Genomic DNA, 144,179 nt, shown 5'->3' with positions numbered 1-144,179 from the left:
ACCCACAGTAAACTGAAAATCAAAGTTCTCAAAATAAGGGATGAATAGATAAAGGTAATTTGTCAAACTTTTCTTGCTTTTAAATTACATGACAATTTGTGTTAAACACCACTGATACCAGAAGTGTTCTAAGTCTATTACACCTGCTGACTTACAGGTATTCCCTAAGTGACTGCTCTTTTGGTGTGTGGTCCAAATATATCTCAACTGAGCTACCCTCTAATAGTATATGAAACAAGCATTTGCAATGCAATAGGTCTCGCATTTACGCGAGTTTGACCTATTGGCATTGTAAATGACAATGGCTTTTATTTGTGTTTCAAAAAACAAAACATAAATAAAAGGCAATGTCATTTACAATAAAAAATAGCTCAAACTCTTGCAAATGCGAGACCTATTGCATTGCAAATGCTTGTTCCAAATTGTATTATCCCCCACACTGTAGGACTGTATCATATGTATATGCACAAAGAGAAGTTAAATATGCAAAATCGTCATATTCATAAGCTATAATAGAAACATGCACACGTGCATAGCTCCAAATGCACCATTCTCAAGCATTTCATATCCAAACGAAAGCCCACTAGATGCACCGGCTTTCTGTGCTCTGCTTACATCTAGAACTTAAAAATGTTCATTTCTCAAGGCCCCTATGCACCATTTCCAAAGCTTAAAATCACTGTCCTTTCATGCAAACGATCGAAATTCACCCAAAGGCACTATATCTAATGCACATAACCAAACACAGTGTCAGAAAACCACTTTGACTGTTGTCAACGAGAAACCCAGAACTGTAAATTGTGCCCATATTTAGAAAGTGCAATGGGGCAATACAGAGTGTTGAAAATGGCCTGTATAAATGCACATAATTTACAATAACATGACCATGGCAGCACACACCATTGTCAAATGCATTCCACATCAGACACAAATACAATAGACTCCATTGCCCTAAAGCCATCTCCGTAAGCACGCATCTACCATGTTCCAGTTCCATGTGTACCATCACTTATGTACCATCAATGCATGATGTGTCGTTACGGCCTTCAACACCTATCATGCTCACAGCAACAGCATGTAGTTACGGACTACAAGGCTGAGCAGGATCACGCAGCCAATGTGCAGTTGTGCCCTCCCAGTTAAATCAGTCTCCCAGTAGCCAGGTGCTGTAGTGGTCTGCAAGTCCAAGCAGGCTCACACTGAGGGGATGCATCTTCTTGGATTTCTGGCATTGGTTCGTGGCCATGGTGACTGACAGCAGACATGGCCATGCTTGATTTGGTGCAGTTTGGGGGGGGGTTCATAGGAAACATGCTTAGAGACCAGAATACTCCACTGATGATACATCTTGAGGTCTGTGGCACAGCCAGCAGGGGACCAACGCCTGGGCCTACCCATCACACGTAGGGTGTCTTCTGCAACAAAGTATTAGAAGAAATGCTCAGTAGTCCAAGAATCAGGCACCATGTCAGACTTTCCTACAATCGGTGGAACAGAATAGTTAGGCACTGAATTCCATGCACATTATTGCTGTTTCAAGACTAAATCTAGTTCTAAAAGCAAAATGGGATGGCTTTGTCAATGCTTGTTCAGGTTTTCTTTTGGCACTGTTTCCCTGTCAAATTTCCGAGAGTTTGAGCTTTCAGCTGTTTTTGCATGTCTCTATGAAGTTTAACATATAACCAATATTGTATGAGACCCCCTGTTCAGAACTGGAGAGAGTGGAGGAAACATCCCTACGATGACATTGGCCTAGACACAGACGGGAATGTGCGGAGCAAAGGCGGGACATGCGCCCGCCTTTGCCCAATCGCATGCCTGAAAAGGATACATCGACAGTTCAAAACACGTCCAAAATTGTGCTTGATACGGAGGTCAAGGGGGGTTTAAAGGCTATGGATATGAAAGCAGACACACAAGAGATTCTGTGTAATAGTCACTCCTCTTGCCTCATCAAATTTACGCTCTCTCAGGTGTTTTGCAGTCTCTCACAAGTAATGACCAGTACTGATGACTGTAGTGTCCTTCCAAGCCCGTGTAATTGTCAATGACTATGCCACACATGGAGCTCAGTAAAATACATCTTTATTCTTCGGTGTGTAACCGCAAACCCAACATTCTAAACTTGCATTAACTTCACTGCGCTCTAATGCTTACATCACAGTTCTCCGGAGTCAATCAGGAGCAACAAGGGTTCTATTATTACAAATTCATATGACACTACATTTTACAAATATTTACACAAATATATATCTCTTCAATGAGCCTTCGTGACGCTTCGATCACACGTCCCAACAGTGTCTTCATAAACTGGGGACATGAAGAAGTGTCCATGACTGGTTTTGATGATGTAGAAACAGCAGCAGTCAGGAGCTCTTCATATTTCCTTTCAGACCCAGTCTCTACATTGACATCAGTGCCTGATGAACGATGAGCCACATGTCAGAAATGCAAGGCATCTCAAGTATGAAATGGTTCAGTGTTGAAAGGAGCATCAGAATTTCATTGTCTAGGCTGAAGAACAAGCACTTGTTCTCCTCTAGTGAACCTAATGTTTTTTGCATGTCAACATTTGTCTGCATAGGCCTTCATTTTCTTCTTATGATACAAGTCCTTCAGACTGATCTCTTCCTCAGTGTATGCTATACTGACGGTCTAGTGAGGTAACTTGGCTGTCATTGCTCTCCCGAACATCAAGATTGCAGGGCTTTCACCTGTGGTTAAATGAGGGTTTGAACTGTAAGCTCAAAGAGCCAAATTTAAGACAGTCTTAAGGTTGAGATTTTCTAGTACAGTACACTGTGGACAGCTTTCTTAAGAGTACTCATGAAACGTTCAACAAGGCCATTAGCCTGTGGCCTAAGAGGTGTGCTCTTCTGATGATTCACATTAAGATGACTGAGAAAGTCTCTGAATTTGGACTGTTGAAAGGTGGGCCATTGTCAGACTTTAATAACGCAACACCTCATGTCGGGAAGATAATGTCTAATCTGTCATTGACTCATTCTTGAGTGATAGAGGAGAGATCTTCTATCAATGGAAAACAGTAGTATTCATCAACTATCACCATCAGATGATGTCCATTGTCAAGAAGACTAAAGATGTCAATGGCAATTCTTTCCCATGCATGTGTTGGCAACTCTGACATGCTAAAGCTGTGTTGAGTATTTTGCAATGACAGCAGTTGTATAGATTACAGGTTTTCAGTTCTCTTTTGACTCGCTTGTCGACTCATCTTTGAAAGCCTCTTTGGTAGTAACAATTCCACAATGTTGTTCATGGGCCACTTCAATTATTTGTTGTCTCAGACTCTCCAGAATGATAATTCTTGAACCTCCTAGAATAATACCTTCCTGAGTAATGGACAGTTCTTCGTGGACATCTTTAAACCTCTGATATTCACTGTCACTTGTAAGAGGTCGAGAGTGCTGGTACCAAGACTGAAGTGTAAAAGTGTCCTTCAGTTTTAGCATGTCACTATCTTGACTTGTGCAGTGGCAATTTCCTCCAACGAAATAGTAGCTGGGGTGCTAGATTTCAGAGTGAAATTTATGTTGGCTTCAGCCGTCTTAGAATGGGTGCCAGGGCACTCTAGAAGCCCTTGTGTGAAGTAGTAACAGCAGAGTTCTAATCTTTCCCTGGATGATGCACTATGGTATAGTTGTAGTCTTGTAATCACAGACACCAATGTTCAATGTTAGGAGGCACTTTTGCTTTTGGTCGCCAAAGATAGTCAACAATACTTGATGATCTGTTACAAGCATGAAAGGCTTCCCATCCAAGGATATGTGGAAATGTTCACAAGCCCACACCTCTGCTAAGATTTTTTTTCAGGTTGTGAACAAGCATGTTCAGTTTGGGACAAACTTTGAATTGCTTATGCCACAATATGTCTTGGGTGTCCACTGCACTGTGCATGGACTGCGTCTAACCCAACAAGGCTAGTATCAATAACAATATAAACATAACGGTGTGATAGGACCCAGGGGAATATTTAAAGACCAGACTCTAGGAACCACCCCCAAGGATATATGACAACAAAAAGGTTCCAGAGGGTCAATAACAGGGTGTGAGTCTATGGTGAGCAAGGAACAAACAGTGAAGAGATAACCCCAGACCGACTACTGAGATGGTTCACAGTGAGAACCTAGTGGATAATCAAGAGTACAATGGATGCTCGAAAATACCCATCAGTCACCACTCGAGACCGCCCTTCATCATTTGGGATTTTATTGAAACCATCCTTATCATTAGGTAGTGTCATAGAACGTGAGGAGACTCGGTGGTAAGTAGTACTCCCCCGCTGAGTAGTCAAGGTATGGTTTATCACTTACAAAGACTGGTAAGTGGTTAAGGCGTAGTGTGACTGAGGGTGTGCAGTGCAAAACCAAAATAAATGTGAAAAGAAGAAAAAGTGTCTAAAATTGGATAAGGGAGCATGGAACAGACTTTATTGAAGTAATGCTCGCTTTGCCAGATTAAAAATTATTATGTATAGACAGTTTGAAAAATACGCTGTCAAGAGGTGGAACCAGGCCAACATGTTTCAGCAATTCACGGACATGATTGTCCTTGCTTTCATCAGGACCTCATAATAAACATGTGCTACTGCAAACAAATTAAATGAGTGAGTATAAAAAGACAAATATTACAGTTCACCTGCAGTCTCCAGGTAAAAAGAGTTTTGTCCTACCTCACAGCTAGTGTCGTTCACTGTAAAATCAAAAGGACAAGGGTCAGATCTCTGACTGATTGCATTGCTCACTGTCACTCACAAATAGAACTAGGGACACGAAATGTAAACCTTAGTTCAAGTCAATCAATTGACTGCTCATACTCATGAAAGTAGTTAGTTTAAGTACTCAATATCAGGATGTGAAATTCATATGCCCAATAGAATAAAGACCCATCTTACCATAGACTGTGGGACGTGAAGACCTCACCCCACCTGGCAGTGGCTCAGGATAGGAGTGAAGCACCGCTCTAAGAAACATGCAAATCAAAAGAAAACATGTTTTACCAACTGTGCAAACAACCTTCCATCAACAGAAAACCTCCGTCAACCCATCAACAAGGAGGGCAGGTCAAAGGTATAATATGATCAACCAACGTTTTTAGAGTGGTAATAGACCTCTTAAAGTAGTCTTATCTTTCAGACCCCTTATAGACCAATAATACGTTCTGTGTTGAATTCTGGGAATGTAGTCTCAGAGCCTGAGTCATACGAAATCTACTACAGCGGGGACGCGTTTCCGCGTAAGCCTTTCTGTACTGCACCCGCGAAGGAGTACAAAATCATACAAACTCAACTCCAACTAAACTGAAAATAATGCCCAAATGATCGTAAGCGCTGAACGCGCGACTCACCTAACCGTCGGTACTTCCTGGCCGGCGTCTGAACCGACTGGGGAGGTGCCGACCGGCTGGGAACTCCATTGTTAAAAGGGGAACGGTGATTTGCCCGGTGTTCACGTGACCGGCAAATACTCGTTCCTGATTTGTTACCGCGAGTGAAGAGCTCGCGCTAGCTATTGGTTGTGAGGCTTCACCATGGTAACCAGAGTCGGAATAGTATCCTCCGGCCGAATTACAATTTGTTCCTTGCTCACCATAGACTCACACCCTGTTATTGACCCTCTGGAACCTTTTTGTTGTCATAGTATCAATAACAACCTCAGTATGAAGCTTTGGATCAAAGTATACCATTACAGTAGCATTCTCAATAGCTTCTTTGATTCTCTGGAAGCTCTCCTTGCATTCATGTGACTAGAGAAAAGAAACCTTCCTTTTTTCACGTCTCTTAATGGCGCAATGACAGTGGCAAAGTCTTGTATGCATCTAGAGCAATAACTGGCCATGCTAAGTAATGAACATAACATGGAAACATTTTGTGGGGGACTGGCAGTTGGCAGTGCTTGCACTTTTGCTGGATCGGTTGTCCTCATCCGAAAAGATATGGCCAAGGAATTTTAACTTGGTCTTACGGAAATCACATTTCTCGGCATTCAAAGTTAAACCAGCATCAGTGAGCAACTGACACACTTGTGCTCTTAATGGGTAGCTCCGAAAACTAATACGTCATCACTACAATTGAAAGCATTACCTGACAGGCAGTATGATAAATTGAATGACATCTTGAAATAGCTCTGCAGCTGATGAAATACCAAAACTCAGTCTTTTTTAACTGAACAGACCAACAGGTGTAGAAAAGGTTGTAATGTACCTGCAATTCTCCTTGAATTCCAAATGACGATATGCTTTACTCAGATCAAGGAGAGAGAATGCATTTGCACCATTCAATTGTGTTATCATGTTGGCAATGTACAGACCAGATTGTCGTTCTCTTTCAATTGTCTCGTTCGCTGTACTCATATCCACGCAGGTGTGTACAGCTCTTTCACTGTCCTTTTTGGGTACTACCACTATGGAAGAAACTGAAGGAGTTGGACTGGTGGAACACTCAATTATATTGTTTTTGCGTAAGGATGGATGTTCTTTTTCAACAGCTTCCTGTAAGTGAAAGCCAATTCTTCATCATTAATGTGTAATTGGACTTTCACTGTCTTGACTTTTCCCAACCAATGAAACAGCAAAGGGAATTGTCTAATTATTTTGGGATTAGCATTGATGTTGTAATTCACGGATATCAGTCCCATATCAGCAGCAGTTTTGAACCACAGTAAACAGGCACTCAACGCCGTTCCTTGAAGTATATGAATGGGTGACTTTACTTTTTCTTATGCTTCATTGTTGCTATAAATTAACCTTGACTTTTTAGCAGCATTGATGTATCCCGCGAATACACTATTGTTTTCAATGGCATAAGTCGGGGCAATAAATACAGTTCATTATATTTCTCCTCAGGCATAATATTTATTGATGCACCACTATCGATAATGAAAGGTATTGAGCAACCATTAACCCTTAGTATGTTTTTGGACAATGTTTAAATGACTTGGGTGCTTTGTCATGTCGACTTCTCTTGGACTGCTATTTTCCCCTCACATGCAGCCTGTCCAACATGTGCACGTTTCTCTCAGCATTCGTCTGAACAAATCTGACAGGCATCCTTCAATCACTCTGAAGCGTATAGCTTCCTCATCATTAAATTAATTGAACTTACAGTGTTTAATGAGCGTATTCAATATCTCAATAAGTTCTTCAATGGTTTCACGAGCTTCTTGTCATTCTTGACTGAAGATGTACCTTTCATAATCTACATTTGGCATTGCATTGAAATTGAGATTAATGGCTGCTTATATTTGATTGTATATATAGGTAATTTTGTCAGTTTGCAGCTTTTTCTTTATGACTTCTTTTACACCTTCACCAGCAGGCTGGCCTATGGATCATCTTTGATAATGACAGGAAATGTGACCCCTTTCTTGGTCTCCATTTGAAAAGCAAACTTTCATGATTCTGATTGCCACTCTTGGCTTTTTGAACTTCGGAGACTTTTGGAGTTGTTCTGAGCGCCACTCTGCAGCTTTGGTGGGGTGCCGCTTCCGGTATGGATGGCTCTACAATCCAGGGTGCTTCCTCTGGGGTCACTACCTTCAGCATTGTGGCTCGATAGCGCTCTTTAATCAGAAATGGTGAGCTTATGACTGTTTCTTGTATCACTTTTCTTGTATCACTTTGCCATAAGGCATCTCTTTGGGTTATTCGACACCAGGTTGATCTCTGCCTTGCAGCGCTTCTGTTCACAGTGTCATCTTGGAATTTGCTACTCTTTCAAAACCTGGTTGCATCCACCTATGGCATTCTCACTCCATCCGAATGTACAGCACTATAATGAATGGAGTGAGAGTGCCTTATCATTGTTGAGTGTGAAAACTGTAAATGCGCCCCATATAGCTCTCATATATATATCATATAGCTAACATGTGGCTAGTATGGCATTCAGGTTTTGGCACACTCCAGAAGTGAGAAGAAGTTCCTATAATGGAATCTGAAAGAGATGTCTTTTGCTAACTTCCACTTCCTCCTGTCGACCTACACAGTTTCTGCCTGAAAATCCAATGGAGAAGTGAAAAACACTCACTCATTTAATCGAAGACCTTCCTGCAGTGGAACAGCTGTGAATGAATGAAGTCTGCAATTATTTACAATGGAGTAAGGGCACTTTGCTAACGGCGATGAATGCAGATCATTTAACCCAGTGGTTCCCAAACTTTTTTAACCCGTGGCTCCCTTGACCTAGTTGGCAGTTGGCCGTGACTCCCCACCATTTTTTTACTGGTCGGCGGGTGGGGGGGATGTAAGCAAGACCAGCCTCCAATCTTTCTTGCACTTTGTCTGTCGTTTCCCAATCATCTCAATCTCCCCCTTTCACTCTCCTGTGTCCTCTGTCTTTCCTCCACTCTTTCTTGCACTTTTTCTGTCGTTTCTCCCTCATTTCAAGCTCCCCCTTAACTCTCATTTTGTGTCTTTCCTCCGTTTTTTACCCTCATCTCAATCCCCCTTTCACTCTACTGTGTCCTCTGTGTCATTCCTCCAATCTTTCTTGCACTTTTTCTGTTTCCCAATCATTTCAAGCTCCCCCTTCACTCTCCTTCTGTGTCTTTCCTCCGTTTTTCACTCGTTTTTTACCCTTATCTCAATCTCCCCCTTTCACTCTCCTGTGTCCTGTGTCATTCCTCCAATCTTTTCTGCACTATTTTTTCTGTTTCCTAATCATTTCAAGCTCCCCCTTCACTCTCCTTCTGTGTCTTTCCTCCGTTTTTCACTTGTTTTTTACCCTCATCTTAATCTCCCCCTTTCACTCTCCTGTGTCCTCTGTGTCTTTCCTCCACTCTTTCTTGCACTTTTTCTGTTGTTTCCCCCTCATTTCAAGCTCCCCCTTCACTCTACCATAAATATAAGAGTATTAAACAAACCAATGAGTACCAAAATTCAAAGTTATGATGGCTAAAAAGCTAAAGGTTGACTAAAGGTTCCATATTACATGAGGCGCTTGGAGTTGTTGCATGGTTTCATGCAACAGCTCTATACAAAATGTCAGCCACCTGCTCTTAAATGTGATAATTAAAATGCAAATACCAAACATAGAAACTCTCAGGCTGGCTTCATGTGCCGGGCAGTTCGATTATAATGAAAATTCCTGTTTTTACCTGAACAATATAGTTGTATCAGCTTTGACGTACAGCTATTAGTAATCTGCAGGATTCTATTGGTTCATTAAAAAAAATGAGTTTCTGTGGATCATTTAACTGAAGTAAAAGCTAATTATAGTTAGCAGGGGGCATTATGGGAAAAAGGCCATCGGTGCGCTATAAAAGGAGAAGAAAGACAGGGGTAGAGAAACACAAGGGCAAAGAAAAGTGTATAAAGAGAGAAAGAGAGAACTGAAAGAGAGAGAAAGAGAAACGGGGGGCGTGGCTTACGCGCCGGCGAGTGATGGCGCTGCCTCCTTGAGCTCCGAGGCGACGCGGGACTCTCTGAACTTTTCCTGGGGCTCTTCCCGACTCCGGAGACCAGCTGCAGGCATCCCCGCACGGCGGAACATGGTCCGCGCGTGTTGCGAGATGCGGCGGTTACTTTAACTGCCGCTTTTGTGTCATTTTGCCGTTTTGTTCTCCTTGGCAGTCGCGGGACGCGAGCGGCCGCTATTTTGTGCCGCCGAGTTCGCGTCCCGTTTTTCTTCACGTCTCTGCCTCCTCAGTCACCAGTACTCCTCCTGCTTCATTGTTTGGGCTCATATTTACAAGGTATGTTGTAAATGGCCACAGCATGCTCCTCTGCTCTACCTTCTTGACTTTTTGCACCATTAATCCCTTCCTTGCTTGTGACTGCGTCATCACTTCATAACGACGGCCATTTTGTGGTGCTCTTCCTGCGCAATGCTTGCCATCTTTCTCCCACCTGCCTGCAACCCTCTGTGGATTATCAATTGACCCTCTAGGATTCATATCTTGTGGACGCTTTGCTCTGCTGTTTCTCTCATGCCCCATTGCTGGATGATTTTGTTGCCTGCGTATTGAACTAACTTTCGCTCAATTTCGACGCCTGTCCTGTGGATTTGAGGTATTGCTTCTCCATTGCTCTTCTTTACCTCATATGTAACCTCCTCCTTCCTGCTGCATCTTCGAGCTCTGCATATAGGGTCTAAGTCTTGTTGTGTGGCTTTCATCCCTGCGCTCCTCCTAGTGTGCTCCTCTGTTGCCGCAATGTCTCTAGATGGGGGTCACACGAAATCCTCCGTCACTGGTACCAAACCAAAACGCCTCAAGAATGACCCTCCGTCTCCAATTCGTTCTTCCTCGAACCCTATGTTGGATTCCATCCTAGAAGAGGTTTGTGGTTTACAACCTTTTATGTCTGCAACTAACGAAAAGCTCAAGCAGATAGAAGATAGATGGGTTGTCATGGAGGGCAAGGTTTTGGACCTAGAGCAACGCATCAGTGACATCCAGGATGTGTCCACCAAAATTCCCATTCTTGAAAAGGAAATTCAGCAATTGAAATTACACACAGAGGACCTTGAAAATCGTAACAGGAGTAATAACCTACGTATTTATGGCGTTCCGGAGTCCCTTGAGGGGGCGGACATGGTGTCCTTCATTCGCAAATTCCTTTATGATCTTTTGGAACTCCGACCAGAATCCAATCCTCTAAACATCCAGCGTGCTCATCGTCTGGGCCGTCTCACATCCAACCCGACCAAACCCAGGGGCATTATCCTGCTATTTCTTGAGTTCACTGAATTAATGACTGTTCTTAAAGCTGCAAGACTGAAACGTCGCCTCATTTGGTCAGGTCATACCATCTTTATTGCCCAAGACTTATCAAACGCTACGAATGCACGTCGCAAGGAGTTCCTGAATCTTCGCCCTCATAGGAGGGACTTAAACATTCAATATGGAATTCTGCATCCATGCCTCTGCAAAATAACTCACAACGGTCGTTCCCGTACATTTGATGATCCTCTGAAGCTTCGAGCGTATCTTCAAAGTGTCTCTACTTCCACTATGGACACCAATGACTGAAATTGTTTCTGCTTTCTTCATTGCATTAATTAACTCATGTCTTGACGACTGTTGTGGCCCTGTCCTGGTCTCCCCTTCATAACTCTTTCCTATGACTTTTCTTTTATTCTTATCTCCTATTTCTGTTTTTCCCGTGTTTCCCTTGCTCTGTGGGGTTGGCGCCCTTGCCGGCGTTTCCATGCTCCTAATGTCTTGGTATTCTCTTTTCTCTCAGATCTGGCTTCTTTGCCATGATCTGTTTGTTTCTTCTCTTCTTTTCTATCTTTCTTCTTGTGTCCTTCATTTCACAGGCCTTGCGTGTTCTCCTCCTATTCCTCTTTGTTTCCTTCTCTTTCTTGTTTACCCCTCCACCCTGCTTCTTGTTGCTCATCGTATTTTTCCTTGTTCCCCTTTCCTTCTCTTTATGCTCGATATGTTCACCCGTCCTTTGTATCTTTCTGTTTACCTGACTTTTATTGCCTTCGTCTGTATTTTGTACTCGATTTTCATTTGTAATCTATTTGTTTGCATTGTCTTGCCTTGTAGTTGTTTCCCTGCAGTGTACTGGACCCGGATGTCACCCCCTTCTCCTGCCTTCCGTCATGTGTAATTTTGTCACTTGGAATGTTCGTGGTCTCGGCAACCCTGTTAAACGTCAAAAGGTACTATCTCATTTATCCAAGTTAGATTCTCAGGTTGTTTTTCTCCAGGAGACTCATTGTACAGATGTTGAATCGTTGAAACTCAAGAGGGCCTGGGTGGGTCAAGTTGTATTTTCTCCTGCTGTTGATAAAAAAGGTGGTGTTGCTATATTGTTTCGCAAAGGTTTGAATGTTCAAATTCTCTCTTCTCAAGCTGATGATGTGGGTCGCTGGGTTATGTCTAAAGTTATCATACAAAACAAAACTATGGTACTCCTGAATATATATGGCCCCGTCCGCCCTGACCCCAAATTTTGGTCTAACATCAAAATCCTCCTTTCCTCCATTGATTGCCCCGACATTGTCATAGCTGGTGACCTTAACCAATGGTTAGATCCCTTTTCAGACAGGCTATCTTCCAGCAAATTCCAGCCTGATAAGACGCACAAGTCCTTTCAGTCAGCCATTGCCTCCCGTCCCCTTTTTGATGTTTGGAAAACATGCAATCCGGACTCGCTGGAATATACCTTCTACTCGAATGTTCATCACACCCGATCCAGAATCGACTATATTCTAGTCAGCAAGTCCCTTCTCCCTGCGATCCAGCAGTCCCAAATTGGTTCTATTTTTCTTTCAGACCATGCCCCTGTTTCTGCCACTTTTGACCTCACCCAGACCTCTTCCTGTTTTAGCCGCTGGAAATTTAACACTTTCCTCCTGTCAGATTCAGTTTTTATGTCTGACGTTAAGGATTTCATTTCTGAATACTTTTCCCTCAACTTAATTCAGGACACATCGATTTCGAACAATTGGGATGCCTTCAAAGCTGCCCTACGTGGCTTCACAATTTCCTATGTTTCTAAGAAAAAGAAACTCAATCGCTCTAAATACAATGCCCAACTCACCAATATCAAGACACTGGAACACTCTTACTTTTCTTCCAAAAATCCTGACGCTCTCCTCCAACTTATCAAAGCCAAATCTGACCTCAATCAAATTGCCACAGTTGAAGCCTGTAACACCCTTTTGAAGATTAAATCTAAATTTCACGGGGGTCAGAATAAAGCTGGCAAAATGTTAGCGAATTACCTCAAAATTAAGTCTGAACGAAAATCAATTGGACCCATTCTCAATGATGCATCTAACTCACTAGTTACCTCGGACGAGGATATTGCAGACGTCTTTCATAACTACTATAAACTCCTCTATACTGATGACACTCATCCTACTGATGACGACCTCTCCCATTTTTTCGACGATCTCCCTCCACCCCCATCTCTCCCACTGAGTTCCAACAATTAGAAACTGACATTACACCTCAGGAAATCCTCAAGGCAATTACCTGTCTCAAAAAATCGAAAGCCCCTGGTCCAGATGGTCTCCCTATCGAATTTTACGCCGCCTTGCACTCTATTTTTATTCCCCACCTTTCACAACTTTTTAACTCCTTTATTACGAACGCCAAGGCTTCTGGCTCCTTTTTGGACGCCCTGATAGTCATAATCCCCAAGCCTGACAAAGACCACTCTTTATGTAAAAACTTTCGCCCCATTTCCCTAATTAATTACGATTGCAAGATCTTTGCCAAAATTTTAGCTGCCCGTCTTGAATCCCTTATCCCACTTTTAATCTGCACAGATCAAGTCAGTTTTGTGAAAGGTAGACTTGCCGCTGACAATGCCCGTGTTTTTGCCAATGTTATTTCACACAGTAAACATTTTAAGGCCCCCTTAGCCGCCCTCTCCCTGGATGCTGAGAAAGCTTTCGATCGTATTAATTGGAATTTTATGTTTAAATCATTACAATGGTTTGGTTTTGGCCCCTCTTTTATCTCTTTAGTTAAACTCCTGTACTCAGCTCCACGTGCCAGCGTCTTTGTCAATAATCAATTCTCGAAATTTTTCCCCTTATCAAGAGGAACGAGACAAGGTTGCCCTCTTTCCCCTTTATTGTTTATTCTCTGCCTTGAACCATTCCTGATTAGAATCCGCTCAAACCCCCTAATTAATGGGTTCCAATTGTCGTCGATTGAGACGAAAATTTCGGCCTACGCGGATGACATCCTGGTTTACATGGCCAATCCTGTCTCTTCCCTCCCTCCGTTTTTGGACGAGGTTCGCTTATACTCCTCTGTCTCTGGCTATAAGCTTAATCTTTCCAAAACGGAGGTTTTACCCTTAAATTCAACTTGTTACCAATATATGTTTGCTTCCACTGATTTTGCCTGGTGCCCTTCCAAGATCAAATACTTGGGTATTTGGTTTTCCCCTTCGCTGGGTGAAACCCTGAAATTGACCTTTGCCTCCCTTACTCCAAAAATCCAATCCCTCCTTCAATCCTGGTCCCCACTTTTCCTCTCCTGGTGGGGTCGATTAGATACCATTAAAATTATGATTTCCCCGCATATTTTATACACTGTTTCCATGCTTCCTATGAAGATCCCTAATTTATATTTTAATCGGCTGAACTCTATCTGCTCCAAATTTTTGTGGAATAATAAAAGACCCCGTATTGCTCTACATAAGCTTATACGCCCCAAGTCTGAAGGTGGAGTTCGCTTTCCTGATTTTCAATCATACCACCACGCCTTTCTGATAAAGCAAGCTTTCTCATTGGCCTTTAATTTCCTTGATACCCCTCTGCCCAAGTGGATTCACATTGAACAGTCCTTATTAAAGGATTTTACTTTCCAACAATCTCTTTTTATGTCAAATTGTTCATTTCTGACTAACCACCCTGTACTGAAATATTCACATACTCTGCTACACACTGTATTCTCGAAAGGTCTATCTCCCTTGCAATGTTTTCTCTCATCAAGTGTGTGGTACAACAAAGACCTTAAGTATAAGGGTAAATCTTTCTATTTCAAGTATTGGAAAGAAAAGGACATTGTATTTGTATATCAATTTTTCTCTGATTCATCCATTATTTCATTTCCTGTAATGCAAACCATGTTTGACCTACCTGTTCACTTTCGTAAAGAATATGACATTATCACTTCTGCCATTTTATCTCACTTATCTACCCTTCCTACTTTTGATTCCCTTCCTTCCCTTACTCTTTCCACTCCTCTATACCCTTTGTTTCCCCAACAAATCCCCAAAGCTGCTCTAATTTATAAACTTTTGTTAGATACTATTGTGCCTAGACCTAAAACTCTTTCTGAAACTGCTTGGGAAACTGATCTTTCTATCTCATTTTCTGTTGATGTTTGGGACCACCTATGGTGCAAATTGTTTAAGACATCGCTTTCAGCTCGAATTACTCAGTCACTCTTTTTTATCTATCATAGAGCTCTTATCACCCCCTGTTAGCATTGCAAAATTCTCTCCCACGTCCTCCCCCCTCTGTTGGTCCTGCGCCTCTCTCCCAGGCACACTCAGGCATCTACTGTTTGATTGCGCCTCTGTTCTTGCTTTTTGGACCTCAGTTTGGGATTTTTGCATGCGTATTTTTCATCTTCCTGTTCCCTTTTCACTGCTACATGTTTTTTTAGGCTCTCAATCTGATATTTTAGACTTACATTCATATAATGCTAAACTATTTGATCTTTTCATTGCACTTGCCTTTAAAGTCATTTTGTCCTGTTGGAAGGATAATACTAAACTGTCTGTTCATACATGGTGGAATTTCATATGTGATGAGCATAGAATTGCAATTGCTTCTTCTTCTTCTGTCACCTTAAAAATTAAATCTGATCTTACCTGGCTTCCTTTTTCTAACTACTTATTATCCCCCCCCTCCTCCTAACTTTTCCTTCTTTTCTCCCTCTCTCTTTCTTTTCCTTCTCTCCTCCTACTTTCTTCTGTTCCTTTCTTCCTTTTCTCACATTCTCTGAACCACTTCTCTTCTTAATCTCCCTTTCCTTGTCTTTTCACATTGGTTCTGATTTTTTGTATACTGTTGTATTATGCTGTACTCTTCTTAAATAAAATAAAACTTTACCAAACTGAAAAAAAAGAGAGAAAGAGAAACAAAAGAGATAAAGTGAGTGAAGGGGCGAGAGTAAAAGACAGCAAGGGGAGAAAAACAGCGGGAGGGGAAGTGAAGCGAGAAGGAAAAGATAAGGGGAGAGAAAAAAAGAGAAAGGTCGAGACCCAAGGCTCAGAGCCCGTCCTCTGTGCTAAGGCCAGGAGGTTGCACTACAGTTACTAGGGCAGATGAATTCTCTTCATGCAGCAGAAACGAAGCATCTTTCTCTTGCACGTGGCCCGCACGTCAGCCTCCTCTTTTGTCCTTTTAATCATCTCAGAAAAGGAAGGAGAAGACTGCGCCCCTGCAAATGGGCTGACACATGACAGATTTATTCCCAAAGGAGCAGCGCCCCTGGCTACTGATAACGGCGCACAATTTGGGAACCACTTTAACCACTAAAATTCCCTGTTTGGTCATTACGAGTTTGCATTAGTCCAAAAACCATACTTATACCCAAGGACAACTTATACCCGGGTACACTGGAATTTCACAATGAAAAAAATAAATTTTATAATTTGTAAAGTTATTGACATCTCTTCCATACGACAGATAGACAACATGCCTTTCTAATCAACTCGGGCATAAACAATGCACAGGACTTAGGGGCCTAAAATATGAATCCAGTATAAACCAAGTCCCACTAAAAAACATCACTCTCAATTTCAGAAATAGGGATGATTAGTGCACATAAATATATTTACTAATATTTACAATATACGTTTAATTGATGACAAGGGTCACCTCAGTGATTGCAGTGAACATTTGTAGTGAATTTGAGAAGTTTCAAAACCAAATGGATTCCATAAGCTCATCCCAGAAGTCTGCTTGCCTCAAACTAGAAGAATCCCCTAAAACATTGTAGGCAGAGGAGGGATACTGTTTTGCGGTCTGTAGGCATCCGGAATGAGCAGCAGACTTCGGTCACATATAAAAGAACTTTTAGTACTCGGCTTACTGTTAAACATAATGTTGATTTCAAAATGTGCTTTCAGAGTTTCCTTTTTGTTTCAGGAACAAGATAACCTTTCTTAGTTAGAAGATTAGCTTATTGATTGCTTTTAAAAATGTTAGACTAGATAGGATTAATGCGAAATTTGTTGTGAACTACTCCGTGTGTGGGGATGAGTAAGATCCTCCTGCACCATGCAATCCTGATCACTGATACATTTAAGGCCCTGCAGCTGTGTGCGCTTTTGTTTGATGATGGGAACGAGGGGAGTCTTCCTCTTCCAAATAGATGGCGCAACCTGATCAGTCCTTGTTTGGAGAAGTTGGTGGGCAGACATTCTGGGAGAAATTAAATGTATTTAACAATGCGCCTTAGAAGAGCGGTTGGGAGATCCTGTCCTGACTTTCCGGAGGGAAGAACTTTCCCTAACTGGCGCAATCTATTTGACGACTACACTAGATCCCGAAGGTATAGAAAATTGAGCTGGATCAGTACATACATACACATTTATTGTGCCTTATTGCAGGTGGTTAGGTGATGTCTTAGCTGACCTTCGTTCGTGATTATAGTGTGCATTCATCTGGAGCTGACAGCTTGCACAAATGCCCGAAGTCCACGGACTAGTCCCAAACGTCCATCAGTTTTCAACTGAAAGCCAGTACTTCTTGTTAGGTCAACAGATTTCTGGCCCAACTCTGAAGACCTTTTGTCCAGATCCAGCAGGAGTGATGCTAGCATCTACACTTCCCTGAACCCACTGATGACCATGCAAAGAATATTTATGCCAGTCAGCCGTAGTTTAGGTGAAAGGACAATGGGACAAGAGAGAGCGAAACAGAGACACTGGACATCTTCAACTCACATGCTGTTACTGCTGGACTGTAAGTGCACTGCAGATATGTTAACGCTGATAGCTACAACAAGAAAAACTTCTTTTAGTATCTGGTCAACGGTATTACAGTTAACTATTTCTACTACAACATCTGATATACTTTTTGGCAATCTCTGTATAACTCACTCTATTTGGTTGCTCATAACACTATGATATCCTAGAGCTGAAAGATTTAAATAATTTTTGCATTGCGTGAAATAATCTGAACATTTATGCTCCTTCTTATATGTACAACCAGCTTCAGTTAGTTAAAAATAAAATTTGTGTTCTCTCATTAGGTATTGTTCATCACCTGTAACATAATGAATACTGACTAGAATTGTGCTTTCATTCCCAGCAATGTACATTGACTTCCTCACCACTGGCAATACCTTGTGTGTGATTCAGGTGATATCAATAAAACCTGTACATTACAGGGGATTCACTAGTTGCTTCTGTGAGTAAGTGAAATAGCGTTAATAATCCAAGAAAGGATTACTCCAGTGTATTGGGTTAATAATCCTAGAATGGATGACTTCAATATTAAAGTGCAAATTAAAGTCAAAATCCTTTCTCACTAGTATTTATCTAGAATATTTCTCTGAAAACAAAGTACTTGAAATTTCTCGAAGAACATACAATGAATTTCAGTCCCCTAGCAACAAGAGTTTGGCTGCAGCAACAAAGTATCACAATGACCTAGCAAGAAATCATCTGAACCACGAGGAACTAATAGTCATGACTGCTGGAATTAAGCAGTCAATCTTTGTGCAGGGCCTTACACTGCATGGGAACACGGGTAACTTCTGACCCTAATGTATTGGAAAGAACACATTTTTGTTAAAATCTGCAGTATCTGCAAGAGAAGATGAATAATGTGTCAATGTGGAAAATTCATAATCATGCTGAAAACACAGTGGCCACAGGATTCCAGTGGCCCTGTTTATTCTCAATATATTAGATCAATAGATCTAAGATGGTTGCCACCATTGCAAGTCTCAAGAGAGTCCCATGGCACATAGGGAAATGCAATTTGCATTTATTCCACTTGCATATTTCATATAGTTCTGGCGTTGCAGCTATGAAGCCTCACACAAAGTGGCACCTACAATCTGGGTGTACCGCTGGCCTCCTCTGCACTGGAGACATGAGCACCATTAATGTTTGGAGGAGTGCATCTCCTTGCCTACCTGGCATAGAGAGTTATGCACGGGCCACTGATCATGACAACAGAGCAAAGGGTTTTCATTGTTTTTGGGTAATATAATCATCCACATGAAAAAGTGCATATTTCTTAAAAAGTCCTTGTCACATTTTGTGTTGAACAGAAATCACCAGAACTTGCCATTTAGTCTTGCAGGGACACCATGCTGATCAGTGGTGACTAAGTGAGTGCTAGACTGTGAGGTATTCCTCACATGAAGAATAGAAAGGAGATGACAAATGGAGCTGCATAGGAGAAACATCACATTAAGTGAAAGGTCGCCTAAGGCTCCACCGTCTAGGAATTTTAAGCAGTTTTAAGCAATTATTGTTTCATGGTAGAGGAAAAATGAATTCCAGGAATAACATTTGCATGCTTGCGTAGGTGGTGAACTGGGGACACACGGGGTTGGATTCCTTTGCAGTATCTGTAATGAAGAAGCAGCTAAAATGAAACCATGAGTATTAGTTCACAAAGCATGAACTTGAAGAGTATAAGAAGGCCCAAGAAAGCTCTATAAGACATGCAACTAACTGATAAATACTTTGTTGACGGTATTTTATGTTTGCCTATTCTCATATTAAATACATTCTTTTTTCTAAAACACTCAGAAATTCAATTGAAAAAATCAAAGATTTATTTGCAAGGCAAACCTCTCAATCAATACATGTGAAATTACTGTGCAAAGAACAACTCGCGCTGCCATTCGCTGCTCATCACCTAATGAAAAAAGTCAATAATTACAACTCAAATCACATAATCAATTACTTTACTGATGACATATCAAATACATTACTAATGATATGACTAATGAGATTATCAGAGACAGTCCATTCTCACAAACTGAAGAACACCTGGCCTCTCTGGAAAAATAGCAAGCTGTAAACACAGATAATGCAGCAGAGGTGACAGAATGAAGTATACAAATTGAGACAGGCTGCTGAAGGTTGGGACAAGACTCAGCCCCTAAGAAGGTACCAGAGTACTATTGGAGGAGGCACCGCTAGAACCCATACACTTCCCACTTGTGCTCCTCAGATCACCGTCCATTTTTTCACAACTTGCCACTGATACTCATTGCCACCTTCTTTGGTCTATCTCTCCTGAGCTGCTCTCCCTTCCTCTCATAATGCCTAATAATCCAGCTCCTGCCTCTTATGTTTTTCACATTCCTAAGACTGTTTCTGCTCATCTTATTAGCACTATGGTAGAAATGTATCTACTATTTACTATATTGGTACTAGCAATCTCTTTAATATGCTTCTATCTCCTAATTGTCGCAGCACATATGTTTTACATGAGGCTGTTACTGGAACAATAAATTCCTATTGAAACGTCCTAATCACCATCCTGTGTATTTTCTGAGAGAAAGCAAGCATGAGTGTCTGAGCGAAACATACTGTACTGTTTTCCACGATCCCTGAGGAATCAGTGTTGTCATGTTCAGTGGTTGCCAGAGACTACCTTCAGCACTGTAGAATACAGGGGGGTGGTAGTGGCACTGCAGAGCTAGCTGGTCTAAAGGCTGACATATCCTGTGGGGTTGTCCGGAAGCGGTTGAGACACCAAGCACTCAGTTTAGGTCATCCAAAATGCACAGGTCCTGGGGGACTCTTAGGAACTACACACCACTAGAAACTTTTCCCACTTCAAAGTAGTGGAGAGGTGTGGTGCAGCAGCCAGGGCAGCTGACTTCGGAGCACAGGGCTCATGGTTCGATCCCCAGCTCTGGCGGCAGCTCAGCTCAGCACCATGTGACTCTGGGCAACAGCTCACTTCATTTCCACAACGGCCCCCAGCGCTTTCAGACCCGTAAGGGTGAGTAGGTCGCGCTTTACAAATACAGATTTACATTTACATTTTTAAAGTAGGCACCAAGTATAATTAGTGGACTGTCAGACCCAACTCTTCAGCACATTTCTGGATCTGTCGAAGACTCCTCGCATCATCGGAGAAGTGTGCCGCATCTGGAAGATCTTCATGTCTTTATTTCTTTGCACCGGAAGTTTGCCGCATTTCCATCGCTGCAACACTTTTGTTGTGGAAGCGTAACGTATCGCAGGTACATTGAATCCAAGTGTCGCATTTTAAGAACTGAACAGAACTAAGCTAAAATTACTAAAAGTACAGTATTGTGGATTTTTGTGGTTTATGGTCTTGTGGTAAATCTATATAAAGAATACTTATTTTTGATATAAAACCTGTGTGATGTCCATCTGTAATGTTGTCACTTGATTACTGTATGTGGTCACAAATGCTTTACACACTGCCTCTGAGATAAGCCTGTCTGCTCCTACCATGCTACCTAGGGCTGAGCAGGGGTTATTGTAGGAGTGTACCCCCTTACCCTGACTAGAGGCAATGGTCCCTATTTGTCACAAGTACCTACCTGTGCCAACTAGAAACCCCCAAAGAACTGTAATGCTGCTTTGTTGCAAAATCGACTGCTACCCTGCTGCTGTGCTACTCTGCTCCCTGAGTGAGAAGGACTCAACCTGGATCTTGAACCCAGGACCAACAGAGTGACTCCAAGGGCTAGGTGGCTGTCCTACTCAATCAATCAATCATTTGTAGAGTGCACTACTCACCAGTAAGGGTCTCAAGGCACCGGTGGGGGGGGAGGGTACTGCTACTTCTTGAACAACCAGGTCTTGAGAAGTCTCTTGAAGGTCAGCAGGTCCTGGGTCTGCAGCAGGTGTATGGGGAGGGTGTTCCATGTCTTGGCGGCGAGGTGGGAGAATGACCTGCCGGCGGCGGTCGCTCTTCGGATGTGGTGGATGGTGGTGAGGGCGAGGTCAGACTAGCGAAGCTGGTTGTTCGGGGTGTAGAGGGTGAGTCGTTTGTTGAGGTATGCTGGTCCGGCATTGTGGAGTGCTTTGTGAGTGTGGGTGAGGAGCTTGAAGGTGACCCTCTTGTTGACAGAAAGCCAGTGCAGGTCTCTCAGGTGGGATGTTATGTGGCTGTGGTGGGGGATATCGAAGATGAGGAGTGCAGAGGCGTTCTGTATGCGTTGTAGTCGTTTCTGGAGTTTGGTCGAGGTTCCCGCGTAGAGGGCGTTGCCGTAGTCCAGTCTGCTGCTGATGAGGGCCTGGGTGATCGCCCTTATGGTTCCGGTTGGGATCCATCTGTAGATCTTGTGCAGCATGCGGAGGGTGTTGAAGCAGGAGGTGGAGACGGTGTTTACTTGCTGGGTCATTGATTGCGATGACTCTAGGATGAACCCCAGGTTGCGTGCATGGTCAGTGGGTGTCGTTACTAATCAGAGCATCACAGACAGAAAAGGCTGCAACCATATTGAACCCTGCACCTGGACTCTGTCTGCTGTGAGTCCTGTCCCAAGTGGTGCCACCCCAGTCCTGGATCCTTGGAAGTGGCCCTGAAGTTGCTCTGCCAGCCCAACTGTGGTTCTAGCAAAACTTACCCAGTTCAACACATCGTCTTGCAGCTCCACATCAGAACCGCCGCTGGGCAACGCAAAGTCCATGCGGGACCCCGCAACGCTCTGCAGAGGAATTGTGTTCATCAAGCCTAACTTGGTCCCTGTATCTGGCCTGCACTCCATCACAATCAATCTGAACTTGGGACTTTATCATGGTCCGGCACAATCAGAAAATCCCAATTGCCGTTTTATGCTTTTAAGTAAAACATTTTCCAATTTGTTTTAATTAGCATTTTTCAAGTTCTACTGATTGAATTTTTGTCATTTCGGTGTCAAATAATTTATTAAAATATACACAATTTTTCTATATTGCTGGGGAAATGTTCTGGTGTTGTATTTTCGCTTGATTGCTGTTTGTGTGCTGCATGAATACTTTGCACATTGCCTGTAAGTTAAACCTGACTGCTTTTGTGTCAAACAGCCAGGAGGTTGAGTGCAGGTTATTTTGGGGGTTGCACCCCTCTCAACCAGTAACTCAATTTCCTACACCAGGGAATTGTGGATTAGCAACTTTTCGCTTTAGATGTTGTGCTTCTGATTATCATTGAGCACATTCTTGCGGACGCCATGAGCAGTGCAGACAAGATGGCTGTGTACACAATGCTTTGTCTTTGTGAAGATCTCTTTGTTAAGTCATTAGGTTGCTGCAAGCAAGCCTTCAGTGAAACAGAAAGGACAGGATGCATAGGCTGTACAATTTTCAATCAGAACACAAGGTGACTGCTGCCTAAATCCACAAAGTGTCAACCAGGTATTTAACCTTTATGGAAAAACAATATTTCTAATACAAGATGCCACAAATGGGAAAAGGGTAACGAGTGCATATGCAAGTTAATGAATAGCTTTTGAGAAGTTGTGAAATCATTACTTATTGTACACTGAGAAAATAAATTCCAGGTCACCCACTTACCCAAGTGCAGGCAAACGTCTGCATGCCTCATTTCTGCTACACAGTAGACATTTTTCTTTAAAAGGTCACTGGGCAGGGTTATGTTCATATATTTAGAAAATGGAGAAAATACAGGGTAATAGAATAGAAGCACATATGGCCACATATTATATGTTAGGGTTGGGTCGATTCCACAACAGTGCCAACACATCATTTGAAAGGTTTGACGGATAAGGACATAGGCTTCAAACCTTGATGCAGATCATTGCCCAGTTATGTCTCTACTTCAGCCACTACGATGCCTCAAAGCAGGGTCGGATTGATAAGGCGGGCACTCGGGCAATGGCCAATGGGCTCATATCTGAGCTGCAGCTGTGGGCCGATTTTTGGGCAACATGGTGGCAGATTTGGGATCTGAAGTAGCGGCTGGCACGGATAGGGAGTGGTGAAGCGTGCAAGGGGGGAGGGTCGGGCGAGAGGGAGGTTCGGGGATGTAAAAAAGAAATGAAAAAACGTACCTGCTTGCTGCTCTCCCGCTCTCTCCCACAGCTCAGTCTCTCCTCTCAGGGGCCGGAACAGGAAGCTGCCGGGCTCCCTCCCATTAGGCAAACACAACGCTGCAATGCAGCGTTGTGATTGGTGTGAGCGTCATGGATCAGTGCTCAGCCAATGAATTGGGGCCTGGGCATGTTCTCCACGCAGGCTGTAAAGCAGATTGCATGGATAACATTAAAAAATGTGCATGACTGTTTTGGATGGCCCCAGAGGGCCAGCAAAACAGTTGTGCACTTGGGCAAACCACTCCTCCCCTGCTCTTTGAGCTGAGCAGCCCCACCCCGCAAAGCTGCATAGTAGGTAGAAATACAATGATAATAACCTTGAGTTAATATCATTGTATTTATTCTTCCTTTTACTGCTTTGCAGGAGTGGGGCGACGCTCCTTCGCCTTAGTGGAGGAGCTGCCACTGGGGCTCTGATGCCAGTGGCTCAGCGAGGGACTGAGCATGACATCTAGAGGCCTGTAGCTGTATGCAGATGGGCCTCCGTTACCCCACTTTCACCAAGGGTAGAAGGTGTCAATGCCAGTCCCCCACTGTGCCAGCCCATTTACATAAAAAGCTGACATTGTTCTGGCTACGGGCACATTCATGCATGCATATTGGGCAGGAGGACTGAGCAGAAGTGGTCTCAATCATATGCATATGAGGTTCACCATTGTGAACTAATCCGAGCACAAAGAATCCAGGCAACATTTGCATTGCTTTTTATCTCAGTGAAGTTGAGAAAATATGCCTCCTTTAGATAACTCGATCCCCTCTTCTTTTCACACTACTTATAACACTGAAGCAGTGTTTTGCAAAAAGGCACAATCCGCAAATGTGGGCCACTTTGGGGTGCCCGGCCTATTTTTGAAACCAATCCAACCCTGCCTTTGAAGCCAAGCAAAGCTTACTTCAGTGTATTCTATAAGGTGACAGGTATCTACCCATTGCTGGCAGCGTGGCGTGCATTGCTTGACGGATATATATTAGGCAATGCACAGTGTGGAAACTGGAATGTCTGTTCAATTAGTAGGGAATGAACGCCCTCCAGATCTGGTTTGATACGGTCTCACCTTCATAGACGCTGACGTTGAAAGATGTATTCCGAAAGAGCAGAGCAACATGCAAACTAAGGTTGATGTAAGATGGTGTGGCCAAGCCGCAGACCAAGATGGCAGCGCGGCATTGAAGCTCTGCCAGCCATCCCAGCACAGCAGCTGTCATCCCCCGTCTACACTGCCATGACCAGCACGTCCTAGATGCCGCCAGACCCCTGAGAGCCAGCTGAACTCGGCGTTAACATTCGGCGGCCCAATGGGACCGTCATTACTAAGATCCATGAGACAGACTTGAACGACTGTCGTGGCCTTTTCTCCAGCCGGGGCTCTGACACGAGTGGGCCCAGCAAACGCATTTCGGCAGACTGGAGTGGAGGCCCGGCGGTGAGGGTGCCGAACGTAGGGGTTTCCTGTGCTCGCTGCCTTGTCGGCGCTTAAACATCGACACGGCCGGATCGCGGCCTCCCCCCGTGCTGGTTGGCTACCATCTTCCTCCTGTTGTCCCGCAGCGACGGGGCACATAGGCGAGCCTAGGTGACAGCGGCTTGATTGCCAGAGGTCGGCCGGCGGGGTGCAGCCTGAGGCGGCGCGCTGCTCACCGAGCCTGATTACAGCTCCGAACACGGGCTGAACTGCGGCAGCAGACCGGCACGCCTGGTTCACCATCTAGCCCCCGTAATTTCTGCCGGTTGCACTGCTGCCCTCCTCAGTGCGGTGACTGCCTCTGGCTCTCATCCTCGACAAAGCGACCAGCATCACTGCCTTGGGGCCCCCATGAAGCATCGCACCCAGCGCTTGGTGTTCCCTAACGGCAGCGAGGTCCTACCAGGAGATCTGTAGATGCCGTGAGTCATCGCTGGTTCTCGCCTCTCTCCTTCTTCATTGGGCAATAGAACTGGGAGTACCCTCGCAAGGTCCCTGTCGCCACACTTCTTTCACTTCCAGGGTGCCACATACCTCCCATTTGTCTGCTCCCGGAGCGGTGTTTCCCTGCTTTCCACTCTTCAGTGCCTGGGTGACCCCCCACTGACTGTGATATGTCTCTTTGGGCCTTCATCGTCCGTTGCGTGCTGGATTCCCCCAGTTGCTGCCCCCCAGCGTCATCACGCCGCGGCATGGGCTGCAAAGACCCCAAACAGAAGACACTTCCTTTCAAAAAACGTGTCGACACGGCCCCAGAAAGTAGCACCAGTATGGCAGAGGGCGGGCAAAGCGCAGATTGACCAGACGACTCCTCGGCCCAATCCACAATGTTGTTGCAGTAGATGAAAACAGGATTTCGTGCTCTAGATGGCCGGTTTGACCCTCTTGAGATGAGTCTTGCTGACATGGGGGCAAAAATTCAAGTACATGCAGACATGCCAACCCTCCCGATTCAGGCGTGAGACTACTGATTTGAAGGCTAGTCTCCCGCCTCCCGATTCCTACAAGCAAAAACCCGATTCCTCGGGGGTTTCAGCTGACAGGGCTTGGTATTGTGTAAAGTGCTAATTCTTCCAGTAAAGAGTGTCGATGCAGGGGCTCTCGAAGGGGTAAAAACCAACAATGCGTCATTAACAAGGGAAACGTCTTTTAAAGACCTGCGAAGTACTGGGGGGGAGCTGTTTCAGCTGTGCCCAACACTTGCATCACCCTCTCTGCCTGCCATTATGCTCCATGCTTCTGAAAGGTAAGCAAAAAACGTGCATTCGCGTTTCAAATGTCCGATCCTGCAGCAGCACACTTCCAAAGCCCATACATGCCAGTAACCCGATAGAAAGCCCCATTCTCCCGATTTTTTTTTTTAAATCTCCCACTTTGCTCTCCTGAAATGTTGGCATGTATGTACATGATCGACGCCTGGATGTCGCAGAGGCCCACATATCTAACATCGAGGATGGCACTGCCCATTCCCGCAAGAGGTTGGAACATGTGGAACGTATTCTTAAAGATGTGGCCATTAAAAATGTAGATCTTGAAGCGTGCAGTAGGCGTAATAATATTTGCATTTTGGGGGTTCCGTAGTCCACCGCCACTGACAGTCTAGACACCTTTGTAGAAACGCTCTTAGCTGACCTGTTCGGTAGAGACTCATTCACACCGGGCTTTGTGGTAGAGCGCGCCCATCGCTCGCTAGGGCCACGGCCCAATCCGGGATGTCCTCCAAGGCCTATCATTGCATGAGTCATGAACTATCGGGACCGCGACACCAAATTGCGCCTGGCGAGGGAGCATGGAGACGCCATGTGGCAGGACTCCAAGATTTCACTGTATCCTGACCTCACGATCATGGTGCAGGATGCCCGTCGCAAGTACACAGGAGTCAAATCCACCCTCAAGAACCTTAGTTTAAAATATGGCATGTTATACCCTGCTGGAATGAGAGTGGATGTAAATGGTAAGACTCGCATATTTGATAGTCCAACTAAAGTGCAGGAATTTTGCCAAGCATACAGACGGAACAATCAGTCGGTTGCAGATGGTGTTCATCCCTCCCTGCTCACACAGTGGGTCCGATACCAGCATGGAACTCTTCTCAGGAACTGGGTCTGACTGATTCCATCAAGCATTTTTCTTTTCAATGCAATATAACTGTTTTTGGATAATGCCTTTCATTATTGCGAAATAATTCAAGTAGCTGGGTAGCTGGCCTGCATTGCCACCCCCCTTTGGTGTACACCTTGGCTTGGTTTTACGTTTTACGGATGTACCACATTTTGCTTTTCTGGTAGCAAGGTTGGGTGGCAGGTGGGGAGGGACAATTCCTTTTGCATAAATGTTATTGGGTTTTCATGAGACTGTTTACTGTCACGGACAACATGTACTTGCTATTTAATTCATCTATCATACTTATAAGGATCTCAGATGGCCCAGTTAGGTAATATAGCAGGTCCCTCTGGCCTATCCTTTATGTCCTGGAAAGTGCGGGGCCTTAATGATAACCGCAAGAAACGACACGTCCTACACTATTCACTCCGACACAAAATTGATATCGCCTTTCTACAGGAGACACATTTGCCCCGCTCAGACACCACTCACTTTGCTTCCAGCTGGGGTGCACATTGATATTTTGCCAATTATAGTAACTATGCTAGAGGTACAGCTATTCTCATACATAAAAGACTTCCCTTCAGCCCGTACTCGATAGTAGCCTATAGCGAAGGACGATACACCATTGCCGCAGGGTCGTTAATGGGGCATAAGATAGCTCTAGTGTGCGTTTAAGCCCCGAACACTGACTCCCCAGAATGTTTTCATTCTCTATACGCTCAACTTGCGAAATTGGGTCCTATGTTTTTTCTTCTGGGGGCTGATTTCAATTTGCTTCCAGACCGAGGGCTAGACAGCACCTCCGCTTCCCCCGATTTCAAAACCTGCGCGCGCGGCGAATGCTTTTCGGCCTTTGCGAACAACTTTCCTTACTGGACATCTGGTGCTTTGCAATCCTACCCACACTGAATGCATGCATTATGCTGGCCAATACAACACTTGGACCAGGATTGACTATTGGTTGATTTCCCTAGACGTCTACTGTTGGTGTCACTCCCTCACGACACTTCCAAGGACATACTCTGACCACACTCCCGTTCTGCTACACCTTGATGTCCCCCGGCCAGAAGGGTTTGAGTGGCAATGGCGCTTCCCAAGACGCGCCCTTCTTGATGACCTCTTTAACAATGAAGTACTGGAAGCCATTGAAGAATACTTCTCCATCAATACCGGTTCAGTAGCCACTTGGGCGGTCCTGTGGGAGGGATTCAAGGTGTCCATAAGGGGTGTTTGTATCGCCAAACACCCTGGTGTGCTCAAATACCTGTGCAACACGCTATCCCGCCTGGAACGCGGCCTGGCGGAGGTTGACGACGTCATTGGGCGACCCCTGGTCCGGAGTCAGAAAAGCGACGTCTCGCCCTTCTCGCGGACTACAGGGAAACAGCGGATCGCAAAATTCTCTTTATGGGCAAATGCCAAACTGCTAGGGGGTGCGGCGAAGGGAAAAGGCCAGGCCGTGTGCTAATCCAGATGCTTCGTCCCCTGTATAGTAAGGCCTACATCAAGGAACTCTGCTGTCCCGCTAACCTAGTACTCTCCACCACTTCAGACATTTGAGACAAATTTCTTGACTATTTTGAAGCCCTTTACACTTCCAAAATAGGGAGTGATCCCACAGCCCAAGAAGCCTATTTATCTGAAATTGCGTTGTGTACCTCAAAAAACACATGCAAGACTTCTTAGAGGAACCAATTTCCGAAGCTGACGTACTTGCCGCCATCAAAGCCGTTAAATCCTCTGCCCCTGGGTTGGATGGCTTCTTTTGGCACCGCAACTCATTGAGGTGTACGCAGAGGCCCTAGAAAAACGGATCCTCCACCCTACTCTGGGTGAGGCCGTCATTATTCCCCTCCCTAAACCGGGCAAAGACCCGCGTCTATGTGGGTCATATAGGCACCTGTCTTTATTAAATCTGGATTATAAAATTCTGGCCAAGGTTATCTCTATGCACTTGTCTCAATTGATGGAATTCATCCCCAGCTCAGTCCGGTTTTGTTCCCCACAGATCCACGTTGTTCAATCTTTAGGCTCTCTTCTCTGTCCTCCATAGAATCAACACAGATACCCGGCTGCAGCCATTCTACTTGATGCTGAGAAGGCATTTGACTCCCTTGAGTGGCCCTTTTTTGTGTCCTTCATGCGCCTTATGTGAATGCCGATGGGTTTCATTGCTAGCACTGTGTTGCTCTACTACCACCCTGTGGCGTGACTGATTGAACGGCAAGCTCTCTCGACCCTTCTCGCTATCCCGAGATACGCGGCAGGGCTGCCCACTTTCACCTCTGTTATTCATCCTGGCTATGGATCCTCTAATTCGCCATTTTCAAGTAAAACATTTGCAACAAGGCCTACAATTCAACACAAGTCCTCTTCTAGTTTCGCTCTATGCGGACGACACTGTTCTTTACGTGAGAGAGCCTCAGGCCAATCTAGAGCCTCTCATATGAGAAATAGTCCACTTTGGCCATATTCGGGTCTCGGAATTAACTGGCATAAGTCGGTGATTTTCCCCTTAACCTCCAGCACCAAGCCATGGGAGTGTAAATTCCCTCTGGAATGGTGTTTGGATTCCGTTCAATATCTAGGCATCCACATCCATCTGGACACAGCTTTGATTATACGCCTCAACTACGGACAAGCAATTAGCACCTTAGAGACACAAATAGAGCAATGGCTGAGACTACCGCTATCTATCACTGGTAGAGTTGCGATCCTGAAGATGGTGGTCCTACCCAAGTTTTATAGCTTTTTAATAATATCCCGATACCCCTCCCCAATAGCTTGTGCCTGACGTTAAGATCCCTTCTTATTAGATTAGTATGGGGGGGCAAACAACCTTGTGTATGGTGGCAGGTACTTACTCTTCCCTACAAGAGAGGGAGATATGGAGTGCCAGATTTGCAATTATATTATATGATTGCCCAATGCAGCTACGCCTATGCGTGGTATGATCACAATGCCGGGATTCTGTTCCTCCGTCAGGATTTGGTCCTTCCTGAGAAATTATCCACAGTGTTACCCAGGTGCATTCCCAGAGATCCAAGAGACATTCAGACTATTTCCACCATCAGCTGGGCTTGGGAGAAACTGAGGCTCCTTACCGGCATTACCACGCAGTATTCCACCTCCCTTTCGCTCCCCAATGGCGGTTAGTTACCAATAACTGGGGAAAGGATTGTGCAGCGCACATTAACTAAATTTGATATTACAAAAATAGGGGACCATTACCTGGATAGTCAGGCCTTCTCTGTACAAGACGCTGACCGTTTCCCAGATGCCACGTTCATAGATAGTTCCTGCTGAATCGGATACGTTCGGCTCAGCGCACCACGCTGCCTGGTTTCCCAATAGAACCCGAATTGTTTGCTCCTTTGTCCCTGGTCATAGAAAGTGAACAAGGCATTCACATTGTCTCCAAACTATATAAAGCATGCTCAGGAATCATCCTGGTAAATGATGACAGGCTCCGCAGACATTAGGAAGAAGACCTTGGCCACCCAATCACCGATGATCAATGGGCTAAATGCTGTGCGGTCACGAAGTACATTTCCCTTAACAGTAGCCATAAACTGCTACATTTCAAGTTTTTGTGCAGAACGTACATTACACCGGCCAAATCCCTCAGACTAGATCAGTCCATCCCCACACCTGCTGCAAATGAGCAGCCCCCCCATTCCTATTTTGCACACCTCACATGGACCTGCCCACTCCTACAGCCCTATTGGGAGGCAGTGCACAAGACCCTTGGCGAAATGATAGATCTGTCCCTTGTTCCCATTCCTGAAGTGGCGCTGCTGGGCTATGGGGTCAACTTCCCCAAAAAGGTGCAAGAATTTGCAGCAGTACGTTTATTATTGGCCAAAAGAGAGATTGCAATCCATTGGGGTCGCAGGTCTGCCCCCATATTACAGAGTTGGATGGGCAGTTTGGCGTAATGCAACACAAATTGCGAGATATACTCCACCACTTTACCTGCTTCTTCTCGCCCCTGTGACATATGGGGTCCATTCAGGAAATATGGTGAGTCACATAGGCAGCCCTCCCCTACCCAATCGGAGCAATGTATAGTCCCGACTAGGGTGGGTTGATCGAACCGTTGCTTTTCAACATAATTTATGTCTGGTAAAACGAATGTTACCAGTAATGATGATTGTTATGCTCAGATCTTGCTCTCTGTGTATGATATACCGGGTGGGCTGAACGATACCTGGGCGGCTAATAAGATCTCCTACATTGTGGGGCTGACCATGATTTTGAGACTTTGCTTTTTGCTGTCAGACGGGACTCCTTGGTTATCAAGATCTCTGACATATTTGTACATCCTGGAATATGTAATGCTGTGTGAACAGTGACAGTGGACTACTATGTTTCTATTGTTCATGTATGAAAATCCATAAATAAAGTTTAAAAAAACGAGAAAAAAAACTAAGGTTGATGGAACACAGCACAGAGAGTTTATTTCCAGTGACTTACAGAGAATTTCCACTACATTTGGATTCTATGGTAACCTTATATGGTAGGCAATATTCCAGAGATGGCGTTCGGTGCTGTACCTCCAGACACAACCTTAGCCCAGGACTTTGCTTTACTGCTGAAGCCCAAAGCCGTAGACATGCACGTGGGATCTCCTATTGCTCTTTGTATAGAGCACACGGGACCTGCTCTTCTTGAAGTCAGGATTCAGTATTTCCATTGGCCTCACTTGAAAGGACTCAGTGGCATGCAAGCAGGTGATGGAATGCTGGCCAGATATTTCTCCAATAACTTGCAACGCAAGGTTTCCAGCATTACCCTCAGAATATTTTGTTCCCCGTATTGTAAAATGATTAGTGGTGCAGTATCGAAAGAAAAACAAGGACTCAGGCTGGTTTGACTCAAGATGTACCAAAGCTTATTGTAATTTAAAATTAGAATTAGATAGGCAGCCTAGAATAGTGGAAAACATCAGACTTGCAAGGATGGAATATCGACAGGCTCTAAGTGAAAGGAAGAATACCTTGAGAAACGAAGCATGGGGAGCCCTACATACAGCGGCAGTCCTGAAGGATTGTGCAGCCTTTTGGAGGGCGGTAAACAACAATTCCTAACCACACTAGAAGTTCCATCAATAGCTATCGCTAACACAGAGGAGGAGTGGATAACCCACTTCATGCGGGTATACAATGGTTCTGATGCTGCCCATATTTCACCTGTCGAAGACTTAGAGAATGAACACCCAAAAATGAATTTAAATTTTACTTTAGATGAAGTAATTAGAGCATTGCACTGGAGTAAGTCTGGCAAAGCACCCGGTCCGGACGGCAACCCAATAGATTTGTTTAAGTTTAATGTCACACTATGGGGCCCATTATAACGCAGGTTTTAAATGCAAGCTGTCAAACAAAACTGCCAGAAACTTGGGGTAGGTCACTAATAGTTCCGATCTTTAAAAAGGGAGATCGTCAGAGTCTGTCCTGCTATAGACCGATCTCCCTATTAGACTCATTGGTGAAAGTGGCGGGGCGAGTGATTTTAGAACGCTTGCAGGAATGGTCAGAAGTAAATAAAATTTTAACTGACTTACAATATGGTTTTCAAAAGGGGCTTGGTACCATAGAGCAATGCTTAAACTTATCCCTAGTCACAGAAAAATATACAAAGGCTAAAAATAGTAGATTATATATGGTCTTTGTTGACCTAACTGCTGTTTTTGACTCGGTGAGACATGTAAGACTATGGGAAATCCTTGAGGACTTGAAAGTGGATCCCCAAATAATTTTTTCCCCAAGAAATCTCTATAACAGCGCAAAGGCTAGTGTGCCTTAGGGAAAAGGAGGGGAACGTACAGCCAACTTTCCCGTCAGAAGGGGGGTGAGACAGGGCAGCGTGCTCGCCCCCTTTTTGTTTAATTTGTATACAAATGGATTAGGGGTAGCACTAACAAAAATTACACATGATTTCCCCCATGTGGCTGGTCGGCCCATCCCGGTGCTTCTTTATGCGGACAACGCAGTTATGTTGGCGAGAACTCAAGTTGCCCTCCAAAAGGATCTAAATGGATATGAAATATCTCTTCGTAGAGGGGCAGAAACTAAATTCAACCAAGAGTTTCTCGTACTTGGGCGTTTTGTTTAATCAAAACGAATTGTGGGCCCAAATCATAACTGCAAAAAAACTGATTCTCATCCGGACCACGAATGCCCTGAAAGGGTTCACTAAGAAATTGGGCAGGAAACCCCCCTCGGAGCTGATTCAAATTTATAAAGCGAGATGCATCAGCTCTATGATGTATGGAGCAGGGGTCTGGAGTCTAACAAATACAACGCAGTTGCAGCAAGTGGAGAATTATTTTTTAAGATGTATTCTGTCTGTTCCCCCGAGTACATCAGCTTTTATTTGCCAGGAAGAGTTGGGCCTTTCTTTTTTATCTGATTTGATTAAGGTAGAACCGATACTATTGTGGCATAGTGTCTGGGTTAAGGAACAAACACAGTTAAATAGAGATATTATCACTGATTGCCTCCTACTTGACGTAGTGCAAAAAATACCATGGATTAGTTACGTGTGGGACTTTATGACCGATATGGGCCACGCAGAGTTTTTTATAAATCCCAGCTCCATGCAGAAAATGTCACGGGAAGCTTTAAAAAGGGAGGGGTTAGGTATTCTAGAGGATGCCAGACTGTCTAGTGAACTTACTAATCCTACTGTACCAAATCATTGTAACTTCTCTTGGAATGGAGCCTTATTTGTCCTACGTTCCTGCTACATTTGATAGAATGTTATTGATTAGATGCAGGTTAAATATATTTCATAGAATGGTCTCTTGGCCCAAATTGAACGATTGGTCTAGACATCTCGAGCTGTGTCCATGTGATTACCACTCATGCCAGTCTACAATCCATACTGTTTTCTTCTGCAAATTTTATTCAGAATTGAGAAAAGTGTCACTGGTCCCGCTTGTAAAAGCGTATGGATTAAGACAGTGTCACCCCGCTTTTTTAAAACTACAACAATTAGAAAATGTTCATGCTGTTTGGAGACTTGCAATGTTTTCAAAGAAAGAATTTTATTTAAGGAAAAGACTAAGTAATACTGTTGAATTATACATTTATTTTTATTTGTATGGTGTTTTTTAAACCTCTATGGATTAACCTTGTTAGTTTCTGTTGATAGCGTTGCTTACACAGTTAGAAAGCTGCCACTCTGTATACATTTTAAAAAACTGTCTGTAATATAATAATGATGTTTAATCTGTGCTTTTATGATTGTAAATTTGTAACAATCGAATAAAGCTTCATGAACTGAACTGAACTGTACAATGTAAAATGATAGCATGGGAAAACATTCTCATGTAGGAAGGTTGGTCATTAGTTATGAAAGCTAGGCATGGTAAACTGCCCGAAACCCGTACATCTGTCTTCTTGAAACTACCATCCTAATCCTCTATTCAGTAAAGCAATGAGAACCAAGACAGCAAATAGGCCACTGTGCATCAACCCTCAAATTGACCTATCAGGGCGCACGGTGAGTCTTGATAAACTGGATTTGTCAAATTGCTGCCAACCCACATTGGAGTTAACCACATATATCTTAATTACAGCAGATAATTTCATTTTTTTTTACAAATTCCACCTTGGTCACAAGCCCTTCTGTTCAAGCGGTTGCTGTGACCATGCCCGTCCCTCTATTCAGACGTTTTCATGAATTAAAGCATGCACAGTTCTCCACTCCCAGAGAGTGAGATATTTATACCAACACCAGATCTAACACGTCCTAATCTTTCCTTAATGCAATTGCTGTGGAACTCAATGAAATGGTTTGTCAGCATTAACATTTAGACCGCACTTGGTAAAATGGAATACAGAGCAAACCATTCTTTTTATCTTAGTGTAGAACAGTCAGTACACAGGAGGTGAATTTCTGGTTTAAACATAACAATAAAGCTGTGCAGGGTTTGTTGTGATTCTGTTATGTTTTAAAGGAACATATCTCAGGGGTCTTTTTTTCAAAAAGCGCATTTGGCTTAAAACAGCCAGAAATCCATATGATGTGCAATTTTGTTTTTGCTTCAATCGCACTTTGGTTTAACTCAGGACCGATTTTAGTGCTGGTGGCGCCCGCTTCGAGAGTCTAAGCCCCCCTACCCCAACCACCGAGGTCAGTGCCCCCCTCCAGGTAAGCCCCAGTGTGGCCTCACCGGTCCCACCATGCTAAAGTCGGCCCTGTTTAATGAGCCTGCATAAAAAAGTGCCAGCAGGCTGGCACGAGCAGGTACAACGATTGCACTCTTCTGGGGATGAGTGAAGGCACCATCGATAAAGGCATGAGATTGACTTTCCCCTCTCAGTATTGGAGTAGAGACGTCAAGATCGCATGGTGCCGCATATACGACATGGCAAGCACATGATTATTCATTTCAAGTCCCAGAAGTTTTAAAGCCTTACATGCCAGGTTTTTTATGGAGCAGTCTACTTTTGAGTGGTTTTTGCTATCTCTGCAATCTAACCATATATGAATTAACTATTTCAAATCACCCTCTGAAAAGTTGAAGTCTTCCTCATGTAAATAAATCCATTACGAACAAATAAGGATGTTTCTTGAAATTTATTTGTTGATAATAGGAGACACCACGGGAGTGTGTCCGTCCTCTCTGTAGTCCAAACGGAATCTGTTTCAAGATACGGTTCATACTGTAGAGAGAAGGTTACAGGCACGAGAGTGCATTTTTAATTAAAGCTCATTTTAAAAGATAACTAGACAGCATGCGCACCTAACAGCAAGCGTGCGCATGCTGTCAATTACATGAAAACAATGACATTACGTGAACTCAACAGGAGCGAGTGGAGCGCTTGAACATGTATGCACGTGAACATGAATACTGGGAGACAGCCATTACAACGCGGGCTTTACACCGCACTACCATTACGATGCGAACAACAATTACTTATCAAAGAGTATTGGACTTCTTTTTGATTTTAAACTGAAAAAACACAACACCGTCAACTCAACCCACCTCTGAAAAGAAAAGAAAAAGAGGCGACTTCTTACAATCAATGAGAAGAAAAGCCTGTAAGTGACCAAGGGCCCGATGTAGGTCACCAAATACCGGTCGGTAACGGCCGAATTCGGCCGTTACCAACCGGTATTTGGTGATTGAGATGTAGGGACCAATATTTTGCACACTCGGTAAATTTACCGAATCTGTAAATTTACCGATTCTGTAAAATACCGAATCGGTAATTTTTCCGATTCGGTAAATTCCAGATGTAGGTCGCACTGTTTACAGTGCTACAGGCCTTCAGAATTCGGTATTTTACCACCCAATCTAATTGGGTGGTAAAATACCGAATCCAGGTGTGCATGCACATGTGTGCATGCACACCTATGCCATGTGACAGACAGACATGCCCTTAGGGCATGTCTGTGTGCCACATGGCACACATGCCTGTATTTGGGGTGCTAGAGGGTGTCAAAGTGACACCCCCTGCACCCTTGCTGCAATCGGTATTTACAGAATCGGTAAATACCGATTCGGTAATGCCCATTGATTCCTATGGGCTTCAATGCCCATAGGAATCAATGGGCATTACCGAATCGGTATTTACAGAATCGGTAAATACCGAATCTCAACGATTCGGTATTTACTGATTCTGAAATACCTACATCCCCCCCCCTCCATTTTACCACTTCTTAAATACCGAATCGGTATGATTCGGTATTTAAGAAGTGGTAAAATTAAATTACCTACATCGGGCCCCAAGTGTTCTCTTTATATTAGTATAAGTCACACTCTTACAAGAACTTATTTCTGTATACCGACTGTCAATATCTGCAATACAGTGCAAAACAGTTAAAACAGTGAATAGTGATCACGTGACAATATATACAAAGTTAATACATTCAGAGTAAACAATCTATACAAATATACAAAAATTACAACATTCTTGTTTCGCAAAGGCCATCCGCTGGTATAAACTTCCTGAACGCTTTTAATTTCTTTTAATTCGATGAAGTTCTAGAGTTATGGGGCCTGTTGGGAAATGTCGACGTTTCGACCCTGTTAAGCGCCAATTTGTTGGTCGCGACGGGTCTTTCTCAAGACGAATATGAACAGGACAGTCTGCAAATGAGTCGAAATAAGAATTGTATCAGAGGGGGTGTTGTGTTATTAAATGATTTAACTACTAGCTGGGGCAGTGAAAGTAATCACCCTAGCTTCCAAGTACATAAATGTCACCTGGAGACACGATAGTTTAACGTCCTCTAGTCTGTAAAAAGAGTAAAAGGAGTATATCAATCTCTAGAATGACCTAGCATACGAGTTATATCCAATGCACATTTGTGGTGGCTAAATTAATAAACAATGTGTGTCCTCTTACGTGTGTCCCACTAATTGAGACTATTTTAATTAAAAAGAAAAGAAAATTCAAAATCCAACTCAAAACGAATTTGGTGAAGTCGAGTGATACGCCATGCAAAATGTCAAGGTACTATCACTTTGGTAATGGCACATCTCGGCAGCTTTTACTTTAGAACCTCAATTGGTTTTGCGAGGGCTTACCGTTAAATTCTAAGCACACTGGCTCTAAATGCACCGGCGTGTCTGTTCGTGAAGTCAATGGAAACAGACAGACTCTGGATTCAATGGCGCGTCTACTCGTGATACGGCTGGGATCAAACAGCTTCCTGTCCGAGCCGAGGCGCGGGATTTATTCATCATGACGTAAGCGTGCCTGCTCGTCACAATTCGGGCGTGGTTGCTACGGCAACCCTACGCAGTGTATTCATTCTCTCCTACCGGAAACTAGATCAGGAGAAGGATTTAGGTGATCGCGAGTCAAAACATATTACAAGTGTAAACAATACACAAGGTTTGTGTCCCTTGGCGAGAGCACAGCCGTGCGTTGCCGGTAGGAAGTAGCAGCCCTACGTGGTACGCAAGTTATATGCTGTCTAAATGATTACAGTCTATGAAAAAATATAGATCGTTCTGAGTATATTCTAATTTGCAGGATATAACAGCATTTGGATTTACCACTAATGCTCCACACTTTACACGAAAACATGATTTCTAGATTGTATCGCAATTATTAATGGAAACAGTTTAAGCAAATTATCAAATAGAGCTTGTATACTGTTGGACTCAGCTGGAGACGACAGGATATCACATCATCTTGATTTAACACTGACGCTCCTCACTAACGGGATAAAACCACATTTACACAAAAACGTGATTTCCAAATTATATCAAAATCATTAATGGAAACAGTTCGACACATTTTCAATAAAGCTTGCATCTTGATGAGTTCAGCTGAAGATGTTATACAGTATTAATCCCCCGTTTAACTCTATATACATTCATACACCATAGAGAGGTAGTCTAAAACATAGCGGGAACAGAACTGAAGTGATGCAATTTTAACATTCTTGATTGTGTCTATTCTGATAATAGTACGGCTTAAGTAATGTCAACAGATCAGAGTAAGCCCATTTGTTTGGCGATCTCTTCGTGCTCATTGAGTCCACGTGATACCGAATCCAGAGTATGTATCCATTTACATTCTTTTTTGTTTAGGACCACTGACAAAGATCCCCCCTTGGGTTGGCTGTAATTTTTTTCCAATATTCTCCACCTCAAGCTCTCTGCAGGATGATCATGGATCGTGAAATGCTCAACTAGTGGGGCTCCTGGTGTTTTACATCGAATACGACTCATATGTTGTAGAATCCTTTGTTTAGCTTTCTGTGAGGTCTGCCCAATGTATGGTTTATTGCAGGGGCAGATAATGAAGTAAATTACATTGAATGTATTACAGTTGGTCAGAGACGGAAGTTTATATGTTAGATGTTAGATGTTAGATGTATATCTTAGATTGAGGCGTAATTGCACTAGGAGAGCTGATTTCTTCAGAGAAACTGATATACTTACCACAAGACTTCGAGAACGTGGCTACCCTCTGGGCCTTCTTAAGCGTGCCAGAAAAAGGGCTTGGTACTATTCAAGAGACCAGCTTCTCAACCAAAAAGAAATGAAAGATGGAATGGACACTATCGTATGCGTTACGACATATAATCCAAAAAGTAACAACATCAAGAAAATAATCCAGAAACATTGGAATTTAGTGGCATCAGAACTCCAGATGGATGAAGGCCCTCTATTCGCTTTCAAACGAGGAAGAAACCTCAAAGACAATGTGGTACAAGCCTACCTAGCACCACGAAAACAGCCTAACCTGAGAGACCAACTAGGTTTACCAACGGTGGTGGGCCATTTCAAATGTAGCACGTGTGAGGTTTGTCCACTAAGTATGGAAGGTCAGACATTCTCCTATGAGAACAAAACATATAAACTTCCGTCTCTGACCAACTGTAATACATCCAATGTAATTTACATCATTATCTGCCCCTGCAATAAACCATACATTGGGCAGACCTCATAGAAACCTAAACAAAGGATTCTACAACATATGAGTCGTATTCGATGTAAAACGCCAGGAGCCCCACTAGTTGAGCATTTCACGATCCATGATCATCCTGCAGAGAGCTTGAGGTGGAGAATATTGGAAAAAATTACAGCCAACCCAAGGGGGGGATCTTTGTCAGTGGTCCTAAACAAAAAAGAATGTAAATGGATACATACTCTGGATTTGGTATCACGTGGACTCAATGAGCACAAAGAGATCGCCAAACAAATGGGCTTACTCTGATCTGTTGACATTACTTAAGCCGTACTATTATCAGAATAGACACAATCAAGAATGTTAAAATTGCATCACTTCAGTTCTGTTCCCACTATGTTTTAGACTACCTCTCTATGGTGTATGAATGTATATAGAGTTAAACGGGGGATTAATACTGTATAACATCTTCAGCTGAACTCATCAAGATGCAAGCTTTATTGAAAATGTGTCGAACTGTTTCCATTAATGATTGTGATATAATTTGGAAATCACGTTTTTGTGTAAACTGTGGTTTTATCCCGTTAGTCAGGAGCGTCAGTGTTAAATCCAGATGATGTGATATCCTGTCGTCTCCAGCTGAGTCCAACAGTATACAAGCTCTATTTGATAATTTGCTTAAACTGTTTCCATTAATATTTGCGATACAATCTGGAAATCATGTTTTCGTGTAAAGTGTGGAGCATTAGTGGTAAATCCAAATGCTGTTATATCCTGCAAATTAGAATATACTCAGAACGATCTATATTTTTTCATAGACTGTAATCATTTAGACAGCATATAACTAGCGTACCACGTAGGGCTGCTACTTCCTATTGGCAACGCACGGCTGTGCTCTCGCCAAGGGACACAAACCTTGTGTATTGTTTACACTTGTAATATGTTTTGACTCGCGATCACCTAAATCCTTCTCCTGATCTAGGTTCCGGTAGGAGAGAATGAATACACTGCGTAGGGTTGCCGTAGCAACCACGCCCGAATTGTGATGAGCAGGCACGCTTACGTCATGACGAATAAATCCCGCGCCTCGGCTCGGACAGCAAGCTGTTTGATCCCAGCCGTATCAAGAGTAGACGCGCCATTGAATCCAGAGTCTGTCTGTTTCCATCGACTTCACGAACAGACCCGCCGTCGTATATGGAGCCAGTGTGCTTAGAATTTAACGGTAAGCCCTCGTAAAACCAATTGAGGTTCTAAAGTAAAAGCTGCCGAGATGTGCCATTACCAAAGTGATAGTACCTTGACATTTTGCATGGCGTATCACTCGACTTCACCAAATTCATTTTGAGTTGGATTTCGAATTTTCTTTTCTTTTTAATTAAAATAGTCTCATTTAGTGGGACACACGTAAGAGGACACACATTGTTTATTAATTTAGCCACCACAAATGTGCATTGGATATAACTCGTATGCTAGGTCATTCTAGAGATTGATATACTCCTTTTCCTCTTTTTACAGACTAGAGGACGTCAAACTATCGTGTCTCCAGGTGACATTTATATACTTGGAAGCTAGGGTGAGCACTTTCACTGCCCCAGCTATTAGTTAAATCATTTAATAACACAACACCCCCTCTGATACAATTCTTATTTTGACTCATTTGCAGACTGTCCTGTTCATATTCGTCTTGAGAAAGACCCGTCGCGACCAACAAATTGGCGCTTAACAGGGTCGAAACGTCGACATTTCCCTACAGGCCCCATAACTCTAGAACTCCATCGAATTAAAAGAAATTAAAAGGGTTCAGGAAGTTTATACCAGCGGATGGCCTTTGCAAAACAAGAATGTTGTAATTTTTGTATATTTGTATAGATTGTTTACTCTGAATGTATTAACTTTGTATATATTGTCACATGATCACGTATTCCATTTGGCTAGTATACACCTGGTTGTCAGCACTCCAAACAATAATTTCAGTAGACTACCCACTCGGTAAACAACCACTGTCTCCTGCAAATTAGGTACCATACCTCCCCAGCCGGTCCCACGGGAGCAGACTGAGAGGTCCTTCAGGGAACCTGTTTAGGGTAAGGTCACCTAGATAACACTCCTCAGATTTTAAAGCACTGTACAAAATTGTTTCTTCATGTCACTTCCGACCGATGCATGGTATGGCTTGGACTAATTGATCACATCAATGGTTTGCCACTATTGACAACATCTATGCTCGGGTTTTTATAACAAGCACGGTTAGTGTGTGTGTGTGTGCGCTCACTATTTTTCTCAGGGTGAAACTTCATCAATGCAGTTATCCTGTATAATGTCTTTGATTTAATCTCATTTCCACAGGTATTCACACTGCAGCAGGACCGACTGGCCTGCATTCTGGTATTACTGACTAATTAAGGTTGTATACCTACCTGCAAGTTTTTGACCCTTCACTCTTGTATAAAAATTTTCACTACATTTTTCACTGTGTGGTACGATCTTACTAGGTCCTGAAGAATTGCCATCAGGCAAGAAACATGTTGACCAATAATTGAGGGTAGCAGTCCAATTTACTCTAAGAGTGTTAGGGTAACTGTCTCTCCCCTCCCACACCACCTTCCTTTGTTTTTAACCAAGGGAGTCTACCACGAGAATAAATTCAGTGTGTGGACTGACTCACCTTTTTTAATTCAGCATTCACGTCACGACCACACTCCCCAGGCCCTCTCACACGCATGCACCATATGGCGGGAACAAAAGATCTCCGATAAAGAGCCCCGGTTTCGGGAGCCCGTCAGACATTGCAGCGCCAGTCTGACGAGGAGCAAAGCCCATATGATGAAGCATGACACCTAGCTTGCTGGGTGTGTGAGGGTTCTAGTTCCAACTAGGGGATTCCCCCCACTTACTAGCACACACACCACTCTCCGTCACTCTTCCCTGGGAACTTTTGTACACCCTTTTGTGTCACATGATCACTATTCACTGTTTTCACTGTTTTGCACTGTATTGCAGATATTGACAGTCGGTATATAGGAATAAGTTCTTGTAAGAGTGTGACTTATACAAATATAAACAGAATACTTAGTCACTTACAGGCTTTTCTTCTCATTGATTGTAAGAAGTCGCCTCTTTTTCTTTTCTTTTCAGAGGGGGGTTGAGTTGTTGGTGTTGTGTTTTTTCAGTTTAAAATCAAAAACAAGTCAAATACTCTTTGATAAGTAATTGTTGTTCGCACCCGACAGAACCAATTTCTTTTGAACTATCAAGCACCCAGGTTCTGAGGGACACAGGGTCAACCCCGTTGTATTTATAACCATTACGACGCAGCCATCACAACGCAAGTCGTTACAACGACTTGCGCTGGATGGCGCTATATACTAAGGAATAGTATGGTTTACTATTCCAACACCTTCCCTGCTGTTACGTAGACTGGAGTTGGAATAGTAAATTATACTATTCCTAAATCCAGCGCCTCCAGCGCAAGTCGTCGCAACGTGGCTGCATCTTAATGGTAGGGCGGTGTAGAACCTGCGTTATAATTACATACATCCATGAATACTATGTATTATAAACATGAATGCTATGTATTACATCACCCTTCCCCTTTCACAAACAAAAACAAAGCTAAAACTTAAGAAAAAGAAAAATCCTTGTACCTTGAAGGAAATGCACAATTTCGAGTAGGTCTTATTGTGTTGGTGTTGGGAGCCATAGCATCAACAACATGTGGAGAGTCATTTGATGCCAAAGAGTTTGATAAGTAATCATTTACATCTTGAGCTTGGACATCTTGAGTTTGAACATCATTACAAGAAGAGAGCACAGAGTTATCTGTAGTAATATCACTTGAAAAGTGTGGGGAGTGTAAGTCATCGTAATAAAGATTCTTCTTCTTTGAAATAATCTCAAGAGCTTGATCAGGTGTTAATTTGATTAACATTCTCCTACTCCACCAACCTTTATGTCCAAGAAATAAAGATCCCTTTGACACTTTAACAATTTGTGTAGGAAGATATAATTTTGATAAACCCTTCTTAACTCTTATGGGAGACCTAATCATGACCAAGGGCTAGATGTAGGTAATCTGATTTTACCGATTCTTAAATACCGAATTTTACCGATTCGGTATTCAAAAATCGGTAAATGAGATTTAGGGAAAAAATTGGTATTTTTTACCGAATCGGTAAAATTTGGTATCGGACAATCGGAAATTACCGAATCGGTATAGACCGAATCGGTATTTACCGAATCGGTATTCCTAATGCATTCCTATGGGCCAAAAGGCATTGGAAATACCGAATCGGTAAATACCGAATCGGTAAATACCGAATCGGACAGCAAGCAAAAGTGAAGCTTAACACAACAGCCAATCAGGTGCAACCACCCTCCCCCTTCCTACCAGGAAGTGGCTACACAGGCAGCTTCAAGTAATTAGAACGTTCCGGAGAGGCAGTTGGAGCAGAGAGACTGGGAGCAGCAGCAGACAGAGTTTGTGCTCTTTTCAAATTAAAACATGGCAAGCAGCAAGGACACAGAGCAGGCTGAAAGGAAAAGAAAGCTCAAATTCAGCAGCATGGAGCTACAGGTCCTTGTTGAGGAGGTGGTTAAGGTTCACCACAGACATTTTGGTAAGCAGTCCCTTACTGTGCCAGAATCAGCAAAAAGGAAGATTTGGCTAGAAATCCTGGAGAAAGTAAATGCAGTGGGAGTGACCACCAGAGTCACTGAAGATTTAAAAAAGAGGTTCTATGACCTAAGGAGCCTCACAAAAAAGAAATTGGCTGACCACCACAAACAGGCCTCCCAAACAGGTGGTGGAAAGAACACTGCACCCCCCCCTCACCGACCTGGAGGAGATGGTAGCCACAACCCTGGAGCCTGAAAGTGTCCATGGACTGGGAGAAGTGGACAGCTCGGCGAAAGCTGCAACTAAAAAAGGTAAGATGCATGCACAGCAATTCCCCTCATACCCTCATCCATCCCTCACCCCTTGCAGCTAAGTTACCCCAGTCCCAGGGTGTCTGTGCCAAACTGTAGCAATGCATCATGGTACACGTAGTCAGTTAATGAAAGAGCATGTCACACAGCACTGTAACCACCAAGTTATTCAAATGAATGCAGACATAATGAAGGGCAGGCAGCAGGTACTAAGTGCTATTATATATGTTTAATTGTAGTGGCTGTGAGACATTTGCACCTAGCTGATATGTGCTCATATGTCCACAGGTCACACATCCAGAAGGCAGTCTCAGGAGGCAGAAGGCACGGCACCCGAGAGAGATGACAGTCATGAGCCAGGTCCCAGTGCATCACAGGACACAGGTGTTCCGAGTGGGCAGGCACCTTCCCAAGAACCTGACGTCAGTGAAGAAATGCAGGCCTCCCCAATACCAACACATTCCCCACTATTGCTTTCATCACCAGAAATGCCAGCATCCTTGGAGGTAGAAACACCTTCTGCACACCCTAGCAGGAGGCATGTTGTTTCCCCACTGCTGGAAAAGGAAACAGCTGCTGGTGAAATGGTGGGTGAAGAGTCACACAACATGGCTGAAGCTGCCATCTCTGTCACACTGCAGCCCAGCACAGAGCCTGTACCAAGCACCACTAGACGGTGCACAGTACAAGGAAGGAGTGTAGGTGCACGTGGGCAGGGGTCCAGTGTCTTCCAAGGCCTGGAGGGATCTATGGTCGGGATTCAGAGGATGCAGGGCAAGGGCATCATGGCCTGTCAAAGACAAATGTGAAACCTCAACATCAACATGCAGGAAATTGGCAAGGGCATCAGAGAGCTGGTGGAAGTGAACAAGGGCATGGCAACAGGCATACAGGACATGTCACAATCCATGCAGCAACTGTGCACAAAACTGGACTCTGAAATTACTTCAAGGCGCAGGGAGAAGCAGCGTGCAGAGAGAACTGAGAAATCTATACACCGCCTGGCAACAGCCACATCCCTGCTATGCAGACGTAGCATGAATAGTCAGGAAGTCCTGACTCATAACAGCAATCAGCTCACAAGGGGCATAGCCGGAAGGACCGGTGCGCTTGAGGCTCTACTCAATGCCCAAAGTGCACAAACTGCTGCCATTGACGTGCCGGACACTGAAGGTAGCACCAGTAGGAGCAGCACGGAAACCCCCATGTCGTAGAGACAAGGAGCAGCAGCAGGCGACAGGGTGAGGCTACAGGCCAAACGCCCAGTTTGAGTTTGAGTTTGAGTTTAAATTATTTATAGAGCGCACGTTCACCTGGCGGTTTCATGGCGCTGTGATGTACTGAACCTCCGTGACCCGGAGAGGGCGAGAAGGAGTAGAGTGGTTTATAGTGGGAAGGCTTGCAGAAAGAGATTGGTTTTTAACGCCTTTCGAAAGTGAGAGTATTGCGTGGAAGATCTGAGGTGAGCCGGTAGCAAGTTCCAGAAGGTAGGGGCGAGTGTGGAGAATTTTGAGCCCCCCCACTTTTTGCGCCTAAAGCGGGGAACTGACAGCAGATGTTGGGAAGATGAGCGCAGTTCGCGGGCGGGGGCATAGGTTTTGATTTCAGAAGAAACAAATGCAGGGGCGGAACCGACCCGGGCCTGAAAAATGATACAACCCATCTTGAACTGGGATCGTTCTCGGATGGGGAGCCAGTGCAGGGACTTGAGGAGCGGGGTGACGTGATGAAATTTGGCCAGATTGTAGACTAGGCGGGCAGCCTGGTTTTGGACCAGCCGTAGTCGCCGCATACTGTATGCGGGCATGCCACAGTATAGGGCGTTGCCATAGTCTAAGCGCGAGATAACCATTGTCAGGACAATGAGTTTTAGGGCAGAGAAAGAAAAAAAACAGGAGACCTTACGGATAGTGCGAAGTGCAAGAAAAGAAGAGGACACCACTGAACTAACCTGGGCGTGCAGGGTGAGTTGATCGTTTAGCTTGATCCCGAGCGTTTTCACAGAGGAAGAAGGAGAGGGAGAGGGACCTAGGGAGGAGGGCCAGAAAAGGGGGGTCCAGGGACTGGAGCAACCACCTGTCAAAACCAGCTCGGTTTTGTCTGGATTCAATTTCAGGTGGTTGTAGTTCATCCATTCCCGGATGAAGATCATAATAGATTGAAAGTTGGCCATCGACTCAGGGGATGGTGACAGAGAAAAAATAAGCTGGAGGTCGTCCGCAAAGTTATAGACGGAGACCTCCATTTGCTGAAGGGCAAAAATGAGGGGGGCAATGTACAGATTAAATGAAAGTGGGGAAAGGGAGGAGCCCTGAGGAACCCCGCATTGTACCTGCTGTGGGTCCGCCGAGAAATCACCCAGGCGCTCCGCTTGGGTGCGGTCCCCGAGGAAGGAGGACAGCCAGACCAGGGCTGAGCCTCCAACCCCGGCCGCCCTGACACGGGAGAGTAAGATGGAATGATCAACCGTGTCAAAGGCGGCGGAGAGGTCTAGGAGGACCAGAGCCTGGGGAAGGTTGGTGTCCATGCCCTCTTTGAGGTTGTCGAGGACCGATAACACCACCGACTCCGTGGAGTGTGCGGGGCGGAAGCCGGCCTGGCGGGGGGCTAGCACCCCGTTATCCTCCACGTAGGCAGTAAGCGCTTTGGCCACATGTCGCTCCAATACTTTCCCCAGGAAGGGCAGTAGAGAGATGGGGCGGTAGTTAACAGGAGCGGAAGGGTCAGCGCCGAGTTTTTTAAGAATGGGGACGATGATGGCTGATTTTAGGGATGGAGTGACAATGCCCTGAGACAGAGAGTTGTTAAGGAAAGTAAGAGGGGGTTGCACACAGATCGAGTAAATGTGTCTGAGGATGTGAGCAGGACAAGGGTCTAAAGGGGAACCTGATTTGACCAGAGGGAGAAGGGAGAGGATAGCCTCTTCGGTCAGAAGGGGGAACGAGTCAAGGCGTCCCTCGACTGGTGGACACCGGGGGTCAAGAAAAGAAGGGGAGGGGGGGATATTGGCTTTGATCTTAGAGATTTTATCGAAGAAATAAGAATTCAAGGAGTCGCATAGAGCCTGTGAAGGGGAGGGTTTGAGGGTAGTTCTATCGGAGAAGGCGAGGTCGTGGACAATGGAGAAGATTTCTCTGGGCTGGTTATTGGCAGCCAATATTTTAGAGGAGAAGTAGGCCATTTTAGTGGACAGGATAGCTTTTTTATATTGAGATAGAAGGGTAGTGTACTGAACTTTAAGGTTGGGGCAATAGTCTCGCCTCCAGACTCGCTCAGCATGACGGACTGTAAGTTTTAAGGCCTTCAATTCCTTGTTAAACCAGCGGTTGGCATCGTTCGGCCGTCTGGAGGACACTCGCCTGAGGGTGGCGACCGAGTCGCAGCCTGACAGAAGCCAGGAATTTATGGAGTCGGCTTGTGCAGAAGTTGACAGACCAAGTAAACCTGGACTGGAGGAGGAGAGTGTGGCAGACAGAGAGGCCACATCCACCCGGCTCCATGAGCGTGCCCAGATGTTTTTGGGAAGAGAGGACTTGGTGACTGGGCTAAGGTGTAGGGAAAAAGAGATCAAGAAGTGGTCAGACCAGGGACAGGGGGAGGTGGACAAGGAGACTATAGGACAGTTGAGAGACCAAATCTGATCAAGGATGTGGCCCTGAACGTGAGTAGGGGAGTGGACGTGAGAGTCAAAGTTGAGGGAACGAAGGGTGTCCGTGAATTCTTTGGAGGTAGAACATTCAGAGGGATCAGAGGGCCAAAAGTTGAAATCACCTAATACCACGATGGAGGAATTGTTGACCGCTAAGGTGGCCACAAGATCTTGAAACCCAGCGAGGAAGAGTTGGGAGGGTTGGGGGGGACGATACATGAGCACGCAGGTAAGTGGAACTTTGAGGCATAGGGAGCGGACGACTAAGAAATCTGATGAGCCAATGGAGGGAAAGGTTAGAGGCTGAAAGGGGAATTCTCTGCAGGCAATCAGGGCGACACCACCGCCTGATTTGCCGGGGGGTCGGTCGGTGCGCAGCGCGTAGTAGGTGGAGGGGAGAGCAGCTAACAAGGAAGGGAGGGAATTGTCACAGAACCAAGTCTCTGTAAGAAATAAGAGATCTGGTTTGTGCAAGTCCAGTAGGACAAAAAGTTTGTGGCAGTGCTTAACTGCTGATCGTGTGTTAAGATAGTAGATAGAGAGGGTGGTAGGCTCAGGGAGAGCAGGGGGATCGGGAGAAGGGCTGAAGGGGGGAGGGGGAGAGCAGGGCGAGAGCGAGCGAGAAGGGGAAGGGCGCAAAGCAGTTAGGCCCAGTCTGTCGATGTGCTCAGTCACAGGGACATCCACAGGCCAGGGGCCTTGGAGTTTGTAGAGTTGCGCAGAGGAGTATTTTACGACCTGGGCATGGTGGGGGGGCCCTAGGCCCGGCCGGTTGCGAACGGGCGCAGACGGGCTTGCCTTAGGCGCGCATTCGGCGCGCCATCGTCGCGCCCGCTGCGCTCGTCCGCTGCGCGGCCGAAATAGGCACATTGTTTATAGCGGGTAGGGAGGCGGCGGGGGCGTGGCCCCTGAGAAGGGGCGTGGCCTCGGGGCTCGCCGGAATGGCGTCAAGAGGTGGTATCAGTACTCAAGGCGCGGCAGCGTTAAGTCCGCTGTGCGGGGATCTCGAGGCAAGTGGTGAGTTAAAAAGGTACAGTTTATTCAAGTGACATACAAAGTTTTAAAAAGATCAAGTGACGCTCCCGGCTTCTGCCTCAGGAGGTTCGTGCAATCAATATGGCGCTTGTAGTCAGCGTCAATTTATAAGCGGCGGCGGGGGGCGTGGCCTCTGAGAAGGGGCGTGGCCTCGGGGCTCGCCGGAATGGCGTCAAGAGGTGGTATCAGTACTCAAGGCGCGGCAGCGTTAAGTCCGCTGTGCGGGGAACTCAAGGCAAGTGGTGAGTTAAAACGGTACAGTTTATTCAAGTGACATACAAAGTTTTAAAAAGATCAAGTGACGCTCCCGGCTTCCGCCTCAGGAGGTTCGTGCAATCAATATGGCGCTTGTAGTCAGCGTCAATTTATAAGCGGCGGCGGGGGGCGTGGCCTCTGAGAAGGGGCATGGCCTCGGGGCTCGCTGGAATGGCGTCAAGAGGTGGTATCAGTACTCAAGGCGCGGCAGCGTTAAGTCTGCTGTGCGGGGAACCCGAGGCAAGTGGTGAGTTAAAAAGGTACAGTTTATTCAAGTGACATACAAAGTTTTAAAAAGATCAAGTGACGCTCCCGGCTTCCGCCTCAGGAGGTTCGCGCAATCAATATGGCGCTTGTAGTCAGCGTCAATTTATAAGCGGTGGTGGGGGGCGTGGCCTCTGAGAAGGGGCGTGGCCTCGGGGCTCGCCGGAATGGCGTCAAGAGGTGGTATCAGTACTCACGGCGCGGCAGCGTTAAGTCCGCTGTGCGGGGATCTCGAGGCAAGTGGTGAGTTAAAAAGGTACAGTTTATTCAAGTGACATACAAAGTTTTAAAAAGATCAAGTGACGCTCCCGGCTTCCGCCTCAGGAGGTTCGTGCAATCCAGTGAACAGGTTGAGCCACAAACACCTGCTAGTGCAAAGCGTGGCCGAAAATAAACAGTTGATAATATGGCCTACTGCCATTGGACATTATAATCATAGATCAAAAAGTTTAAGTTGCACATTTGTGCCATTTAAACCTGCCTAGTGACAATATACAACTATGGTGTGTGGATTCAACACCTGTGTGTGTGTGTTTGCTCACTGTGAGCATTGCTGTGAAATGCTTACTGTTGCACTTTTGTTCTTTAACATACCTGGAAATATACTAAATTAAACAAAAGCTTGTGCTTTCAATATAGGTTTCAGTGTCATCACTTACTCAGAAATAGTTGCGTGTTATTTCCTCACGTCTGTATCTGCCATCACTTGGTGTTGACACTCCAGCAGATTGTGTTTCAGGCACAGCAATGTTGTCGTCACGATCCTCATAGTCTGACAACTCCACCTCAGTCCCCCTCTTCACAGCAAGATTGTGCAACATGGCACAGGCAGCAATGATCTTACAGCAGGTGATGGGGGTATACTGCCTTGCACCTCCGCTCTTGTGCAAGCATCTGAACCTGCTTTTCCAGATGCCAAATGTTCTCTCAACAACATTGCGTGTGCTCTTGTGTGCCCGGTTATATCTCCTTTGGCTGGGTGTTGAGGGGTTGAGGTAGGGGGTGAGTATGAAGGAGCGGAGGGCATATGCACTGTCTCCTAAAAGAAAATGGGTATGATTTAATCACATGCACACATGTACTGCTTACTGCAATAGGTGTTATAGGGGTCGCACACTGTGTCTTACCTAGGAGGTATCCTTCACCAAATTCACCTGCAGTCAGCCATGCATAGATGCCACTGTTTTGAAATATATAGGAGTCATGGGTACTCCCAGGGAATTTTGCCACAAGGTCAGTAATGGCAAACGTTGCATTGCAGATCACCTGCACATTGATGGTGTGGGTGGACTTCCTATTCCTGTAGATATATTCTGTGGCAGTAGGGGGACAAATGGGAATGTGCGTGCCATCAATGCAGCCAATGATATTGGGGAAACGTGCCTTCTGGTAGAAGTCTGATTTTGTGTGGACCAGTTCTGCATGGGTTGCAGGAAATGATATGTAATGCTCCATCCTCTGTAACATTGCGTCAAGGAATTTGTGGAAAAACCTTGACAGGCTGCTCTGGGTCACCCCACCTACCGCAGCAACCACACTCTGGTAGCTCCCAGAGGCAAGCAGGTGTAGGCTGCACAGCACCTGCACATGGGGAGGAATAGCGTGTGCCCTTGGGGTAGTGTGCTCCAACAGTGGGTGGAGGTCCCTGATGAGGTCAGTGATAGTGTCTGGGGCCAACCTGTACCTCTGGAGTATCTCTGCCTCTGTGAACATGAACAGGGTTATCCTCTGTCTGTAGACCTGCTCCTCTCTCTGCCATTCCCTCTCCCCTTCCTCCTGTAGCCTTAGCCCTCTTGCAATCACATAAAATGCCGCCATTGTGCAAGAAGAATTGCATTTTGGGTCAATTTTTATAGGTTGCACCTGTTTACCACCTGATTCCAATCCATGGTAAATACCGACTCTTAAATACCGAATTTCAAGCAAAATCGGTATTTCAGAGCTTCCCTACATCTCAATATCCATTTTTACCACTTCTTATTTACCGATTGGGTAATTTACCGATTCGGTAAATTTACTGATTCGGTAAATATTACCGATTCGGTAATATTTCCGATTCGGTATTTTACCGATTCGGTAACTTTACCGATTCGGTAAATTTACCGATTCGAATGATTTTCGGTCTCCTACATCCCGAATGCTAAATACCGGTCAGTAACGGGCGAAAATACCGATTTTCGGCCGTTACCGACCGGTAAAGGCCTTCCTACATCTGGCCCCCAGTCTCCAATTTTGAAATCATGAGTATAATTGCACCCTTTTGTATCAACGTTCATCGTCGCGCCCGCTGCGCTCGTCCGCTGCGCGGCCGAAATAGGCACATTGTTTATAGCGGGTAGGGAGGCGGCGGGGGCGTGGCCCCTGAGAAGGGGCGTGGCCTCGGGGCTCGCCGGAATGGCGTCAAGAGGTGGTATCAGTACTCAAGGCGCGGCAGCGTTAAGTCCGCTGTGCGGGGATCTCGAGGCAAGTGGTGAGTTAAAAAGGTACAGTTTATTCAAGTGACATACAAAGTTTTAAAAAGATCAAGTGACGCTCCCGGCTTCTGCCTCAGGAGGTTCGTGCAATCAATATGGCGCTTGTAGTCAGCGTCAATTTATAAGCGGCGGCGGGGGGCGTGGCCTCTGAGAAGGGGCATGGCCTCGGGGCTCGCTGGAATGGCGTCAAGAGGTGGTATCAGTACTCAAGGCGCGGCAGCGTTAAGTCTGCTGTGCGGGGAACCCGAGGCAAGTGGTGAGTTAAAAAGGTACAGTTTATTCAAGTGACATACAAAGTTTTAAAAAGATCAAGTGACGCTCCCGGCTTCCGCCTCAGGAGGTTCGCGCAATCAATATGGCGCTTGTAGTCAGCGTCAATTTATAAGCGGTGGTGGGGGGCGTGGCCTCTGAGAAGGGGCGTGGCCTCGGGGCTCGCCGGAATGGCGTCAAGAGGTGGTATCAGTACTCACGGCGCGGCAGCGTTAAGTCCGCTGTGCGGGGATCTCGAGGCAAGTGGTGAGTTAAAAAGGTACAGTTTATTCAAGTGACATACAAAGTTTTAAAAAGATCAAGTGACGCTCCCGGCTTCCGCCTCAGGAGGTTCGTGCAATCCAGTGAACAGGTTGAGCCACAAACACCTGCTAGTGCAAAGCGTGGCCGAAAATAAACAGTTGATAATATGGCCTACTGCCATTGGACATTATAATCATAGATCAAAAAGTTTAAGTTGCACATTTGTGCCATTTAAACCTGCCTAGTGACAATATACAACTATGGTGTGTGGATTCAACACCTGTGTGTGTGTGTTTGCTCACTGTGAGCATTGCTGTGAAATGCTTACTGTTGCACTTTTGTTCTTTAACATACCTGGAAATATACTAAATTAAACAAAAGCTTGTGCTTTCAATATAGGTTTCAGTGTCATCACTTACTCAGAAATAGTTGCGTGTTATTTCCTCACGTCTGTATCTGCCATCACTTGGTGTTGACACTCCAGCAGATTGTGTTTCAGGCACAGCAATGTTGTCGTCACGATCCTCATAGTCTGACAACTCCACCTCAGTCCCCCTCTTCACAGCAAGATTGTGCAACATGGCACAGGCAGCAATGATCTTACAGCAGGTGATGGGGGTATACTGCCTTGCACCTCCGCTCTTGTGCAAGCATCTGAACCTGCTTTTCCAGATGCCAAATGTTCTCTCAACAACATTGCGTGTGCTCTTGTGTGCCCGGTTATATCTCCTTTGGCTGGGTGTTGAGGGGTTGAGGTAGGGGGTGAGTATGAAGGAGCGGAGGGCATATGCACTGTCTCCTAAAAGAAAATGGGTATGATTTAATCACATGCACACATGTACTGCTTACTGCAATAGGTGTTATAGGGGTCGCACACTGTGTCTTACCTAGGAGGTATCCTTCACCAAATTCACCTGCAGTCAGCCATGCATAGATGCCACTGTTTTGAAATATATAGGAGTCATGGGTACTCCCAGGGAATTTTGCCACAAGGTCAGTAATGGCAAACTTTGCATTGCAGATCACCTGCACATTGATGGTGTGGGTGGACTTCCTATTCCTGTAGATATATTCTGTGGCAGTAGGGGGACAAATGGGAATGTGCGTGCCATCAATGCAGCCAATGATATTGGGGAAACGTGCCTTCTGGTAGAAGTCTGATTTTGTGTGGACCAGTTCTGCATGGGTTGCAGGAAATGATATGTAATGCTCCATCCTCTGTAACATTGCGTCAAGGAATTTGTGGAAAAACCTTGACAGGCTGCTCTGGGTCACCCCACCTACCGCAGCAACCACACTCTGGTAGCTCCCAGAGGCAAGCAGGTGTAGGCTGCACAGCACCTGCACATGGGGAGGAATAGCGTGTGCCCTTGGGGTAGTGTGCTCCAACAGTGGGTGGAGGTCCCTGATGAGGTCAGTGATAGTGTCTGGGGCCAACCTGTACCTCTGGAGTATCTCTGCCTCTGTGAACATGAACAGGGTTATCCTCTGTCTGTAGACCTGCTCCTCTCTCTGCCATTCCCTCTCCCCTTCCTCCTGTAGCCTTAGCCCTCTTGCAATCACATAAAATGCCGCCATTGTGCAAGAAGAATTGCATTTTGGGTCAATTTTTATAGGTTGCACCTGTTTACCACCTGATTCCAATCCATGGTAAATACCGACTCTTAAATACCGAATTTCAAGCAAAATCGGTATTTCAGAGCTTCCCTACATCTCAATATCCATTTTTACCACTTCTTATTTACCGATTGGGTAATTTACCGATTCGGTAAATTTACTGATTCGGTAAATATTACCGATTCGGTAATATTTCCGATTCGGTATTTTACCGATTCGGTAACTTTACCGATTCGGTAAATTTACCGATTCGAATGATTTTCGGTCTCCTACATCCCGAATGCTAAATACCGGTCAGTAACGGGCGAAAATACCGATTTTCGGCCGTTACCGACCGGTAAAGGCCTTCCTACATCTGGCCCCCAGTCTCCAATTTTGAAATCATGAGTATAATTGCACCCTTTTGTATCAACGTTCCTCTTTTGCACAGATTGTTGAATTGCAACATTTTTAAGCATGTTTTGTTTATCTTTGCAAACCAAACACAAATTATCATTCTTTCTCAACATTTTAAGCCAAGAAGGACAAAGTGTTCCATTAGGATCTCTCTTTTTAAGAAGCCTAAAGGGAGAAACTCCAGTTGAGGTAAGAGGAGTAGTAAGATATGACCAAATCTTCTTTTTTAAAAATATGTCTACAGGTTCATTAACAGATATAGCTGATTGAATGCCTTCTTTAATAAACCTGTTCATCCGTTCCACTAAGCCATTTGCCGAAGGAGAATATAAAGCAACCTTTAAATGTTTTTTGGCATGAGCAGACAAAATGTTCTCCATCATGTGACGTGAAATGTGAACAGTTATCTGTGACTAACTCTCTTGGAAATCCCTCAGAAAGAAAAATCCTTGAGAGAAAGTTCATCACATAAGAAGAGCTGGGAGAGGAACAAAATTCAAACTCCACCCATTTTGAAAAATAGTCTACTCAGACTAAAATGTATTTCTTGTCATTAGAAAGTACATCAAACGGTCCTGCAAAATCTAGGGCTAGTTTCATCCAAGCCTCTTCTGGAACTGAAAAGTTATGCAATGGTGTTTACATGGTTTTCCAGTGTTTATCAGATAATAGGCATGTCTCACAAGAATGTATCCAATTAGTAACATCTGATTCCAACCCAGGCCACCAAAAATTTCTTTCAACCTCCTAGCAATGGCACCTATTCCTAAATGCCTCTCATGTGCTATTTTAAAAATTCTCATGCATAACGATGTGGGAGGTACAGCCAAATCACCACGCACGACTAAACCTTCAATCAGAGAGAGTTCTTGATTTACTTGTGCAAAAGATTTTTAAGGGGATGGTAGAGAGGGTGCTTTAGACCAACCAGATACAATCATATTTTTGACTGCCAAAAGAGTGGAATCCTCTTGAGAAGCTTTAAGCCAATCTTCTTGAGTAATATGGGGTAAATTGGTAATAAAATCTTCAACAGAAGCCACTACACATTCCACATCATCAAACCTGGAAGATGAAGAATTATCCTCCAATGACAACCTGGATAGACAGTCTGCCCTTGCATTACGACCTCCTGTAATATATTTTATAATGAAGTTATACTCATGCAAGCGTGAGAGTAATCTGACTAATCTTGAGGAAGCTTTTCCTATACCATTCCTGTTCAATAAGTGTATTATGGTCAGAAAAAATGTCATATTGCGTGCTCCAAATCAAAGTTATAAATTTCTCCTCAGGCCACTTACATGCCAATGCTTCCCTCTCAATTGTACTGTAGTTGGACTCTGCAAGAGAGAGTGATCTTGAAGAAAAAGCCACTGTTTTCTCCTTACCATTGATCCATTGGCAAAGAACTGCTACTAGACGTTTTTGACTTGAATCAACAGATAAAATACATTTATGCCCAGGAGAAAATGGAGACAGTGCAGGAGCTTGAAGAATAAGCTTTTTAACTAGTTCAAAAGCCTGTTGTGCTTCATTGCCCCATGAGAAATGTGTATTGTTTTTCAACAAAACACGTAGAGGTTGAACCACATGAGCATAATTAGAGATAAATCTAGAGTAATACTACGTCATACCCAAAAATGATCTGAGAAGATCCTTATTTTTGGGCACAACAACCTCATCTATGGCTTTTGTGAGGAAAAATTTGGGACAATCCCAGAAGCCAAGATGGTATGACCTAGATAGTCAAATGATTCCACCATAAATTTACATTTATCAGTGCCCAAAGTGACTCCAAATTCTTTGAACTTATGAAGAACTCTCTTTAAAGTGGATATGTGATCATCTCTGTCTTTTGAATAAATCAAAACATCATCCCGATAGGCTTGTACTGATCCAATACCTGCTAACATATGGTCCATGAACCTTTGAAAAACGCTTGCCGCCGAGGCTAAACCAAAAGGCAGTTTAAGGTACTTATATGCCCCAAAAGGTGTGATAAATGTGGTGAGATCAGTGGAAGAAGTGGCTAAAGGTATCTGATGATACGCTGACCTCAAGTCAAGAATGGTAAAACAAGTGGCACCAGCAATATTAGATAATAAGTCCTGAATTTTTGGTAAGGGATGACAATCCACTATTATATTTTTGTTAAGTGTGCGCAAGTCAGCACATTTGTCTTTTTTTCTTACTATCACAATGGGACTAACCCATTATGATGATTCAGTACTTATTATGATACCTTCACTGACAGGTTTGTCAAGTAAAACCGTAAGGTCATTTCTAACACTCAGGGGAATGGGTCTAACCTTGTGCGCAATAGGAATTGCATTGTCTTTTAACTTAATGAGATGCTCTACCTTTGTAATTTCGCCTATTCTTGAGGTAAAAACTTCAGGAAATTCATTAAACATGGTTGTAGCAATATTTGCAGCATTAGGCAGATTAGAACCAGAAACAGAAGAAATAGAAATATCAGTAGTAACTTGAATAGGATTACCGGAGCCAGGAACCAATTTTAAACCCATCTTTGCTAGGTCCTGCCATCCAATAATATGCTTACCTTTGTGAGCTACGTACACCTAAGTATACATTTTCCGTTCTAAACAAGTAATGAATTCAGTAAAATAACCAGACATTTCAATGGTGTGACCACCATACGCCTTAGGAATGATATCTAAAGCTTGTAAAGGTTTCTTGAAGGCCCAACGCTCTTCAAAAAGGGTATCTGAAACAATAGGGACTGGTGCTCCAGAATCAGCCATCATGTCGATTTTAACATCACCAATGATAACTTCACATAAAGGTTCCTTGACTTTTTGATCAGAAAGAGTTAAATCTTGAGTGTCAATGGAAAGCATTAATCTCTCAAGATTGTCAGAGAGTGTATGATTATTTTCAACATTTATATTCTCTAAACCTTCCTCAGTATCTATGGTACTGACTCTTACAATTTTCTTGGCCCATTTTACCACATTTAGTACAGTTTTTACCTAATGCTAGGCAAACACGACTATCACCTAAATGTGACTTTGAACCACACCTGTAACAGAATGAATTAATTTTTTTCTGTTTCTGTTGGAAAGGTTTGACAAATTTCGACCTGTAAGAAATATTGTTAATAGGAGAATCATGTTAACAGGAGAGATATTCTCATTACTTAAACATTTTGAAGTAATAATAGATCTTTCTATGCCTTTTGCAATGTCAATGACCTCAGATAAGGATGGGTCTCTACAGCTGAGTATCCTCTCTTGAATCTTCTTGTGAAAGCAGCTGTAGACAAATTGATCCCTTATGTAATAGTCTAAGTGTGCCCCAAAGTTACAATCCGAAGCTAGGTTTCTCAGTACGGAAATATAATCTTCAACAGATTAATCTGAATTTTGTTTCCTTTTCATGAAGTTGAATCTCTCCAACATTATGCTTGGTTGTTCCAAGTAGTTTTTGGCTAACCTGTTGACAGCATCAGAATATACATTCCAACCATCTCCCTCGCCAGGGGGTGGAATAGTAACTGGTAAATTATTGAAAGTTTCACAACCAGCACTACCTAGAAAGTTGTAAAGAATGGCTAGCTTGCACTTAGGCGAATAAGCTTCCGCATCTATAGCCACCAAGTAATTTTCAAAGGATTTAAACCATAGTTTCCAAGGTTCTTTTGGTTTGCCTTGTCTTGGAAGGAAATGATCTAATTGAAAAATTTGCGGAGTAGCCATTTAAAAGACAGTACTTGTAATTATGCTGGGAATATTATAATAAACTAGTCAGTTGCGATGGCAGAGGTGATAAATTATGTTTGAGCACAATTAAAATCAATAAACTGTTGCACGCATATAGAGCGTGTTAAAGTGCCTTTATAAGTAATAAATCTCAAACAGCGTGTTTAAAAGCTTACAGTTATTGTCCCAAAGTATTCCTTCTTTGAATCACAGAGATCGTGCTCCGGTAAACAATGCTAATAAGAAAGTGCACGAGTGAATCCAATCAGATTTTTTTTAAATTGTAGAGGGGAGTGGTTTAGTGCGTGAACCAAAAGGGAGAGGTTAGCACAAAATCCGGAACTCCCCCTATGAGAGGCGCGTCACTGAAGGATGTCCAACACTAATCCGGAAACCCACCTTACAAGCCAAGATATGCAGCGTCAGTAGCGTGATTTCCTTAGCGGGACAGAAGAAATGAAATTCCCCAGCCGATACACAGACGGAGAGTTGCTGCTGGACGTGGAGAATCTCTGCTGCGAGTGACAAAAGAGGCGCAATCTTTGTGGTGTTGAAGAAAACTGAGGTAAATCGTCGCCAAATGAAAAGTTGAAGTCTTCCTCATGTAAATAAATCCATTACGAACGAATAAAGAAGTTTCTTGAAATTTATTTGTTAATAATAAGAGTCACCACAGGAGTACGTCCTTCCTCTCTGTAGTCCAAGCGGAATCGGTTTCAAGATACCGTTCGTACTGAAGAGAGAAGGTTACAGGCACGAGAATGCATTTTTAATTAAAGCTCATTTTAAAAGATAATTAGACACCATGCGCACCTAACAGCAAGTGTGCGCATGCTGAAAATCACATGAAAACTATGACATTACGTGAACTCAACAGGAGTGTGTGGAGCACGTGAACATGTATGCACGTGAACATGAATACTATGTATTATAAACATGAATGCTATGTATTACACCCTCTAACAACATTAGAGTTTGCCAGTAAAGAAACTATCACTGAATCGCAGACCAACGGGAACTACCCTCTATACTACTTAAAGATAATTCAAGCCATTTCAATTAAGTTTCATTTTCATATCAATTCCTTTATGCCCCGGGGGGCAGAGGCATACAAAAGACAGAACCCAATTACAGAATTGTCAAGCACTTTGATCTCGTTTCATTTACGCCAAACAAAGATCGACATAGCCAATAGGTCTGGGTTATAACAGCTTCCATCCAGGCAGTCATATGTACCCACCTATGCACCCAGTTATTTAACCTTGTACTCATGCATCTGTTTATCCATATTTTGACTCTTGTATTCACCCACTCACCAACCCACAACATCACACACACAAAATCACCAATCAATGAAGCGGACTAATGGCTGCGCTGCTAGCTTGTGAGGGATGTGACGGTGCTTCCTGTAGTGTGTGAAGGATGTCAGAGTGCTGACTCTGGATTGAGAATACTCTGTAAGGGGTATGAATGGGCTCTTGGTAGTGTGAGACTGCTAGTGTGTGAAGGGTGTGACAGTGCTGTCAGTAGTGTCAGACGGCTACTGTGTAAGAGATGTGAATGCTGTCAGAAGTGTGTGACTACTAATTTGTGAGGGGTGTAAGACTACTTCTGTAATATGTGACTGCTATTCTGATTGCTGTGGGAGTGCTGTTGGTAGTCCAAGACTGCTAGTATGCGAGGGGTGTAGGAATGCACCCTTTCATTTGTAAATGCTAGTCTGTGAGGGGAGGCAGAGTGCTACTGGTATTTAGTGTGTTTTTCTTTTCTGCCATAAAGGCTTTAAAAGTGCCATGCTTATTTTCTTTGAGGCCATGACTGAGAACATGCTGTGTACTTATTCAACAATGGGTGGTAAAAAAGCTTTACTCTTGAAACTGTGCTTCAGATATCATCCCTAAGCAGAGTTCGCCTCCTCAGAGTCTTTACCTACTGAGGCTGCCGAAATAGTTCCTTATATGGGACATCCAAGGTTTGGACTCAGTCTTTAAGAGATACCCTCCTATCTGAGGACACGCAAAGTTCAAATAATGTTTTTAGAAGAAACACACATGGATAGATTCGAAGAGGTTAGTCTGAAGTGGATTTGAGGGAATAATTATTTTACCTAACCTATTTGAGATTCGCTAGATGGACACTTATGTGAGTGATTCCAGAAGTCCCCTTTGACCTGCCCAAAGTGCTCATAGTGCCAGAGTATAGATACATAAAGATGGAGGGCAATTAAGATGCAAAAGATCTGTTTCTGGTGAATGCATACACCTCATATTATAGCCAGATGGGATTTTTATGGCGTCTGATCATGCATCTGCAGATGCCAAATATATGCTGAGGAGAGCTCAACTGAGTGTTATGTCCAGGAAGTGACAAACCCTATCTATTAATATCTGGTTTGCCAATAATAACACTAACTAAAGAATTTCGAGTCTAGTTGGGTAACTGGAATTTGCTTGATGTCTGGAGAATGATTGGGTGGGTTTTTATGTACTAGGAAGAGTGTGAGCATGTTTACAGATGCTCCATACTTGTCCAAAACATTGTCTGATCACGATATTTTGTTAACAGTGATGTCTTCTTGGAACCTTTAGGACTCTGAATATTAGAGGATACAGTACCCAAGTGTTTTGTTAGGAGTTAAGTATGACCATATTGTTTCTGGCATTAGTGTTCCACTAGGAATCTCATTCTAAAGTGGGACGCATTTAAAGTTGTAATGAGAGGTCATGCCATTAAAACAGCGTATGGAATGAAAAATAACCCTCAACGAGAGACTAGCCAGTATGAATGGGAATTCGTTTCTGTTAGACCTGTCTGGCCCTTTGCGTAGTCCCTCCTATTATTTATTTATTTTGTCCCCTTCTTGCCCCTCATGCCTTTATTTATTTTTGTGTCCACTAGATTTTTCAAGGTGTTGGCCTAGGGGATAGGTGCCCTTTTTCCTTCATAATTCTTCACCTCAGTCCTAGGTGCCTTTCCTGACAGGAATTCACTGAGAGTCACAAAATGGTGGCTACCAACTGTCCCAACTGCCATATCCTAGCATGCCCCATAGGTTAACATTAGGCCTTCCAGAACTTTCTGGACCCTACTGGACCCTGTGTGGACAGGCTATATAAGGGCAGAGGTCAGGAAGCCATTTTGTGCAGTCCAGTTAAGTAGAGGAGAGAGGCAGTGGGTGTGAGGAGGAGGACGCGCTAGAAGGAGTTAGTTGGTCTGTGGGATTGACAACACCTTTCAGAAGACGATCCCCCTCTTGCTCCTGACCAAACCCTCCCATCCTTCTGCCTTTATTTGTGGTAACCGGTGCAACTGTGGCATTTGGCCCCCCCTTTTTTAGCCTTTGTCCCTCATCCTCATTCTACCAACTTCAGTCTGGGAACTGGCTCCCAACCTTCCTTTTTGAGGTCCCAGCCTACCGGGGCTCAGAAGAGACGACCCAGGCGAGTTCTGTCTTCCCACGCCGCCGGAGTGTCCCTGAGCCGGAGGCGCGAGTGGGCGTTGACGGGACAGGACTGTAGGACCGAGGGAAGTGGCGCTGCTCATTGCGCAAGCCCAGCGGTGCATCTGGAGGTGAGGCGGGCGGGGAAGCGGCGAAGCACTGATCCCCCGTGCAAGGTCGGAAGTGGTGTGTTGAACTCCACAGGAGGGAGGTGGCGCCAGCCGAAACACTGCTCTCCCGCGCCTGCGCTGCCGTGGCTTGGCTCGGGAGAGGGCCGTAGGATTCCTGCGAGTGATCGCCACTCCAGGCTCCCCAGCGATTCCATCTCCTAGTGAGGGCGGGGGCGAAGGAACAGCTCCCGACCCAGGGGAAACGAGGCTCTAGCCCCGCAGCCTGCAGGGAAACAAGTAAGGTGCGGTGAAAGGGGGGAAGTGGAACAGGAGCCGGGGAAACCGCAAAGGCCCTGGGGAGGAGTTCCGTCACAGCCATCACCTCAGAAGTAACTGTTGGAGGTTCCCTGTTCCGATATAGCCATCGGTTTACTCTACCATTGACTCTGACAGGGGAAAGGAGGTCTATTCAGCCATCAAACGGAAATAGAAGCTTAGAGGGATAAACGCAGCAGAGATTTGCCAAAGTGTGGGGAAGTGTCCGAAGACATTGAGGTTGCTGAGAACTGTGGGTGGAGGAGAGGAGTACATGTATACACTCTGAGTTACCTGCAAATAAGTGATAACAGAGCTGTTATGAAGCAAGGGTGAGCTGGAAGACTTCCAGAGTTTTGTGAACCTGTCACTCCTAAAGCTCAGTCTGAACTAGTTGTATTCTTCAAGAGTAATCGTTCTGGTGGAGTAACCAGGAGTCCCCAGCTTGGGATATAAAATCCATCACTGTAAATGGGCTATTAGAGTCGGTAAAAGAAGTATTAAACAGGAATAATTCTCTGCTGGGGGTGGAAATTTTGCTGATGGAGTACTTTGAATGTTACTGAGTATGTAGAAAAAGTTGATAAAACTGCTCAGTGTATCTGATTGTATACTATTGAGAAAAAGAAACCTACAGTCATACTATTTTTATAAACAAGCTCGTATTTTTACACAAAGATTGGTGTAGCGTCATTTTTGAGTGGAATTGCCTGATGTTACAGCTGGGTGGTTTGCAACCTTCACACATGTGCCTCTGTTGATATTGCCTTACCCTAGGCCAGGCTACCCTAAGTGACCTGACAACATTAGGTTCCAACATATTGGTGTCTAGCGGTGGGATCTTGACTGTGGTTGCGACTATTCTGCAGTAACTAAGTGTAATCCACTAGCCTACACCTGGAGTTTTCTCCTGGCGGCCTTCCTAATTTTTACTTTTGCTTTTTCCAAATTAATTCCTGGTGGTGGGGTGGAGGTAGCTTCAGGTTGCCCTTGCAACTCTATTCTTTTTGTGTGTTTAGCCTTGTGTTGCCTTTTGCAAAATGGAATTTGCACTGGAAAAACTGGACACTTATTCATTGGCCCAGCTAAAAGATTTCTGTCAACAAATGGGAGTGTTCTTTAAGCGTGGTGCCAAGAAGGGGGAACTCCAGACCAGTTTGAGGGCTTGGGTGGAAGCGCACAGTGAAGAGAAGGAGGAGGATGGGGAGAAAGACCGGGGCACGGTCATAGGGGTAGAGGGATTGTTCCATCCAGAGGTGGGAAACCTACTCCCCGAACCAATGACCTCTTCTAGGAGGGGCAATAGTGTCTCCGGGGGAAGCTTGACCGAAGCGGAGCTCACAGACAGGAGGGAAAAAAGGAAGCTGAAGTGGGAGTTAGCCAGATTAGAACAGGAGAAGGAAGAGCGGAGAATGGCTCATGAATTCAAACTAAAAGAGTTAGAACTCCAGGCCCTGCAACGGGGACCCTTTCCAACTCCAAATGGTGGCAGCGAAACCAGAGAACCAACCAGGGAGTCCAGACCCTACCTGCCTAAGGATATAATTGCCAGCTATAGTCAGGGGGATGATATAGCCAAATGGCTGGCTGCCTATGAGGTCTCCTTAAGAGCCCATGGGATCCAGGAAAAACACTGGGGGGGTGGGTTGTATAAGTGTATGCCTCCCACTGGTCGAGACACCTTGTTAGCTTTAGAGCCAGAGGAGCAGACTAACTACCCCCCCATGAAGCTAGCATTGATCAGGAAGTTTGGGCTAACCCCAGAAAAGTATCGCCAGAAGTTCAGGGGGAGCCACAAGTTAAGCACCCAGAACTGGGTGGACTTTCTAGATTATGCAAGGAAGGCATTGGAGGGCTGGGTACAGGGCAGTGAGGTGAAAGATTATGAGGGGTTGTATGATCTTTTTTTGAAAGAGCATCTACTCGAGAAATGTTTTCCCGAGCTGCGCCAACACCTGGTGGACAGCAAGCTGACCAACCCCCGGAAGCTTGCAGAGGAGGCAGACATCTGGGCAAGTGGGGACTGGAGGGGATTCCCAAAAGGCCGGACAGGGCGCCCCTCAGAAGAAGGAGGGGGGAGACAAAAAGCGGGAGTTCTCTAGAGGTCCCCAAAACAGTTTCCAGGGAAAGGGAACAGGTTTCACCCCTAAGGCTAACCCGCCCAGAAACCCTCATCCTGGCCAAAGCCAGCAGCCAAGCGTTGTCCACTGCTTCGAGTGTGGTGGTGTTGGACATTATAAGGGAGATGTCAGTTGCCCAAAGAGACCACCCCCTCCCACCGGAGGAAAAGCCCCGGGAGTAGCTAGTGTAGCGCTTGGGGAGGAGTTGCCCTTAGATAAGGGGGGTGAGTGGGTGGGTGTCACCTTAGTGTCCCTGGGAGAACGGGAGATGGTTCCTAAGATCCAGGTGCCCCCAAATACTGTTAAGTATGGACAATGGATCACCATCAATGGCCAGAGAGGGGAGGCTCTGAGAGATACAGGAGCCAGTATGACTATGGTGAGAAGTCAGCTGGTGTCTCCAGAGCAGGTGGTTCCCAATGTACTCCACCCCGCCGCGATGGCTGACGGCAGAATGGGCCACTATCCCGTGGCTGAGGTTCCCTTTGAGTGGGAAGGGGTTGCAGGTTCACTTCGAGTTGCCGTAAGCCCTACCGTGCCAGTTGATTGTCTGCTGGGGAATGATATGGAGCATAATGCTTGGAGAGAGGTGGAATACCGGACGCATTCTGCAATGCTGGGTACACCTGACTGGGCCTGTGTAAGCACAAGGTCTGCGACTGCCCGGAGAGGGAGTTCGCCTGGGTTGGAGCCTGGAACAATGGCCCAACCCGCTGCCAAAAAGGGACAGACCCGAAGACAGGAGAAGCCTGCTTCGGCTTCCACACCCCATGTGACAGATCGGCTGCCTGCGGTGGTGGACCAGGAGTCCATGGAGGGGGAAGTAGTTTCTCTGGAGGACCTGCCCATCCCTGCTGAGTGGCATGTGGAGGGAGGGCCTACCAGAGAGGAGTTCTGTAAGGGCCAGAAGGAGTGCCCTACCCTTGAGGGACTGAGGCGACAGGCTAAAGCCCAGGCAGCAGGGGACGTTGCGGGACACTACCACATTTACTGGGAGGATGGACTCCTCTACAGTGAACCCAAGGTACCCTTACCTGGTTCATCAAGGGCCTTGGTAGTCCCGCAACGGTACCGAGCCTTTCTGCTGGAATTGGCTCATGCAATACCCTTGGCAGGACACTTAGGTCAGGGCAAGACCTTTGCTCGGCTTGTCCCCCACTTTTACTGGCCTCAGATGAAAGTGGCGTCCAACACTTACTGTCGGACATGTGTATCCTGCCAGGCCAGTGGGAAAACAGGGGTGAAGCTGAAAGCTCCCCTGGAACCACTTCCAGTCGTTAGCACCCCCTTTGAAAGGGTGGGCATCGACATTGTAGGGCCATTGGATCCACCAACAACAGCTGGTCACAGGTTTATCCTGGTTCTGGTGGATCATGCCACATGGTACCCAGAGGCAATTCCTCTGAGGACTGTCACTGCACCTGTGGTGGCTAGGGCCCTGATGGGGATCTTTACCCGAGTGGGATTCCCCAAGGAAGTTGTGTCCGACAGGGGGACCAACTTTATGTCAGCGTACATGCGGGCAATGTGGAAGGAGTGTGGAGTGACCTACCGGTTCACCACTCCCTATCACCCCCAGTCCAATGGACTGGTCGAAAGGTTCAACAAGACCTTGAAGGGCATGATCAGAAGTCTGCCTGAAAGCCTGCGGAGGAAGTGGGACGTCCTCCTACCCTGTTTGCTATTCTCCTACAGGGAAGTGCCACAGAAGGGAGTGGGCTTCAGCCCTTTTGAGCTTCTGTATGGGCACCCTGTATGCGGTCCTCTCAGCCTGGTGAAGGATGGATGGGAAAAGTCTCCCAGGAAACCCCCCCAGGATGTGGTGAGCTACATGCTGGCCTTCAGGAGCCAAATGGCGAAGTTGTGGAAGCAAGCTTCTGACAACTTGGAGGCCAGCCAGGCAGTGATGAAGGAGTGGTATGACCACAACGCTCACCAGGTGGAATTGGAGCCTGGCCAGAAAGTGTGGGTGATAGAGCCTGGAGAGCTAAGTGCCCTCCAGGATCGCTGGACAGGCCCCTTTGAGGTGTTGGAAAAGAAGGGTAAGGCCACATACCTGGTGGACCTTAAGACCCCTCGACAGCCCCTACGGGTGCTACATGCTAACCGACTCAAACCCCACCATGAGAGGCCCGAGGTCATCTTAATGATGGTGACTGATGGGGGAGAGGAAGCGGAAAGCGAACCTCTCCCAGACTTGTTCTTGTCTCAAGAAAAGGATGGGTCAGTGGAGGGAGTGATTCTCTCTCCAACCCTAACTCCTGAACAGCGGGAGGACTGTCGCCAGATACTGGAGCAATATTCTACGCTGTTCTCCCTTGTCCCGGGAAGGACTCACCTGTATACCCATGATGTGGACACAGGGGACAGCCCACCAGTGAAGTCAAAGACCTACCGGCTGTCCGACAAGGTGAAGGCTAGCATCCATGGTGAGGTTGCCAAGATGCTGGAGCTAGGAGTTATTGAACCTTCCAGCAGCCCCTGGTCCAGTCCGGTGGTTCTAGTGCCAAAGGCAGCTCCACCAGGCACCACTCCAGAACTGAGGTTCTGTGTGGATTACCGGGGACTGAACTCAGTCACCAAGACTGATGCTCATCCGATCCCTGGGGCGGATGAATTGATTGACCGGCTGGGAGCTGCCCAATATCTGAGTACCTTTGACCTCACTTCAGGGTACTGGCAGATCTCCCTTACAGACGGAGCAAAAGAAAGGTCAGCTTTCTCCACGCCTGAGGGACACTTCCAGTTCTGCGTGATGCCCTTTGGGCTCAAGAACGCCCCTGCCACTTTTCAGCGGCTGGTGAACCAGGTCCTCTCCGGAATGGAGGGTTTCTCCGCTGCTTATCTGGATGACATTGCTGTCTTCAGTAGCAGTTGGGAGGACCATTTGCAACATTTGCAAGCAGTTCTCCAGGCCCTGAAACAAGCTGGATTGACAATCAAGGCCAGCAAATGTCAAATTGGGCAGGAGTCGGTTGTGTACCTTGGACACTTGGTGGGAAGGGGGACAGTGCAGCCCCTGCAGGCAAAGATTGAGGCAATCATGGCCTGGGAACCCCCCAAGACACAGACTGAGGTCCGAGCTTTCCTGGGCCTCACAGGCTATTACCGTCGCTTTGTGAAGGGGTATGGCACTATTGTAGTGCCCCTCACAGAGCTCACCTCAAAGAAACAACCTCAACGGGTAATTTGGACAGAGGCTTGTCAGCAAGCTTTTGAAAAACTGAAGCAGGCAATGTGTGCAGCACCGGTCCTGAGGGCCCCAGACTTCGCCAAGGAGTTCATTGTCCAGACAGATGCATCACAACATGGCATTGGGGCAGTGTTATCGCCACTGAATGAAGAGGGCCTGGATCAGCCTGTAGTCTTCCTATCCAGGAGGCTGCTTCCCCGGGAACAGAAGTGGAGTGCAATTGAGAGGGAAGCTTTTGCGGTGGTGTGGGCTCTGAAGAAGTTGCGGCCATATCTGTTTGGCTCGCACTTCCTGGTTCAGACTGACCACCGACCCCTTCGTTGGCTGATGCAGATGAAGGGGGGAAAATCCCAAGTTGCTGAGATGGTCCATCTCCCTACAGGGAAGGGACTTCCGGGTGGAACATCGGCCTGGAGTGGACCACGCCAATGCAGACGGTCTCTCCAGGTATTTCCGCCTTAGTGATGAGGACTCCCAAAGGGTTGGGTAGCTCTCCCCACTTTCAGCTGGGGGGGACGCGTGTTAGACCTGTCTGGCCGTTTGCGTAGTCCCTCCTATTATTTATTTATTTTGTCCCCTTCTTGCCCCTCATGCCTTTATTTATTTTTGTGTCCACTAGATTTTTCAAGGTGTTGGCCTAGGGGATAGGTGCCCTTTTTCCTTCATAATTCTTCACCTCACTCCTAGGTGCCTTTCCTGACAGGAATTCACTGAGAGTCACAAAATGGTGGCTACCAACTGTCCCAACTGCCATATCCTAGCATGCCCCATAGGTTAACATTAGGCCTTCCAGAACTTTCTGGACCCTACTGGACCCTGTGTGGACAGGCTATATAAGGGCAGAGGTCAGGAAGCCATTTTGTGCAGTCCAGTTAAGTAGAGGAGAGAGGCAGTGGGTGTGAGGAGGAGGACGCGCTAGAAGGAGTTAGTTGGTCTGTGAGATTGACAACACCTTTCAGAAGACGTTCCCCCTCTTGCTCCTGACCAAACCCTCCCATCGGTCTGCCTTTATTTGTGGTAACCGGTGCAACTGCGGCATTTGGCCCCCCCTTTTTAGCCTTTGTCCCTCATCCTCATTCTACCAACTTCAGTCTGGGAACTGGCTCCCAACCTTCCTTTTTGAGGTCCCAGCCTACCGGGGCTCAGAAGAGACGACCCAGGCGAGTTCTGTCTTCCCACGCCGCCGGAGTGTCCCTGAGCCAGAGGCGCGAGTGGGCGTTGACGGGACAGGACTGTAGGACCGAGGGAAGTGGCGCTGCTCATTGCGCAAGCCCAGCGGTGCATCTGGAGGTGAGGCGGGCGGGGAAGCGGTGAAGCACTGATCCCCCGCGCAAGGTCGGAAGTGGTGTGTTGAACTCCACACGAGGGAGGTGGCGCCAGCCGAAACACTGCTCTCCCGCGCCTGCGCTGCCGTGGCTTGGCTCGGGAGAGGGCCGTAGGATTCCTGCGAGTGATCGCGACTACAGGCTCCCCAGCGATTCCATCTCCTGGTGAGGGCGGGGGCGAAGGAACAGCTCCCGACCCAGGGGAAACGAAGCTCTAGCCCCGCAACCTGCAGGGAAACAGGTAAGGTGCGGTGAAAGGGGGGAAGTGGAACAGGAGCCGGGGAAACCGCAAAGGCCCTGGGGAGGAGTTCCGTCACAGCCATCACCTCAGAAGTAACTGTTGGAGGTTCCCTGTTCCGATATAGCCATCGGTTTACTCTACCATTGACTCTGACAGGGGAAAGGAGGTCTATTCAGCCATCAAACGGAAATAGAAGCTTAGAGGGATAAACGCAGCAGAGATTTGCCAAAGTGTGGGGAAGTGTCCGAAGACATTGAGGTTGCTGAGAACTGTGGGTGGAGGAGAGGAGTGCATGTATACACTCTGAGTTACCTGCAAATAAGTGATAACAGAGCTGTTATGAAGCAAGGGTGAGCTGGAAGACTTCCAGAGTTTTGTGAACCTGTCACTCCTAAAGCTCAGTCTGAACTAGTTGTATTCTTCAAGAGTAATCGTTCTGGTGGAGTAACCAGGAGTCCCCAGCTTGGGATATAAAATCCATCACTGTAAATGGGCTATTAGAGTCGGTAAAAGAAGTATTAAACAGGAATAATTCTCTGCTGGGGGTGGAAATTTTGCTGATGGAGTACTTTGAATGTTACTGAGTATGTAGAAAAAGTTGATAAAACTGCTCAGTGTATCTGATTGTATACTATTGAGAAAAAGAAACCTACAGTCATACTATTTTTATAAACAAGCTCGTATTTTTACACAAAGATTGGTGTAGCGTCATTTTTGAGTGGAATTGCCTGATGTTACAGCTGGGTGGTTTGCAACCTTCACACATGTGCCTCTGTTGATATTGCCTTACCCTAGGCCAGGCTACCCTAAGTGACCTGACAACATTAGGTTCCAACATATTGGTGTCTAGCGGTGGGATCTTGACTGTGGTTGCGACTATTCTGCAGTAACTAAGTGTAATCCACTAGCCTACACCTGGAGTTTTCTCCTGGCGGCCTTCCTAATTTTTACTTTTGCTTTTTCCAAATTAATTCCTGGTGGTGGGGTGGAGGTAGCTTCAGGTTGCCCTTGCAACTCTATTCTTTTTGTGTGTTTAGCCTTGTGTTGCCTTTTGCAAAATGGAATTTGCACTGGAAAAACTGGACACTTATTCATTGGCCCAGCTAAAAGATTTCTGTCAACAAATGGGAGTGTTCTTTAAGCGTGGTGCCAAGAAGGGGGAACTCCAGACCAGTTTGAGGGCTTGGGTGGAAGCGCACAGTGAAGAGAAGGAGGAGGATGGGGAGAAAGACCGGGGCACGGTCATAGGGGTAGAGGGATTGTTCCATCCAGAGGTGGGAAACCTACTCCCCGAACCAATGACCTCTTCTAGGAGGGGCAATAGTGTCTCCGGGGGAAGCTTGACCGAAGCGGAGCTCACAGACAGGAGGGAAAAAAGGAAGCTGAAGTGGGAGTTAGCCAGATTAGAACAGGAGAAGGAAGAGCGGAGAATGGCTCATGAATTCAAACTAAAAGAGTTAGAACTCCAGGCCCTGCAACGGGGACCCTTTCCAACTCCAAATGGTGGCAGCGAAACCAGAGAACCAACCAGGGAGTCCAGACCCTACCTGCCTAAGGATATAATTGCCAGCTATAGTCAGGGGGATGATATAGCCAAATGGCTGGCTGCCTATGAGGTCTCCTTAAGAGCCCATGGGATCCAGGAAAAACACTGGGGGGGGTGGGTTGTATAAGTGTATGCCTCCCACTGGTCGAGACACCTTGTTAGCTTTAGAGCCAGAGGAGCAGACTAACTACCCCCCCATGAAGCTAGCATTGATCAGGAAGTTTGGGCTAACCCCAGAAAAGTATCGCCAGAAGTTCAGGGGGAGCCACAAGTTAAGCACCCAGAACTGGGTGGACTTTCTAGATTATGCAAGGAAGGCATTGGAGGGCTGGGTACAGGGCAGTGAGGTGAAGGATTATGAGGGGTTGTATGATCTTTTTTTGAAAGAGCATCTACTCGAGAAATGTTTTCCCGAGCTGCGCCAACACCTGGTGGACAGCAAGCTGACCAACCCCCGGAAGCTTGCAGAGGAGGCAGACATCTGGGCAAGTGGGGACTGGAGGGGATTCCCAAAAGGCCGGACAGGGCGCCCCTCAGAAGAAGGAGGGGGGAGACAAAAAGCGGGAGTTCTCTAGAGGTCCCCAAAACAGTTTCCAGGGAAAGGGAACAGGTTTCACCCCTAAGGCTAACCCGCCCAGAAACCCTCATCCTGGCCAAAGCCAGCAGCCAAGCATTGTCCACTGCTTCGAGTGTGGTGGTGTTGGACATTATAAGGGAGATGTCAGTTGCCCAAAGAGACCACCCCCTCCCACCGGAGGAAAAGCCCCGGGAGTAGCTAGTGTAGCGCTTGGGGAGGAGTTGCCCTTAGATAAGGGGGGTGAGTGGGTGGGTGTCACCTTAGTGTCCCTGGGAGAACGGGAGATGGTTCCTAAGATCCAGGTGCCCCCAAATACTGTTAAGTATGGACAATGGATCACCATCAATGGCCAGAGAGGGGAGGCTCTGAGAGATACAGGAGCCAGTATGACTATGGTGAGAAGTCAGCTGGTGTCTCCAGAGCAGGTGGTTCCCAATGTACTCCACCCCGCCGCGATGGCTGACGGCAGAATGGGCCACTATCCCGTGGCTGAGGTTCCCTTTGAGTGGGAAGGGGTTGCAGGTTCACTTCGAGTTGCCGTAAGCCCTACTGTGCCAGTTGATTGTCTGCTGGGGAATGATATGGAGCATAATGCTTGGAGAGAGGTGGAATACCGGACGCATTCTGCAATGCTGGGTACACCTGACTGGGCCTGTGTAAGCACAAGGTCTGCGACTGCCCGGAGAGGGAGTTCGCCTGGGTTGGAGCCTGGAACAATGGCCCAACCCGCTGCCAAAAAGGGACAGACCCGAAGACAGGAGAAGCCTGCTTCGGCTTCCACACCCCATGTGACAGATCGGCTGCCTGCGGTGGTGGACCAGGAGTCCATGGAGGGGGAAGTAGTTTCTCTGGAGGACCTGCCCATCCCTGCTGAGTGGCATGTGGAGGGAGGGCCTACCAGAGAGGAGTTCTGTAAGGGCCAGAAGGAGTGCCCTACCCTTGAGGGACTGAGGTGACAGGCTAAAGCCCAGGCAGCAGGGGACGTTGCGGGACACTACCACATTTACTGGGAGGATGGACTCCTCTACAGTGAACCCAAGGTACCCTTACCTGGTTCATCAAGGGCCTTGGTAGTCCCGCAACGGTACCGAGCCTTTCTGCTGGAATTGGCTCATGCAATACCCTTGGCAGGACACTTAGGTCAGGACAAGACCTTTGCTCGGCTTGTCCCCCACTTTTACTGGCCTCAGATGAAAGTGGCGTCCAACACTTACTGTCGGACATGTGTATCCTGCCAGGCCAGTGGGAAAACAGGGGTGAAGCTGAAAGCTCCCCTGGAACCACTTCCAGTCGTTAGCACCCCCTTTGAAAGGGTGGGCATCGACATTGTAGGGCCATTGGATCCACCAACAACAGCTGGTCACAGGTTTATCCTGGTTCTGGTGGATCATGCCACACGGTACCCAGAGGCAATTCCTCTGAGGACTGTCACTGCACCTGTGGTGGCTAGGGCCCTGATGGGGATCTTTACCCGAGTGGGATTCCCCAAGGAAGTTGTGTCCGACAGGGGGACCAACTTTATGTCAGCGTACATGCGGGCAATGTGGAAGGAGTGTGGAGTGACCTACCGGTTCACCACTCCCTATCACCCCCAGTCCAATGGACTGGTCGAAAGGTTCAACAAGACCTTGAAGGGCATGATCAGAAGTCTGCCTGAAAGCCTGCGGAGGAAGTGGGACGTCCTCCTACCCTGTTTGCTATTCTTCTACAGGGAAGTGCCACAGAAGGGAGTGGGCTTCAGCCCTTTTGAGCTTCTGTATGGGCACCCTGTATGCGGTCCTCTCAGCCTGGTGAAGGATGGATGGGAAAAGTCTCCCAGGAAACCCCCCCAGGATGTGGTGAGCTACATGCTGGCCTTCAGGAGCCAAATGGCGAAGTTGTGGAAGCAAGCTTCTGACAACTTGGAGGCCAGCCAGGCAGTGATGAAGGAGTGGTATGACCACAACGCTCACCAGGTGGAATTGGAGCCTGGCCAGAAAGTGTGGGTGATAGAGCCTGGAGAGCTAAGTGCCCTCCAGGATCGCTGGACAGGCCCCTTTGAGGTGTTGGAAAAGAAGGGTAAGGCCACATACCTGGTGGACCTTAAGACCCCTCGACAGCCCCTACGGGTGCTACATGCTAACCGACTCAAACCCCACCATGAGAGGCCCGAGGTCATCTTAATGATGGTGACTGATGGGGAGAGGAAGCGGAAAGCGAACCTCTCCCAGACTTGTTCTTGTCTCAAGAAAAGGATGGGTCAGTGGAGGGAGGGATTCTCTCTCCAACCCTAACTCCTGAACAGCGGGAGGACTGTCGCCAGATACTGGAGCAATATTCTACGCTGTTCTCCCTTGTCCCGGGAAGGACTCACCTGTATACCCATGATGTGGACACAGGGGACAGCCCACCAGTGAAGTCAAAGACCTACCGGCTGTCCGACAAGGTGAAGGCTAGCATCCATGGTGAGGTTGCCAAGATGCTGGAGCTAGGAGTTATTGAACCTTCCAGCAGCCCCTGGTCCAGTCCGGTGGTTCTAGTGCCAAAGGCAGCTCCACCAGGCACCACTCCAGAACTGAGGTTCTGTGTGGATTACCAGGGACTGAACTCAGTCACCAAGACTGATGCTCATCCGATCCCTGGGGCGGATGAATTGATTGACCGGCTGGGAGCTGCCCAATATCTGAGTACCTTTGACCTCACTTCAGGGTACTGGCAGATCTCCCTTACAGACGGAGCAAAAGAAAGGTCAGCTTTCTCCACGCCTGAGGGACACTTCCAGTTCTGCGTGATGCCCTTTGGGCTCAAGAACGCCCCTGCCACTTTTCAGCGGCTGGTGAACCAGGTCCTCTCCGGAATGGAGGGTTTCTCCGCTGCTTATCTGGATGACATTGCTGTCTTCAGTAGCAGTTGGGAGGACCATTTGCAACATTTGCAAGCAGTTCTCCAGGCCCTGAAACAAGCTGGATTGACAATCAAGGCCAGCAAATGTCAAATTGGGCAGGAGTCGGTTGTGTACCTTGGACACTTGGTGGGAAGGGGGACAGTGCAGCCCCTGCAGGCAAAGATTGAGGCAATCATGGCCTGGGAACCCCCCAAGACACAGACTGAGGTCCGAGCTTTCCTGGGCCTCACAGGCTATTACCGTCGCTTTGTGAAGGGGTATGGCACTATTGTAGTGCCCCTCACAGAGCTCACCTCAAAGAAACAACCTCGACGGGTAATTTGGACGGAGGCTTGTCAGCAAGCTTTTGAAAAACTGAAGCAGGCAATGTGTGCAGCACCGGTCCTGAGGGCCCCAGACTTCGCCAAGGAGTTCATTGTCCAGACAGATGCATCACAACATGGCATTGGGGCAGTGTTATCGCAACTGAATGAAGAGGGCCTGGATCAGCCTGTAGTCTTCCTATCCAGGAGGCTGCTTCCCCGGGAACAGAAGTGGAGTGCAATTGAGAGGGAAGCTTTTGCGGTGGTGTGGGCTCTGAAGAAGTTGCGGCCATATCTGTTTGGCTCGCACTTCCTGGTTCAGACTGACCACCGACCCCTTCGTTGGCTGATGCAGATGAAGGGGGGAAAATCCCAAGTTGCTGAGATGGTCCATCTCCCTACAGGGAAGGGACTTCCGGTTGGAACATCGGCCTGGAGTGGACCACGCCAATGCAGACGGTCTCTCCAGGTATTTCCGCCTTAGTGATGAGGACTCCCAAAGGGTTGGGTAGCTCTCCCCACTTTCAGCTGGGGGGGACGCGTGTTAGACCTGTCTGGCCGTTTGCGTAGTCCCTCCTATTATTTATTTATTTTGTCCCCTTCTTGCCCCTCATGCCTTTATTTATTTTTGTGTCCACTAGATTTTTCAAGGTGTTGGCCTAGGGGATAGGTGCCCTTTTTCCTTCATAATTCTTCACCTCAGTCCTAGGTGCCTTTCCTGACAGGAATTCACTGAGAGTCACAAAATGGTGGCTACCAACTGTCCCAACTGCCATATCCTAGCATGCCCCATAGGTTAACATTAGGCCTTCCAGAACTTTCTGGACCCTACTGGACCCTGTGTGGACAGGCTATATAAGGGCAGAGGTCAGGAAGCCATTTTGTGCAGTCCAGTTAAGTAGAGGAGAGAGGCAGTGGGTGTGAGGAGGAGGACGCGCTAGAAGGAGTTAGTTGGTCTGTGGGATTGACAACACCTTTCAGAAGACGTTCCCCCTCTTGCTCCTGACCAAACCCTCCCATCGGTCTGCCTTTATTTGTGGTAACCGGTGCAACTGCGGCATTTGGCCCCCCCTTTTTAGCCTTTGTCCCTCATCCTCATTCTACCAACTTCAGTCTGGGAACTGGCTCCCAACCTTCCTTTTTGAGGTCCCAGCCTACCGGGGCTCAGAAGAGACGACCCAGGCGAGTTCTGTCTTCCCACACCGCCGGAGTGTCCCTGAGCCGGAGGCGCGAGTGGGCGTTGACGGGACAGGACTGTAGGACCGAGGGAAGTGGCGCTGCTCATTGCGCAAGCCCAGCGGTGCATCTGGAGGTGAGGCGGGCGGGGAAGCGGTGAAGCACTGATCCCCCGCGCAAGGTCGGAAGTGGTGTGTTGAACTCCACACGAGGGAGGTGGCGCCAGCCGAAACACTGCTCTCCCGCGCCTGCGCTGCCGTGGCTTGGCTCGGGAGAGGGCCGTAGGATTCCTGCGAGTGATCGCGACTACAGGCTCCCCAGCGATTCCATCTCCTGGTGAGGGCGGGGGCGAAGGAACAGCTCCCGACCCAGGGGAAACGAAGCTCTAGCCCCGCAACCTGCAGGGAAACAAGTAAGGTGCGGTGAAAGGGGGGAAGTGGAACAGGAGCCGGGGAAACCGCAAAGGCCCTGGGGAGGAGTTCCGTCACAGCCATCACCTCAGAAGTAACTGTTGGAGGTTCCCTGTTCCGATATAGCCATCGGTTTACTCTACCATTGACTCTGACAGGGGAAAGGAGGTCTATTCAGCCATCAAACGGAAATAGAAGTTTAGAGGGATAAACGCAGCAGAGATTTGCCAAAGTGTGGGGAAGTGTCCGAAGACATTGAGGTTGCTGAGAACTGTGGGTGGAGGAGAGGAGTGCATGTATACACTCTGAGTTACCTGCAAATAAGTGATAACAGAGCTGTTATGAAGCAAGGGTGAGCTGGAAGACTTCCAGAGTTTTGTGAACCTGTCACTCCTAAAGCTCAGTCTGAACTAGTTGTATTCTTCAAGAGTAATCGTTCTGGTGGAGTAACCAGGAGTCCCCAGCTTGGGATATAAAATCCATCACTGTAAATGGGCTATTAGAGTCGGTAAAATAAGTATTAAACAGGAATAATTCTCTGCTGGGGTTGGAAATTTTGCTGATGGAGTACTTTGAATGTTACTGAGTATGTAGAAAAAGTTGATAAAACTGCTCAGTGTATCTGATTGTGTACTATTGAGAAAAAGAAACCTACAGTCATACTATTTTTATAAACAAGCTCGTATTTTTACACAAAGATTGATGTAGTGTCATTTTTGAGTGGAATTACCTGATGTTACAGCTGGGTGGTTTGCAACCTTCACACATGTGCCTCTGTTGATATTGCCTTACCCTAGGCCAGGCTACCCTAAGTGACCTGACAACATTAGGTTCCAACAGTTTCACTAAAAAGGCAACAATTTGACAACTCACTGGTGAGCAAATACAAACTCAGTAAGAGGGAGGAAAATGTCGAAATATGCTGGAATCATGGTGAGTTTGAGCAAAGTCGACTATAGGCAATTGTTATTATTACAATTTCATAATGTGGTGGACAAATCTGATAGGTTATTGGCATGGTTGGCAAAACCCAAGGTGCGAGGCTCTATGATCACACAATTAAAGAGGGAAGATGGTGTTCTGACACATAGATAGGTGTGAATAATTGAATTGTTGATGAAATATAACTCGCAGTTGTACAGAAATCACCCTATTTCCAGTTTGACGGACACTTTAACCTACATAGTAAATCAATCATCCAAGCCAAGTCCATAGTAGAACAAAGAGATTTACTGGATGCTCGAATAACAATATGGGAAATTGGAACAGCTATAGCAGACCAGGCTAGGCGGAAGACTACAGGATGCGATGGGCTCCCACTGGAATGCAGCAGGACATCTGTAAACTTTTTAGCTCCCTATTTAGCTCAACCTTTGATCCAGGTCGAGAAAAAGGTTAAATGCAAGGGGCAACCAATGGGGTGGTCATAGTGCCCCTACCTAACCGAAACATCATTTCTTGAATAAGAAGTCTTCCAGACCATTAATAATGCTCAACATAAACTGAAAAATATTGAAGTTATTAGCTACCTGTACTGTCGCAAGAGACACACTCTGACCAAAATGGGTCAATCCCGGATAGTAATAAATCAGGTAACATCTGGTGCCTATTTCAAGTTCTGGAAAATGCCTCATGTTGAGACTGTCTGTCAGTGTTAGTGTCGAAAGACATGGCAAAATCGGTGCGCAGACATAATATCGACTCCAAAATATCGTTTGGACAGAATATCGAGTTTTAAATATCATTTGGAGAAAATATCGACAGGACAGAATATCGACAGCCAAAATATCGTTTTTAAGGTAAGTGAAGTAATATCGACTGTAAATAATATCGAAAGTAAAAAATATCGTTTTTTATATAATATGTAATTATTTATAGTGTTTTTATGTTATAATATGTGTGAAAAGTGTCATTTTATGTTATAATTATTTTTAATTAATGATTTTTTTTAAATTATTGTGTAATTTTATTCTGTAGCGGGTTGTGGGTTTATAGGGGAATAGGGTGGGAAGTAATTTAATTATAATTAATTAAATATGTAAATGTATTAATTGGTAGTAATAATTAATTAATTGGTAATTAAATATTATATGTTAATTATTTAAAATTTAATTGGTAATTAATTTAATTTAATTTATTAATTGCTAATTATGTAAATTAAAATAATGTATTTCCTGTAGCGGGTTGTGGGTTTATAGGGGAATAGGGTGGGAAGTAATTTAATTATTATTTATTAAATATGTAAATGTATTAATTGGTAGTAATATTTAATTAATTGGTAATTAAATAATATTTGTTAATTAATTAAAATGTAATTGGTAATTAATTTAATTTAATTGATTAATTGCTAATTATGTTAAATTAAAGGGGTATTTTTAGGGTTCAGGGTCAGTTTTTAGTTTTTGGGTAAAGGGGTATTTTTAGGGTTCAGGGTCAGTTTTTAGTTTTTGGGTAAAGGGGTATTTTAAGGGTTCAGGGTCAGTTTTTAGTTTTTGGGTAAAGGGGTATTTTTAGGGTTCAGGGTCAGTTTTTAGTTTTTGGGTAAAGGGGTATTTTTAGGGTTCAGGTTCAGTTTTTAGTTTTTGGGTAAAGGGGTATTTTTAGGGTTCAGGGTCAGTTTTTAGTTTTTGGGTAAAGGGGTATTTTTAGGGTTCAGGGTCAGTTTTTAGTTTTTGGGTAAAGGGGTATTTTTAGGGTTCAGGGTCAGTTTTGGGTTTTTGGGTAAAAGGGTATTTTTAGGGTTCAGGGTCAGTTTTTAGTTTTTGGGTAAAGGGGTATTTTTAGGGTTCAGGGTCAGTTTTTAGTTTTTGGGTAAAAGGGTATTTTTAGGGTTCAGGGTCAGTTTTGGGTTTTTGGGTAAAGGGGTATTTTTAGGGTTCAGGGTCAGTTTTTAGTTTTTGGGTAAAGGGGTATTTTTAGGGTTCAGGGTCAGTTTTTAGTTTTTGGGTAAAGGGGTATTTTTATGGTTCAGGGTCAGTTTTGGGTTTTTGGGTAAAGGGTTTTTGTAGGGTTCAGGGTCAGTTTTGGGGTACAGGGGTACAGGGTTACAGTGTAAAAATAAAGTAAAATTAAATTTACATTAATTTAATTTAATGAAATGAAATTAAATTAAATTATATTTAAATAATTTTAAATAATTTAAATTAAAAAAAATATTATATACTTACCAATACTTACGTTGTAATGGTAGTGCGTTGTAAAAGTTGCGTTGTAACGTCATATATCCACTGTTGCACTCTTTGCAGTGGGAATAGTAATTTTTACTCTTTTGTATTTGTACGTTAATAATATTGGCTATTATTTAATTAAATTTTGTTACTATATATATATATGTTTTAAGAAATATGATTAAAAAAATATTATTTTTTTACTTTCATTAATTATTTAATTATTAAAAGTTATTTTAAGTATTGTTAATTATATTTTAGTAATTAATTTTTTATATTAATGTAATTAAACATTGTTTTGATTAAAGTCGATATTTTTTACAACTATATTTTTGTTAACGATATTTTGTACTCGATATTTTTGTACTTACCTGTTTGTACATACAAACTCGATATTTTGGTTGTAGATATTTTCTCGTCGATATTTTGGGTAGTCGATATTTTGGTAGTCGATATTATTTCAGTGATCCGGCAAAATCATTTCATAACCTCAACTGGACTTATTTATTGATATTTTTAAATTGAATGGGTATTGAAGAGGGACTTTTGAAATGGATCATGGTTATTATACGCAGAGTACATAGCACACTAACGCACCGATTAAATGTTGGGATGGGAATAACCGCTGGTTACAGAAGCGCTGCATCGGAGAACTAGGACAGTTGTCTTTATTCTCCGCATGTGTACTGCAATATTCAATTCAGAACTCAGCTTGCGACACCACCACTAGGAGGAAAAAATGAAACATAACCAAACAAAAAAAGAGAGCCACCAGCAGTGACTTTACAGTGTCACTGCTGGTGCTGTAGTCAGTTGTGCCATTGAACGTCACTTACGTGTGCAGCCAGACCGGCATTTTAAAGTTATTTAGCAGCTTAGTGAGCTCTTTTTGCTGCAGCCCGACTCGCTACTCGGCGCTTCCTGACAAAAAACAAAGCCTAGACCCGTGGTACTCGAAGTACAGCCCGCGGGCCGCCAGCGGCCCGGCAGGCTTTTATAGGCGACCCTGCGGCCAAAGGTGAGGCCTGACGATCTCTCATCCCACGGCTTCCCAAGAAGGAGCGCTTTACAGCTTGCCTATGCCACTAACTCTGTTGAGCTTCTGTGACATGTATTAACCCAGTACCTGAAGCGGCATGTAAAAGCCTGTGTTAATTAACTTCTGAGACGCCGCCACTGCTGCCCGTCTGTCTTGTGGCATGTAGTTCCTTCAGTGATCGTCAGTAGACTATGTGATTTTTCCGTGGTGGCACCATCCCGATTGCTGTTATCCAGCAAAAGCCACCCCCATGCCGCCCACAGAGACCTTTCCTTTTGGTACTTTATTCCGGCATGATTACTGATGCTGCCATAGTCGAAGTATTATGAGCGCCAGCATGATGATCACCACTAATACTGTACGTACAGTGCTTTTCTATCTTCCACATCCAAAGGCAGACTGGAGACACTAGCGCCTATTAAGTTGGTCGGCTCCATACTGGGACTATTCAAGGTAGGATTACAAGGCATTAAAAAACAATACCGGCTATAAACATTTGTTTATGTCCACATAAAGCCAGTATTACATAACTGTTTCTGTTATTTTATGTTATCAGTCAGGGATCAAGTGCAGCTCTAAAGCATGTTTAAAGTGCTTTCTTCATTATACCTTGCGTTTGTAGTATGTTTTAATGAGGGAGAATATACTGGCTTTTTGTGTTGATTTTTTCTAATTTTCTACCAGCTGGTTTAAGTAAAATGCGAGTTTCTGGTTGCTCAATTGGGTGTTATTCATGATATTTATATGTTTGCGTGGTCTTCTTTGCTTGATTTGCTCACAAGAAAGTGTCACTAATATTCATAGAATGTCACTCATAATTAGAGTGAAAAAATTAAAATGTCATACATAAGCAATCTGAAACCTTAGCAGCTATGTGCAATTAACATGAATACTAGCTTAAAGGGTCAAAATCAGCCCCGCAGCTGTGCACAATTAAGAAAAGAAAAGCGGAGTCTCAAACACAATGTGTGTTAAAGCACACGTCATGTTTGAGACTCTGCTTTTCTTTTCTTAAAAGTGCACAGCTGCGGGGCTGATTGTAGGTCTTTAAGTTAGTATTCATGTTATTTGCAGTGCACACGGGCGCTGCAATTAACATGAATACTAACTCAAAGGGTCACAATCAGCCCCGCAGCTGTGCACAATTAAGAAAAGAAAACCGGAGTTTCAAACACAGCGTGTGCTAAAGCACACGTCCTGTTTGAGACTCTGCTTTTCTTTTAATAGCAGTGCACAGCTGCGGGGCTGATTGTGGGCCATTAAGTTAGTATTCGTGTTAATTGCAGCGCACAGGGGCGCTGCAATTAACATGAATACTAACTGAAAGGGTCACAATCAGCAACCTAGCTGTGCACAATTAGGAAAAAAAAGCAGAGTCTCAATCAAACACAGCATGTGCTAAAGCACACGTCGTGTTTGAGACACTGTTTTTCTTTCACAACAGTGCACAGCTGCGGGGCTGAATGTTGGCCTTAAGTTAGTGTTCATGTTAATTGTAGCGTCTGTGTGCACTGCAATTAACATCAATACGGTCGTGCGTGCTAAATAAAGCACACTACGCACTGGGGGTGATTTCAATGCGGGCGCGCTCGTGCACGTCGTATTGGGAACAGTGGTCACCAATCAACTCAACTACAACAATGCGGTTTACATAGGAATTTCCACGTAACTCTTTAAAAGACTCTAGACGATACTGAACTCAGCTTCCAGACTCATTTTCAACCTCCCCAAACGGACCCACACTTCCCCCACCTCAGGAAACTCCACTGGCGCCCAATCCAGAAAAGATGCTAATTCAGGGGACTGGTACATGCCTACAAAGCCCTCTACGACCAAGGTCCAGCCTGCATGAACCACTGCCTGAACTACCACTATCCTTCCAGACACCTGCGCTCCACCTCCCTCACCCTCGCTCACAACCCCTGCATCCATCGCAGCCACAGCAGAGGACGCTCCTTCTACCTCGCAGCCAAATCCTGGAATGACCCTTTCTTCCACCTCCAAATAGCACACTCTCTCTCGGAATTCAGAAAGGGACTCAAAACTTGGATCCTAGCACCTGGGTACCCTCATGGGTGATTTGCTGCACTCTACAAATCCCGTTTGATTGATTGATTCATTCATTCATAGAAATAAAATTCAGTCTTTTGCTAGCAAAGAGCTGCTTATTAGTCATTAAGACTACTGCCATCTTATGGATGGTAAGACAGAAGGGTGAGGATGCGGCATAAAATCCAGAACTTCTGACTTTGGAAGTGGGGAACCAGGTTCGAGTCTCAGTGTTGGCTCAACATCCTGTGATTCTGGGCAAGTCACTTAATCTCCAGTGCCTACCAACAATGAATATGTCCTTCTGTATCGTAACTGGTGCTCATGTATAGTCCTCCAATACCTTTGGGTCGCGTTTGCGCTGTATAAAACTGCATACAAGTGAGGAACTGCAGATCTGTTGTCCAGAAGTAAGGAAACCTTACTGTGAGGTCAAATATTTATTTTTTCCTGATTACTCCTTCAATGGATTTATGAGAGCTAGGTGCAGGAACCTCAATTGCTTCGTTGTGCCTCTGTTGTGGCTGCTCTAGTCGGGGCACTCCTCTGTTGTGAGAAGCATTAATCTACACCGAACTATGGGCCTGATTTACATCTTGGCAGATCTGGTCCCTCCGTCACTTGTCTGACTGTTTCACTACCCGCGTATGTGACGGTCCGCCCGCTCTATTTGTTGTTGGGTCTATGGATTATAATCTGTCCGAGTGCCGCCGTCTTTGGTAGAATTTTCCTCCCGCTTTGGCTGTGTCGTACACAAAAGTGGCTGTTGAAGGGAGTTCCGCTACGATTACCGCTGGGCCAGTCACAATTTGCCTTTCCATCAAGGACACTGTGGCGGGGACACCTCCAAACTTGAGTTGGTGGAATCAAAGGAAATGAGGTAGGAACTTTTTTCTGGTTTTCCACTTCTGTTTCCGTCTTGTAGCCCATTGCCCAGGTCCTCCTTTTGCTGCTACTACTTGACCACAATGCTAATCGACTACATTGTCACTGGGATCAAAGGTAAGCTTCTTTTTGACTTATCATACTAGGAATCATGTGTTGACATGTGCTTTGGCCTTGAGTAATTGTAATTGCTCTTACATGCAATTCTTTTCATATGTGTAATGCAGTAGTGTTCAATTTACAAACTATCAAGGTCAAATGAACACACTTGTGTTGACACTTTAAAAAATATTTATTTGTTTTGAGGTTGTGGGTGTTGTGCTTGAGGTGTCTGTGTGTGTCCATACAATAATAGTATGCAGATGCTGTTTGTGTGCTATGCTATATGCAGAAAAATGGGCATAACACATTACCTACATATATTTTTGGAGTGTCAGGAATCTGCCACTAGGACAACACCAGCACAACGGGGAAATCTAAATAGGCTCAGCGCAAACCAGTCGGCATGACAGCTAGGGAGTACTGTTAGCGAGCAGAGAAGTCCAACTCATTGACGGTGGTGTGCCACATACGCAACGGAAGAAAGTCTATTGATGCGGAGTGTGGGCCTGCCAGCCCACATCTAAATACTGTGGTCCGGACTCCGTAAGCTCGACTGAGTGCTTGTAACCACCACCACGGAGGGACGATGGGAGTCCCACCAAGATCTGAATCAGGCCCTATGCCTAGAGAGAAGCCTGTAAAGGACACCTTAAAGGAGGACCACCCCAAACTGGGTCTACACATTTCCTGTTTGAGTTTAGTGAATAACATCTGAAACTCACTTCCCCACTTGTGGCTCCAGTTAAAAGACCTCTATGGCCAAGAAAGGGAGTGTTCCGCAGAGTACTCAAAGGACTGCCGCGGAGGCACATCTGGTGTCTGCCCACCAGCTAGCTTCCCATGGCTGAAGGGACCAGAGTCCCCACCTCCTGTTTGAATAGATGTGTTTATTTCCTGAAGTGCTTAGAAGCTTGCCCCCTCTGAGAGAAAAGAGCTTTGCGACCCTGCAGGAAGAGTGTTTGTCCAGGAAGAGCAAAGTGCAGTATGTCCAGGGTGTCTGTGGGGTTCCCAGAAAAGAGAGAATAAGGAGAGTGAAATGAATACTGTGGTGTCCAAGGGCTGCAGCCTCACTTTGTTGGTTCCGGGCAGAAACCGTTAACATAGCTACTGCAGTTGGTGATCCCTGACCAGGGCTTTGATTCCAAGTCAGAGAGATGGGCCTGATTGGGCTTTACCTGGTCTGATTTGTCCAGAGTGATCAGCCCTGTGCATTGTTGCTGTTGCTCAGAGTGATCAGCCCATGTGTGGCTTTGATTGTCCAGAGTGATCAGCTGGTTTGTGGCAGTACCTGTTGGTCATGCAGAGTTACATCTGGTCACATTGTGACCAGCCAGAAGAGGGTCCACCTGAGGCCATTACCGAAGATGCCAACTCCTGCAGCACTCACTGGGAATCTGATTGGCATTTCAGCAACATGAGAAGGCCACCTCCACTCCTTCAAGGCGCATTGCTCAAGTCTAGGCCCAGGGCACTAGTCGGGACTCATTGACAATGCTGTGGGATGCCCTTTTACAAACATGAATCTGAGCGCATACAGAGCCAGTTTGATGCTGATTTAATGTGCTTGGGAGCTAAAAACTGCGAGCACTGATTTCAGGAGTGATATAACTGCAATGGGTGCAATACCTCGCTACTTCGCCATACCAAATAAAAGTGGGGCCACCTAGATCCAATGGCGACAGAGTCTAGATCAGAGCAGAAGTTTAGGGAATAGCAAATAGAAGCCCAGCTATGTCTTATAGTGTGAAAGGCACTATATTGCATCTTGTTTTTTAGTGTGTAGTTTTACAGTCTAGTGTGCATTAGAGTACAAGTCTTTCCTGTAAATGTAAGCCCTTGTTGGACATTTATTTATTGTGTTGTTGTATGATTATTGAGACCTGAGCTCAAACACCCCTATACTACCTCCTTGAGAAGTCTGTGACTGCTCGCCATTGCTACGACTGAGTGTCAAGTGCTGAAGGGGTTGTACTTGTCCCCGGTTTGCAGAGCCATAGTAGAACAGACACAGGACAACAGAGACAACTACTTCAACCCCCCCCACTGGTGAGGCACAGTAGACCCTGCTTGCCCCTTTACCCTCTGAACCCATCTGATGCAGAAATATGTTGAAGTCTGTTAGTCCTGACATGTTTTGCCATTATTTCTCCTGTTCTTTTGCTTCTGTCCTCCTGTTCCTGCATTATATTGTTGCTGGTTTTAGGACTCTGGGTACTTCACCACTGCTGGCCAGTGCTACAGTGCAAGTGCTCCCTTCCTAAATTGTATTTGTGATTGGTTTATCCATGACTGATGTATATGATTTACTAGTAAGTCCCTAGTAAAGTGCACCAGGCTTGCCCAGGGCCTGTAAATCAAATTCTACTTGAGGGCCTGCAGTACTGATTGTGCCATCCACATTAGTAGTCCTGCAAACATGTCTCAGACATGCCACTGCATTGTCTGTGTGTGCAGTTTTAAACTGCCATTTTGACGATCTAGCAAGTGCACCCACTTGTCAGGTCCAAACCTTCCCTTTTATTACATTTAAGACACCCCTAATGTAGGCCCAAGGTAGCCCCATGGGCAAGGTGCAGTGTATTTAAAAGGTAGGGCATGAAATGGTGTGTTTTACACGTCCTGATAGTGAAATATTGCTAATTTTGTTTTTCACTATTACAAGGACTATCTCTCCTGTAGGGCAACATGGGGATTGCCTTGAAATATCTTCTAAGTTTAATTTCCCATTGGGACAGATAGAGAGTTAGTGTTTGGAGACTCTGAACTCACAGTTTAAAAGTACATCTTTTGGTGAAGTTAGTTTTTCAATTGCGTGTTTGAAAATGCCACTTTTACAAAGTGGGCATTTTCTTGTTTAACCAATCTGTGTCTCAGCCTGCATGTGGAATCCATGTCTGGGTTAGGATGATAGTTGGGCTCTTGTACATACACTCTAACCAGTCATACAAAGGGAGCTGAGGTGTGCCCAGCATATCCTGATGGGCCATCACCAGGCTGATGGGACTTCCTGAACTAGAGTGGCGGGAGGAGTTGGCACTGACACCTGGATAGAGCTGTGCCTATCCTCACACAAAGCTGTCTCCACTCCCCCTCCCGCTGTAGTGTGTCTGGTGCCAGGTCAGGGAAAGGTAGGGTCTTGTGCACTACAAAGACTTTACTCTGAAGTTTACCTACTTCAAAGGCAGCAAAGCATATAAGTATTGGATCTTTCACACTCTCAAATCAGAACACTTCTGGGCTAAAAATCATTCTGCCAGGATGAATAGCTGGATGCCACAGGGACTGACACTCTGCCTGTTGCTTTATTGTGCTGGCCTGTTACTTGCTGCTTCTGTCCTGGGAGTGAAAGGACTGGACTTTGCTTTCTGAATCCTACTTCCAAGGTTCTCTAAGGGCTTGTGCATTTTTACCTCCTGTTAAGAAGTCTCAGGGCCATCAAAGACTTCACCTACCAGTACATAGGCTCTTCTGCTGAGAACCCTGACTTGCCAAGTGGTGCCAAATCCAGATACTGGGCTCTTGGAAGTACAAACTGATGATAAAACCCACAGATTCTCAGCACCCGTTTTCCCAACACAGGACCGCCGTGTAGCTGAAAAATCAACACATCACCACCGTGCAGACGAAGTATCGACGCAGCGCCTGCTGTGTGGCTGAAAAATCATCGCAGTCTGAGTCTCAAGCACCTTCTCACTGAAGTCCGTGCCACCCGCTCCATCTCCGATGCAGCCCCTGCTTTGCGGCTGAAGAATTGATGCAGCTGTGAAATCATTGCAGCACCTGGTTTGCTGTGGCCGCATCGACACATCGCATCTGGATTTTTCACGCAACATACTTCAACTGTGCTCTTTATCGACATTGCCCAACAGTAAGAAAGCGAGGCTACATGGCCAGAGATTGGTGCATCACCACCCCTTCCTGTAGGAAAATGATGCATCACCTCCCCTGACCGCAAGGAACCGATGCATCACCTCCCCTGCGTAGTAGTAAGAAACCGAAGCATCACCTCCCCGGGCAGTAAGGAATCTATGCACCACCGCCCCTGGCAGTAAGGAACCGGCACATCACTTTGCTTTTCCAGCGCCTCACCTCCCCTGTGCCCCACGTCTGCTTTGCCTTTGTATTTTGATGCATCCAGGGTACTTTATGCTCAAACTGATGCATCCATAGATTTCTATTGACTACATTTGCATGAAAAGTTATATGTTTACTTGTCTATGCTGGATTTTTGTCATTTTGGTCTTGTTTTATTCAGATAAATATTGGCTATTTCTCTAAACTGTTGTAGACTGATTTTGTACTGTTTTCACTGTGTTACTGTGTGATTATGTACAAATGCTGTACACATTGACTCTGAGATAAGCCTGACTGTTCATGCCAAGCTACCAATGGGGTGAGCAGGGGTTATCTTAGCTGTGTGAGGCCCAATTTGTGACTGAGTCCATGGAAATGGGCAAAGGAACAAGACATGGTCCTTGTCACTGATCCTATTTCCCCCATCAGTAGAATCTTTGGTTTGGAGGATGATAAATTAGGGATATTAGAGGTATCAAATTAGGGGGAGTAATACACGTGATCTTACTCTATTGAGATGATTTACAGACTTATTCACTGAAAGGTGTGGTCTTTTGTTTGCAGGTCTTATCTTTTCCCTGTGTGACCACAGGAAGGATTCAAAAGCAAAACCTTAATAGAGACCCCTTTAAGATGGGAACACACTTGTTCCTGGATCTAGGTATACAAATGTTCTATAATAATAAGTAGGCTATCCTGATTAATGTTTAAGCAACCTGCTCTGCTTTCATGGGGTTAACATGTATCCTGTGCTTGAATGGTGTCCCACTCCACTTTAACCCACAGGAATTGGGCTCCTCTTCCTGGCTTCTCACTCCAGTCACTTCTCTCTAATTGCTGACAGCCTCAAGCATTTCCAACCTGGTAGGAAGAAGGACCTATTGCGAGGAAGGATAGTGCACCTTAGCCACTCTCCTTACCCCACTACCTTTGTACACAGAAAGAAGTAAGACCTATGGTAAGGAAGGGTTGCTACATAGCCAGTCTCTATCTCTACTGATAGAAACCTGGGGCCTTATTTATGAAGGCCTTGCGCCGCCGGTGCGTCACTTTTTCCCATGTTAAAAGTGACGCACCGGTGGCGCAAGGCCTTCATAAATAAGGCCCCTGGCTTTTATAGACCAGGTCCCAGATCTTGGTTCTAGCACTAAACTACATTCACTTCCTCACATTTGCCCTTTCAGGCAGGGCAGCATCATGCATCCTTGACAAATGATCTACTGTGCTCATTACCTTTCCTGGTTGATGCCTTATTGAGAGGGAATATGATTGTAACACTAGGAACCAATGTAATACTTGACGGTTGTATCCTTATTCTGGGCTAACCAGGTCATTGAAGCAAGGTTAGTTACAACTTCAAAATGTTGACCTAAGATATAATATTGCAATGCCTCATTGGGCCATGGAATACCAGACATTCTTTCTCAATGGTTACATACAAGACTTCATGAGTCAGTTACTTCCTACTTCCTACTATTAAGTGTTAACCATCCTCAAAGTCATGTACCAAAATTGCCTAGAGCCCTATTCCAGAAGCACGTGTCTGCAATATAAACGGTTATTTAAAATATGAGCATCTTAACACAGCTTCCACAGATAGTGCTGTATTTACTGGTCTAATGTATTCATTTGTTCCTAATCTCAAGGTAATTAATTTAGAGAAGACCTTCTTGACAATGAATTTAGTGGTTCAGCTAAAGTTGAAAAGTGTAGAACAAACCACCTATAGCATCCCACAAAACCCAAGAAGGAATGAACCTCATTTTTAGGTCTCACCTAGCTATCGCATAAGCTATGCTTTGTGAGATATTTAGTGCGGCTTTTAAAAGTGCTCCCAAAGGCTCCAGGTGGACGAGGTACAGTGCATGTGCGCCGGGCGCTCGCACCATTTGTCAGCTTGCAGCCTTTGGGAGCACATTTGCGGACGCTTTGATGTTCTCAGTGAGCCGCGCGGCCTCTGAGAACATCAAACATCAAAGCGGCCGTGAAAGTGATCACCATTTGCCATATGCCAAACATTAGAGGCCTGGAAAATGCGAATTCGGTGCACGGGAAAGCTTATGGGCTCCAACAACAAAGGCTATCAGTTCGGCTGGCCAGCCTGCAGCCAAGCACAGACTTGGAGCGCGCTTTGTTTACTCCGTTTGCCGTGGTTGCATTTTCCTCTGACTTGTTTTTTTCTGGGTTGTCCCTTAAAAGTATTCCTCAATGTATGTCCTTAACAGAGTCGTTTCTTTTTCATTTTGTAGTTGAATCTCTTCGTTCTTTTCCTTGGTCGTTTTAACCGTATAACTATCACCGTGACAAGAGCGTCACAAAGACGTATGTTCTTCATCCAATATGTCCGTCCCAGCGCAGTGCTTACACTGACCGAATTACTATCAATTAGATGCATTTTATGTCTGTATCCTTACACTTGATATCATTCCTTTCAAAAATGTATTGCACAATATTATTGTAAATAAACATTTAAAACCAGTAAAGAAACGAAACGTTACTGTAAACAAATGCCCATATTTGATTAGTTACACTGATTCATTCACGACAAGTATACAGACATGCACTCCCGGTACCCAAAGAGTGTTTACTTCGCATTACTGCAGTGGCGTGAGTCGGTTCCAGTCAAAGTTTGATTTGCACTTTGCCATGTTGCTTTGAAGTGGAAAATGAGTTGTCATACTCTCCAAGGACTGTAATCCGCAGCTATTGCTTAGCTTGTGTTGTGACGGGAGATCTGAGATGCATGGAAGAGTGCACGCTGCCGGTCGAGGAGACAAAATGGATGCCATCTATTAACCTGGTTTGCAGATGCACGGTGTATGGATGCTTTCAAGTGTCAGTCTTTAGCTTGGCTTCAAGATGCGTGATTCAAGGCCCCAGAAGGTAGTTTTACAAAGGCAGAGGGTAAAATGCAGACCACCCAACCTAGATCTTTTTTTCTGAAAATGTTTTTAGCTTTGTGCAATAGCTTACATCTTTGTCAGGATCACAAATCAAAACAAAAATTGACCCGCACCAAGATACATGTAAAGCAATAGTGTTTCAATAATTAAATCAACCACAATGTTGTTCGACATTCACTTGAAAACTTCCCAAGAATGAAAACAGTTTCAGAGTCTTGATTGAAGGTTTGTTTTTTCTTTATTCAAAAATTCATTAAAAGAATACTGAATTGCCTGTCGCCAACGCGTTTCGTCCCATCCGGGACTTCTTCAGGGCTCCGAGAAATAGTGTTCTTGTAAAAAAAATCGTATCAACCTTCAAACAGTTTCTTTTTGGATGAAGTCATGTATTATTCATGTATGGTCATAATTGCTGTCACTCTAGCCAATCGTACATCACAGGGAAAGTGCCTCCTGTATCCATCCACCTTAGATAGTCCTATCAGACGGTGGCAGTCATTAGTTCTATTCTCCGTGGTCCGTGTCCGTACTGGGATGTGATTCAATCGGCCCCAGAAGGCAGTTTTACAAATACAGAGGGTAAAATGCAGACCACCCAACCTAGATCTTTTTTTCTGAAAATGTTTTTGACTTTGTGCAATAGCTTACATCAGCGGTTCCCAAACTTTTTTGACCTGTGGCTCCCTTGTCCTAATCGGCAGTTGGCCGTGGCTCCCCACCATTTTTTTTACCAGTGGGTGGGGGGTATGTACTTCCTGTTGTCTTCCTGAAAGTAATTGGGACGCAATGAAGGTATTATAAGGGTTGGAATGCTTGAATTATTAATCTCATCCACTGGCAATCACTTTAGCTGCCACTTGCAGTCCACACCAATGTGTCCCGTACTTTAAATAAACGTATTAAGACGTTTGTATGGGCAGGCAAAATACCTCATCTCACATCGGCAAGGACTCCCCCCTACGCTGCGGCTGCAATTTCCCAAATCGTGTGCACTAGGGTGACCAACTGGCATAGGTGCAAATTCAGGACAGTGAGTGTAAAAATTCAGGACAAAGGGACTAAATTCAGGACAAAAGGTCAAAATTCAGGACAAAACATAAGAGGTGGTCGTGCAATCCATTCACCCAGTCACGTATTCTTCCAACCATTCACCCTTTCAGTCATTCATTCTCCCTTTCTCTCTCCATCCCCCTTTCACTTATCCACCCACCCACCCATCTACTCATCCATCCATTCATCCTTTCACTCATCCATCCATCCTGATCCATCCACACTTTCACTTCTTCACTCATCCATCCATTATTCATCTACCCACCCTGTCACCCCATCCATCTCTACAGTCATCCATCCATCCACTCTTCCACCCAGCCACCCATTCACTTACTCATCCATCCGCCCAGTCATTTATCCTTCCACCCATTCACCATTTCAGTCATTCATCCTCCCTTTCTCTCTCATACCCCGTTCACTTATCCATCCATCTACCCACCCATCTACTCATCCATTCATGAATCCATCCATTGATCCAATTACTCATCGATCCTTTCACTCATCCAGCCATCCGTTCACTCATCCAGCCATCCGTTCTCTCTTCCATCCACCCTTTCACTTCACTCATCTATCCATCCTTTTGTCCATATACCCCCTTTCACTCACTCATCAATCCTTACATCCACCCTTTCACTCATCCATCTATTCACCAATTCACTTATCAATTCATCCATCCACCCATTCACTTGCACATCATCTACCCTTTCATTCATCGATCCATCCTTTCACACACCTATCCACCAATTCACTCGCCCATCAGCTGCCCTTTCACTCATCCATCCACCCTTTCACTCACCCATCCACCCTTATACCCATCCATCTACCCTTCCACCCATACATCCATCTATTTACCTTTTCTCTCATCCATACTTCCACTCATCCATCCTTTCATTATCTATCCATTCACCCTTTCATTCATCCATTCATCCGTTAAGTAATCCATCCAGCCATTCACACATTCCTTCACTTATTTACTCACCCACCTTTTCACATTATGAGCTGAGCCTTTGTCTGCAGGGTTGCAGACAGAAGAGGCCCATCAAGAACTTCACCTTGCTGTAGTTCCTAAAGCAAGGGGTGGGGGAGGGTTCACTATGCCCCTGCACATAGGCAATCTGAAAAACTTAGAAGTGATGAGTCATGCATGATGCACAGTGTCAGGATGTGAGGTGACTGTGACATGGTGTTGTTTCCAGGGCTTCAAGTTGTGTAAACAAACTGGGGGCGGGGGGTCTCTTCAAAGGGGTGTTGGATGTAATTAAGAGCGCAGTTTAAAACAGCTTAGGTAAAAATCTGCGCTTAGCATAGTGTTGCGCCCGACTGGTATTATGTTGTTTCTGTCCTTGCATCCAGATATATAATACAGCAAGTATCATAACACCAACAACAAGCCAGGACTATTGGCTTTGTCAATGGTTGCTAGTTCCTTAAAATAAAAAAGCAGCATCCATGGCTTTGTTCAATACAATATTGAAAATACTTCAGTTCTAAAATAAGGAGACAGTGAAAGAACTATAACCGGTTCTTTTTAAGTTGTTTTAAAGCCTTCTTTAAATTAACTGTTTTCTACCGTTGCAGCATGGGCGTTTTACCTTTTATCATACAGAATGCCCTGCTGTATACTGAGGCAGGAGGCCGCCACCACATGCTGTCACACCCCAGACTGCCCCATTAACATTCTGTGTGTGGCAAATACCCCCATACAGAATGACAATGGGCGGGAGGGGCTGCGCTTGTGCTTGAGGAGGAGTGCGAGGCGCCAGCATCAAGGGGCTGAGGCCTCTCACAGGAAGCAGTGCTGCTCCCTATGATGGCCAAAATGACAAACAAACAGCGTACGGACGCTCCGTGAAATTTAAGGCTGGTTGGTCACCCAAGTGTGCGCGGCGCCCCTGGCACCTCATTACGGCGCACCGGGGTGCCGCGGCGCACAGTTTGGGAACCACTGGCTTACATCTTTGTCAGGATCACAAATCAAGTCGTTTTTCAAGACTAAGGCACACCTTGTTTTTAGTGAACCTAGAATGTGTCCATTTACAAGCATGCCATCCAATGATTAAAAAAAAGTCAGATAAGTTCTTACATTGTGGTACTATGGGTATGGCATTATTTCAGGTGCTTCCCATGCAGCGTCTGCACGTTTTGAAAAGCTCTAGTATTCGTAATTGTAAATGTAGCTTAACTGATTGTTTTGTTTTTACACAACGACAATTTGGTACTTTATGGACGCACTGTGGGTTCTGTGGTTGATCTAGTAATAAATGTCTGTGCACTAAACATAAGCTGAGCTTGGAAATAAGTATATTTTGTAGAAGGAATAGAAACTTTTTATTTTGTATTAAATGATTTAAGAAAAGACAAGGAAATCACAATGTGGAGAACGGCACAGGGTCAGACTGATTTGCATATGGCCATGTCTGAACTGGGGTGGCAGAGTGGGCTAAAGAACGGTGATGGATTAAACCCAGATCTGTTGACTGTGTGTGAGTGTTTGATTGGTTCAGATGCTCCGTCCATCACCACCCCCTTTTGTACCGCTTTGTTCGCCATAAGTTGGCAGGGTATGCTCAGCCGTGAGTCCCTTGCTCACTTTGCCACTGGATTCAAGCAAGCCAGGCTGAAGACGGCTGTAATGCCAGAAACCGGTACTAGGAAGCTTGTTTCCGGTCCAGGGAAGGCATGGCTTGGCAGTTCGGGCTGGACTGTTCCCATGAGGCACAGGGTCAGACTGATTTGCATATGGCCATGTCTGAACTGGGGTGGCAGAGTGGGCTAAAGAACGGTGATGGATTAAACCCAGATCTGTTGACTTGGTGTGAGTGTTTGATTGGTTCAGATGCTCCGTCCATCACCACCCCCTTTTGTACCGCTATGGGTGATTGAGTAGGCAGTTGGGGTATCCTTACTCTCTCCAGACAGCCGTTATCTACTAATCCCTGAACCCATTTCCCATCCACACTCACTTCTTGGGTATAGGGATGCCCATGAGTGTAAGACTGGTCGAAAGTAACCCCAACCCATCCTATATCCATTGATCTGGTCCATTCTTAGTAGGGTACATATTGGTGATATGCCCCCATTACCCACATTCAAAGCATTGGGTCCCTGTCAGAGGGATGGGCCCTCACCCCACCACTTTCTTCAGTGGTGTCTCTCCTAGTTTTGATTATTTGAAGAGATTCTAGATTTCCTCTTGTACTCTCCCCTGGGTATTTGTGGCGAATGGATAGTAAAAGAAGGCCTGGGGACCCTCACAAATTTAGGCACTCCCACTTTCTGAAATGCTGAGGCAAGGTTCACTGTTCCCTCAAGTGATGAACTGAGATGCTGTCTCACCCATCTCTGCATTGCAACTACCAGGGCTTCTATAAATTGTTCCATCAAAACCCTCTCCTTAATGTCTTCCTTTGTTGTGGAATTGAACCATATGACAAATCATTTGCACAGTAAAACAGTTGCCTCTAGTTTTTATCTTTCCTTAAATGGAGGGTGTAGAAGAACTGTCTGTAAGTCTCTTCATCAAACCCCAGGCACTCTAAAATGGTCTTCTTGGTCTACTGATATGGAGGGGTTCTATCGGAATTAGTTGAAGTACAAGCCATTTGCATTTAGAGAGTAAATAGATGGGCAATGTAGTGACTCCATCGTTTCAAGAACCAAGCTGGTTTTTGCCCACTCACTCGAACATTGTAAAAGAATAACTGGGATTTCTCCAGGAGTGTACTTCTGCAGTACCGTGTAAGGGACATCAGAATGTACCTAGGATGCACCAATGACATCCATTAATTGGATGCTTGGCCCTTCTTTTGAGCTGCCTCTTGCCTCTCTCCCAGAGCATGCAACATCTGTTGCAAATGTTGGCTATCTTCCTGAGCCTATGCTGTAAGATTTCCATGGACTGTGTCAGCAGACTCTGCCCTTCCACCAATTGTTAGAATAAGGGTTCTTGCAGGTGCTTCTTCTTATCCCATTTCTGATACCATGTGTCAACTGGCCTGTGATGGATCTGGAAAACACGCTGTGTGTTATGATAAACAGGCTTATTAATGTCCATGCACAGATTTAACCCGTTTCATGGCATATCCCCTGTTCATGAAGCCTTGCTTATTAGTACCAGTTCATATCTCTTGTACTCTGACCTTGGGAGACTCCTTGAGGTTAACGTTTTTCCTGTTCATGAATGGCGTCCAACTCCCGCTTAACCCATAGGAATTGACTCCTCCTCTTGGTTTCTCACCCCCTATACTACTACAATTCATGATGGGCTCTAGTGCATTACACCTGGAAAAAAGAACCTATGGTAAAAAAGGGATTTGTAGCATAACCAGTTCCCCTCCCCCCCATGTACTTGCCTGGAAAGAAGAATAACATATTGTAAGGAAGCCTGTTGCCACATTTCCATTGTCTCATGTGATATTTACTATAAACTGATTTGCACATGTATCATTCATTGTCTTTTTATAATGTATGTGTGATGTAAAGTGCTCTGACACTCTACACTGGTAGGAGTAGTGCTGTAAAAGCAAATTAAATTCATGTGAGATAGGTGCTATGGAGAGATGAGGGGTGCTATTGGAGTGTGGTAAGTGAGAAGGAGGCCATGGGGGCACCAAAAAATATGGCGGCACAAGGCGCCAGGAATGCTGAAGCCAGCCCTGTAGCCAGACTACATATCTGATAGAAACCTTTTTTTTATAGACCCAGGCTCCACCCTGTTCCTTTATCTGCCCCTCCCCTTCTATTCTCACTAGTGGAGAAACTTTTTGGTAAGTTATTGCCCTTCTTTTCCCTTCCATTATTGGTCCTCCTCTCATGTGGCTCTGCCACCTACTAAACTCCAGGCCCTTCCCCCTTCTCCTCGCCAACAGCCCGGGTCTCTCTCTGCGTTCTGTTTCACTTTTGTAGGGATAATTCCTGCTCCGTACATTATGCCTGTTCTACCTTCCCACAAAAGTGAGTTTCCTCTCTCAATTCTGGAACAGGTGTTCTGGTGAAAAATAAACATGGCTCTTTTATTTTGGCATGCTGCAACTTAGAGTTCTCTCTTGTTGATGGTAAACTCCTATTCTCCAACTACGTATACCCCTCCCAACCACAGATATCCCTGTCTCAGACACTTCTCCTTTCTCTACTTGGTTCTGGGGATATGCTACATTCACTTTCTCACACTGTCATTCTTTAATCATGTTCAAATTGGGGTTTCGCCTTCTTTTTACCTTGGAAAAGTCAAATCTCTTTTACATCTGGTATTCCGTCATTCAGATGACAGTTTCTGTTTCCTCATAGGAAGGAATGCATTACTAGAAGTGCCTTGTACTACCCTTTCATACAATTCTATAGTGAATGTGAAGAAAAAATATTGGTTTACCTAAATTCAGCTTCAGGAAGCTGTAGGAGATGGTGACTAAAGCTTTCAAAGAGAGAAAGCATGGCCTCTAAATTCCTTGAAAAGCAAGATGAGATCCTTGTATGCTTTATGCCTTAAGCAAACCAATAGATCTTTAACATTCACTTTCTCCTCTAACAAAGAGCATTGTCAAGACTGAGAGGAGAACAGAAGAGACCCATCTAACAGTGACTCCGGCTATCCCTTCTCCTGTAAATCAGACAGACAGGTGACAGAATTATCTGATTTAGTAGTCCTGAAGATAGTAGTGCAAGGATATAAGACCACACTTCCACTACTCACCACACTCAGCTCTTGAGGCATTGTTTCATACACATGGAGGAAATGAGTCGCTATAGAATACAAAATCCTGGATCACATGGACATTGAAGGCAGTAGTTCTAGTCCTATGATAAGAAGAAAACTTAGCTATTTCCACTACTTGGGTGCCCTCCGGAAACTGTTTATTTATTTATTTATTAGTTTATAAAGAGCCAGAATTGACCTCCGGAGGGGTATCTCTGCACTTGGACGGGCAGCGTGTGGGAAACTGACTGTTGAAAATCAAAAACAAAAGAGAGAGGTCTTAAGCTGTTTCCTAAAGTGGAAATAATCCATACACTGTCTCAGTTGCAAAGGAAGCTTATTCCAGTAGCGAGGGCTATTCCAGGTAGGAAAGGGACTTCCCACCCACTCTGGCCCTTTTTATTCCAGGTGCTCAAGTAGGGATTTAGATCCTGAGCGGAGAGACCTCCGATGTATGTAAGGGATGAATTTGTCAGCAAGGTACATAGGACCAGATTTGAACAAGGCCTTATATATGATACAGCAGACCTTAAACTGCACTCTCTCCCGTATAGGGAGCCAGTGGAGCTAATAAAGCAAAGGTCGGGAAGCAGTCCTGGGGGGGCATTAAGGATCAGGCGTGCCACCATATTCTGGACAACCTGTAGTCTGTCGAGGGCAGCCTCATTGGCTGAGAACAGCAGACCATTACAATAATCCAGGCAACTTAAAATAAGTGCCTGGGTCAATGTCTTCCGGGCCGAATCAAGGAACAAAGAGAGGATGCTGCGCAGCAGACCCAGCACATGAAAAAAGGAGCTGGCTGTCAGAGCAGCGTGCTCCTTCATAGTAAGGGCCTGTTCAAGGCGAACGCCAAGATTTTTAACACAGGTTTTCGGGACGGGAGGGGTACCCAGATCAGTTGGCCACCAGTTGGGGGTCCATAATAATTGGGCTTCGCCGAAGAGCGTGATCTCCGTCTTTCCCACGTTGCACTTAAGGAAATGACTCCTCATCCATTGTGAAATCGTTCTCATTCCTGAAGAGAAGGTTGCCTGCACTGATGGAGTAAACGTTGCAAATGGAAAGAGCAGCTGAGTATCGTCTGCGTAGGAGATGGGGATAAACCCACAACTCCTTAACAGGTTGGCCAAGGGAGCCACATAGTTATTAAACAGAGTCGGGCTCAGGCTCAGGCAAAAGCCCTGTGGTACTCCCTTGGTCAGTTCTGTCTCACAATGAATTTCAAAATGGAGATCCTTCATAAGGTCCTTCCAGTCATACTTACAAGGCCACCTTGGACCTTCAGGATGACACTCCAAATATCCAGAGATTGCTACATTTCACTGTCATTGATGAACAATGCCAATTTAACTTTTCCTCAAGGATATTCACAAAATTCCTAGCTGTATAATGTTAATTCTGCATAATGAGGGAAGAATGGTTCACCTGGATCTAGGTGACTATCAGATCCATGCATCTTTCAGAGATCAGACATCAAGAAACATGTCCAGCATCTTTAGCATTGTAGGCAACCAAGACTTTTAGATAAACTCATAAAAATCCCATCTGTATCCTTTATAGACTATACTAGGAATTAATGATAGGTACAAGATTGAACTGAGCAAAGACGTCAAGCTGATAATCCTTCTGGCCCATCCTCCAGTTCAAGCAGTAGTTGTTGCACATCAATGACTCAAGTTGCTTGAAGACATATTGCCAGCACTCCTCCTGATTCCATGGCCCAATCTTAACATGGGGATGCTAGAAAAGGAGATCCTCAGGGGTAAATTAGTACCACGTTGACCCTAGGTTGGGTCCCATCATCATCTGTAAAATAGCTACTGCACTAATCTTTGGTAAGAAATTATTCTTCCTTTCTTTCATCCCAATCCTAATCTACCAGAGTTCTGTGTATTCCATATACTCTTTGTGCATGCCGCTACTCGCAATTTATTTTGGGCCAATTTGAAAGGTCCCAGGCAATGTCAAGTGCAAGGGCAAAGTTTATGTTTTTCATCACTCATCTATAAATTGTGTTTGGACAAATTATTTGATAACAATTAAAATGAGTTGCAGGATGAGGGTTCATGGAATGTTTCTTTACAGGACCATGATTTTAAATGCTGCAGCTCAGTACAGAGCAAGGAAGGAAACCGGCACCTGGAGGTAATGGTCTGGTTCTTTACCGATAATCTTCATTATTCCTATGTCTTTCTTCTTTTCCTCATTCCTTACGCCCGTCTATTTCTTAGCGATTAAAGGCTCTAACTGAAGCAGGTGGCATGGAGACAATAGGAGGTCGGTGAGACAGTGGGCCGCCTGATGGATTCTCCATTAAAGAGACCTGTAACTTGAAGTTAAAGAAGCTATTTCTAAGGTAGATAAGACATGTGGTGTCTGCGTGGGATATGGAATACCTCCTAAAGTTAGTTAGTAATGGGTCAAGATAAATGATCCTATGACGTTGAAGGGTACAAACAAGTAATACAACAAATTTATGTGATGTGTATTTATAAAGCACACTATCAGCAGCAAGGGTATCCTAGCACTGAACATGTTTGCGTACATAGACCTGCCTATGTTAGGTTGGTTTATTAAAAAGCTTCTTCTGGAATTCAAGAAGAGAGGAGACTCTGATGCGAAGTGGGAAGTCGTTACATGCTTTAGGAGCAATTTAGGAGAATGCCCATCATCCTAATCTGGTTCTGTTATGTGTGAGATGTGAGAGTAGGAGTCCTGCAGAACTAAGGAGTCTGGGTGGTTGGTGGTAGGAGATGTGACTGTTCAGTTAGGTGGGGCCTAAGTTGTTTAGTGTCTTGAATGTGTGTATGTGGGGAGTTTAATTGAGCACATTTGTATATCGGGAGTCAGTGGTGCTCGCTGAGGTGTTGTGTGATGTAAGTTTTGTGTGGGGGTTGAGGGTGAGGCTGTCTGCTGAGGTCTGGATGGTTTGTAGTCTTATAGTGAGTTTTTATAACCCTCCTCAAACTTTTCTCATTGAAATACTTACTATATGAGGTGCTTCCACCTGCTTCCCAGGCAACATGAGCAGGGCCGGTCTGGCCTTGCGGGCACCGGGCAATCCCCCGGTGTGAGGCACAGGTGGGGGCCAGTTTTGGGCACCTGGGGGCCGTTTTTGATACAGGGCCATTTTTGCAGCATAGCTGCAAAATCGGCCCTGTACCAAAATCGGACGAAAACCGGCCCCGGCAAAGAGCTCGACGGCACCTCCATCCCCCCCCAGTGGGGAGGGGGGGATAGCTGAGCACTTTGCCAGGGCCGGTTGTTGTTCCCAGTCCGGCCCTGAACATGAGTCCTACCTAAAATGAACAAATTCTCCATACCCTCCTTCTCTGTCCCTTCCATTAGTCCTCCACTAATACAAGGAACCATAAAGGTAGTAGAGGCCCACGACACTTCCTGTTTTTGTCTTCTCCTGTAGAAGGTACTGCATGGACCTAGCTAGGCCACATCATACCTCTCTTTTCTTTGTTTTCTTGTCATGACATTCTTCCTTGTTCTTTGACATGTGTTGCTCAGGGAATGCGTTTTTTGCTGAGAGCAGATTGTGGGCTTAGTATTTGGGATATCTTTATGTATAGAAGGGCTCTAGTTCTTATGTCCCTCCCACCTTCCCATTGTCACGACCTCAATCATGACAACAGGGATGGGGATGGTCTTGGGAAAGTCAAGAATGTTATTGCTGTCTGCCGCTTTTATGGCCCCTGGTATTGTGAGGGGTCTGAAGAGAAGGACGGATTCTCAGACAATGGTGGGAGGGATTTCTTCATTTTAGCTAGGTCATGTGGTGCCTGGGGGGCGAACACACCTCGTATTTCAAGTACTTAAACAAAGAAGTGTCATTGGAGTAATGAAGGTTTACTGGTAAGCACACTGTATCATGCAGGGTCACAGATGACTTTCATTGCATAACAAATAGAATGTTACCTGGGCTCCTAGACAGTACCTTAATTGCCATGTACAAAGTGGTGATAACCTTGCTTTTCATGTGTTCAGAAACAAACAGGTCGTGTAGAGCGGCAGGCAGGCAGCCCGCTGAATGAGTGCAGACAGTGAGTGACCCAGCACTTTGTTCTCTAACATACAGCAGCTACCTCGAATCCATTTTTAGAAACGATTAACGCTTGGAGATTTACTGTAACTGGAGGCCATGGGTGGAATATCACGTTCCAGGACATCAGGTTTCCATCTAAAGCACACATTTGTATGCGAGCACTGTACAGTTGATCCAGCGGGCTATAGAAAATATATCATAAACTACGCTACCCAATTTCATAACCTATAAACAAAATTCTAAACTATACATGGACCCATTTATGAACCTGATATATTTTTGGGCCTACTGAATCAGGTGGTCAAATAAATCTATATACACATTATTTACAAACTATAAACATTTTATACATTTGCAGAAAGAATATAGTCATCAGAATAAAACCCAATCATTTAAATGACCACTATAGGCGACGTGATCTAGCTAAAGGTAACCTATACTTCTAAATAACCAAGACCAGCTTGTTTGTCAAAAGTAAGATTTTATTTTCTAAATTATGGTATATAAGTTGTAAGTTTTATAAATGAAATTTATTAGCAATAAAGCAAGCATGATAGTAAGAATTAGGAAAAATACAGTTTAAGCAATTGAATCAGTTTAAAGAAATTATATAAAGTTTAGCATTTCTAAAACCTATTTCCCTAACTGAGCTAAATAGACAGAAATTAAAGTAAAGTTCTTTGAGGATTCTTACGTGCTCCACGCAAAGTCCAGCAGCACATCACCCTCATCGGAAAGTCAGAAAGCAGCAGCCAGCCCAACCCTAAAGGCATGACTTTTTATACCTTTCTACGCTAACTAAACTAGCAAAGGAAAATTTTCAGAAATACTCGACGTCCCATTGGCTGAGAGTGACAAGTGACATGTCACCCGATTCTTAAAAAGTTCCACAAAATCATATCTTACAAAGACCATTGTCTCTTCCACGTGAAGCCAGAGGCTTCCTGCGATTGCAACTTTGTTTTAAGTCATCCTCGCAGCTTCCATAGTCTTTCAGTGCAACTTCCGCGGATGCCAAGTTAAGGACTGACAAAAAGTTCACTTTCGACCTTGGCCATGTCCGACAGAATGATGTCAGCTCATCAGTTTTTGCTTTGTGAATGCAGCTTCAATAAACGTTTTAATTCAGAATGGGCGTCTCGTGACTTTCTGCAGAAATTCAGATCAGCTTTTATTTTGCGGCTCAAATAGCTAGGCCTCAAAAGCAGGCAACTTATGATTTCTAGTATAAAACAAACACAAGAAAAGTATTAATGTAAGAAATAAAGTATATTCTGTATCCACCCCATGGTTTACTAATTAATTAACCCACCCGATTAATCAAAATGTTACCTAGCCATTGCAAACAAATAAAGCAGCGTTTATATTTACCAGTCTCCGTTTTTCAATGAGACCCATATGCACCTAGAATAGTAGAAATGACATCACACAGACAAGAATAAGCAAAACAAGCACATGCTTATTTTAAATATGCAGCAGTTAGTAATGACAAAAACGAAAACAATAAATTATTTTATTATTTTGCACGAACAAAAAGATGCAACATTTATGCACGTTTATGAGCACACATGTTAGTCCCCCCACGTGTAAAGTTTAATCTAGGTTGTATTAGCACGACATATCACAAATCATTAATAATTTTATTCATGTTATGGAAATGTGACTTTGCGAGTTTAAACAAAATTTTGTTTTCTATCTCGCTCCATCAACTCCCTCATCTGGTGATTAACAAATCACCACACCAGCACTCAAAATTTTGGTAAAATTAAATTTATAAGAAATCGATTCAAATTCAATTGTATTAGTAAACCTAAAAGTCTGTTTCAGCATAATCCTTGCAATTAACATGACGCTCTCTATGTAACTCTTGCAACTCAATCTCCCTTTCCTCTTCTTTTCTGAGTTTATAAATTCTCTTCTTTTCTTTCAAATGCTTCTTTCTTTTATGCAACAAACAACCTACTTTAGTCAAAATAAAAATGAATATAATTATAATCAAAGGTGCCAGAATCTTGCCAAGAATTGAACTTCCGATATTATGAAACCAGTTTTTAATTGCTTGAAACCTATTTGAAAGTTTCCCAGTAAAATCTTCTTCTTCTAAAGGAACTATTTCAGAATGCATTTGTGTAATATTCTTAATATACATTTCAATATTTTTACTTTCATCCGGTATATATGTACAGCAATGTTGGACATGTAAAATGCCACAGACTCCTCCCTCCTTTGCTAGGAGTATGTCTAAAGCAAGACGATCTTGAATTACCATGGATCTAATTGCAATAACTTCAACATTCACTAATTGAAACCCATCAGCAGTGTCAGTTGATAATCTATCAACTATAGTGGACAATTTTCTGATTCTCCCTGCATTTAGGGTTATACCAACAAAAGGTATTACAGCTTGAAAAATATCTCCCAGAACTTCAGTAAAAGTTTCTCTTTTAGCTCTATTTACATAATTGTGAATTTTAAATAATCCTTCTGAATCTCTGTCAACATGAAACACTTTAGGAAAAACAATTCCCACATAACAAGTTCCATACCAATGGTCTGGAAGGTTGTAGTAGGCTTTGTCACCACAAACAAAATAAATTCCAGGAAAGATAGGATCTTTTCCACCTTTAAATCCCCAACCTCCCAAAATCTGATAAGTATCTTCACAGTTGCTTGCACCTACAAAATAATTATCAAAAAGTGTGTTATCTCTTCTAATGCAAAGCTTTCCACTAACAGGTTTGTCTATGTGAATTGCAATATTTTCAAGCATTTTGCCATTTAGTTTCTCATCCTCTTTTTGCCAGAATGATGACTTAGTCTGCTTGACTAATTCATTTCTCTTATAAATTGCTCTTCTCTCCTCAACCATATTCAAAAATTTCTTCCCTTCAGCACTTAATTTACATGTTAGATTATTCTTGTAAGCATACTCATAAGTGAGTTCGTTAGTAACAAGGAAATATTCTCTCATTTGTTTAGCTTTCTTATGCTTATTTAAAGCATTATCAATCTTGACATTAGCAAAAATCTCATCATAATTTGAATAGTAATATTCTAAACGACCAGTTTGATAAAATAAACTAGTTAATACACTACATGTAACAGCATAAGTGAGAGGAAGCATATTATATGTTACTCCCTCAGAAACAGAAGCGGGTAACTTAACGCATACATAACAATCCTTTGCATCCATTACCTTTACATATTCACTCAAAAGCTTTGTGAAAGTATTGCTTGAAAAATCACCTATTGATTTATCTTGATGAATGTTAGGCTGATGATCAATTACTTTTGCAGATGCACTATGTTTAGTTTGGCTAACCAGAGCTTTGCTTGTTAAATTAACTTTGTGTAATTCTCTATTCATTTCTAAAGGTATAATCACAGCTAGTACCAACCAGAGCAGAACTAAAATGAGCAGACACACCAGAGTCATCTTACAGCATCTTTTAAAAACAGAGCATTTTGAAGTGCTCTCCTTAATGTAAGGCATTTTTAGGTTAGTTTTAGCCTCAAAAATAAAATAAAAAATAAAAATAAATTTTAAAATTTATATACACCCCCCTTTTAAATTATTTTTTTTTTTCTTTTATAACCCTAAACAAGATTTCTTCGACCTTATGTCATACATAAGTTTTTCTTCTACTAGACAGTTTTTCTTCGACCTTGTGTCAACTAACAGGATTTCTTCAGCCTTATGCCAATTTAATAATTTGTACTTCAATCATTGTCACTAATTTCTTGGATTTCGTTTTCTTCTTCACTACTATCATATATGTCAATAACAGGTGGAATTACTAAGTAAGTCCACTCAGGAGACTTGTATTTCTGGTTCGGTCTAATTATTCTCTTCCCTTTTCTTGATATCACTTCTATTTTCCTTCCAACTCCAACCTCTTTTCCAGGACTCTTTTGACTACTGATTTCTTCAACTTGTTCTATTGGCTTTTTAATCAATCTGACTCTCAATCTTCCACCAGGCCAGTAGTCTGCTTTTCTTACGTACTTTTTCTTTGGTTCAGAATTATTCGATTCTGACTTCCAAGTCCTTTTCTTTCTGCTTTCACTTCCACCTTCCACGTCACTTTCCTCAGTTTCGTAGTCTGAAATTTCAATTGACTCAGGAACTTCTCTATTCGGCAATTTCACTCCTTCAGGAACTTCACTTTGTCTTCCATCACTGGTACTCGGTAATTCGTCCTCTTCTTCTTCCTCAATTACCTCTAGCTTCCCAGATTTCGGATTTTTGTTCCTTACTTCAGAGCTTGTTCTCTGCCTTTCGATACTCTCCTGGTCTGAAACTTCTTTTGGTTCAGCTTCTCTGTCTTCAACATAGACAACCGAATCCTCAGTTATCTTTCCTTTTAGCAGATTCTCTTCACCTTCAGAATCTATTTCAATTATTTCTAAGTCTTTTCTTGTCAGATTTCCATTCACTGGCACAGTTTCCAGATGTCGACTTTCTTGTCGATCTTCAGAATCTGGAATTACTTCACCTTCTGTTCTGTCTTCTGCTTCAGAATCAGAGTCATCTGTGGTATCACTTTCAACATCAGAACTCTCAGGAGTTGGTATTGGAATAGTATGACTTGGATGAATCCAGCGCTTCAATCCTCTGCACTTTACAGCATTAGTAGTGATCAAGATTACCTGCCTAGGTTTCTGCCATCTAGGAGATAGACAATTCCTCCTCCGATGTACTTTCGTTCTGACCCAGTCTCCAGGTCTCAGATCATGTGTCAAAACTTTGTCATTTGATTGTGCTTCAGTTCCCACCTGATTAGACACAGAAGTTACCATATCAGATAACCTTTTACAGTAATCCAAAATTGCACTGTCATTTATGCTCAACAGTTTACCTACAGGTACAAAAGCTTGCCTCATAACTCTTCCCATCAAAATTTCATGAGGACTCAAACCTGTCTTTTTATCTGGTGTACTTCTTATTGACATCAAAACAAGTGGAAGAGCATCAGTCCACTTAACTCCTGTCTCTAGACACATTTTCCCAATTCTGTTTTTGATAGTTCCATTTATTTGTTCAACTACACCTGATGCCTCTGGTCTGTATGCACAGTGTATTTTCTGCTCAATGCTCATAGCTTCGCAAATTAACTTCAATAGTTTGTTATCAAAATGACTTCCTCCATCACTCTCAATAGTGACTGGAAAACCGTACCTTGGGATGATTTCTCTGAGCATTAGTTTTGCTACTGTAATTGAATCACAATGTCTTGTAGGAAAAGCTTCTACCCACCTTGAGAACAAGCATACAATTACAAGTACATATTTCAAACAGTTGTGTAAGGGCATTTCAATGAAATCTATTTGTAACCTGGTGAAGGGACCACCTTCTCGACCAATTATTCCTGTCCCCACCACTGATTTTCTGTTAGGATTCATTTGTTGGCATGATAAACACCTTTGACAAAAAGATTCTGCAATGGTTCTAAATTTGGTATTGAACCATGTCTCTTTAAACAGTCTGACCATAGAATCTCTTCCTAAATGTGCAGGACCATGATATAATCTGGCCATGTCAGAAATCATGCAATTTGGTAAAACTACTCTCCCATCTTTGTAAACCCACACTCCATCTTCATCACGTTGTCTACAATCTGATCTTAACCACTGGTCTTTTTCTTCATCATCTGCGTCGTTTTGTAAATCTCTAATCTCATTCCATGTTTCTACAATAGTTGTTAGCATTAATGAATTTGAATCAGTTTCTGTGCTTCTATTCCGATTGTAAGAATAATTTTTCCTTGCGCAGTACTTTGCTGTTTCATCTGCGAAGGCATTTCCTTTGGAAATATAATCAGTTCCTCTAGTGTGCGCTGCACACTTGACTATGGCAATTTCTTTTGGCAATTGTATTGCTTCAATTAATCTTCTAATGAAAACTGCATTTTTAATTGGTGATCCTGTTGATGTCATGTATCCTCTCTGTGACCAGAGTTGTCCATAATCATGCACAACTCCGTACCCATACTGACTATCAGTAATGATGGTAACTCTTATATCCTTTGATATTTCACATGCACGAATTAAAGCAATCAATTCAGCTACTTGAGCTGAACGAACTCCTTCAAGACATGATGCTTCTTTAATGTTTTCGACTGTACAAACTGAGTATGAAGCTTTCAAGACACCACCTTCGGATCTTAAGCATGAGCCATCTACAAAGTAGACAAAATCCGATTCAGGCAAAGGTCTGTCTTTGATGTCTTTTCTTGGTTTTGTGCAGAATTCCATGACATCTAAACATTCATGTTCTGTCTCAATGTCATTAACAATTTCTGAATCAGGCAGTAATGTAGAAGGATTCAGATTCAAACATCTTGAAATCGAAACATTATCTGCTCCTAGTATGATTTTCTCATACTTTGTCAATCTGCTACTTGTTAAATGTTGAGTCTTACCTCTTGTCAGTAATATTTCAACTGAATGAGGCACAAAAACTTTTACAGGAAATCCCATAATGATTCCTTCACTTTGTTCAAGACTGATACTTGTAGCTGCAACTGCTTTTAAACAACCTGGTAATGCTTTTGCAATTGGATCAAGAACTGCAGAGAAATATGCAATAGGTTTCTTTAGGTTTCCATGTCTCTGAATTAACACAGATAATGCACATCCTTCTCTCTCACTGCAATACAGTTCAAAATCTTTCTCATAATTTGGCATACCCAAAGCAGGAGCTTGGCATAAGCTCTTTTTCAGGTTTTCAAAAGATTCCATCTCAACATCATTGAGAATAATTGGATCTTTTACATCTGATTTTGTCAGTCTTTGTAGTGGTTTCGCAATTACTGAAAATCCACTTATCCATTGTCGACAGTAACCTACCATTCCCAGGAACATTCTGACCTGTCTTTGTGTTCTTGGCGGTAACATTGCTTGAATCATTTTTATTCTCTCTATTGTTACTTGTCTTTTTCCCTTTGCAATTCTGTGACCAAGATATTTCACTTCCTGTTTGCAAAACTGTAGTTTTGCTGGGGACACTTTATGTCCTTCTTCTGCAAGGCGATTTAACAGAATTATTGTGTCTGTTACACAATTTTCTCTTGTCTTAGCAGCTATTAACAAATCATCAATATACTGCACCAACGTAGACCTACCTGGTAAGTCTAAATCTTCTAATGATCTTTTTAACAGTTCGTTAAAGATTGAAGGACTTTCAGTATAGCCCTGAGGGATTCTTGTCCATCCAAGGGTCTTACCTTGGAATCTGAAAGCAAAGATTTCATAACTGTCTGGGTGTAGAGGAACAGTAAAGAATGCATTGCAAAGGTCAATGACTGTGTACCATTCAGCATCATATGGAATCTGAAATAGAATCACTGCTGGATTTGGAACCACAGGACAACATGGAATAACAATTTGATTAACCTTTCTCAAATCTTGTACGATCCTAAATGTTCCGTTAGCCTTTTTAACTCCCATAATTGGTGAATTACAAGAGCTACTCTTCATTTCTTCCAATACACCTTGCTTGATTAATTTTTCAATTACAGGTGTAATACCTTCAATTGTCTCTGTTTTCATTTTATATTGTGGAGTGTTTGGAAATTCTATTCCCTGCTTCAATGCAATTTTAACAGGATCTACGTTTTTCATCAGACCCATCTCATTCCCAGTAAAATCCCATATTTCAGATTTCACTGTTTCCTTTAGCTCTTCAGGTAAATCTTTTTCTTCAAATGCAGGAAACAATTTTGTTTCTTCTGCTTCCATCATCATCATTGTCATTCTGTACAAACCATCTTCCTCCATTGTTTGTAATTCAACTCCTTCAGGAGAACAATATATTCTGCAATTCATTTTACATAGGATGTCCCTACCTAATAGATTTACTGGACTACTATTACAAACCACAAATCTGTGTTTGTCTCTGTAATTTCCAATTTCAACTGGTACTGGATCAGTTAAATCTGTTTTAATTTGCTGATTACTTACTCCGACAACTTGGATGGTATCCCCAGAGAGAGGTAGGTTTTCAATTTCCACTGATCTAACAGTAGAACGGGTAGCACCAGTGTCCACTAGAAAAGTGATGTCTACATCATTAACTTTCCCGTTTACATAAGGACCAGACTGGTCAACCTCAAGAGTGGCTCCAACAACACACTCTTCCTCCTCTCTCGGGCACCGTCAGCAATAATCATCAGAATCACTGTCTTGGCTTTCTGTTAATAAAAATTGTTGTGAAGCATTTTGCATTTGAACCCTTTGCTGCTTTTGCTGTTTTTGTGGTTTTATTACCTGTTCACATCCCTGAAATCCCACGTTTGGATTATATTTTTGAACTCCCCCACAATTCGGAAAAGGTGGTTGTGGCAACTGGTCCTGACGATTATTCACCTGTTGTTGTTGCTGTTGTTGTAATTGTCGCTGAATATTAAATTCATTTAACCCCTGTTGCATCTGTAGCTGTTGCTGCACGTTAACACCATTCTGCATCTGTGGATTCAATAAGGGATTCTTTAAGTTTCTAGGAGGATGAGGACACTCGTCCCTCCAATGTCCAATTTCGCCACAATTAAAACAAGGTAATCTTTGTTTCAGCTCTTCTATTTTTGGGCTAAATTTCTTTTGGAAATTATTACCTTTAAACTTTCCTTGTATCTGGTTCGTATTTCCAGTTTGAACAAAATTAGTGTTCTTATTTCCCATGCTGGCAATCTGTTGCTCAGCCACTTTTACCTGTGCCCACATGGCTTTCTCCTTCAGCTTTTTCTGTTTTACTTCTAATTCATCGCTACAATATTTTGCCTTTCTCAGAATATCATCAATAGATAGTGCTTGCCATCCGACAATACTAGTTCTGATCATTTCTCCAATTTCAGGCTTTAGTCCATAAACAAATCTATAGATAAAATGACTCATGTCTTTCTCATCTAATTTTTCATAACCACTGTATTGTTTAAAGATTAACAGTAGTCTTTCATAAAAAGAATGAACTGATTCTTTTGTTTCCTGCTCTGTTCTTTCTATTTTAACCCAATCAACTTCTTTGGGTGGAATTTTGTTTTTCATCCAAACAATTACTTTCTCGTAAAAATCCATTACGAGTGGATTTGGGGCACCTGTTTCTTTAATTCGCTCAGGTTCTGTTTTTGGCCAACTAATAGAAATTTTACATTCTGTCCAAAGATCAGATGGAACAACAATGTCAAAAAATCCATCCAAATCAATCCACAGAACTTTTGATACTTTGATAAATCTATCGACTTGCCTGTACCACTCAACAGGTTTCTCTCTTAATTTAGGAAAATCATTTGTGAATAACAGAATGTCCTGTCTCGACCATGGGACATGAACATATCCTCCACCTGCAACTTCTCTCATTGGAAATTGTTTTGACATTCTTTCTAATCTTTCATCTTCCTTCCTTTTAGTCCATTTCACTCTCCATTTGTTCAGTTCTCCTAGCTTTTTGATATAGACAATTAAATCTTTAATGTGAACTATTCTTCCCATTGAGTTCAAACTCTCAATGTCGCTTTCTGAGAAATCTAATCTGTAATGTTTTGCAAAATTCTTTTGTTTACTCACATCGATTTCAAGTTCTGCAGCTAGATCCTCTAATTGATCATATTTATTTTTCGTTTTCCATTGAATACTTTTGCAAATGAATAATAGTTCATCATCCCGATAGTAATTTAAACTATCTGGGCCAATTGTTCCAATTATTAATTCTTCAATATTTGCTTTTAATTTGGCCACATCAAGCTTTGGTGTAGTTACCCTGACTTCAGGACTTCCTACATCTGACATAGCACCCATTGGTGTTTTTGGAGATAAATCCTCATTAAAGGTTAAATCAGGCATTCTCGATCTAGAAGTGTTTAATTCAGTCAAGTCTGAATAAAATTTTTCAGCAGGCTTTTGAATTTCTGTATTTAAAGGAATAGTTAATCCAGTTTTGTTTGTATTTCTTTGATCAAATACAGGCTGAACAGGACCTATTGTTACTGGAACTGTGACAGCTTCCATGCCTTTTGTCATTCTTTTGATTAATTCTTCTTTAGACCTTAAGTATTCATTATAATCATCCTCATCAACATTTCTTGTCTCTCTTGTATAATCTTTTGGAGGTTCCCTTGCTCTTGGAGTCATTGAAAAATGTCTACCCTCATTTCGAGCATTCTCAAATTCTGGTCTTCTAGGAGTTTCAGTGATTTCACAATTATTTGGATAAAGTTTAGGAGCTTCACTAATTGGAGGTGCACTCGGTGAAGTTTCAGTAGAAACCACCGGAGTAGACCATGATCTAGAAGGTCTCAAAGGCTGATTAGGCTGTTTATTTTTAGCAGTTGTATATATTTCTTCCATAATTGCATCCTCAGATTCACTTTCCATAGATTTTCCTGTAGGAGAACCCATTACCATTTCATGAATTAAATACAATCCTTCACTCATGTTTCCCTGTCTCCACATTCGTAATCTATCTTCATGAGTTTCTCTTTTCCATGATGGATTTTTAGAAGGTCTTTTAATTCCACTAGCTTCTCTTTGTAACTGATACATCTCATCTTCCCACTCAACTAAAGCTTCAAATTGAGTTGGTCTCGGTTTAGGAACAAGAGCATTCATTTTCTCTCGTAAGTTTCTTAAAACTCTTACATTAAATGAACCATCATCAGGCCAAGCCAAAACACCATCGTTTTTAGTATAACGTTTCCAACTGTCGAACCATAAGACAGTATGATATCCGTATTCACCTTCCATGTACGCTGCAGGTGTTTTATACTTATGAAGTAGTTTACCACCTCGCGTTTCGATTTTCTTGTCAGGTGAAAATAAATTCTTAAATTTTTGAAATAATGTTGTCTTTTTCTCAACATGTTTAAAATGATAACTCATTTTTAAAAGTAAAATTTATTTCACAAAATCGTTCGTAAAATATTTCCGGGATGTTCCGCAAAACAACCAATCCGTGCGCGAAACACACCAACAAGCCAATGGCAGTTGAGCTACGTCACTTTTCTGCTCGACCAATAAATTTGGAGATTTTCTAAAGGACCAATCAGCTCACAGGCCGTCAGAGACTCAGGAGCCAATCAGAATACAGCTTGTGACGTAGGTCACCCAATCCCAGCGCGGCTCTGTGACGTACACAGCAGCTGCGGTTTCTCGCTTCTCACTCCTGGCGCTTACCCCTCCTTCACAAAATCTTTTCACAGCGCCATTTTAAGAACACTTTTCAGTGTAAATTAATTCTTAACAATGACTTATAAAGACAACATCTGTTCGTTTCACTAATTAGGATAGTTTACATACATTCAAGTATCCACACTTCGGAATAGACGGCGCTATTCACACTAAGGATAATATTCAATTGTCAGTAGAGTAACCTTACCCCACCCTTCAAGCAAGTATAATTATGAACTCGCTTTGCTCTGAACCCACCGCGAAGTGAAAGTTCTAAGAGTTCCACTTGAACATAAAATACAATTCAAACTCGCACTTTTACACGGAAAATTCCCTAAATTCAAACACACATGAAATCCGTACAGGACTCTCACCTGTTTATAGAAATCATGCACCGTTAGCAAAATAACGACGTTATCCGTACAGGGCTCTCACCTGTTTATAGATATGAAACATGTACCCGTACAGGACTCTAACCTGTTTATAGATAATCATGCACCGACGTTAATTTACCCTTCACTCAAGCTCGGATATAACTAATACTCTCATCACAGTGAGTTTTATGGAAGGCGCTTTGTCCCTATTCTCATGCTGCTTTGATTTCTTAGAAAATCCTCACTATACAAGATTCAGACCTAGCCCTAAAACTGTGCTGCTCGGCGACAACACTATGGTACACGGCGATACCTCTTGTGATACTCGGCGATATCACTACAAACGAACAGATGGCTTGCGTGACTAATTTCTCGCCACACAATCTATACCGGTATAGCTTACAGATAGGCACGAAAAACGAACTTAACGAGTGTTAAAACATTAATCCTATTTTCATACCATGACGCAATCCTTAGCAACCAACATGTTACCTTGGTTACCGCTTAGCAACCATCAATTTCTGCTACCAGATAATTGATCCAGCGGGCTATAGAAAATATATCATAAACTACGCTACCCAATTTCATAACCTATAAACAAAATTCTAAACTATACATGGACCCATTTATGAACCTGATATATTTTTGGGCCTACTGAATCAGGTGGTCAAATAAATCTATATACACATTATTTACAAACTATAAACATTTTATACATTTGCAGAAAGAATATAGTCATCAGAATAAAACCCAATCATTTAAATGACCACTATAGGCGACGTGATCTAGCTAAAGGTAACCTATACTTCTAAATAACCAAGACCAGCTTGTTTGTCAAAAGTAAGATTTTATTTTCTAAATTATGGTATATAAGTTGTAAGTTTTATAAATGAAATTTATTAGCAATAAAGCAAGCATGATAGTAAGAATTAGGAAAAATACAGTTTAAGCAATTGAATCAGTTTAAAGAAATTATATAAAGTTTAGCATTTCTAAAACCTATTTCCCTAACTGAGCTAAATAGACAGAAATTAAAGTAAAGTTCTTTGAGGATTCTTACGTGCTCCACGCAAAGTCCAGCAGCACATCACCCTCATCGGAAAGTCAGAAAGCAGCAGCCAGCCCAACCCTAAAGGCATGACTTTTTATACCTTTCTACGCTAACTAAACTAGCAAAGGAAAATTTTCAGAAATACTCGACGTCCCATTGGCTGAGAGTGACAAGTGACATGTCACCCGATTCTTAAAAAGTTCCACAAAATCATATCTTACAAAGACCATTGTCTCTTCCACGTGAAGCCAGAGGCTTCCTGCGATTGCAACTTTGTTTTAAGTCATCCTCGCAGCTTCCATAGTCTTTCAGTGCAACTTCCGCGGATGCCAAGTTAAGGACTGACAAAAAGTTCACTTTCGACCTTGGCCATGTCCGACAGAATGATGTCAGCTCATCAGTTTTTGCTTTGTGAATGCAGCTTCAATAAACGTTTTAATTCAGAATGGGCGTCTCGTGACTTTCTGCAGAAATTCAGATCAGCTTTTATTTTGCGGCTCAAATAGCTAGGCCTCAAAAGCAGGCAACTTATGATTTCTAGTATAAAACAAACACAAGAAAAGTATTAATGTAAGAAATAAAGTATATTCTGTATCCACCCCATGGTTTACTAATTAATTAACCCACCCGATTAATCAAAATGTTACCTAGCCATTGCAAACAAATAAAGCAGCGTTTATATTTACCAGTCTCCGTTTTTCAATGAGACCCATATGCACCTAGAATAGTAGAAATGACATCACACAGACAAGAATAAGCAAAACAAGCACATGCTTATTTTAAATATGCAGCAGTTAGTAATGACAAAAACGAAAACAATAAATTATTTTATTATTTTGCACGAACAAAAAGATGCAACATTTATGCACGTTTATGAGCACACATGTTAGTCCCCCCACGTGTAAAGTTTAATCTAGGTTGTATTAGCACGACATATCACAAATCATTAATAATTTTATTCATGTTATGGAAATGTGACTTTGCGAGTTTAAACAAAATTTTGTTTTCTATCTCGCTCCATCACAGTCTGGCAATGAACAACACAGAGCACTCTTCTAATATTCCACACAGCACCCCTCCCACTTTCTTAACAAAATAACCAGTCTGGTTACTTCCACTCTATCAAACTGAGAAATACAGGGTTACAAATAAATAACAGAAATGAAAACTAAATCTGTGTGCTAAAACACACAGCAGTCTTTAACCTGCTGTTTGTATTCTTTGATTGACTGCTCTGATGTCAGTGCAGCTGAGCCAAGCAGTGGGAGTTGGAAATTCGGTCAAACCTGATGTGGGTTACGACTGTCTCCTTTAAAAAGTGGTCAGCTTTCGTTTGTTACTTTCAAGATGATTGTTTAAACTTCATTACGAAAGAACTATGTTTTTAGGAAAATATATCAGAAATCTGCTGTCAGTTTCTGACATAATAGTACATATGTGTTATTTTAAAAAGAATGCCTTCAAAGAAACTGATTATAAGAAATAGTTACTGAAGCTGATCTGGCTCTGAATGGCGCTCCTGCTCCAAATGCAGTGTGAGTCTGTCAATATGTCAATAACGCTGCACACGCCATTCTTTTGGCGTTTTCAACATCCAGTTGATAATTGGGAAAGCGACATCTGCCTGGAAATAACTGATGGTGACTGATAAGCAACACTCCGTAATGTTTTCAACGTTTCTAGAAGCGTCAGGTTTAAGCTACTGCAATTTAATGTTGTATATCGCAGCGTCGCAAGTATCTTACACCTGCTAAATTGCATGCAGTGTTCACGAATTTTCCCCAGTCATGCTGCAGATGTGGCATCCTTGATGTCTGAATGCCCCGCAGAAATGGACCAGATGTGGTGTCAGCTATGCAGATTCTACCACACGATCTGGTCATGCAACCTAATTCAGACTTTATGGAGATAAGTGTGCAACCAAGGATAAATTGACCAAAACATCTACACATCCAGAATCTGGAAATGTGTCTCTACATTAAATGTATAGACTTAGTAAGGGATTGTTTTTAAATGTATTTTTTGTTCATTCATAATAACTTGTATTATGCAGTTGTATCCATGATTTATGCATGATCCTGCATAAATAGACTGGATATAGTTGTAATTGAAACGCATGAAGTAATTAATGTGGTTTTATTTAGACCACCTGTCTGTATAAATCTCCATTTTGAACAAGATGGGTTCCATCTCTGTCACTCACTCCTGCTTCCCTCTGCACACATCCTCTCCCCGCAGGCTTCGCCGAACACAGTAAACTGATGACATAGGTGTTTATTTCCACTGCAGTAGTTGCCTTGCTACTGTTGAACTTGCTATTTAGGGATGTACGATTGCAACAAGTATCTACCTCATTTGGTTTGTTCACTGGGTCCATTCACTGGGACATAGTCCTATTGTCTAAATGTTTCATATTTGTTTTAACATCTCTGGATGACTTTAGAGAATGTTGGTTACGTTTTTCGAAATGGGATGGTGCTAATGAGTTAAGGTAATGATGTTTATTCATGTGTTCTGACTTTCTAAAGAAATTATATGTTTGCTCGCATCATAATGATTCTGCACCTTCTCTAATTTACTATGTAAGAATTGTGTATAAGAACCCCTTGATTTTGGGAATAAGCCAGAAGGTTTTCCCATTCTACAGGGATGCTGCAGGATGTTTTATGATTATGCTGCCCATTGTGACTTAGAATATTTTTCTGCTTTTTAAATACTCTGATTAGCTTTGCATCTGAGAGCCTGCATGGCATTGACCCTGTAATGCTTATTTTGAATTTGTGTACTAACACCCTTTCTTTTCATTTATCTACAACTTAGTTATTGAGTGGGTCCCATTATTTAATTAACTGTTTTTACTCTGTTAGTTGGCTTTTGGGGAGATGCCTTAACACAGGGACACACTGCCTTATGAAACTGAAATGTAATACAGTCTCAGATCCAGTAAACTGTGGGAGAAACAAATTAGGTCAATTTTGCTGTTTTCAAATTTTAGGGTATGGTTTAGCTCCCACTTTGTCGATGGCCCTTGCAAAGAGAGCCATCACCATCAAATTGTAATCCCCAACTTCCCTCTGGATAGAGCCATGGACATGAGAAGTGTATAAATGGACTCAAGCAAATGATGATACCAACTGGGAGACCTAATCCTGTAATAGGGTGCAATCCCATCATACTGTCACTTGCACCTAAATATGATGATAAACCTAAATAGAGCAAATCCGTACATGTGCAATGTACTGAGTGAACTTGAGTATTTCCCACCAGCACGTACCCTAGACCGAAACTTGGTGGAGAGCTTTTACCGTCAAAGTTAGATCATGGATTTATGATGTTGTCTGTGACTCTGTCCCCCCAAATGTTTGAATCTGTTTTTGTTCTTGCATTGTTTTTTGGATTTGTTTGTTTTGTTTTGCAGCTTTATATAGCGCAAACTCGACCTGAAGGTATTGGAGGCTTTACGTGAGCACCACTTACACTACACAAGGACGCATTCAATTTTTTGTAGGCACAAGGAGATGATGTGATTCTCCCAGAATCACAGGATGCTGAGCTGGTAACGACACTCAAGCTCAGTTCCCCAGTTCCAAAGCCGGCAGCTCTGCCCGCTACGCTACATCCTCTCCCTTATGATAACATACCCTTGCAGATGTCAGCGGGCATGATGCGAAAGCAATGGCACAATTTATGTTATGTAAGGTATACTACAATATTAATGATGGTCACGATGCATGTGTATATAGCCAATAAAGAGCCGATATAAAAAAAATGCCACTCTAAGTAATTAGTCACAAATAGAATAGATTTGAGTATTCCGCTAGGCTTAAAGCACTTGCTGCTGATGTGTATGCACCAAGTACCAAGTTATACTACTCATTAGATCGTGGAGATGGTTAAGGCATTTGCCGACGAGATCTGTGTGTAATCTCTGGTCAGATGGTTGAATGAATCGTAATAAAACAGGTTACATGGTTATTGTACCTGTTTCAGAGCAGTGCATTTAACGTGTAAGTCACGCACTTGTATTTTATGTGAGATGGCTCAGTGAGTTATGGGGATTGTTGTAGAGATCCTTGAGTAACATGCCAGTCAAAAATTCTTTATTTCGGCGTGAGCTACAAAAGAAGCAGCAAGAAAGAATACATTCACAAAATTTTTAAAAACCGTTAAAAACCAGAAAATGTCATTATTTACAAAAATGACCATAATAAATAGTTTAAAAATCATTCCAATTTTAAATTTTTTGTCCTTGCCCACCACATACGACACAAAAACCTAGAAACTGCAAATATGATGTGCAAGTCCGTGTTCGCTTTTAAAAGTCTGTAGACTTCCTTACAGTGTCCGGAGCCCAAGTTCTTGCACAAGTTTATAAGCTCTTTTTGATGTATTTTGCCGTATCCTCGGCAGAAAAAGAGCATGTGCATGTCAGTCTCCTCTTTGGCTGGGCAAGCAGGGCAGCCCTGATCCCGCCTGGTAACCCACTGATTAGTATATGCATTGAGCGGGAGACAGCCATGTCGAAGTTGTAAATAAAGTTTCCTAGCCAGGATTGGATAAATAACGTCAAGTACAGTCTCCAGCATATATGTACATTTCACATCTAGAAATATAGACAGCCTGGAGCCAACCCTAGGGATAAGATACAATTTGTCCATTTGAACATCCCAATATCTTCTTATCAAGACCTTTCTAGTAAAATTTACACAGGATAATCTGGGATTTTCCCACAAGTCACAAAAGCCTAGAGCAACCAAACAGTTTTTGACATACATAAGCCATGGAAATTTCCTGTTCCCTGAAGCGCTAAGAATCTCCTCTAGCTCAGTTCTATATACATCGAGTTCCGGGGTAGCCCATATCCTTCGCCAGAAAAGAAGTGGTCTACATCCTACAACCTGGGTGATTGGTCTTACTCCAAGCGGAGAGGAAATAAAGGGGTGCTTGCCGGAAGACCAACTATTTATCTGAGAATTCTTTTTTCGGTGATCAACATTGGGTTTATGTTTGAGTGGCCCCATATCTCAGCACCATACAGTGTCACACTTCTCACCTGTGTTTTATAAATCTCTAAGACGGGGCTCAAAGGTTTGTGATGAGTGTTCCTAAAAACGTTGGCCAAACCCACCGAGATTTGGGTGAATTTAACATTTGCCTTTATGACCTGGGGTCCCCAGGTAATTATTTCATTCAGGGTGACCCCCAGGTACTCAAATTCGCTAACCCTCTCTAGGGGTGAGCCGTTTAAGTGGGGGCCGGGATAAAGCGTTTTCCGGGGTTTAAAAACCTTATATTTGGTTTTCTGTACGTTTATCTCCAACCCCCTGTCCTTACAAAAAAGTGACAATCCGTCCATTATTCTTTGTAGCCCAATAGGGGACTTAGACAGGAGTAGCGTGTCGTCAGTAAACATCAACGCTGGCACACAGCCCCGAGCCAACTTCGGGGCATCGATGTTCTTGCATTGGCTCAGGGAGCGTACCAGACCATCGATATAAATGCAAAATAAGGTGGGGGCCAAAACGCACCCCTGTCTAACTCCCCTATTGACTGGAATTGGGGTAGTGAGGTCCCCCCTTTTCCCATACCTAATTCTGTCATAGTTCTCTACATGGAGCCAAATGATAATCTCTAGGAGATATGGGGGTATCCCCAATCCTATCCCCAATCCCCACAAGACTCCAAGCTGCCAATGGCGACTCCATAGAACTCGTAGAGAGCGGCCTAGACCCTAACAAGCAGAGTGAGGCAAAGCGCAAAAAGGTTGACTTAGAACCTACTTGGTTCCCCTCCCTGCTGAGTTTTTTAAAAGTACAAATCAGAGATATAGTAAGGGAAGAATTGGCACATATTCATGGGCATATTGATAAAATAATTAGTCTTCAAGGGCCTAGAAATGAGAGGTTATCCGCTCCCGCAGTTAAAAACAGCCCACCAGTCTTAGAAGCGGTTCTCAGGGCCATTAGAGATAGGGTTGAGCATCCCTGGCCAAGACGGGGGAAAAAACACTACCTGTAGTGAGAAGGAACTCAATTGTCCTATGAAAAAGACATTAAATGGAGGGAGCTTGGAGGCTGATGGCCAAGAGCTATTATGGAGTCTAAATATCTGGTCCATAGTCGAGGTTTTGGTTCTAAACCCGCCTGTAGATGGGACATTATTTTGTTTTCATGCAGCCAGGTCTGAACTTGGTCAAGAATGATCCTTGCAAAGGCCTTTTGTGATATGTCTATTAGACTGATGGGTCCGTAGTTTGAGGGTTGGAAAGGACAGCCCTTCTTAAATACTGGAATTAACTCAGCCCCCTGCCATGATTCAGGTAAATTCATCCCTTTTAGGATGGCATTAAAAATCAGCCACAGGTATGGGGCCCATATTTTGGGTTCTTTTCTATATAGCTCTCCTGGGACATTATCAAGACCTGCAGCTTTACCTATGGGAATTTTTTTTATTGCAGTTTCAACTTCAGCCAAGGAGATTTGAGGGGAGTCTATATCTGTGATAGGCAGAGTGAAGGGAGATGTTGCTTCCTTAGCACCATTGTCTAATGTTGAAAAGTACAAGGCTTGATAGTGGGTGACCCAACTCTCTGTCGCTATGTTCACGTCCAAGGGAGTCCGACCTTCACTGCTACCGGTCGCAACAATGTTCCAGAATAATCTTGGATCCTTGGCTTACAGGGCTGTTTTTAACCTGTCCCATTTATCTATTCCCCAGGCAACCTTAGCAGAAGCAGTACTCTTCTTATACTGGGCCCTAGCTGTTTTAATGGCACTCTGGGATTTATGTTTAATAGCCACTACAAGGGTTTTCTTTCCCTGTTTAGAGCTGCTATTAAACCACGTAACCCTTTGTTGGCTCCTTCTGACCCACGAGCAGGGTCTGCAAAATGCTTCTCTTAGTTTATAGTAGATGGAATCATTAATGATCCCTAATCTACTGTAAGTTTCAGGTAAAACTCCGTAGTCCATCAGGTCTGACAGGGTCGTTAGGTCAGGAATGGTACTTTCGTAGAGTATGGCCAGCTTCACTTGAAGTTTTCCATCTGCGCCCACTTGATCTTTCTTTTGTTGTTAGAGAGAAATAGCCCATCCCTGTCACGCTGATCTGGATCTCTTGATCCCATTTCTAAAGGGAGCTCAAGGGTTACTGGCAGGGCACTGTGATCACTATCATGCCTGGGTAGAATAATAAATTCAGTAACGAGAGGCCAACCTCTGGATTCCATTAGAACATAGTCCAGTATTGACTCGTGGCCCACCCTATTAAAAGTATATTTACCAGGCGAATCGGAACTAAATCGACCGTTACAGGCACGTAGTGAATATTTCAAGGTAAGAGCCTTGATTTGTAGCGCCAGAGAAGACCAGGCCCTAATCGGGGTTGAATTTATCTCAGGAATGGCCCACACCTCGTCTTCTTCTCTGCCACAAGAGTCGTTAAAGTCTTTTAGGGGTTCAAATTGGCAGTTAAGATCACCACCCAAAAGAATCAAGCCATCTTCTAGGGCACCCGACATTACTATGTCTAGATGGTCTATTGTTGGTGACTCCTTTCCGTTTTTCACAGGCCTAGAGTACACATTGATCAATTTGATTTTATAATCCTTGTTAAAGGATAGGATAAGACTCAAGATATCTGGCCCAGTTTCCTCTATTTGTGAGACAGTGCATCCTAAATGGGTACCAATTCATATAATTAGCCCTCCCAATGGTCTTCCCTGCCCTTTAGAGACGGCTGGATTGTAATAGGATGCACATCCCGGACAAGTATGTTCCTCAACAGCCCAAGTTTCTTGGAACATGCAGATATCACAGGAATCTACCAGTATTCCCCAGTCCGGACAATTCAATTTATTTTTGATGCCTGCAATGTTCCATGAAAGGAGCTTCTAGTTTAGACTGGATTTTAGTGGGGAAATGGAGATATTATGGGTCCCTTCCAAAGCATCCACATTTAAAACCAACAGGGGAGAACAAAGCAATGTTGTCAAGGGGTGCTTCAGCCTTGTTGCAAGGCCCGTTTCCTCTAATGGGCAAATGCCCACTTTCAGCCTGCAACTTAACTAAAGCCAGATTTTGGATCAAAGAAACAGAAGGTGAGGCTCGTACAGGACAAAGATAAACATCACTTTGACTGGGGTCAGATTTCTCCTTCTGGTGATGTAAACTATCTGGCCTTTGCTGTTCGCTAAGTGGCCCAGCTATTTGTCTACCCTTTTGAGTCTCCATCAGTCAATCTACTTCATCTAAGTGCCTAAATCTATTTAGGTAGAGTAAACTGGATGGGATTTTGATGGAAAAAATTCTGTCCCCATTGTGGGCGCACTTGGTGCCAATCATATGGACCAGTACCCTGATCCACACACCTTGAGCTAGCAATTTTGGGCACATAGAAGTAAGTGAGAGGAAGACATCTAATACGTCCGCCTCTTACTTGGTGGTCAGAAATAGAGTGTAGGAGATGTTGTGTAATGTGTGGCTTTCTTAGATTAACTAATATGCACTTCCCTTTAATGTCTTTTGGCCTATTTCCCACCCAACGTACTCTGCTTGTCAGCAGAGTATCATTTACACTGACAAATTGTCCCCTGCTAGAGAAAAAATGGAGGCATTTATTTTTTAACTCAGAGTGTGATTCCTTTGCCCCTGGACTAAGAGACGGGACCCCAGAAAGAATTACTACATATGGAATTGAAGCTGGAGGGAGATTTGGGGTGGCAACTCTGGACTAGATAGCTTGCCAGCCAAGGACAATCCGACGACAGTATTTGTAATAGCTCTTGGCCATCAGCCTCCAAGCTCCCTCCATTTAATGTCTTTTTCATAGGACAATTGAGTTCCTTCTCACTACAGGTAGTGTTTTTCCCCCGTCTTGGCCAGGGATGCTCACCCCTATCTCTAATGGCCCTGAGAACCGCTTCTAAGACTGGTGGGCTGTTTTTAACTGCGGGAGCGGATAATCTCTCATTTCTAGGCCCTTGAAGACTAATTATTTTATCAATATGCCCATGAATATGTGCCAATTCTTCCCTTACTATATCTCTGATTTGTACTTAAAAAAACTCAGCAGGGAGGGGAACCAAGTAGGTTCTAAGTCAACCTTTTTGCGCTTTGCCTCACTCTGCTTGTTAGGGTCTAGGCCGCTCTCTACGAGTTCTATGGAGTCGCCATTGGCAGCTTTCCTCTTTGTCCCAGCTCTTGTGTTTCTGCTATTAGGCTTACAAGCGATGGGTTTATTTGCTCCTCTGGCCAGGCCCCTTTTCTTCACTAAAATTTTAGGGGTGAGACCCACTCCCTTATCTTGTGGCGTACTATGACTAGGTTGCTCCAGAGTGGGGGAGGGGAATCAGAGGCAGTTGTGGGGTTGGGGGGTGTACACAATGGTTGGAGGTCTGGGGTCAGGGATAACCTACGCTCCGTGCGTTCTATTTCTGTGGTGACCACCCCTATCGCTATTTGGAGCATTTTATCAATGGATGTTTGGGGGAAGAGAAGGGGGTACTAGTCGTGGGGATGATTGGCACTGAGCTTTTATGTTATGTTTCCCCATATTAAAGTACACAATTTCTTGCTGAAATGCAATGTCAGCGTAAATTAATAAAATAATTCGTTTTGGCTGACTTAAATGATCAATGTACAATTTGTACCTTATAAGAACACACCCGATTATCCAGGTGAAGGGTTTGGGACTCAAGGTTTCTTAAGTGACCTATAACTACTAAGGTTCTTTTCAACCAGCACTTAATTATTAGATAGCCCTACCCTTGAGTCCAGGTTCCTTTCCTTCGTAAAATCCAGATATATGTTTCGCCAAGGGGGGTGGCCCAGCCCAGCCTCTTCCGGCCACTGACGGGCTAGGACGGGCCCGCCCTTGGCCCGGGCTTTGCCCGGGAGCTGCCCGCGCGCATTGCGCGCTGCGGGTGACTTGAGGAACTGATAAGGCAGGTGGCGCCTGCCGATGACACTGCCTGTGGGCGCCTTCCCCGGGGCTGCTGGGAACCGTAGTCTCAGAGTGCTGCTGGTAGTCGTTTGCCTCGCGGCAGTCCCAATGGACGGCTGACGTTTCTGATATCACGGGGGTCACTCCTGGGAGGGAGAAGCCGTTCCCCTCACGGCGCTCTGCGGAGCGAAGTCAAGCATGGTGCTGTCGTGCGGCGCACCATGCAAGTCACAGCTTAAAAATATAGACTATTAGCCTAATGCACAATTTACGCACCAGCGGGAAACAACGGCATGCCACCTTCAGGGCATGTCATTGTTTGATTGCTTTTGAACACTGCCAATTTGAATTCAATCCTTCATTATTGTATGGTTGACAAATTGGGTTTTGATAAACACTGATTAAGTTACAAAACAATGGGGGCGTGGCCACGGAGGCGACCGAGAAGTCTGCCTCAGAGTGAAGCTCCGCTGACCGGGCCCCCGGCATCGAAGATTGACATGTGGCCCGTAATTTTTCTGACTGCCACACAACACAATCCGACTGTGGTGACCTTCCCGCATCATCCGAAGGCTTCGGCGCTTGTGGGGACGACCTTCGCGAGGTGCCAGACGGAGGGGATCCATTCCCTCGGCGGCTTCCTCCCTGAACTGCGCCCGGCCGTTAGGTGAGTGCTGTGCTTGGGGCGCCCGTCCTCGCCTTGTGGGCTCCTGCGTCCCGCTTTTTGCCTGCCTCGCTCCTCACGCTGCCTGGCTGATTGTGCAGCGCCGCGGGGGCGCCGTGCTGCAGGGACGGGTTTGCGGCCTCCAGGCCTGCAGTTCGTTCCGAGGCCGAGGCCTCGAGTGGCGGTCCCGCCGGTTGAGCCTGGGGTGGGGACTGGGCGGGTGGTGGGCGAGGGGGGAGTCTGAGGTTGGGTTATTTTGGGGCGCTTCGGGTGGCGGCACCCCCCTGCTGGTTGTGTGGCGACCCCGTCTGTGCACCGGGCGTCTGGTTGCTTTCCCCCTCCCCCCTGCTGTACATTTCAACGGCGGACCCGCTACCGCGGGGAGACACCGAGCCTGACCCTCCCTGGAGCAAGAACGGCCTAAGCTGCGGCCGCAACGATCGTGGTGACGGCCAGGCGGAGCCGGGGACTGGGGGATCATTCCTCCTGGACGTGGCGGTGGAGACTTTGCTGGTTCCTGTGGTGGCCATTTTGTTGCTGCCCCTGGATTGAGTCGTCGGGCCGGCGCGGATTGCTGCCCTTCGTGGGGGGGGGTGGACCACCATTCCCCAGCGGGCATATTCACGCTTTGTTGTATCCGCCAACGCCACGGATTCGCCATATTGAAGCTGTTCGCGGCTACGCTTTCGCCTATGCACTTACAATTCCAGGCCCTGTGACTGGCCTATTATTGAGAACTCCTACCTCTCCGCCTCGGCCACGCTACCATTTCTTTGCATTTCACTACCGCCACAGCGCTAATTATGGGGAAAAGAGATCCAAATCAGCGCAAACTTAGTTTCGATAAGGCCTCCCTCCTCACATCGGACGCTCCGCCTGGCTCATCTGCGGGAGCTACTGGATCCGCTGAAAGTGAGGACACAACTTCCCTGGTCACCACCATGCTGGGCGAAATGTGCGCAGGTTTTAAATCACTTGATGGGCGCTTCGACACCCTTGAACAAAAGCTGGCAGATATGGGAACCAAAGTCCAAGCCCATGACCGCCGCCTCGACGTGGTGGAGTCCAGAGTTTCGGACATTGAGGACAGTGCCACAAAATCACTCAAACGATTGGAACGCGCCGAAAGGATACTCAAGGAGGTTGCCATAAAGAATGAAGATTTGGAAGCGCGAAGCCGACGCAACAACATCCAAATCACAGGCGTGTCAGAGACGACCGCGACAGGTCGCATGGACACTTTTGTGGAGCAACTACTTACCGACTTGTTTGGCAGAGAGGTGTTCACGCATGGCTTCGTTGTAGAACGTGCCCATAGGTCTCTGGGACCTCGGCCTCGCCCTGGGCAACCACCTCGTCCGATCATTGCCAGACTCATGAAGTTTCGCGACCGGGATGCAGCCTTGCGTGCAGCGCGTGAAAAAAGGGAGATCCAGTGGCAGGGCAGCTCTTTGTCCTTTTTTCCGGATTTCACGCTGATGGTTCAGGAGGCGCGGCGCAAGTTTGTTGGAGTCAAGGCTACCCTTCGAAATCTGGGACTCAAATACGGCATGTTGTATCCAGCGAGGTTAAGAGTAGATGTGGCCGGCCGATTTCGTATTTTTGACACTCCCACGGAGGCTCAGGAGTTCTGCCAGACTTACAAGAAACAGGGACCCCAGTCGCCCTGTGCCGCTGGGACCCGGTCCCCGTCGCACAGCGACTCGCAGAGCAGCGTTGACCTCATCGCAGATCAGAGTTCCGGACAATAACTCGTCACGCCATATCCTTCTATCTTTCTACTTGTGTTGCAGGATTTGACTTTTGCATTCTTTGATAATTTTTGACAGGCAATGTTTGGTCTTTGGTGTTGGGGAGTCTGCACAGTGTGGCGTTGCTATCCCCCATGGCGAATGCCCTTGTGCCTTCATTCTTCTGGGGGGGGTTTTTGTTGGTCCATCTGTTGGTTCTTTGGACGCTAACATGTTCAATCCCACGTATTGAAGTTTGTACGTATGGGGTTTGCCTCTATGGGGTTTTCAGGATGCTGGGTGGTGGGCGGGGCTGGGGTGTATTTTATTTTTGTGTAGATTCGATTGTTACGACATTCACGGTGCATCCGGGAGGGAGGGGAGTGGTGCGCAGTCCAACTCAACACTCATGTCCTTTATACTATGGCCAGAGTAGGCTTACAGTCTGGTCCTTCCAGACTATCCTTGATGTCCTGGAATGTTCGGGGCTTATACAATACCAGGAAATGCAGACAGGTTTTTAATTATGTATTTCGCCATAACATTGACATTGTTTTTTTGCAGGAAACGCACTTGGCACATTCAGATTCAGCCTCTGTTGCCAGGAGCTGGTGGGCCCATAGAGTTTTCTCGAATTTTAGTAGATATGCCAGGGGGGTTGCTATACTTGTCCACAGGAGGGTGCCTTTTGTGTTGTCAAGTAGCATCACGGACACTGAAGGTAGATTTGTGATTGTCACTGGTGTACTTATGGGACACAAGGTCACACTGGTGGGAGTTTATGGCCCCAATGTGGACACTCCTTCCTTTTTTCAGGACCTTCAGGTTAAACTCCTCAATCTTGATGTTGACTTGTTGATTCTTGGTGGGGACTTTAATTTATTGCTGCATGCGGCTAGAGATAGCACCTCTATCTCCCCTGATGCCAAGGCCCGCGCCCGCTCAGGGTTGTTAGATGTATGTGCTCATTTCTCTCTCATTGACATTGAAGCTAGACTCCACCCTCAAACACCGGCCTACACACATTATTCCAGCTACCACAATACAAGGACTAGAATCGATTACTGGCTTCTTTCCCCTGGGGCTGCGGGTTGGGTCGACAGTCTTCTTACCTTACCACGCACTCTGTCAGACCACTCCCCAGTTGTACTAACGTTGCAGATACCCAGATTGGGCGGTTACGAGAAACAGTGGCGGTTCCCTGGTAGGGCGTTGGCTGACCCGGTCTTCACTGAGGAGATCCGTGGTGCCATCACTGACTATTTTGACCTTAACACTGGAACCGTGGGGTCCTGGGCGACACTGTGGGAGGGGTTTAAAGCCACTATTCGCGGGGTGTGCATTGCTAAGCACATTGGTGCCTTACGGGACATTCGCTTCACCTTGACTCGCGTTGAGAATGACATCGCTAGTGTGGACAGGGACTTATTAGATGACCCGACGGGGGCTAAAGAGGCCAGACGCCTGGAGCTAATGTTGGAATTTCGGGAGACCGCTGACAGGAAGTTGCGGTTTCTGAGCAAACAATATACAGCACGACAATATGGGGAGGGCGATAGGCCGGGTAAGTTATTGGCACAGATGCTCCGACCTCCACATCATGCAGCATACATTACAGAAATTGTAGACTCAAGGGGTGCGGTTCACCATTCTACCCCGGATATTTATGACACATTTTTGTCTTATTATAAAACCCTATACTCCTCCGCGCTATCGGGAGACAAGAGATCCTGGGCCGTATTTAAACGAAATCGCCATGGTGTATCTCGAGAAGTATATGCAGGAATTCCTGGCCGCTCCCATCACTCAGGAAAGCATAGTCGAAGCCATTGATGCTTTGAGAGGCTCCTCGGCGCCGGATCTCGATGGCTTCTCGGCCGATTTTTATAAAGCATATAAGGAAGAACTGGTCCCTAAGCTGGTGGAGGTGTATGCAGAGGCCTTGGACTCTGGCATGCTACCGCCTACTCTCTGTGAGGCGGTGATTGTTCTTCTCCCAAAACCTGGTAAGGACCCCACCTCTTGTGGCTCGTATAGACCCCTCTCCCTGCTGAATCTCGATTATAAAATCCTTGCCAAAGTCCTGGCCATCCGACTTTCGCTGTTGATGGAATCCATCATTTCACCAGCTCAGTCTGGATTTGTCCCGCACCGCTCCACTTCCTTGAACTTGAGGACACTGTTTGCTGTATTACATAGAATAGATCCCTCCACCCCGGCCGCGGCTGTGCTCCTGGATGCTGAAAAAGCATTTGAGTCCCTAGAGTGGCCTTTCTTTTTATCCGTTATGCAACGTATGGGTGTGCCTGAGGTTTTTGTGTCCACAGTGGCCTTGTTGTACACGGCGCCTAGGGCCCGGCTGCGCTTAAATGGTACTATCTCAGAGCAATTTTCACTGTCGCACGGCACGCGCCAGGGGTGTCCCCTTTCCCCGTTGCTATTTATCCTTGCAATGGACCCTTTGGTTCGTCACTTCCAGGAGAAGCATCTGCACCGCGGTCTCCAGTTTCGCACAGGCCCGCTGTTGATGTCTCTATATGCAGATGACACTATTTTATATGTTAGAATGCCTCAGGTTAACTTGGAACCCTTGGTGCTTGAAATAATCCGCTTTGGGGAATATTCCGTCCTATGCATCAATTGGCACAAGTCTGTCATCTTTCTGCTCACCCCTGCCACCGTGCGGTGGAATTGCGCCTTTCCTTTGGAATGGAATGCCGAGTCGGTCAAATATTTAGGTGTGCATATCCACCTAGACACAGTCTCCATAGTCAGGTTGAATTATGGTCAGGCTTTGGATTTTCTGGAAGACCATCTTGAGCGCTGGATTCGCCTCCCTCTATCCATGGCTGGTAGGATAGCCATAATAAAAATGGTGGTCCTCCCTCGTTTTTTGTATCTTTTTAACAATATCCCGATTCCACTCACCAAGATTTCTTTTTCCCAATTACGATCCTTATTGCTAGGATTAGTTTGGGGAGACAGGACTGCACGCGTGTCCTGGCGTGTCTTAACACTCCCGTATGAAAGGGGTGGTTTCGGGGTCCCTGACTTTTACCTCTATTTTTTAGTGGCGCAATGCTCCTATGCTCATTCCTGGTTTCATCCAGACGCCCGGATTCTGTATTTGAAGCCTGAGGCTGACCTGGTATACCCCACGCACCTTCCTAGCGTTCTCCCCAAGGGTATTCCTCGTGATCCGCAAGATATTCAGACTGTCTCGTCCACTTGTTGGGCCTGGGCTAGAACACGCAGATTGCTTTGTCTCGACCATATGTACTCTCCCGCCCTCCCTTTGCCCAATGCTCATTGGCTTCCTCTAACCGGTGAATCAGTGGTCCAGCGAACGTTGTCCAAATATCAAATCCATACAATAGGCGACCTCTTCCCCGAGGGGCATGCCTTTTCAATATCTGAAGACCATCGTTTTGCTGACCGATCATTCATGGATTCTTTTGTACTGACTAGAGTGCGGTCTATGTTGCGAGCGGTGTTCCCCACATTCCCGGTTCCCCCTGTTGACACCACACCGCTTACGTTTATTATACAAAGCCAGACTGGAGCGCATATGGTTTCTAAGCTGTATAAACAATGTGTGGCCGCGCTCCCCTCCTTGGACTCTAAGGTACGCGCCGCATGGGAGAGTGATTTGGGTAGGCCAATAACAGATGACCAATGGGCACTATGTTGTAGAGCCACGAGGGATGTGTCCATCAACAGTAGACACAAACTCATTCACTTCAAGTTTCTGAGACGGCTTTATCACACCCCCGCCCTTTCACACAAGATTGAACCCTGCAGGCCTCATTGTTGTCCCAAGTGTAGGGCTCCCCAGGCCGACTTTGCGCACCTGTCATGGATCTGCCCTCTTCTCTGTGACTACTGGGTTAAGGTACATCGCATCTTCGGCGATATGCTGGGTATTGAATTAATCCCTACCCCCGAAATAGCTCTACTGGGCTATGTGGCCAACTTCCCACGTTCAGTTCGTAAGCTCGCTGCCCTTGTTTTTTTGTTAGCAAAACGCGAAGTCGCATTGCTCTGGTGTGCTAAACGTACTCCGAGTGCACAATCTTGGCTCCGGAGCATGGCATTCTGTAATGTTAACTCTGTGGAATATTCCACACAAGTCCCTCTGACCTCCCGCCCAGTTGACATCTGGGGCCCATTCCGTTCGTATATAGCCAAGATAACGGAGGAACACCAATCCCAATCTTTGAGCTCCGTTGTTCCTGAAGGGATAGGATGAGCATTGGCATGGATTTTTCTCACTGCTGTCAATTCTGTTTTTGGTATTCATTGCAATTGATGTGTTAACTGTGCATGTAGCCAGGAGGGAGAAACGGGGGAAAAAAAGCAAACAAAGGCAACAGGAGGATAATGTACGCTTTTTTTTTTTTATTCTATCTTTTTTGCAATGTTATCTTTTACAGTGTCATACCTGTTTCATAACCTTGTTTGATTGTACTCAATGCCCATATGAACACCACGATAATGGTTGGATGCCGAGATGCTCTCCTCCGTTTGGATGTGAATGTCCACCTATTATGATTTGCTGTCTTATGCTCTATCATTGTAACAGTGTCATACCTGTTTCATAACCTTGTTCGATTGTACTCAATGCCCTTACGAACATTACGATACTGGTTGGATCCCGAGATGCTCTTCTTCGTTTGGATGTGAATGTCCACCTATTATGATTTGCTGTCTTATGCTCTATCATTGTAACAATCACTTGAATCGATCTCATTCCTTTTTGTTTATTGAAAATAATAAAAACAGTTAAAAAAAAAAAGTTACAAAACAATTCAGTGTGTATTTTGTGCTATGTAAATTTCTGTAATTATGTTCTACACACACATTCATACTGGAACCATTCACAGGATCCATAGTGTTGTATGACAAAATATTGCCTATAAAAGTATCATGACAGTAATTTTGTGTGAAAAATATCAAAAAGAGTGTCGCCTGTACCATAAAGGCTGAGGTGTTGAAAATACGGTTAGCATAAATATTGTGTTTACGTACTTTGTATGTAAACAACAAAAATATAAGAGAAAAAATATTGTGAACCAGTCTATTGTCAAACAAAGGTAAGTACTATGTCCAAATAAGAAAGTGCTCCTGGAGTCTGGAGACAGTCTGAGGTAGCTGCTGAAGAACACACATAATATTTGATGAATTTACATTGTGTTTTTTAAATTTTTTATAGAGCTTTTTAAAACTGCAAGTTTGCACATTTTTGTCTGCTTTTATAAATTACACTTTTTTGGCGTTACTCTTTATTGCCATTTATGAACATGAGTGGTGATTGCTCACCTGTTTTGTTTTTATAATATACCTGCCGCTGTGTTTGAATGACTTGGTGCCATTGCTGATGTCGGTGTCGTTTGTTCCCGTAGCTATTGTGGTCTCGAGACAGTCTGGGGTAGTTGCTGAGCACTGTGCATAAGGTATGATGAATTCACATTGGGTTTTTTTTATTGTGATTTTTAAAACTGCTAGTTGGCATATTTGTATCTGCTTTTTTACATTACACTTTATTGTCATTTTATATGTGTGAGTGGCAATTGTTCTCCTGTTTTGTTTTTATAATATACCTGCTGTTGTGTGTGAATAACCTGGTGCCACTGCTGAGGTCAACAATCTAGCTTGATGAGACACTTTCAGGAGGGTTACACAGCGGGAGCACAAAGCAAACAAGGGTAAGCCTATCTGCGCCCGTCCACATTGGACCTTGACAAGGGACCTACTACTATACTCGATCCTGGAATTTCTGGTTGACCACCTGACATGGAGGCAAATTCTGGAAAAGGCTGTAAACAATTCAAAACAAAGGGTCACATTCCTGGATTAAAATCCAGAAGAAAGGGTCAAAATGTTGGCCTAAGGGTTAATTTTATGAATACACGCAAGAAGAGGCCATTCCCCACTACTTTATTGGTGCATTTCTTTACTATTTTCTACACAGCACTATTTATTTACTATGGTCTTTATTGTGATTGCCTGTAGGTATGCTACACTCAGGTGCACAGTCCGTCCTTCATCAATAGTAAATTAATGCCCTTAAGCACGGTGTCAAGGCAATCACCCCTTCCTAAATGTACTCAATCTTTCTTGGAGAGAAAGCAACAGCAACATTTTGATTCTGTTTCTAAACATTTCAAAACCCATGGCAAACAGCTTGGGGAACATTAAGCGAAGTGACCTTCTGCTAGTTTAAACAAATCGAACAAAAACGGTATGTAACGTTTACAACGAAATTTTTACAACGCACTACCATTACAACGCAGGCATTACCACGCATACCATTACAACGCATTGCGCTGGGGGGCGCTCTAGGATAGGGAATACGTTTAATTTTCTATCCAACACCCTCCCTAGTGTCCACGGGGACTGGAGTTGGAATAGAAAATTATACTTACCACTATCCAGCACCTCTAAGCGCTATGCGTTGTAATGGTATGCGTGGTAAAAACCGCGTTGTAAAGGTATGCGTGGTAAAAGTATGCGTTGTAACGTCATACATCCAACAAAAACATCGGACTCACCTCAACTTCCAGTAGGCTTTAAACCTAAAAAAAAAACATAATGTGGCAGAGCAGGTGGTGTGGTCGACAGTATCACTCTTAATGTCAGGATGTGAGGTACCCACAACTTGCCTGTAGTCTCACAGCATTCGAGTGTGCGTCTGGGACTCTACATTTATCTCATTACTGGGAGCCCAGAACATTAAGAGAATTAAAGACGAGGATGAAATTCAGATTACATGGGATATCCAGAGCAACTGACACAAATGGTTGTTGCTAACAACTGGATAAATAAGGAAGAGAACAGCTAGGTAGGACAATTCTTAATATCATCCAAGATGGTTGTGCCATGAGTATCGGAAAGTATTGCTTACTTGGGGAGTTGTCTCAGCAGGGAGGATAGAAACAAAAGAGGCACTGTCAAGTGGTTGTACAAGTAGCACCCACCCACTGTGGCAAACTCATCTGGTGCAATGGTCCACTGACCGTGCTTGTGATGGGTGAGCAGGGGCCAGACCACTTGGAAGTTTGTGCTGGGCAATTGCTCACTCTGCTCATATCTTAAAATAGTTTTAAAGTCGAGCCAAGGCCAAACCAGTGATCTGCCTCATACCTAAGTGCCAAAGTACATGTAGAATTTTCCAAATATTTGGGATGTTTATTAGTCGAACAAAATGTAAGAACATGATAAAGATTTTACAATGTAAGAAGTGTTTATTTAACATATGGTAGTGTTTTTAGCTTCATAAACAATTAGACCCCAGACTGAACTGGGGATCAGTTATCGTTCGATACTTACAGATTAATATCTATCAATCCCCCATTGATTTCAAGGATGGCAATCTGGGCAAAGCAAAACCATCCCTACGAGCCCTGCTTGCTTTTTGATCTTCTTGTCGGATTTCAGTAATGGGCCACATGACACTAGTGAAGATGGTTGTCCTACCTTGGTTATTGGATTATTTTACAAACCTTCCCTTGCTCATTCCATGTTTCTTCTTCAGACACTATCTAATACACCATATCTAATTTGGGGGATGGGTCGCTGCCGGGTAGCTCTTTCCACTCTAAAGCTAGATGCGGCTGCGGGTGAATTAGCTCTTATGGACTTAGAATGCTATATTTAGCTCCAATGGATGGCTCGCTGGCTGTCTGGCCACCCCCTGCATGAAATGGAAGGCTACTGGACTACTCATTGTTTCCTACTGACAATTCTACCGAATGCCACCCAGGATTATTCCGCACTGCTTTCTCTTGCCTTCACTAACACTAAGAAAGCCTACGCTCAGACCAACTCTGTCAGCGGCATGCTGCAGGCCTCTCAAAATTGGGAAATATGTTTGTTGACGGTGACCTAGTAGATTTCAAAAACCGTTATGGCAGACTACAATCTTCACCTGGACCAACTCCTTACTTATGAACATCTTAAACAGTCATTAAATGCCCTAGTTCATGTCCTGCACCTACCACCAACCCCACATGAGATGTGCCAGATGCTCTACACCATAGGGACTGGCGGAAAACTGATATGAGGAGTGTACAGAGCTTTCCTGCAGCATGAATACCACTGCAGGGCTTCTCTCCGTACTACCTGGAAGAGTAACATAGCCAAATGTCTACATAATATGGACTGGGCTAAGACATTGGACTATCCCCGCAAAGTTTTCCACGGCTTCCAATTTAAGTACATCTAATTTAATAATATGAACTGAGCTTATCTTACACCTGCCCAACTTAGCAAAAAATACCTGGGGCTGCAGCTGCATGTCTTCACTGTATGCAGTTACATGCTGACAGACTTCATATGCTTTGGTCTTGCCCCACACTCTTCATACTGGCAGAGAGTTCTCGTGGTACTATCAACCACAAAGGGCTGTGTACTAACAAATACCTCAGAAGTGGTCCTATTGGGCATATTCTCCTGCCCTACCATTGAGAAGCTCTCCACAAGTGCTCTCGACATGGATCTTTTTCTAGCAAAACGCAATATCATATTGTACTGGAGGGATTCACTTTCCCCGGCTACTGTAATGCCTTGCTCTCTTGGTTTTATCTGAGAGCCCCCTGTTACACGGAGAGGAATGAGAAGTTCAGAGAAAATCTTTTGCTGCACAGACATGGGATATTTTGGTGGAGGGCTTTAAAGACTGCACTAAGGAGGATACTCTCCCCCTCCCCCGCAAACCACCCCTAACACATACACTATTGTTTTCTATGTACTCTTTGTTGTTGCATCTAGGCAACTACACAAGGTAGTGGTGTAAGGGTGCCTATCGCTGACACACTATCATGATTTCCCCACTCGAACATTTTTTTCTAAGCTCCGCAGGGTTCACTGCACTTTACCCAATGCTGATAGGTAAGGCAGCAGCAACTGGGTTGGGAGAGCCAGTTTATAGTGGGTCAGTTTGTTATACACAAAAATGTAAAGATTATGTGCTAACTTTCCATAAATATATGTAGCCCAGCTCTGTTCTTCTGTAAATTTACGACGCTGAAATCTATTGCGACATACCCGTTACTATCCTGCCATGTAACCTCTTTTGGCATACAACAATAAAACATTTTAAAGTGATTCAATTTAGTAAATTAGATCACAACTGTTAGAAACCGGTAGCGTGGTGCAGAGCGGGTGGGCCAAACTCCGAAGGAAGTGTGTAAAGCATCCGCACAGCACACACAGACGACACACAAGGCACAATACAAAAAGAGACTCCACACCAGGTTAGGTGAAAAACAGTAAGTGTATGGCAAAATAAACACATCAGAAGGGAATCACAGGTGCAGATAAACTGTGCCAGCCGGCACCATGGAATAATTCACAGGGGGACTATATACAGGGCAGCGCCAATCGGGCTGCTGCCAGAACCATCACAAGTCCAAGGTTAACTGAAAGTCCATAAGCAATAACGTCTCACCGGCCGTACCTACTGGTGAGTAGACATGCATTTGGCATAAATCACTTTAGACATTGGTCAAGGGAGGCCTAAACATGAAACCAGCCACGTAGGCATTAAGGAAAAACAGTAGCATAAAGGCATTAATCATGAAAATACATTATGCATAACTTCAGGCATAAATCATCATTGCCGTAGCCTGGAATGGGAACCTCAGGTTAGGCATAGTATGCAGAACACCAGCATTGCAGCCTTAGGGGAAAAAAACCATTAGCACTAGGCATAAAACACACAGTGGTTAGGCATAAAGCCTGAATCAACACCTTAGGCTTACCGTCACAGTGGACCTGAAAACACGAATACATGAGGCATAACAGGTGAGCATATTCTGCAGATCATTAGGCACACCATACTCAGCTGGGGCCTAAACCATGGGGGCATTAAATCACCTTAGATTAGGCACTTTACGCAGGACCCCCACAAGTAGCATTAGGGTAAAAGCATTGCCAGCATTAATGCATTAGGCATACAATTAGTATGAATAACCTATTGGGCGGGAAAAGCATTAGGCATCAACCTATGGGCATAAACATAGTAGGCATGAAGCATTCTCATTAGGGTGAAAACACTAGGCAACATTACCTTAGGCATTAGCAGATGCATAAGGCACCTCCTGCAGTACATGGGGCCTAATCATATTAGAATGGGGCAAACACATGAGGCATTATATCGTTGCACACATTAGGACAGAACATTAGCATAATGGTGCATCCCTAGTAACCCCCAAACATCCTGTAAGCATTAGGGGGAAAGGAACCATTAGCGATATAACCACATGCATTGGGCATAAGCAACATTAAAAGTACACTTTATGTAAATACACCTAGAATAGCTGCCCCAAGGTTGCAGATTCGCTTCTGGCGCTACTGCGCCTGGGGAGCCTCTACTCGGAGGCTCTCAAATTACCAGTGGGCCAAAATCAGCACTGCAAACCGGAGGGAAAAGCATTAGGTATCATCATAGGTACAAATGCATTATGTAACAATATTATGCAAGAAATCATATGGGGCAATAGGCCTCGCCAGCATAAACACAGTTTTCCCCAATCGGGGGCACACACTCTGAAACTGGCCCCAGGCCAACTGGCGTCTCTCCAGGGCTCAAATGCCCTATGTCCCGCAAAGTCAGGGCTGGCTGCAAAAACAGCAAAAGCAAAGTGTGCAAAGCACTGGGGCAGGGCAGGAGTGTCTCTCACTCCTCTCTCTTTTCTCCTGAGGAGTACAATGCCCCCCAATACGTTGAAGCTGCCCACTGTCAACCAAGCAGGCAGGGGGGAATCCCACACGCCGGGATCCCCTCGTAGCACTTTAGAATCCCAGCGCTGCAGATGTCCGCTCCTCTTCTCCTGGGCACAGTTGTAGCACCTTGGCAGCAAGCTGAGCACAGTCAAAACAAATATGGCACTCTGGCAACACCCCAATGCAGCACACACGCAGGGGAATTGAAATATAGCGCATTGACAGCACAGCGCTGCAGGAGTCAGCTTCTCTTCCCCTGGCACCTTGAATATAGGGCTTGCGAGGCACTAGGTCCCACTAGAAGCTTCAGGGACAGAAGATAGTGTACCTCTTCTGGTAATCAGGAAAACAGTGCCCACCAGGCGCTAGAGTGGAGGCAGAGCAGCACAGTCCCACCCGTGGGAGTAGCGCCTACACTCCTCACCTCCTTAGAGTGCAGGCAGTCAAAGTATAGCACTCACAAGGCGCTAGGGCAGCAGAGCAGGCAGGCCAGGCTGGGCAAGATCAGCAGACAGTGGGCACTCATCAGTACAGGACAGCAGCTCGTAGAAGCAGTCATCTCCCATGAAGTGGCACTCCTCCTGACACAGCAGTCTTCACTCCACCAAAGGCTCTCACTGGCCCTGTGGACAGCAGAGGGGTACAGATGGGCTCAGGGGCCAGCACACAGGCCCATGCGGTGGTACCTCCTGGCAGTGTCCCCTCTCATTCCAGTCCACCCTCAGTCTGAGCACATGGCATCTCTACTGCTCTACATATACACCCCTCCTCCCACCTACCAGATAGAGCTTGAAGCTTCTAGAAGGTCCCTGGCAGTTCCGGCCTCACTGTCACTGGGAGAAATGTAGAGCACCCTGTCACTTCAAACACTAAACCGCTAACCCACCTCAGGCAGGCGGCACAAGCAGACAGAAATGTCATCCATTTTAAAAGTGACATTTCTGCAATGGTGAAAATAAAGGTGCGTACACCATTACACAGCATTTATTATTTTCCTCTCACACCACACATGGCATATACATTTCCTACCATAGGGGAGATGTCCTCTAAAAGGGGGGGTTCCTAATAAACCTATGTAAGGCAGAAAGCACACACACTTTGCACTGCTAACCAGCATCAAAGTGTCCAACATCCTGAACCCACCAATTCCATCACAGCGAAAGGGCTAGGGGAAAGGCAAAAACACGACCCCTTCCCACCTACCAGAAAGAGCTGGAAGCTTCTAGAACACGGGTACTCATAGTACGGCCCACGGGCCGCCAGGGGCCCGGCAAGCCTTCCTTGGCGTCCCGCGGACCATGCACACATCGTACCTGTGTTTTTTTTGTTTTTAAACAGCGTCCGCAAACACCGCCGGTTGCAGCGGCGCACACTCAGATCAGGCGGTTAATTAATTCCCTCTTTTGACCCCTGCCACCTTCCCATTTGGACTCTTCCAGAAGCTGCCCCTGGTCGCCCGCCCCCTGTGGTGTGTGCAGAAGGTGACAGGACAAAGGGGGGGCGCCCTGTGGTGCCTGCCGCCTGCCAGCAAATGGGCTGTGAAAGGTGATAACGCGCCACGCACAGCATCAAGGGATTACACTCGCGCACATTTGGATTCTGAAATAACATCAACCCTTCGCAGCGCCCAGTGACTGCATCAGTGCTGGCGTCAGAGATGGTCTATTCTTCGTTTCTTTTTGTATTGCGATTAACCCGCAGCCCTCAGGCACTTCCTGTGTGTCATTTTCAGAGGCATTTGAAATAGATTTGGTAAGTTACATGTTCGGAAAAGCAACGCCTCGCAATTAGGAGGGACATAAATATTTTTAAATAAATCTTGTTCATTTCCATTTTGTTTAAAAAAAAATTCCTTGTGAAACAATCTTTAGACTTCATGCAGTGGAATGGGTAAACAGGTGCCCCTCTTTATGTGTCCTTGTGTTAAGTAACCGGTGCTGATGTAAAGCACTTCAATACCTTTGGGTCGCGAACCTTGTTCCAGGAAAGGCAAGAACAGAGAGGCTCCTGGAGGTGTTTGATGTGATGCTCCTTAGGGAGGAATTTTGTGCTTAATTTGAGCCGGTGGTTGAGGGAGGGCCCACGAGCATTCATTTTTGGGACCCGCACTTCTTTTACCTTAACAGATTTTGATGCAAACAAGAGACAAACGCACAAAAGGAGAGAAAGAGGAGGAAGAACAAGACGGAAAATAGTAGCAGAGGGAGGAAGCAGCAATGGAAATAAAACCGACAAGAGTGAGATAAAGAGGCAGGGACTGTCTGGGGTAGATTAAAGAGACATGAGGTGGAATTTTGCAGCCTTGGTATTGTGCACCCCGACCTCTGATAGTGCGTGCCGTGGGCTTCTTAAATAACCTTTGGGTCCTGGCACTTATTCATTTGCAAATTAAGCTCAGGGCAGGATATAGTACCAGAATATTAAAAATAAATATACACTCCCAGAATATTGTGGGGTTAATTATATATGGGTAAGTACAGATTTAATATATCTAACTCACTGACTCACTGACTAAGAGAGAGACTGAATGACTGAGAGTGAGACTGACTGAGATTGACTAGGAGAGAGAGAGAGCGAGATACTGTGACTGGGAGAGAGATTGCCTGACAGAGAGACTGACTGACTGAGAGAGAAACTGACTGACGGAGAGAGACTGACTAAGAGAGAGACTGACTGACTGAGTTAGAGACTGACTGAGGTAGAGAGACTGTCTGAAAGAGAGACAGATAGGCTGAAAGAGAGAGAGAGAGACTGATTAACAGAGTGGAAGACTGGCCAAGAGAGAGACGGACAGAGAGACTGACGGACAGAGACACGGACAGAGAGACAGACAGAGAGACTGACAGACAGAGAGATTGACTGACCGAGAAGCTGCCTGACCGAGAGACTGACTGACCAAGAGACTGACAGAGAGAGAGACTGACTGTCAGAGCGAGAGATGACAGAGACTGACTGATAGAGAGAGATTGACAGAGAGAGAGACTGACAGAGAGAGAGAGACTGACTGACTAGGAGACTGACTGAGACTGACTAGGAGAGAGAGAGAGAGAGACTGTGACTAAGAGAGAGACTGACTGGCTGAGAGAGAGAGAGACTGACTGCCTTACCGACTGAGAGACAGAGACTGACTGACAGAGAGAGAGAGAGAGAGACACTGACTGACAGAGAGAGAGAGAGACTGACTGACAGAGAGAAATACTAACTGAGAGAGAGAGACTGACTGACTGGGAGAGAGACTGACTTGACAGAAAGAGAAAGACTGACTTACTGAGAGACTGAATGACTGACTGAACGAGAGACTGACTGACTGAGACTGAATGACAGAGAGAGACTGACTGAGAGAGAGACTGACAGAGAGGGAGAGACTGACTCAGAGAGACTGACCGAGAGAGCGAGAGAGAGAAACTGACTGAGAAAGACTGACTGACAGAGAGAGACTGACTGAATGAGAGAGACTGACTGAATGAGAGAGACTGACTGACTGAGAGAGAGACTGACTGACAGAGAGAGACTGACAGAGAGAGAGAGAGAGACTGACTGACAGAGAGAGAGACTGACAGAGAGAGAGAGAGACTGAGAGAGAGATTGACTGAGAGAGAGAAAGAGACTGACTGACAGAGAGAGAGACTGACTGATAGAAAGAGAGAGAGACTGAGAGAGAGAGAGAGAGAGAGAGAGAGACTGACTGAGAGAGAGAGACTGAGAGAGAGAGAGACTAACAGAGAGAGAGAGAGACTGAGAGAGAGAGAGACTGACTGACAGAGAGAGAGACTGACTGACAGAGAGAGAGACCGACTGACAGAGAGAGAGAGAGAGACTGTGATGGAATTGGAGTCAAAGTGTGTATGAAGCTATGCAATGCCTATTAAGATTGCTATTGTCTGCTAATAAATATGTATTATCAAAATGTGCTCTTTGTAATTACATCTTCTTTAAAATGCAGCATTGTCACATTGTCTCTTTTGAAACAGGTTTGATTTATTTCTACTTTGGCCCCACCCCTCCCACTGACTCCGCCCCCCACTGACCCCACTCCTACTGGTGCGGCCCTCGGCCACAAACCACACTGTAATTTTGGCCCCCGACAGAAAGTTTGTGAGTACCCATGTTCTAGAAGGTCCCTGGCAGTTCCAGCCTCACTGTCACTGGGGGAAAATTAGAGCACCTTGTCACTTCAAACACTAGACCGCTAACCCACCTCAGGCAGACGGCACAAGCAGACAGAAATGGTGTCCACTTTAAAAGTGACATTTCTGCAATGGTGAAAATAAAGGTGCATACATCATTACACAGCATTTATTATTTTCCTCTCACACCACACATGGCATGTACATTTCCTACCATAGGGGAGATGTCCCCTAAAGGGGGGAGGGAGGGGTCCTAATAAGGCAGAAAGCACACAAACTTTGCACTGCTAACCAGCGCCAAAGTGTCCAATATCCTGAACCCACCAATTCCATCACTGCGGAAGGGCTAGGGGAAAGGCAAAAGGTTTTGGAATGACCCAGCAAGCAGGGCCAAGTCCAACAACAACATTGACATTTATATGAAGGGAAAGTTTCTAAACATTAACTTTAAAACATTCATTAATCATCCCTCTTTAAAACACCGCAAGTGAACAAAGTGAACAAATTATTGTTATGGATGGTGGAGCTTTGCAGTCTGATAAAACATGAACATGAGATTTTTGTACACAGTCCATCTTAAACTAAATTACTTGAAAGTGCTCTCAAATGTCACTTTCAAATAAATTATACAAATGAAGTAAATTGATTAGACTTAGATCAGACAATTTAGTCCTGCAGGAAACCCAGGATTTGACCTAAGACGTTCCAGTCATACATAGTGCACATAGGTTAATTTATTTTTCTCAACCCCCTTTAAAACCAGAAGACTGTTTTTTTGTACAATTCTGTTGGATGAATAGTACACTGTGTTAAATATAGATCAAAGGTTAATCTGACACAATATCTAAAAAGAAGAAAAAGGTACATGAAGAAGGTAAGGTAAGGCAGGAAACCATATGCAAATATCACTGGCTTTTTCATAAATGACATAGCTATTCAATGCAATGGTCGAAGTGCATTAAAAAGCATATGGATACTGCAACGGGGATAGGGTCAGTGAGTGTGGAGGTGGACCCAAAGGCGAGGCAAAAAAAAGGAATTCTGTTACCATTTTGTTCATCTTTCACCATCAAGTAACTACATGTAAAATAATGCATACATTAAATGAAAGTTAAACTAATCAGTGAGAAATGCACTATTTTATGGTATGAAATCTCGACTGGTTAATGCAAACACTACAAATGTCTATGTGTGCAATCACAGGCCCATAAAATTGAATCCTGTTTGGTGCAACAGGGAAAAGTGACTTGTGTATTTTTAGTGCTACCAAATATTTAAACATGCATTAAACACAGTATAATATAGGCTGCTATAAAATGCGCATATAAATCTAGGTTAAAGATAAAAAGTGCTTCTAAGTATAGATTTCAGTAATATGCAAATTGCACCTATTACAAACATTTTTTATAACTGTCCATCAAAAGCAGCATACCACAGCTCAGCTTGGAACACCCTTACAGTACCTATCGAAAAGTAAATATCTTTGCAATTGGAAAGCTTCAAGTGGCTCCATCAATTGATGCCTATATCAGCTCCCAAGCAGCCTTTACATTTACAGATTTACCAATTGCTCACATTTTCAGTTCGTTCGAGAAACAGACACCCTGGCAAGAAGGCCTGTCTCTTATCTGTCTGCCCCTCTCTCTGGATTACATCACTGGAGACGCCCTCGATGCCACTACAGCTATGGAATCTCAATTGTCAAAATTAACATTTGTCCTTTAACTGAAAGGCTAAACTTACGAACAAATGCCATCCGTTAAACCATCCATAACGGACAACGGACATTAGCACTAAATAACAGTCAGTCTGTGAATTTTATAGACGTGTGGTCACCCTAACTAAGACGGTTTTACATTCTCTATAGAGAAGCTTACAACACTGCTATTTCTTATTCTGGGGAAAATGCTACTCCAAACATTAGGAAACTGTGGCATGGAATCTCAGGGTTATGAGGTCACTGTCATTACGCTTTGGAAGACTCTTGTGTGAGTGTATTCCAAGAGTACAACCACTGGTCCAATGCGCCCTAACATTGAGATTAGGAAGGAAGAGGTTCTGAAAGCTGTCTTAGATAGTAGATGTAAGAAGGCTCCGGGGCAGGACGGAGTCCCGCTTGACTTATTTCGGGAGGATCCAGGGTTTTGGACTCCAATTCTTACATCAGTATTAAATCAGTCTGTAACCTAGGTGTGCCCAGGTCGTGGCACACTTCAATAATCGTCCTTATTTTTAAAAAGGGTAATGTACATGACGTCAAGTGTTACTGTCCGATTTCACTTTTAGATTCTACAGTTAAAATCATTAGGGGAATAGTTCTGGATCGTTTACTTGACTGGATCAACAAAAAAGTATACTTGCCCAAAGTCAGTATGGGTTTAGAAAGGAGCTTGGGACTATCGAACAGTGCCTCAATTGCCACCTTTCTGTGGCAACATACAAATACGCCAAGGGAGTCTCTACCCATCTGGCATGTATGGACCTGTCAAGTGCTTTTGACTATACATGTTCAATTTGGCTTAATTAAGAAGCTGCCCTTAATCGGGCAGTCATTAGAGATTGCTTAGCTTGTGCTCATGGTCTGTCTATTCCATGTCTAAAATATATTAAGGATAGTTTATTGACCATTGGTTGTACCCAGGTGTTTGAGCATCCTGAGTCCATCCAAAAAAGGGGCAAAAAATGGGTCCAGGACAGCTTCTGTAAGTTTAAACAAGAGAAGAGGGAACTAAAGGAAATGTCCAAACCTGTAGTCAGAGATTATTGTATCATTCAAACAGTGCCAACAATTGCTCCATATTTATCAAATGTGATTAACATGTATGATAGAACACTGTTGGCAAGATTTAGGCTAGGTTCTTTTCGATGGTTAATATGTTTTCCCTTAGGCCAGTATTCACTTGCCTCTATTGATTTATGTCTCTGTGCTGAGCAATTTAATCAAACTATTTTACATGTTGTCTTTTTTGCCCATTCTACTTGCCGTTCACTAGGAAGTTTTTATTACCTTTGCTGCATAGATAAAAAAATCTAAGTGCAAAGCTGCTCTTCTCTTTTTATTGCAACTTAATGACTGTACTGTATGCTACACAGTTGCTAGTATTCTGAAATGCACTTTAGCAAAACATAGGAGTATGCTGTTTTGACTAAACAAGCTTTTATTTTTGTTTTAATTGGGTATTGTTGGCTTCATACTGTAAAATGTATTCTGTTTTTATATATTGCTTGTTTTTTTTTTTTACATTGTGCCGCTTTATCTGGTCTGAGGTTTTGGGGAATTAACTTTTATGCACTGTCATTTCATCCAATGTGATTTAATTAATGATCCCTTCTTTTTTGACTATGAATGGTTTTATTAATATGTGTGTGTTATAATGTATGGTCATTTTATTGTGTGCATCTTTTATGAGCTACGTCAATTAGGACTATTGACTGATTGAGTTGTG

The sequence above is a fragment of the Lissotriton helveticus genome, chromosome 1_1 (assembly GCF_964261635.1).
Source record: "Lissotriton helveticus chromosome 1_1, aLisHel1.1, whole genome shotgun sequence".
NCBI lineage: Eukaryota > Metazoa > Chordata > Amphibia > Caudata > Salamandridae > Lissotriton > Lissotriton helveticus.
The sequence above is the reverse complement of the archived record's forward strand: the minus strand, read 5'-3'. Positions refer to the sequence as shown.